The sequence below is a fragment of the Rhamphochromis sp. 'chilingali' genome, assembly GCF_963969265.1.
Source record: "Rhamphochromis sp. 'chilingali' genome assembly, chromosome: 1".
NCBI lineage: Eukaryota > Metazoa > Chordata > Actinopteri > Cichliformes > Cichlidae > Rhamphochromis > Rhamphochromis sp. 'chilingali'.
Window position 1 is genome coordinate 48,426,942 of NC_137929.1, and position 143,225 is coordinate 48,570,166.

A 143,225-nucleotide genomic window follows, 5' to 3' on the forward strand; every position below is an offset into this window, starting at 1 on the left:
ACAACTCTGAGACCAAACCAAAGCTGAAGTTGGAGTCTGTAAAGTGACACACACTTTAAATGTTAAATATTTAAAGAACATCCACTGTACTAGTAAAAGCATTTTCAAATTATACCCACTTACAGAATCACTACGTTGAACTAAAATTGCTTTCTTTTCTTTCACATAGATTACTTGTCTTCCATATTAGCACAGAAGATAAGCCACTTTAAAACAGTCATGAATAACTATTACCTACAACAATGTAAATAGTAATACAGACATTAACCCAGAAGACAATTATTTTCTCTTACCTAATTTATAGAATTCTTTGCTATGATAAAAAACAGTATTAAAAAAAAATCTGTGACTAAACTGTTTAAAAAGCTCATATTTGGCAGACAGACAGACAGACTAACCAAGCAATAATAACATATCGTTACTTACCCTGAACAGCGTTTCGTGGAGTGGAGCTAGCTGTGATAGCGTTAGCATTTGCTAACGTTAATACTGTGCGGTTGTGATGAGAACTTGGACCAGGGACCACTTCATCTCCAGTACACTGCTGCAATACTCAGACTGAGGTGAAGACGTTCAATCTAAGCGGTTAGCAAGTTCTCTGAGTAACTCAGAAACGGATACACCTGTAACGTTATTCGCGCCCAGTGTTTTGCATTTGTCGGTGCCTTAAGTTTATTTTGAGCTGCATACTGCCGCCAGCTGCATAGGAGACGCATTGCACCATTAAACCTAAATCGACAATTCATGTGCTATTACTTACGTCTGAGTAAAGGAGCAACCAATCACACAACTGGCTCCGCCCTGTCTCTCTTGATTGACAGACAAAGTCATTCTGCTGAAAAGTCGCATTATGAAATAAATAGGCCATCGGGAAAAACGGGATTTTGAAATAAAGACTGACTTTGAAAAAAGGACATTTTGGAATATAAACGGCTGGAAATAAATAAAATGCCTCAGGAATAATCTCTGTTATTGTGAAAAATAATGACCATGAAATAATATTTCACAATAATAAGTAAATGTATATAGGAGAATGCAATATATTTCACAATAATGAGCATTTTTTTCAAAATGTGTTCCATGATTTCACAATATCATTCTCACATTACATATCTGTGTCTTATTTATTCACATAGTTATTTATTTCATCTTGACCTATTTATTTATTTAATTTTGAACACTTTGGAGTTCCATACTTTGGCTCTGCACAGTTTTAGTTAAGTTCAATGTCTCACTACTGCACACGTGAGACTGAACCATTCACTTTTTTAATTATCTGGTGTTCATATATTTTTTTAGCCGTTGATTTTGAATTTAAATTAACATAAAAAATCTTAAAAAGGAGGAAAAAGAAGGTGCACTTCCACCGGGAGGATCAGTGTCTGAAGCAGCATGTTGTTCGTGTAGGATCATTTTCTGTGGGAGAACACAGACATGACCCTTGAATTAGATTGGTAGATGACCGTTAGATTAGTTAATGCTGGCAACACTTTCACAACAACGAAATAGTTATGGTGTGACAACACATTCATTTAGTAGCCGAGTGTGTGTAAGTGTTACCGAAATGGTTTATGTATAAAAAAGATTAATATTTGCTTCCAGCAGTTAAAATATTTTTTTCGTTGTAATTTGATGTGGTTCATATTGTGATGCAGGGCTGAGCTGGCCATCGGGCATTTGCCCAGTGGGCCGCTCGTGATTTTTTGTTTTTATGGGCTTTTCTTCCTCATACTCTCAGGGTCTCTGGATTTTCCCATTTCTCTGGATTCTGCCCGATCACTTCTGTGATAAATACAGTATTGTGTGTGTATAGTTTCATTCAGTTTATTCAGTCTGCTTTTGGGTCCTGCCTTCATGCGAACTCTGGCTAATGGAGTTGTCAACGTCATCCTGATGTTTGTCAAGCCTAGAAGTCCATCTGATTTAGAAACTGAGGTAACTTGCACAATCCTTTGTCGTGGAATTTTCAGATAAAATAAAGTCTGCAACACAAAAAGTGCTGTGGTCAAGCTATTTATTACTGCATGCATATTGGAGAGGGAATTCATTGTTGTTCTTATTGTGATGGTGTAGTTTTTGTTGTGTATGAGATGCAATTATCTTGGCACAAAGAACCATTTTTTGTTGCATCGCTATTTTCATGATGTTTAGGTGTGATTATCAGCAGCTGTGAGGCCTGCTTTTGAAAACCACGCTGCTTAAGTCATAGACTGACTGTTATTAAAAATTTTCCCAAATTATATTCAGACAGATTCAGATTCAGCCTCACTGTCTGAAGAAACATCCCTTCCCGTTATCAGACCCTTACATACTGAGCTGGACTAAAGTGAACTACGCCATTGCACTCCATCACCTTCTTTATGCCACAATGCATATTTGCACACCTGTCAATTAGCTTTCTTAACAGTGTGACAAAACATTACCTGTCCTTTTATTAACTGCACAAGTAGTGCTGGTCTGTAAGGACAAGAAGAGGATACAGTGACAAAAGGAGCTGTGTGAGGCTGCTAAAGGCAGCGGATCCCTCACCAGCTGGATTAAAAAGACCACAGGCAACAATAACACACATACCAGTTGTTGCATTGCAGAGGTATTCAAGTATAAAAACAATAATAAACACAATTGTAATGTTTTATTTTAATAACGTATTTTTATCATTGCTTTATTATGGGTCAGGTGCAAGAGTTTTCAAGTGTGGATAGTTAAATACTAAATTAACGCAACAGCAAATTGTGCCTTTTTCGGACAGACGGACAGGAGAGTGATAGATGAGATGAGGAGATGGAAGAGACGCAAAGACTGATTCACTGGCAGAGCCTAGTTTATTTCCCACAGTTTTTTTTAATTTTTTTTATCTGCTGCCTTATAAACACTGTCACCAATCTTTGCATTTTATTATTACCTAGGCACATCATTTTCAACCCCCTGCCTTCAAGGGTGCAGACCCTGAATTGGGATACAGCCAAAGTCTAATGAGTCAACAATGGAAGAAATAATTTCAGAATTGTAACATGGTGCCACCTTGTGACAAAAATAGAACATTTCTTCACCCGTGTACATTTTAAAACATGACATATGTTTTGAGCAAACTACAGTGCAGAGTTTTCTTTGTTTCCATTGCAGTGATTGTAGCTAATTACATTTTTCGGTTGGTTTGTAGTTTTTCAGCCGTCAGTGAGGTGTGAGTTGCATTCCTGGCAGTCAGGTCGAGCCTGCCCTGACTGCTGGAACAAAAGAGTTTAAATAGAAGATAAATGCTCACAGTTTGAGTTGAACTGTTGATCAATGACATGTCTTTGCTTACAGGTGAGGGTCACCATCGGCCTGCAGGATGGACTGTGAGAGCAGATACAGACATGCACACATGCATGCGCTAAAATTAAAAATATATTCTTTGTAAGATTTTTCTTCTGTATTTCCTCAGTATCTGCCATGGCCTCATTACTGTGTGCGCAGATGTTTACAGAGGTGGAAGTACAAATACTTTGTGACTGTGCTTAAGTACAATTTTCAATTGAGGTATGTCTACTCTTATTGAGTAGTTTTTTAATGAGTAATTTTTTACTTTCACTCTCTACATTTAAAAAGAATATATATCTATTATTTCTACTTCTTACATTTACATAACAAAACAGACTCATTACTTTTGCTTTAAAACATTCGAGGGGACCTTTTTCGTCTCACACTAAACCGATTTTAGCTTAAACAGAAACACATAAAAAGGAAATCCTGTTCCTGTATTAATCACTAGCGGATGCCATATAAAAAGAGATGATGTGTGGTAAAGTCAGGGCCTAAAAGTGGAACTTCTTTTTTCTTTTTGAGACAACATCGGAACAACTGCGGGTCTCCGTAACCAAACACAAACTGTTTCTGTGCAGTTTGTCTCACAGTGTATTGTGGCTGAAGGTCGAGCTGCTTGGTGGCGTCTCCACACACCTACTGTTGTTCATTTCTAATTTTAAAGCTCCACATTAGATCTCTTAAGCTTTAAAATGCATATGTTTAAACGTTACAGGTTACTCCGTGTATTCAGCTATGACGCTCAACCACAGCCTGAAAAGGAGACAAGGAAATCACTTTAGTTTGTTGTTAGATCATAGTGGAAATATTTTTACTGGTTTAATAGAAATTCTTGGTGCTAAATAGCCTGTAAATGCTGCTCCTGCTTTTCCTGCATAAGGTTCCAGCATTACTAGATTTCAAACTACCACACCTACCTTCTTGGGTCTTCCCACACATTTATTCTGTTTTGTTGGAACCATCATACATCTATATACTCTATCTCAGATTTAAACTGGGGGTGGGTGTAGTGTAGCATAACTTAAGCAGCAAGTAAGGTGATAAGTAAATAACATTAGCAGATGATTGAAGACTCTACCATTGAAACAAATAGGTTGATTGAAGACTCTACCATTGAAACAAATAGGTCAGACCAAACAATACAATTCTAAACAAAGAACAGGAATAAGATTATGCATGAAATGGACAAACTCACTTACTCAGCTAAATGGTTTGTAAAGTAAAACACATACAATATAACTCAAAAGGCTACTTTAAAGAAAATAAACAATACTATACAAAATGAAAAACCCTCCATTTGGTTACACCCAATGATGCAATCATTGACCTCATGACCCTATATAAACAGGAAGTACTGGGCGGCCCTTCTCATATACCTGTCTTAAATATAGGACCTGAATAAACAACATGGACACCATGGTAAGTATAACCAAAGCAACGTGAAGAAACACAATTTACCAGACATTTGCCTGTGAACAGAAGAAAATTCAAATGACCTTATGGTTAGTAGTAGTGATGGCCAAATGAAGCTTTCTGAAGCACTGAAGCTTGTATTGAAAAACGGTTCATTACTCGAAGCTTTTTAACACAGTCCTCTCTGGTGACATTTGGTGGCCAGAAATATGAAGAGCAGCTTGAATCCACAAAATAAAACCAACTGCTTCATTATGACTGCTCACTCTACAGAGTGGAGTTCTGTATGATATTGGGCCGCCGTTGTGTTGCTTTGAACGTGTATTTTGGGGGGTTAAAAAATGTGGTTTATTTGTTTAATAAATAATTATGACCAGCAAATTTTCCTTGTTTAAACATCCACCATGGCGTGGTCTTTCTTTGCTTTTCACTTCTTGATGTTGGTAAATACAATAATTGAAAAATACCACGTTACATATAATATATACATATAATAATGTACAACACATTATGGAGTATGCTTCTGCTGTGAGGTCTTGCCTCCATGCACTTATGAAATTAATCGCAAGATGGGTGTATTTATCAATAATATTATATTAGGGAAACTTTCCTATACATATTTCTGACCTGGGGGTAGAATTGATTGTGAAAGGGAAAATGCTTATGAACTTGCAAATTAAAAACATGATGCATGTAAGGTAGCCCTTTTCCATTTTTATTTAAGAAGAAAATTCGTTCCACTGTGCGATGGCCGAAACTGTTACTTTTCGTGGAGATAATTTCTTCTGCATTAAGGAAAATCCCCTCACATGGCACAGAGGAGGCTGGAGTGCACAGAAACTGGTAGAGATGCAATTATACAGTCTACCTGGGCCCCACAAACTATCAGCTAAAGAGAATAAATACATTAAATTGCTGCACATTTGGCAGACTAACATTTTCAGATTAATTAAACAATAAAATATATATTTTTACAACATTACATGTAAAGAATCAAGTGGAAATTTTTCTAAAGTTATTTGATGATATTTATATTATGAAAAACAGATTTTTGACATTTTGATTTTTTCCCGTTGTCAAATAAAATAAACACGCACAAAACAAAAGCAAACAACAAGAACACAAAGCTGGAAAACCCACCCGATTGACCAAAATCTACTCAAAATACTCCCACACAACAGAACCTCCTCTATTCCTCGCTGGCTCCAAATCTCTCAGTAGAATGATCAGTGGTTCGCTATCTGTCACCATCAAAACACTCCACAAATCCCGTGAATGATTCGCTTCCTTATAAACCATTGAATCAGACACCGAAGCAGTCACACTCTAAATGAAGCTTCGGACGTCACTGATCACGTGACTCTGGTCAAACGAATCAAGCTTCGACACAGTGCTTCTGAAGCAGTGTGTTGATTTTTTTGACACACGCACCGGAGCGTCAGCTTCAAGCGGACCATCAGTAGTTAGTAGCGTTTGCTTTAAAACACATGCATGTATGTAATGGATGTAACTACTGCTACCACAAACAAAACCCGGGATAGTGTGAAAAGTTACACCAGCAATGTCTAAATTAAAGCATTATGGCTGACTGTAAAATAACAAAGAAATAAATTATCAATATGGTTAAGGGACAAGTGGTAAATGAGTTTCCACTTTTTTTTTTTTCTTTTTTTTTTGTCCCGTTTGGATCTTTAGCCATCAGAATTGTTGTCTTAAGGCCAAGAAAGATGTCAAGCGGATTTATTTTACCAAGTGGATCATCATGGCCTTGCCATATTGGTCCATTTGATTGACCTTTATTATAATTATGAATTTATTTTATTTTCAGTTCCTACAAACGGGACAGACATGACTGTGGGATAGGACAGGGGGAAAGAATGAAAGAAAGAGAGGGAGAGAAAGAAAGAAAACCAAAGGGGAGAAGAGACGGTGAGAAGGGGGGGAAGAAAGAAAAAAACAAACAAACAAAAAAAAACAAAACTCCTGGGTCACCTGTATGGAGAAAAAAAAAACAGAGGAGAAAGCAAACAACAAAGAGCAACATAATAAGAAAAAAAAAGCACCATCACAATAAACTAGCTAGCAGTAGATATCAATAGTTACGAAATAATAAACGATATTGTGCAGCACGCAAGATAGACAGCGCACAATGTGCTTTGAGGCAGCAGCCAAGAAAGCTGTAGTCCGCGTCTGTGAATACCCGTGTGTACACCTGTGTGCATACCTGTGTGGATCAGCATGCTTGCATTCCAAAGGTTCCTTCATGTAATGATCTGCTAGGGAGTGTGGGGAGCCACAGCCCCGTCCTCCAGGGTATGAAGCAGGTATGGAGGAGATCAAAACTCCAGACATCCAGAGGCCCCCAGAACACAAGAGACCAAGGAAGACCAACAGAGGGGCAGCCGCGCCACTGTCCCAGTAAGAGCTGAGGAGAGTCCCAGATGAGGGCTCATTCAGCAGCCGTGGAGCAGAAGCCAGGGGGAGTTGCAGTGACGCGCCCGTGAGCTCCGCCGGCAGCCAGCTGTGCCTGAGTGACCGAGCCCCAGGCCGAGAGGCCGGGGGCACCCCAAAGTGGCCCAAGCGAGCCCCAATAAGCGGCCGCCAAGGAGTGAGCCGGTGTGTACCCGGACGCCCATCCCCAGATACAAAGAACCACCAACGCACCGACACCTGAGGGAGTCCGCCACCGGCAGAGGAAGTGGTGATGGGTGGAGATAGGCCTCCAAACCTTGGAGGGCCCGAGATGTCCCCAGAGAGGTGGCGTCTGATACCCAACCTGACATATAGACACAGACATACAGGCACACACAGATACAAACATCCATTCCCACCCTCATGCTCTCATATGCACTTCACACTCAACCGACGTGGAGACAGACATAAAGAGACGCTGTACACACGATCACACTCCCCAAGCGTACTCTACAGGTGGTGTTACCCTTTTCCCTGCGGTGGGGAGAGGCAGACCGCCCCGACTCCGCAGGAGCAAGGAGGCCCCACACTCCAGACCGCAGTCGGACGGCCAACTCCTCCTAGCCCCCCCCGCTCCAGCAGGCCGCAGAGAATGGGGGTGAGAGAAGACTCCAAACCTCCCTCCACCCGCTCATTGTAGTGTTGATGCATGTGTGTTCTAAGGTGCAATTAAAACCCAGGAGGGCATGGAGCTACCTGCCAGAGAGCAGCAGGTAAGCGCATAGTCCCTCCTGCTAGCCCACAATGAGTTTCCACTTTGTCACAGTGGGAACACAGCAAATAGATGGCTCTAGCTGCATGGGTTCTTATGGGTCCTGGGTCTGTGACCCAGCATTTTGAGTTTATTTTGTATTTTTGATTTCTTATGTTAAATTGGAATTCTATTAAGTTCTTCTGTTGTTATCATTAGTTAGGATTTAGTTGATTGAGTCTCCTCATTTATGAGTTTCTTCTGTTTGTTGTGTTATTTCCTCGTCTATGTAGGTTCTCCTTGTGTCTCTCTCCTCTGTGTCCGTCTCCCTCTCTATGTCTCTTGTGTCGAGTTGCCTGTCTCAGTTCATGTCCCTCCGTGTTTTATTTTGAAGAGTCTCATGTTTCCATCTTCAGTGTGTTTAGTTTTATTTCTCCTTGTGGTGTCATGATCATTTGTGTCAGCTGTGTCTCCCTAGGTGATCCACCTCTGTGTCTTACTGTTCTTTGCCAGGTTCTCTGTTTGGTTTCATGTCTAGTCACAGCAAGTCTCAGAGTTCTTCCTTCTGTTCAGGTTCATGGTTGTTTTAGTTCAGTTCATAGTTCCATAGTTGCATGTTCCTGTTCATTTTCATGTTCTTGTCCATCGTCATTGTTTAGTTAGTTTAGTTCTGTCCCAGTTTAGGTTTCAGTTTAGTTTCACCCTTGTTTCATCTTGCATTATTCTCCTATTTTGTATCAGCTGCAATAAAGGCTTGCTTTTTGTTAAACTTTAGTTCGTTTCTCCCGTGTCTGTGGTCTGGGTCAGTTTCCTAAATACACTCGCGTATGATATTTTATTAATCAAGCTGGCAGTGATTTTTGAACATGTGGTGATTTTTTGTGTTTTAGATAGCAGAGTGCAGACAGTAGACAGGAGTTTGGGGAGAGTGTAAGGGGAAATGACACACAAGCAGTCAAGGCAGATTCAAAACCAGGCCCTGCAGCAAGGACTCTAGCCTAACATACATGTGTAACCTGCTCAACCAGGTTAAACATAACAACACTGTAAATTAAGTCTGGCAGTGAGTTAGTGAGAGTTAGTGACAGTGAGTCAAACCCACTCCTTCCTCCTCCAACTAGAGAAAGGCTTTGTGTACGCTTCTTTAGAGTTCTTAGACATTCTAAAGGTTCTGGTGAGTCGTTCCTACTTTATTAACCGGTAAATTTCACTGAAGTCCAAAACAACTCTCAAGCCACTGGGAAGGAGACAACAGATGTATTTTATTTAATACTGTATTGGAATAATCTCAAAATGCACATCAAAATTACAATTAATATTAATGAATTCATTTACAAATAAATAAATGAATTCATTAATATTCCTCTTAATTTCTAAGAAAACAGTCAGCTTTGGCATGTGGTGTTTTTTGTGGGTTTTAGATAGCACAGTGCAGAAAGTAGACAGAAGGGTGGGGAAAGTGTGAGTGGAAATGATGCAGGAAATGTGTCATTTCCTTTTTGTTCCTTCTCTCAAGCTCAGGAAATGGTCTGAGGCATATTCAAACGATCGAAGAATTAATTAATGGCCGGACTTCTTTGAGCAGTTTTGTAGGAATGGGGTCTAAAAGACACGTTGATGTTTTGGAGGAAGTAATTATTGAAGTTAACTCAGAAAGATCAATTGGAGAAAAAGAGTCTAACTTAACATCAATGGTACTAAGAGTAGCTGTAGATAATATTACATCTGTGGGATGATTACTGGTATTTTTTTCTCTAATGATAAAAATTTTATTTGTGAAGAAGTTCATGAAGTCATTACTAGTTAGTGTTAAAGGGATTGTTGGCTCAAAAGAGCTCTGACTGTTTGTCAGCCTGGCTACAGTGCTGAAGAGAAACCTGGGGTTGTTCTTATTTACTTCAATCAGTGATGAATAGTAAGATGTTCTGGCTTTGCGGAGGGCTTTCTTATAAAGCAGCAAACTATTTCTCCAGGCTAAATGATGATCCTCTAGATTTGTGACACGCCATTTCCTCTCCAGATTACGAGTCATCTGCTTTAGGGTACGTGTTTGAGAATTATACCATGGAGTCAGGTACTTCTGATTTGAGGCCTTAGTTTTCACAGGAGCTACAGTATCCAGAGTCGTACGTAGTGAGGAGGTGAAATTATTAACAAGATAATCGACCTCTGTTGGGGTAGCGTTCAGATAGCTGCTCTGCTCTATGTTGGTACAGGGCATTGGAGATGATAACAGTGGGTGGATTATATTCTTAAACTTAGTTACAGCGCTTTCAGAAAGACATCTACTTTGATAAAGTCTACTCTCCACCGCTGTGTAATCAATAATTGTAAATGTAAATGTTATCAGGAAATGATCAGACAGGAGAGGGTTTTCAGGAAACACTGTTAAATGTTCAGGTTCGATGCCATATGTTAAAACAAGATCTAGAGTGTGATTAAAGTGGTGGGTGGGTTCTTTTACATTTTGAGAGAAACCAATTGAGTCTAATAACAGATTAAATGCCATGTTGAGGCTGTCATTTTTAGCATCTACATGGATGTTAAAATCACCCACAATAATTATTTTATCTGAGCTCAGAACTAAATTAGATATAAAGTCTAAGAAATCAGACAGAAACTCTGTGTAAGGCCCAGGTGGACGATAGATGATAACAAGTAAGACTGGTTTCTGAGTTTTACAGCTGGGGTGGACAATGTTAAGCATCAGGCTTTCAAATGAATTAAAAGTCTGTCTTGGTCTTTCATTAATTAATAGGCTGGTGTGAAAAATTGCTGCCACACCGCCCCCTCGGCCTGTGCTTCGAGATTTCTGGTAGTTAGAATGACTCGGGGGTGTTGATTCATTTAAACTAACATAATCATCCTGCTACAACCAGGTTTCTGTAAGGCAGAGTAAATCGATTTGTTGATCAATTATTAAGTCATGTACTAACAGAGACTTGGAGGAGAGAGACCTAATATTTAATAATCCACATTTCACTGTTTTACTCTTTGGTTCAGATGTGGATACTGTATTGTTCTTTCTTTGTGATTGTTTATGTTTAAGTTGTTTGTTGCTGGTTTTTAGTTTGTTTTTTGTCTGTTTGGGAGCTGACACAGTCTCTATGGAGATGGGTTTTTGGGGGGGTAGCAGGAGGAGAGAAGCTGCAGAGAGGCGTGTAACACTGCAACTCTGCTTCCTGGTCCCAACTCTGGATAGTCATATTTTGGGGGATTTAATAAATTTGTCCATATTTCTAGAAATGAGAGCTGCTCCATCCAAAGCGGGATGGATGCCGTCTCTCCTAACAAGACCAGGTTTCCTCCAGAAGGTTTGCCAATTATCTATGAAGCCCACATCGTTTCTGGGACACCACTCAGACAGCCAGCAATTTAAGGAGAACATGCGGCTAAACATGTCACTCCTGGTCTGATTGGGGAGGGGACCAGAGAAAACTACATAGTCCGACATTGTTTTGGCAAAGTTGCACACCGATTCAATATTGATTTTAGTGACCTCCGATTGGCGTAACCGGGTGTCATTACTGCCGACGTGAATTATGATTTTACTGAATTTACGTTTACCCTTAGCCAGCAGTTTTAAATTTCCTTCAATGTCGCCTGCTCTGGCCCCTGGAAGACAATTGACTATGGTTGCCGGTGTCTCTAGCTTCACATGTCTGAGAACAGAATCGCCAATTACCAGAGTTTGACCCCTGGCGGGTGTGTCACCGAGTGGGAAAAAAACGGTTACACACATAAACAGGTTGGTGGTGTACCTTGGGATTCTGTTTAAGATTATGCTTCCTCCTCACCGTCACCCAGCTGCCCTCTTTCCCCAGCTGCTTGGGGTCTGCCGGGGAACAGCTAGAGGGGCCTGCGGTATCTTTGGCTGCACCAGCTACAGGGTCCTGGCTAGCTACGGGTGAATGAAGGGTGCGAAGCCGAGTTTCCAATTCAGCAATCCAGAGCTGCAAATATGCTACATTTGTTACAGATATCATTACTGCTAAAGGAGGCCGAGGAGTAACTAAACATCTGACACAATGAGCAAGAAAGTGCAGGACGGACAGGTGAAGTAGCCATGGTGCTAATGAGTCGGCTACGAGCTAAGCTAAGCTAGCAAGACAGTACAGAGACAGTGAGTGAATACTTTAGCTATAAATTAGGTAGTGAGTACACAGAAAGTGTGCTTCGGATGAAGCACGTGAAGATTATACTATGAAAGAAGAATGTATTTAAAAGTTGTTATTTAAATTGCTAAGCAAATAAGCTACTCAGAAACACCACTGTGTTTGAGCAGGAACAGGAAGTGATACTCTACCACAGAGCGAGCAAACACCAAGTGACAGCGCCACCAAGAGCGCCACCAAGTATTTGACAGTATGAGAGTATTTTAAATTATCATACTGTATTTGTCTGTATATTGATAACTTTTGTGTATGTGTTTATTGTTCACAGATTCAAACACACCTGTTTCCACACCACAAACAGCAACCCAAAGTAGAAGTGTCACTGCAGGAGTCTCTATACATTGTCCTGACTGCTCCTGGCTTCTGGTTGTGCGTGCGTCCTTGGCTGGTGTTTTGTTAATGGCTATTTTCCTCATGCTCTTCTACATTAGTAAGACAAGAGGAACTTTGGACTGAACACCAGAGAAAATGACACAAACATTTTCAAAGTGTAGATTGCATGAAACTGTGATGTTGCATGAGCTTATTGAAAATGAATTTTGCATCTCAAGTTTTAAGTTTTTCTGATCACTTTTAAAAATACCTTTGTAACTTGAGTAGCTGTATGTTAAATGTTAGCAATTGAGAGTGATTTTTTCATAAAGAACTGAGCTGATGTACTAGGTCACCTCCTTATCCACCATTGTTTAATTTTCATATTTTTAGCATATTTCTGTAATTTTATGATCATCTCCCATGTAATTTACATCCCTGTGTTCCTAGCTCCATAGTAGCTTAATATTAAATGTGGCAAGTAAAGCCATGACAGCAGCCTCGATCCAGAGGGGATTAAGTCAGGTGTAAAAACATGAACATGACTGAACATGTCACTGTCAAATAGCAGCCGATAGTGATTTATTACCCAGGCTGGTCTCATAGCAGGGCTTTTACATAAGAGCTTCTTTGTTGATTCTTTGTTTTGTTTTTTTTGTTTTTTTGTTTTTTAATAAATGATTGTTATGTTCAGGTGTCCAATCAATCTGTATTCATTAAGGTAGCTGGTAATAAACTGTTCACACACCACATTTAGACCAGATTAAAAAAAATCTGAAATTAATTTGTGATTAATCGCAAGTTAATTATGGACAATCATGTTCTTAATTGCGATAAATAAATAATAGTCACATTTCTGTTTACTGTTTCAGCATTAAGTCTCACATAAATGCTGCATTTTTAACATCAACACTCAGCTACCAGTTAGAGCTGAAATGAGTCTGCCTGTCCAGATGGTGGCGCAGTATGACTTTTTCCTGCTCTGTTACAGAGAATACAAAACTCAAAAAGCTGTAGATCATCTTCTTCCTGTGATAAGAAACAGCTTCATTACTGGAAGAGTTGGAGGAACACAGCAAATCTTCATTTGCACACCGTTATTTATTTACTTGTGTGTGTGTGTGTGTGTGGGGGGGGGGGGGGGGGTGTAAGGCATCAGCATTGTATAAAAAATGGTAAGAAACCAAGTAATATTTTGGCGACTCAGGCACAGAAAACACAAGAAACACTAGAAAAAAAAACTAGAAGTCAACTAAGGGTTTAAATGCACAAAGGGCAAAAAAAAGAGACAAAAATAAAACAGAGAACAAACACAGAGAAAGAGACACACAAACTTGACAGGGACAAAAAAGGAAAACAAACATGAAGATGAAACTGACTAAACATATGAGGGTACATAAGAACAACAGGCAAATTTTTACTCTAACACAGAGACATTCATGGCTCACCACAAAACAAATCATCCAGGTGAAGGACAAGGAGCCCAAAACAGTTAGCAGTTTATGTGTAATTCTGTTATTAGGCTATGTATTCCTTTATCCTTCTGTAGAGGTGAAGGGGCTGCTCTTGCGGCGACCAGCAGGCTGTCTCTGTCTGTCAGTGTCAGTGTTTTAACTTATTTTACTTCATTCTTTTATTCTTTTATTTTTTGAGCCTGAGGAAATCCTATAGCATTGGCTTGTGCTTTGTGGAACTTCTTTTAACAAAGATGGGTTTTTTATTTCGCATGGTTTTACTAGCAATCCTGATGGTTGTTTGGAATCATACTCTCAAACAATTACATACTCACTGGAGTTTCTTCTGGATCTTCGGTGGACAGGCCCGTCTCTGGACTCTTTTCACCCTCCAGTGTTTTCCAGCTCTGGATTATCCAGTAACCACAGGGGCACTTTTGTTTTTAACAGAGTCAAAGCTAGGAAGTGGGTTAAGAAGGGAGGCTTACGTCAGCGATTGCAGAAGCAAATGCGATACAGTCGTATTCCTTTACCATCAATAATCCGCGCTAATGTGCCGTCTCTGAGAAGTAAATTGGACGAACTGCATTTGAATGTCACACACTTACGTGACTACAGGGATACATGTCTAATGGCATTCACAGAGACTTGGCTCAAGGATTCTGACCCTGATTGTTCTCTGGAACAAAATGGCTTCGGGTTTCCCATATGTTTGGATAGAGATCCCGGAGCTACCCAGAAATCTCAAGGAGGAGGGGTGTGTTTGTATATAAATCAGAAATGGTGTAAAAACATGACCGTTCGTAGACAAGTGTGTCTGCCTGACATTGAGCTCCTCTCTGTGTCTTTGAGGCCGTTTTATCTGCTGAGGGAATAAAATACAAGGATAAGATAGAGGCGGAGATGGGTAGCAATAACTTAAGAGTGGACTTAAGACTAGAGGTGATCGATCGTTTGCTCTTGTTGCACCTGTGCTTTGGAACAATCTCCCGATTGGCATCCGGGCATCTGATTCTATTCATTCTTTTAAATCACAGCTTAAAACATATCTTTTTAAACTTGCCTTCTCCACCTTTTAATTGCTGGTTTGTTTGTTTGTTTGTTTGGTTGCTGTGACCTATTGACCTCTTGTATTAATTCCCTCCTATCTTTCTATTGGTGTTTTTTATTATGGTGGTACAGCTTTTATCTTGCTATTACCCATGTGCTGTAGTCATTCTTATTGGTAGCTTTTATCTATGAACATAACTCCTTATTTTTATTTATCCGTTATCAATGTTTGAACCTTTTATTGTTTTATGTAAAGCACTTTGGTATGCCCAAGGCTTTTAAATGTGCTCTATAAATAAAGATTGTTGTTGTTGTTGTTGGCCTGGGCAGGCATGAAACACATGACTGGTCACTGTTACAGTGACTGTAATAAGATAAGTCTCCCTGGTTTTAGTTCAGATTCTCAGTTAGCCAATGAGCTGAATAAATTTTATTTGTGATTTAATGATAATTATAATTCAAGGAATACACTTGATTTCTTAATAGAGAGCACCAAAGCCCCCCAGCTTTGTTGTCTGATGAAAGAAGGGTGGGAAATCTTTTCAAAATGAGTAAGACTAATAAGAGTCCAGGTCCTGATAATATATGTGGTGCTTAGAACATGCGCTGAGCAATTATGCAAATTTTTTTATTACATCTTTATTTTATCTCTTCAGCAACAGAAGGTTCCAGAGGTATGGAAAAAAATCTTTTTCTTCAGCTTTTAATATAATCCAAACTAAACTTCTTAACCAGTTTAAACTCGATTTTAATCTCGTTGGTTGGATTTTAGACTTTTTAACTGACAGATCTCAGTGTGTGAGAGTAAACGGCTGTTTCTCCAAACAGCTGAACTCTTCTACTGGCTCACCACAAGGTTGTTGTCTCTCTCCTTTACTTTATATTTTGTACACTAATGACTGTCGAAGTACATAGGCCAACAGGCATTTCATTAAATATGCAGATGACACAGTGAAGAGGATTCACATGGGCCTGTTGTGGATGAGTTTGTTTTGGGCTGTGATCAGTCCTTCTTAATGATTAACACCTTGAAAACCAAGGACATGGTTATTGACTTCAGGAAGTCACCCCCCCCATCCTGCACTAACAGTGGTAAATGGTGCAGCCATTGAACTGGTGGACAGTCATAAGTATTTGGGGGTTGTTCTTGATCAGACTATGTCCTTTGAGTCACATCTTGCTGCTACAGTGAAAAAGGTTCAACAAAGACTGTACTTTTTAAGGAGGTTGAGAGGTTTTAATGTTTCATCTGAAATGATGACTCTTTTTTATAAAAGTTTTATTGAATCTGTTTTAACTTTCTGTATCTTTGCTTGGTACGGTAATATGTCCCTGAATAATAAGACCAGAATTAGCAACCTGGTTAAAGTGACTGGTCAGATTTCAGGGAGGTCTCAGGTCCAGCTTGTGGACTTTTATAACAGGCAGGTGCTTAAGAAGGCAACTTCTGTCCTGTTGTGCTCAGGTCATCCTCTCTTTAATGATTTTCTTCTTCCATCAGGTCGTCATTATAAAGTGCCTGCAGTAAAGACAAAGAGACATAGATTGCCTTTTGTACCTACTGCAATTATCATAGTTAATAACACTAAACCATAAGTGTTGTTGGCATTGCACATTGCGCTTTTTTGATGATAAATTCTAGGTTGTTTTCTCAGGCTTATATTATATTATATTATATTATATTATATTATATTATATTATATTATATTATATTATATTATATTATATTATATTATATTATTTTTGTGTGTGTATGTGATGTGTTGTTTGTTTGTTTGTTTGTTTGTTTGTTTGTTTGTTTGTTTGTTTGTTTGTTTGTTCGTTTGTTTGTTTGTTTGTTTGTTTGTTTGTTTGTTTGTATGGACATACTGCAAATCAATTTCCCGTTAGGGACAATAAAGTTACCATTGACCATTGATTAAGGTCTAGTAAGGCTTCTGATTCTAGTAAGGCTATAATTAGGTTTAATGTTCTTATTCTTATGAAATAGGCCTGATACAGTTTGTCTGCCCTGTCTGCAGTTTAAAAAGAAGAAGCATCAGAAACTAACAGAGATCACTGTAATTGTTTCCTCTTCACACAAATCAACTGACCTTCACTAGATGTAACTCAGATTTAAAAGCTTTGTGAGCTCCTGATGTCATTTCAATGTTAGAATTCATAGACACTGTTGCGTCTAACATTTTATTTTCAGGCTGAATAAACTTTTTGTATTTCCCATCAGTTTCACTGCAGTGTTTTCACACGTAAAGAACAACACGAGAATTTCTGTAATTCTCCAGCAGACATGTCTGATCAGATTACTGGAATAAAGAAATATTTATGGCTTTTTAATTTATTCCATTTATCTTTGGTTAGAAAAAATAAAACCATTTAATTGTAAACTGGTTTGGTTACTACATATTTGTGTATGAACATATAAACTCTGTTGATTCTTTCATGGTGAACTTCACCATCATTATGTGAGTTGGATGTAGCCAAGCCTCATGTAGAGGCACAGGACTCCCTTGAGGAGGAAAAAAAAACTGACACCAGAGCTTTTCACCAAGACTCAATCCAACAACAGACTGTAAGATTATCTTACTGTAACATCTGTTTTATTGCCAGAAAATAAATTATATATCAGGTAATGAAGCCACATCTAAGGAAGGTTATATACATATGTGGATAGATACAGTGTTGACAGTGACAGTTGACAGTGTTGCAAATACTTTACTTTAAATTCTGTTTCCACCGGCATGTAAGCTACAAGATCTACAAAGCCCTGTTTTTACTTATTATTACTTTCTTTTGGTCGTGTGAAGGGAACCTGCAAAGTAAGAATTTCATTGCTCTGTGTAACCATTTGTGTTTTGCGGTGTACATGACAATAAACCTCTTGAATCTTGAATACTTTATTAATTCCAGGTGGGAGATAGTTCTGTTTTAGATGATCAGTTAAATTATGAAAGCTAGAAAATGTAAACATTGGAAATATAAACAAAATAAGTAAAAATAAGTAAAATAAAGTGAAATCATAAATTAAATATTTCAAAGTTAAAATAACACCATGGGGAGCTTAAGACTCATCATGAAGATCGATCACTCCACAGAGCTGGGAAACAAGCTCTGAGGACTGGGGTTCACGCCATCAGGAAGTTTTCTTCTGATTGGTCAGCAATCAAGGTGAGTGTGTGACAGTTCATGTAATCAAAGTTGGGGTAACAGTCAGGTCTCTCTCCTGACACATAAGATTTGTGCGGATGAAAGCTTTACCCTTGAAATACACAAAATCTTTACAAAGGATGTAAACATATTACAGTGATTATCACACCAAACATTAAATTAAACAAACCCCAAAATCAGTTTTGTTTTCCAATCCAATGAAAGAAATAAACGATGGTAATTATGAGAAAACAAACAAGTGTACAGTGTAAATTGCTCGTTTTGGAAAAATTGTGTAACAGAGGGCTGAATATGGATGTTTACTTATTGTCTCCAGTGTGTTTACTGGTTCTATGACCTGCAACTCTGGCACTCTCCCCAACTTCACACCACATGATTTATATCATTATGTTATCAACAAGGCCTCAAGTTAAAGTTCATGTATCAACACATAGACAATATTAGTCATTAGTCATTGACTTGTGTAAAGATACACCAACATATTACTCCAGTGCTTGCTTCCCTACATTGGCTTCCAGTGCATTTTGGAATTTAATTTAATTTTTTACCTTTGACTTATAAAGTGCTAAATGGTCAGACACCAGACTATTTGTCTGAACTTTTGCACCTTTATACGCCCTCAAGAGCCCTTCGATCAAGTGATCATTTACTCCTTACCTTACACAAGTCTAAAATGGTTCACAGAGGGGATCGGGTGTTTGCGGTTGTGGCGCCAAAAATGTGGAACAATCTACCTCTCTACATTAGAAAGGCCCCAACTGTCACTCTTTTTAAATTCCATCTTAAAACATATTTTTTTCTCTTTGGCTTACTTTCCTAAATGAGAGTTACCAATTCTTTTATCCAATTTACTTTTAATTTTCTTACCTGTTGTTGATCTTAATGTCACTGTTTAATTATTACTTTGTACAGCCCTTCGGTCAACTCTCTGTTGTTATTAAATGTGCTTTATAAATAAATAAATGAAATGAAAATTAAATAATAATTCACGTAGTTCATCGCTCGTGTTCGGTTCAATTTAGTCCAAGAAATAAATAAATACAAAGTGGAAAATAATCCAGTCTGTGTTTTATCGCCAATCCAATCCAGAGAAAATAATTTAAAAAATTAAAAATTAAAAAAAAATCATAGGAAGAAAACTCCACTGTGTTTTCCAATCCAATGAAGGGAATAAACTATGGTAACTATGAGCAAACAAACAAGGGTACTATTGTTTGTGTTGGAGGAATTGTGTAACGGAGGGCTGAATATGGATGTTTACTTACTTATTTACTCCAGTGTGTTTACTGGTTCTATGACCTGCAACCCTGCCACTCTCCCCAACTTCACACCACACGATTTATATCATTTTGTTATCAACAAGGCCTCAAATTATATTGGATGAGATCTGAGGGCCTACAAAAGTTTGCGTGCTTCTCAGTATTTTTTGCCATGATGAGAAACACGCTGCAGCCACGGTCTCAGTCAATGCTCAGGTATTTATGTGATGAGAGGAGAAACTGACAGAATGAAAGCTGGAATGAGTCTTTTTGCTTCTTCTCCTAAAAACAATTCATAATGTAACGTTTCATACCTGGAGCATAACAAACCTCTGTCCTATAAATACACGTGTTGTATAAATGTTTACAAAGACACTTATAAATCATCTTCCTGCCTGTTTTTTCCTCTGTTCCTCTTCTTTGTTTTTAACTCTCTGAACACAGTGCACAGTTTGTCCACATATAAACGCTTTCATTTTAGTGTTTTATATAAACAGTGCAACACAGTAACAGACCTTTTTTTTTTTTATTTAAAAAACAGCTGTTTTTAAATTCAATTGGAGAATATTTAAACAACAAAGGTTTAAAGTTAATTAAACACATGTTTGTTTGCACATGGGAGAAGTAAAGAATAGAATAGAATAGAATAGAATACTTTTATTTGTCAATTTCTTCAAATGTACTTGCCATACAAAGGAATTGAAATTACGTTTCACACTGTCCCATGCGTAGGCATTGACAACAATAAGGTGCAGATGCACAACAAAAACAAAAACAGCCCTAACAATAAGGTAATAAATAGTAATATAATAATATAAATAGTGCTAAAAGAATACTAAAAATATATATATAGCAGCAGGTGTGTGCAATTGCAATACAAGTCAGGAATGTTTTCAGTTCTTGGTTCAGAGAGTGTTTCCTTGTTGGAGAGTGTGCGTGGGTGGGGGGGGTAGAGTCCAATCTGTCTACTATACTTCTGCCAATCTGGTGATTCTGCTGGCTGGGAGCCAGGAGGGAAGAGAGTTCAGCAGTCTCACAGCCTGGTGGATGAAGCTGTTGGTGAGCCTGGTAGTGCGGGAGCGGAGACTTCTGTATCTCTTTCCAGAGGGCAGGAGGCTGAACAGACAGTGCGCGGGGTGGGTTGCATCGTTGACAATTGTGATGGCTTTGCGGGTGAGGCGAGTGGTGTAAATGTCTTGCAGGGAGGGGAGTGGTACACCAACTATCCTCTCAGCTGTTCTCACAATGCGTTGTAGAGCTTTTCTGTTATAGTCAGTGCAGCTACCGCCCCACACAGTGATGCAGCTGGAGAGGATACTTTCAATAGTTCCTCTGTGGAATGTAGTCAGGATGGGTGGTGGAGCACTTGCCCGCTTGAGTTTGCGCAGGAAGTAGAGGCGCTGTTGTGCTTTCTTGGCCAGTGATGCTGTGTTGGTGGTCCAAGAGAGGTCCTCACTGATGTGCACCCCCAGGAACTTGGTGCTGCTCACCCTCTCCACCGCAGCGCCGTCGATGGTCAATTGGGGGGTGACAGGTGTGGCCTCTCTGGAAGTTGACAATAATCTCCTTGGTCTTACTGACATTTAGCAGGAGGTTATTGTCTCTGCACCACGTGGTCAGGAGCTCAACCTCTTTCCTGTAGTGGGTCTCATCGCCCTTGGTGATGAGCCCCACCAGCGTTGTGTCGTCCGCAAACTTCACAAGGTGGTTGGAGCTGTAGGTTGGTGTGCAGTCATGTGTCAACAGGGTGAAGAGCAGAGGACTGAGCACACAGCCTTGTGGAGCCCCCGTGCTCAGGGTGATGCTGTTTGAGACCTTGTTGCCCACTCGCACCGCTTGAGGCCTCTGGCTGAGGAAATCCAGCAGCCAGTTGCAGAGGGAGGTGCTGAGGCCCAGTCTGTCCAGTTTACAGATGAGTTGTTGTGGTATTATGGTGTTGAATGCTGAGCTAAAGTCTATGAACAGCATTCTCACATATGAGTCTTTCTTGTCCAGATGAGTTAGGGCTGGGTAGAGGGCAGAGCAGATTGCATCCTCTGTGGATCGTTTCGCTCTGTATGCGAACTGGTGTGGGTCCAGGGTGGGAGGTAGGGTGGATTTGATGTGTGACATGACTAGTCGTTATTAGATTATTCTGTTATTATATGTTACCTTATATATGTAATCAGAGTAGTTGAATTAGAATACTGCTGTAGATCACATTATACCCTTTAATATAGAGTGTGTGAGCTGTATGTAGTTTAGTTCTCATTATACTTTTGAGTTAACAGAACATATTCACATATTAGTTCATTAGATAAATGTGCATCACTCTGTATCCTTGATCTGCTGGGAATGTGTTACACTGTTTTCTTGACATGCTTAATTGTTGAATCATGAAGAGAAGGTTGTAAGCAGGAGACTCTGTGTCTAAAGACAGGGGAGATAGATAGACCACATTCCACACCCCCACCTTACAGAAAGCAGAGAAACAACTGCCGAGGTCATAACTTAGGCGCTGTAACAGAGAAAAAATGTGATGTTTTGGCTTTTACGACTAGCTGGGGGCCACTAGAGACTATAAAAAGCTGAGCAACCCGTCACCATTTTGAGACATGTGCCTGACCCTCTGGTAGCATCTCTCCCGTCCGGACGTTGTAATGCTCTTATTGTTGAATTGTATGGAAATAAATGATTGTTGATTGAGCATTTATACACCGAGTATTGTCCTTCCTTCAGCCCAAAGATTCAAAGAATTGGGAGAATTCAACATCGTTCAAAGCACTTCATAATAATGGGTGTCAGTGCCACGGGGCGGTAGTCATTGAAACAGGCTGGGGATGGTTTCTTTGGCACAGGTATGATGGTGGCAGTCTTGAAGCATGATGGGACAGTGGCTTGCCTCAGGGAGGTGTTAAAGATGTCTGTGAAGACATTCTTCAGCTCCTCTGCGCAGTCTTTCAGCACACTACCAGGGATGTTATCTGGACCCGCTGCTTTCCGGGCGTTGATGGTGATGAGTGTCCTCTTCACGCTGGCAGCAGACAGGCACAGAGGCTGGTCGTGTGGAGGTGGTGGTGTTTTCTGTGGGCGTGTGTTGTTCTGTGCTTCAAATCGTGCAAAGAAGCTGTTCAGGTTGTTGAGCAGAGTGGTGTCGCTCTCACAGCTACGCGCTACAGGCTTGTAGTCTGTAATAGCCTGGATGCCTTGCCATAGGCTTCTTGCATCCTTGCTATCATTGAAGTGGGAGGTTATCTTGTGTGTGTAGTCCTGTTTCGCTTTCCTGATGCCACGGGACAGGTTGGCTCTCGCTGTTCTCAGGCCTATTTCATCCCCAGCTCTGAAGGCCTTGTCTCTGGCCTTCAGCAGCCTGTGGACATCTCCTGTTAGCCATGGCTTCCGGTTGGCTCGAGTTGTGATGCTTTTCACCTGTGTTACATCATCAATGCATTTGGTGATGTATGAGCTCACCGTGTCTGTGTACTCCTCGATGTCTATGATGTTATTGTAGGTGGCTGCTTCCTTGAATATGTCCCAATCAGTTGACCCAAAGCAGTCTTGAAGAGCAGAGGTGGCCTCCTGTGGCCACACTCTTACCTCTTTCATAACAGGTTTGATGACCTTCACTCTCTGTCTGTATGCTGGCATTAGCATAACAGTGAGGTGATCAGAGGTGCCGATGTGGGGGAGGGGGATGGCTTTGTATGCTCCTTTTTCCTGTGTGTAGACCAAGTCCAATATGTTGTCTCCCCTTGTTGGAAAATGTACATGCTGATGAAACTTTGGGAGAACAGTTTTAAGATCAGCATGATTAAAGTCTCCTGCGAGGATGATGAAACCGTCTGGGTGTGCTGTTTGTTGTTCACTGATGGCCTGATACAGTTCGTTCAGCGCCGCATTTCTATCGCTGTTGTTGCTAGATGGAGGTATATAGGTAGCGACCAACAAGATCGAGCTTACCTCCCTGGGCAAATAGAAAGGGCGACACTTCACGATCATGAACTCCGCCAGTGATGAGCAGTGTTTGCGTACTACAGTGGCATCCCGACACCACTCGTCACGGATGTAAACACAGACCCCGCCACCTCGGGTCTTGCCTCCGTCTATGAGAGCCCTGTCGGCTCTGTAGCATGCTAGCTGCTCCAGTTGTATGGCCGAGTCCGGAATGTTGTCATTAAGCCATGTCTCGGTGAAAACTAGCACACAACAGTCACTTACTTTGCGATTCGCTGATCTCAGAAGTCGTATGTTGTCCATTTTATTGTCCAGAGATCGAACGTTGGCTAAGAGGATCGATGGTATGGCTGGGCGAGTTGGCTTAGCCTCAAGCCTGACTCGGACTCCTCTGCGCTTGCCCCGCTTCCTTGTCCTAGCGCACCGCTTTCGACGCCTCCTTGCCCGGGGAGGGTTAGCAGGCGAGTCCGGTGAGTTGCTAGGCCAGCTAGCAGGCTGTCGCAGAAGTCCTATCTCCCTTAGCATCTCAACGTTAGTGTTCAAAACTTGGCAAATCTTGCTTCTCCGAATGTGTAAGAGAGCCTGACGACTGTACACATATTCCGACGTGGACTGGCGAGAAACACTTGCAGAAAGACACTTACTTGACGAACAAAACATCGCATTTTCGGGAGAGCGTGAGGTCGCTGCGTCTACACGCGCCGCCATTTTACAACACCTTATGCACTGACACTGTCTCAGTGTTTGTTTCATATGCAACAAGTCAACAAGAAAAAAAAAACACTGTTTACATCTATTTTTTTTTCTTCTTCACCTTCACATTTCTGTTACAACTCAGGATTGTGTTTTTTAACATAACCAATCACATAATGTCTGTGAAGGTCATCGTAGTCTAAAGAGCTTGGAAAGAAAAACGTCTGGACTTTTTTAAGTAACTTGAAGAAGTCCAGACGCTTTCCTTAGATCAGTCAAGAAACACAGACTGGAGGTCATCTATAAATCAGACTTTTTTTACTGTGGTCCTGTGGGTATTTAAAATGTAACATATTAATAGAAACTGATAACTGCTCTTAAAAAAGGCACCGAAGACAATAAGATGATAAAAGACATGTTTTAAGGAGAATCAGTCTCATCCAACAACTCTGGACTGCAAATCAAACTAATATATGCACAATTTATGAATTCAATTCAATTCAATTCTTTATTTATTTGTCACATGTAGTTATAGCTAGTACAACATACAGTGAAATGTTTTTCCTGGCTAAAAAATACTCCCCCCGACTGTGAGAAACATACTAGAAAAAAAACTTTTACCTAAACTAAGAGAAAGAAAAAACTATAAATGAGACAATTTACCTGATATATTTAACATTCACAATATTTAACTAAGAAAAAGTATGAAACACCACAGTAAGTTCATTATTGTGAGTCAGCACAGAGGTGGATACTAGAGTCAGGCTTCACTCTAAACCCAGCATATACAGGTTCAGTGAAGGTGGTGTTGAAGGTGTGCAGGTGGATCAGTTTATCAGAGGAGACGCTGTAGAAGGACACAGTTCCTGCAGAACAGTCCACATACACTGCTACTTTGTGAGAGAGAGCTGAGGGGAGAAGAGGGATGGCTCTTCCTATGTAATCATGATTTCCATAGTAACCCCTTTTCTCACTGCGGTAGAGACTCCAGGATTGATTAGTCCTCCCAAACCTGCTTTCATCGCCGTCTCCTTTCCGTCTGATTCCTCCATAAGCAGTGTTGGGAAGGTTACTTTTAAAATGTATTCCATTACAGAATACAGAATACATGCCCCAAAATGTATTCTGTAAGGTATTCCGTTACATTACTCAGTGACAGTAACGTATTCTGAATACTTTGGATTACTTAATATATTATCATGCTTTTTACAACAAATCAAATCAAATCAAATCACTTTTATTGTCACATCACATGTGCAGGTACATTGGTACAGCACATGTGAGTGAAATTCTTTTGTGCGAGCTTCACAAGCAACAGAGTTGTGCAAAATACAATAATGTAAACAAGCAAAATACAAGAATGGCTACATCTGAAACTAATAAATATATGTACAATATATAATAGTATATGCATTTCTGGATGTGTATACTAAATATTTTTCTACGTGTGTGTGTGTGTGTGTGTGTGTGTGTGTGTGTGTGTGTGTGTGTGTGTGTGTACATATTTTACAAATTAAATAGAGTAAACAATAAATAAAATATATAAAAATATACAGAGTGAGACATGTGCAAAACAGTGGCATTACTGTACAGTGTGGAGTGCATAATGTTGAAGTTCCAGTAGTGAAGCTGAGGTGTCTATGACGTGTTCAGCAGTCTGATGGCCTGATGGAAGAAGCTGTCTCTCAGTCTGCTGGTTCGGGACCAGATGCTGCAGAACCTCCTTCCTGATGGAAGTAGTCTGAACAGTTTATGGCTGGGGTGACTGGAGTCCTTGATGATCCTCCCCGTTTTCCTCAGGCACCGCTTCCTGTAGATGTCTTGGAGGGAGGGAAGCTCACCTCCAATTATCCGTTCAGAGAACCGCACTACTCGCTGGAGAGCTTTGCAGTTGTAGGCGGTGCTGTTGCCATACCAGGTGGTGATGCATCCAGTGAGGATGCTCTCAATGGCACAGTGATAGAAGGTGAATGTACTATTGCTGTGTGATTTATTACCAGTGTTGGGAAGGTTACTTTTAAAATGTATTCCATTACAGAATACAGAATACATGCCCCAAAATGTATTCTGTAACGTATTCCGTTACGTTACTCAATGACAGTAATGTATTCTGAATACTTTGGATTACTTAATATATTATCATGCTTTTTACAACAACGTGAATGTACTATTGCTGTGTGATTTATTACTATTACTGAAGGTCCGCGACTCCGAACTGTAGTAAAGGGACCTCTGACTAATACGGCGGGGTCCCTGTCGGCTTGTAGCCGAAAAATAGCTCTACTTTGTTGTGTGGGTCAACTTTTCTTGCGAGAGACAGAGAGAGGCGTTGAAACGCTGCTCCAACGGAACTTATTGTTTTCGGAGGAAAACACGAACACGGTGTACAGTTGAGTCTTAATAGCTTACTTACAACTGGGCTCGTCAGGCACTCTTCTTGGCTGAAGTGGTTATTATTACATTTACATGCTTCCAGCTCCCGTTTTTCCTCGATGACAACTCGTACCTTTCCACTCCCCTTTTTCTCCCTCCTCGCGCTCACAGACCCATAACGTGTATGGCAGTCCATTCTCCCTGCAACACGGACTACACTGCCCATGATGCTACATTCTTTAGAGCTATGCTTGTAGCATTCTGCCTGTTAGCTTAGCACAACAACAACGAAAAGGCGCTCTCTCACCCAGGAAACACGCAGTCGCAGAGAGAGAGAGCGTCGCCCTGTAACCATGGCAACCGTAACGCTGCCGCCTGGAACAACAGAACGTAGCTGTCAAACAAAACCCAAACAGTCCTGACCCGTAACAATATCAAACATGAAAGTACCGCAGTGTAATCCGTTTATTTCAACAAAGTAACTGTATTCTGAATACCACCTTTTTAAACGGTAACTGTAACGGAATACAGTTACTCATATTTTGTATTTTAAATACGTAACGGCGGTACATGTATTCCGTTACTCCCCAACACTGTCCATAAGTTACTGCAACATGAACCTCTCCACTCGACCTCCCAGTAACAGCGACCACTTAGACTGTTGGTACACAGTAGCTGAGGCTGATCAAACCTAAAATCATGATCAGGATACAGCTGGTCTTCTTCCACATGTGTCACCTCCTTGTTGTTGTCAGTTTGAGGTTCCTGTGTGCTGTGTTTGGATCCAGCGTCAGATCAAAGAAATCTAAAAGGGCCAATAAGACACAGTGCATAAACACTTAACTCTAACAACTCATTAGCAAATTATTAATTAGAGCCAATGTGTAACAGTAAATGTGGACCTCATATTTTGTGGTCTGTAGCTTAAAAATTCAATAATGCAGGCAGTGTGATGATGAGTGTTAATGAGAAAAAAATAAATCTTAAAAAACAAAATTATCAACAATACTTATTTGAAAGGGAAGTGACTAAAGCTATAATTAAACAGGCTTTGTATTTACATTCACTTCACATGCATTAATAAATACAGCTAATAAATCAAAAACACACTTACATATTTTTAGACCTGGTCTTATCCACCGACCAACCAACTGTTTGCGGTAGCATGTATGCTGTCAAATTACCAGAACACAGCATTAGTTTAAAAAAATGGGTTAAGTGAGACAAGATGGATTTTTCCCAAGACACCAGTGCCAGTAAGTAACTTATGGAAAAAGACCTGCAGCTGAGGCCACTACAGTTGCATTTCTTCCTTCTCAGCTGACAATACTTGATTACAGAACTGGTACTTGGGTGCTGATAGTTGAGTTCCAGTTATTGATAATTCTACTTCATTGCAAATGTTGAATGTTAATAATACTGTTTAATTATAATACTATATTACTATTCAGATTCAACAAAATTGTTTATCAAAATTATAAAGTAAATCACTAAATCATTTTAAAATTATAAGTGACATTGAGCTTTTGTAACATCAAAAATACCATTTGTCATTTTTTTCATTCAGTTGTCTTATTGTCTAAATGTATATCAGTATGCTAGGCATGGACTTTAAAATACTTACCATGTAAATAAGTTCTGGCCAAATTCAATGTTTTAATGTGTGTTTTTTTAAAAAAAAAGAAATTGATGCCATTGCTTAAATAACAGTTTATTGATTTGACAACAAAAAATTCATGAAATACATTGCAAATAAAACATCAGTTATTTTGTTCCAGCCAGCCTGAAGGATCTGTTTTTCTGTTCATTTTTCCAAACACAGGTATCTTGGCATATATATGTACAAAAATAAGTAGTCAGCCTTTTCTCTGATTGCATTGTGCACATCTGTATCCATGTATATTCTTTGCACTAGGTAGTCCCACACAACAAAGTTACACCACTGCATCCCACTGATGAGCAGTTGCCCCTGCACTTGCCAGTAATATGTGTGGCTCTTTTTTTAGTTTAGGGGTACCACGTTCCATTTGAACATATTTGCAGTCAATAAAGTTTTGTACATTGGGACATTTGAATTCAATGAGGCCAAACTGGGGGTATTCATTGGGGTCAAAAACAACACCATCAGGAGATGCAGCAAGCCAGGGGGCAATGGGGTGAATGACCAGACCACAGGGTGAGTAGTTAACATTCATTAGCCTACTATACTCTGGTGCTATTGCATGCTCCATCTCAGTTCCTCTCCTCATGTCTGCTGTCTGCCTTGTTCCCTTCAATATACGCTCTGCTAGTGACTCTGCCGAGCTCTGGCCTCTGACATGACACACCTCCCGAAACCTAAAGGCAGTCACTCTGGGCCTGCGGAGCTGATGCCACTCAGACAAAGAGCTTTGCTCACATGTAGCTTCCTCTATTTTGTGAGCCATTTCCAGAGTTACAGACAAGTTTTTCAGATGCAGAAGCTCTTCTTCTGAGCACACAAACACACAATCTGATGGCAAGATGTCGTACCCCTCCAGAGGCAAGTGCGATGTTGGTGGTGCATCACGTTGTAGTGTGATGTACCGGGTTGTCAAAACCGGCTGCTGATATGACAGAAGACTGCCCTCCTGCACCAGCCCAAAGGCACTTTCCACAAGGGGCTTGTCAGGTCTCATGTTCATTGTGTCTCACAAGTGGCCTGTCCTCAATATTAAATTTTGCATATGCTTCCGTTATTCTGAACAAGCAGGGATCTGGTAATGGACCCACCATGCCTCTTTAGAAGCCACTCCTAAAGAAAACATCAATGACAATAATGTAAGGAAGAAGGTTGTTATACTGAACAACAACTAAACTAAAAGGTGTAAAACAGTGGTGCATAAGTTAGAGACTGGGATGTATATGTACATGACTGAGTTAGCCGTCTTCCGAAAGTGTAATGTTGTATGTAAATTAATACCTATTCTGACACATGTATGTATGAACAAATAGCAACATGCATTTGTAACACAGGAAACCAAATTTTACAAATCTAATTACCATACTCCAGTCTGGGCCATCCTATTTGGTACCGGCTTAGTGAAGATCATGGAGTTGATGGGTCCTGGTCTCACACCCTAACAGAAGACACATTTACTATGGATGGTGTTGCTGTTCATATGTAAACATGGACTAATTCAAAAACTTTAACCTCATTTAAATTACCACTGTCCGTGGCTTGTGCCATTGCTGTTCAGATTCCGTGCAGCTATGCACAGGGGGGACGACCGGCACTCTGAGTTGTGAGTAGTGTGCTGTTTGGAAGAGCAATGCCACTGTGTGATTGCACATAACAGCGCCTGCCACACAGGAGCACTGGCTATGTGTCAGTATCACCAGCGATGAATCCAGAAGCTTAATCTAAGAAGAAAGAACAAAAATTTAAAAATGTAACATCTTCGTGGAAGAGCCAAACAGGAACATAGTTCAGTGTTATGGTTACTGACCCCTACAGGCTTACCCTCCTGAATGCTTAGTGTTTCCTTCTCTCCCTATTAAAACAACTTAACTATCCTTGAAAACTGTAATAATTGTGTATATTTGCAGTATTAACTGTGATTGGTTCTGAGTCGTTCACCCACACAGCTGCCCACTTAACTGGACATACAGACTGTATTACTGGCAATCAGGTCAGTGGTTACCTTACAATATGCTGGAGAAAAAAAACAGCTTTATTTCCTCTTTTGTCCAGTTTCACATGTGGATCCTCCCTTAGAGCAAACAAAAGCTTCATTCCTGAGTCTCCTGGGTGATTATAGCTCAAGTCCAACTCTTTCAAATAGGAGGGATTGCAGTGCAGAGCTGTGGCCAGAGAGGTGAAGCCTGGTCCTGTGATCTGATAGCCTGACAACCTACAAACACACACAACACAATCATTGTAAGGAACTGCTTTGAATTTGATGATGTACCATGGTGGCCATTTAGAAGTTGCCCATCTTGGATACATCTTTTGTTTTTTTCAATAGGGAGAGGGCCATGTGACACATCAAACTCATTGGTAATGTCACAAGAAAAAACAATGGTGTGCTTGGTTTGGTTTCAAGGTAACTTTCAACATAACAAGTCCAGATGTCCATTTGGACTCTTCAAGGCCTTGTCCACAGCACTCTGGTAGAAATTTTGTACTAAAGACTCTCCAGTCTTCACTGATGCCATTTGTTCCTCTTCCAGCAGGTTGATACCAGAGTTGGCGAATGTCAGATGGACATAAAGAGCAGCTAAAAACTCCCGAATGTTCAGATGGACAAAACAGTAAAACTTGTCCTGGTATACTCCTCTCTCGTCTTTAAAAATCTGTGTGAACACTCCTGAGTACACTGAGGCTTCTCTGACCCACACTCTGTCAGGTCTGTTTCATAGAAGATCAGGTTTCCTTTCTGCAGCTGCTAAAAAGCCAGTTTCCCCAGTGCTTCAATCATCTTCCTGCTCTCTAGAACTGTAGCAGTGATCCAGCAGAAGATTGGGATGTGACACATGATGTGGAGGCTTCGTGATGTCTTGATATGAGAGATTATGGTGTTGGCCTCTTCCTTGTCTCTGTCTCTTCCTGAAGTACTCCTCTTTCTTTGGGTCAGTGAACCCTCTGATCTCTGTAACCATGTCTATATACTCAGCAGGGATCTGATTGGCTGCTGCAGGTCGTGTGGTTATCCAGATGTGAGCAGAAGGAAGCAACTTTCCCCCGATGAGGTTTGTCAGCAGCACATCCACTGATGTGGACTCTGTAACATCAGTGAGGATCTCAGTGATGTGGAAGTTCAGAGGAAGTTGACACTCATCCAGACCATCAAAGATGAACACAACTTTGAACTTTTTAAAGTTACAGATTCCTGCTTCTTTGATTTCAGTGAAGAAGTGATGAATAAGTCCCACTAAGCTGAACTTTTTATCCCTCAGTAAATTCAGCTCTCTGAATGGGAATGGAAAAATGAACTGGATGTCCTGGTTGGTCTTGTCTTCAGTCCAGTCCAAAGTGAACTTTTGTGTCAGGAATGTTTTCCCGATGCCAGCCACTCCTTTGGTCAGAACTGTTCTGATTGGTTTGTCTCTTTCAGTCGAAGCTTTAAAGATGTCTTCACACCTGATTGTTGTTTCTGGTCTGTTTGGTTTCCAGGAAAACATTTCAATCTGTCTGACCTCATGTTCAGTGTTGACCTCTCCAGTCCCTCCCTCTGTGATGTAGAGCTCTGTGTAGATCTCATTTAGAGTGGTTCGGGGTCCTGGTTTAGCAATCCCCTCAGAGACACACTGGAACTTCTTCTTTAGGTTACATTTAAATGTGTTCTCACAAACTGGATCAGGATTTTCTACAGGGAAGAACCAGAAACATGGGTGTTATGATTATAGAAAATGTGACAATTTCATTCCTGTAAAGACTGAATTTATGAAGAGAAATCCTCTCACTGCTCTGCAGACAGTCAGCCAGCTCCTCCTGTTTCATTATTCTCAGGAAGTTAACTGCAAGTTTCAGAAATGCCTCTCTGCTGCTCCTTCTCTGCTTCTCTTCCTCACTGTCCAACACCTCCTCTTCATCCCTCTGACACTCTGAATAATCTGGATTCAGATCATTCTGCAGCTTCTTTAGTTCATTCTTCACAAAAGTAATAATGTTGTCTTCCAGCATCTGGAAAATAAATGACACAATCAAAATTAATGAAAATTCAGATCTTCATAGTAAAAACAAATTTTCACAGATTTGCTTAGTGTTTGTTTTCAATTTAACAAAAATTAAGTTTTAAATTTTATGCAAGTAACTTTTTAAAATAAAACTCCTGCCAGACAACATTATCATTACTGGATAGTTTTTGCGGACTGTCAGTTTGGTTCTTATTCATATAAGAACATAGATTATTAACATTAATTTGCTTTTCTGAAAAAAATGTGTTATATAAATACATATGTATTTTAAAAAAAGCCTGTTTTGATCCATCGATTTTAAGTAGTGTTATCTCCACGCTACGCCTTTTATCCACAATATAAAAAATAAAGTGAAACTAATTCACTGTCTAATTATTTGTGGAATTTTGCCATTATTTTATGATGAATATTGGACTGTGCAACATAAAAACAATTTAAAAAGGAGGTTGGTGTACATGTACAAACCTTAAATACTGAGTCCAGATCAGTTTGATGCTGCAGACTCTCCTGATCAGCTCTGTGGAGACATCATGAAGACATTTGAAGCATTTAGCACATAAATACAAGCCACAGATTTCTTCTTCTACTGTTTTGTGATCATCTTAAATAAAACAAATACTACTGTGCTCTAGCAAACCTATTATGTTTATTTACAGACTTATTTATTATTTGGAGTGTGTTCTTGTAATGACCATATTATGGATATGCCCTGCACATTGCATGAACATCAAGATTAAAGAGAATTTTATAAAAAGGGGAAAAAATAACAGATTTTGTGTTGAAGTGTTTTATTTAAAATGTTGCCCTTGTGTATAAAAATACCAGCAGCAAGGAAGAGGAAAGGAAAAACAAGAATAGACCAAACGCAAAGAGCTTTGGAGTTAATGAAAGTAGTTTTTAAGTTGAAGGTGGATTTCAGTCCCCGATTCTGTAAGATGAGATGAATAAATGTACATTTCAAAGTAAATCAAGATGCATAATCTACATTTCCCAATACACAAAAAGTTACAGACAGAGTAAGAGCAAGAAGGATGTTTGCTCAGAGAGAAGTGTGTGGCTCTTAAAAGAGCCTTTGTTGCTGGTGAAGCCGAGCGCTTTGCGTTTACTTGGCCTTGGCGGGCTTCTCGGTCTTCTTGGGCAGCAGCACAGCCTGGATGTTGGGCAGCACACCACCCTGAGCGATGGTGACTCCCCCCAGGAGCTTGTTAAGCTCCTCGTCGTTGCGCACAGCCAGCTGCAGGTGACGTGGGATGATACGAGTCTTCTTGTTGTCGCGGGCTGCGTTGCCAGCCAGCTCCAGGATCTCAGCGGTCAGGTACTCGAGCACAGCTGCCAGGTAAACAGGGGCACCGGCTCCCACACGCTCGGCATAGTTGCCTTTGCGCAGCAGTCTGTGGACACGACCCACGGGGAACTGAAGCCCGGCACGGGATGAGCGGGTCTTGGCCTTAGCTCTGGCTTTGCCTCCGGTCTTTCCGCGCCCACTCATTTTGACAGGTTCTTTTCTTCGTAGTATCGAGACTGAGAGAAAATGTGGCCCGATCAGCTCAAAGCCTCGCTTATATTTCCGCAGAGCGCGCGCAGCTTCGTCACGCACCAATCGCAGAGAGGCTTGCGGCAGCGCGCAACATCAATGCACTTTTCTCCAATGAGCAGCACACACCGAGGCGGGGCGATGCTCCACGTGGAGCCCGTCACCAATCACGAGCCGGAGCGGCACCGCGTCACAGCCAGTCACACACTTTAAGAGCAGCGAGTCTCCTCTGTTCGCTACATTTTCTGCTCGTATCACAAGAAAAGAAAAGTGAGGAAGAATGGCAAGAACCAAGCAGACTGCTCGCAAGTCTACTGGCGGCAAAGCCCCCAGGAAGCAGCTGGCTACCAAGGCCGCTCGTAAGAGCGCCCCGGCCACCGGAGGCGTCAAGAAGCCCCACCGTTATAGGCCTGGTACCGTGGCTCTGCGCGAGATCCGCCGTTACCAGAAATCCACCGAGCTGCTGATCCGCAAGTTGCCCTTCCAGCGTCTGGTCCGCGAGATCGCTCAGGACTTCAAGACCGACCTGCGCTTCCAGAGCTCTGCTGTTATGGCTCTGCAGGAGGCCAGCGAGGCTTATCTGGTCGGACTCTTCGAGGACACCAACCTGTGCGCCATCCACGCCAAAAGGGTCACCATCATGCCCAAAGACATCCAGCTGGCTCGCCGCATCCGCGGAGAGAGAGCTTAAGCTGCACGCTCTCCTACAAACAACGGCTCTTTTCAGAGCCACCTCACTCACACCAAGAGCTCGCTCCTTTATTCTTTTTATTAGTATTCTTTTTATAAAACAAGTTTTATGCTCACTTGAATCTTAATGCTGTTTCTATACCAGAAATTACACTTTGCATCAACGTGGAATTCACTGACTTTATTTTCACAATTGCCTCACTATGGCCAATGTCATTGGCTGGGCCTTTCACGGACCTGTTTACGTCTTCATGCATTCTCAGTCATCCAGGAAAGTAAATCTCCAAAAAGTTGATTCTGTTCATAGATGTAAAACAAACATGCCAGCAGTTTATCTCAGTTAACGAGAGGAGCAGGCATGTGTGTGGCCCCTTCACATAGTGGACATTGAGTTGTTGTGTGGGACACCAGTAGTCCATGTCTTTTGCTGTAACAGTAGTTCATGTTGAGAATAAAACATCCCAGCTCACTAACTTGATCGGGGCAATAGTGCCTAAAATGTTGCATCATTTTGCCGAGAGATCTTTTACTTTGTGGTCATCTTAGATGGACAAAAACCACCAGGTCATTCAGTGTTCCCTTAGTGCTAATGCATATAAGAGATGTTGGTGCACTATAACTGAACTAATGTTAAGTCCTTAAAGTCATATTCTTTTATTATCATGACTGTATTTGAAGCTTCCTTTTTTTTGGTATGATACCTGATTGATATGGAATATGGCTGAAGTAAACAAAAGTCTAAAATACTTACTCAGTCATTTGTTTAATGGTCATTTAACATTAAGTAATTCACATATAAAACTATGAATTGTAATTTTAAATGGTTTAAACGCATCAAGAATAGCATATGTAGGCAAGTATATTTCTCCTCTTTTTAAAAAATAATAAAATAAATAATAATAATCAAGAAACAAAGACAAAAGCAGGGCAGGGTTTGGAGGTTGAATCATCCATCCCCACCAATGCCAAAACCAAATCTAAGCCCTTGTCAGGATCATCCCCCACCACCTGCAGCTGGCCGTCCACAACGACGAAGAGCTGAACAAGCTGCTGGGCCGACAACATCCAGGCCAAGAAGAATGAGAAAGCTGAATAAAATCCAGCCACTTTCCTCAACCAACTAACAGCTCTTGTAAGAGCCACTCACCTCTGAGAGTACACTTGGTTAAAGTAATGAAACTAAATCTTTAATCCATAGGTGTCAAACTCATGTTCACACTAGAACTGAAGTGGGACAGCCCTGTTAGTCTATCAGTATGTGCAACACATTTAGTTGTTTTAGTACATGAAAAAAAATCTGAAATCTGTGAAGTTATTACCCAGACTTTTCTTTTTAAAAACTTGCTTTGAAACCAGAGATCTGTGTCGTAAGTGCATAAGATAAGATGACCTTGATTAGTCCCACAGGTGGGAAATTTGTTTCGTTACAGCAAAAGTGCAAAGTTATGTAGCAGAAATTAGAAAACACTGGTATGCAATAGAATACAAATGCTATATACAACTGAGTAAGAAAATAGAAAAGTACAACTTTGTCAGAAAAAAAGAATTGCACATATAGCAGTCTTATTGCACTTGTGTGGATGTGTGTGTTTGATCAGCTGCAAGTCTTTGTTGTAGAGTCTGACAGCAGTGGGGAGGAAAGACCTGAGTAATCTCTCTGTCCCACATCGTGGGTGCTGCAGCCTGCCACTAAAGGAGCTGCTCAGTGCTGTCAGAGTTTATGCTGTCAGAAGCATAAACATTGTCTCATTGTTTGTTCCTTAAAGTACTTGCATTAAAACTTAAAAACAAGACAGCTGAACAGATTAAAGAGGTTCAGACTTATAATTGTAAATCACTACAAACTCTCATTTAGGTCTAAGATTCATTTAGACCGAAAGCGAACCACAGCTGTGAGCTACATGCAAACACTAGTGGTGTGGTGTATTTTCTGTAATTCTGATCCACTCCTTCAAAGGAGCTTTTTTTAAATTATTATTATTATTTATACCTGGACGCACGTCAACTAAATGTAGACAACCTGGCAAAACTTCTTGTTTGCGATGTGGGTCGTTTCATCGCAGATCATTTACAGTTGCTTTTGATACTTTGTTTGCAGTTTAAACAGACATGTTGCATTTCAAGTGCATAAAATCTGCGTACTAAAACATATGTTAGACAATGTTGCTTGTATGAAGGTTATGTCAGGATTGTGAGAGTGAGATCACATCAAAACTGTTATATTGATATGATTGGTGAAGATGATATTTCAGGCACACATCAGGAAGAGGTTTAAGAAGCTTCATTGGGTTTCAGCCACTCATGTCCACCTTTTACTAGATCAAAGGTGGGTTAGTTACCTAAAAAAAATAAATAAATTTAAAAAAAAGAATCTACTAAGCAAGCACTTCTGTTTCAAGCAGATTTATGGCAGGAAGACATTTACAAATAAACTGATGAATAAGTGAAATTTATTATTTTTCTTTTGTTTGGTCTATGACTGTTCAGTGAGTATTAATAAACAGTGGTATTGAATAGGCCTGTAACCTGTGAAGTTCAGTTTGTGGTCATGACAGTTATTGTAACGTTGTGAAGAAAAGCACGCATTACAGCTGAATCTTATAGCAAAACGGAGAGTCAATATAATCTTGTAGCGTCCCTCGACAGACGATCAGCGTTCCGGTTACCGGTGTTTATTCAGAATAGTAACACGGGCTAATGTGGGCCGTAGCCAACGCCAAAACAACGGGGAAAGTGCCCTCTACAGCAACAGCACAACCCCCGACACTCTTCTGTCTTCCGCCACACACAAACTACTCTAATCCCCGCCCCCGAACACTGTCAGCCAACCACACACCTGCTCTCCTCCAGACTGTCATTGGTAGCTGATGTGATTGACAGACTAACCGGCCTCTCGACTACTGCACATTCAAGGACACTCGGTAAATCACCATGCTGCGGATGTGGTCCAACTATGCCGTAAGTAATTGGCAATTCTGAACACAATACACTGATAACACAACAGTCAACTGACTTGTAACCCAGTCCGTTACAATATGTAGGCAATGTCAGTCGGTCATAAGGGAACAAAACTCTCAAAGTGAAAGTGGGTGGCTCTTAAAAGAGCCGTTTGATGGATTAGGGCGAATGAGTTTAACCGCCAAAGCCGTACAGAGTGCGGCCCTGCCTCTTCAGAGCGTACACCACATCCATGGCAGTCACAGTCTTCCTCTTGGCGTGCTCAGTGTAGGTGACGGCATCACGGATGACGTTCTCCAGGAACACCTTGAGCACACCACGAGTCTCCTCGTAGATCAGGCCGGAGATACGCTTCACTCCGCCACGGCGAGCCAGACGACGGATAGCGGGTTTGGTGATACCCTGGATGTTATCACGGAGAACTTTACGGTGACGCTTGGCGCCTCCCTTGCCGAGTCCTTTGCCACCCTTGCTTTTTTTTTTTTTTTTTTTAAATTAAAAATCACTTTATTTAAATATCAAAATTCACAATTACAAATACACATAATACAAGCACCATGCACAAATTATTCACATCTTATTTTACATATTACAATAATAAAAGCTCCCACGGCAGGTCTTTTCCTAACCACCCTTGCTATCTCTTAATAATTTACAATAGATACATTAATACAAAAGTTAAATAATACAAAAGTTAAATTAATCAAACATATTAACATTAATTATATCTTCAAAAGGTCCCAAGGTAAAGGGCTATTCTTTTTTTGTTCTAAAGTCTTCCTCCTTCTCAGGTCTGTAAGGATATTTTTGCACACAGCAACGCTATCTATCATTTTTTGCTCAATGACCACCTTGGCTCTGGTTTTCCAAATGTGGGTGTTAATGACACACATAATAAGCCAAAAGAGGCGTCTTTTACTGTCATACATTTTTTCTTTAAACAGACCATATTTTATAGCTTGTATATTGTTGTCAATTTCAAAACCCATTTTAGTCATCTGTTGTCTGATTTCTACTGTTCTATAACAGGATAACAGTAAATGTTCAAGGGTTTCATCCTCGACACACCGTGGCATTGGACATTCTTTGGTGGTAACATAACAGCTCCACTGCACCACCGCTCTAACAGGGAGGCGTCCAACAGAAATCAACCACACAGTGTCTCTCATATTTTCAGAGATTAATTTGTCGTAGATATTTTTAACTACTAGCGGGCATTCTTCTACGCCCACGCCCTTATATTTTATCTGTCCTTCATTATTTTTACTGTTAATTATATTGTATACTTGTTTAGTGGATACTTGTGTCCAGTTAATATTAAGGTCTTTCCACTGTTCCGTAGTGTCGCCAAAGAGGAGTTTATAATACGGCATATTGGATCTAGCCCTACCTTTTAGTTTTCCCCATTGTACTTCGTTACCTCTAATCCATGGGGTTCTCCTATTAAGAGCGCTAAACACATTTTTAATAAAAGGAATCCTCAAAGTGATACGGAGATCTGGCGCACCCAATCCACACTCTTTGCCTTTATACATTAAAGTTCGTTTCGTAACCTCACGGTTTGTTCCCCATATTAATTTAACACACAGTTTGTTTAAAAGTAAAAGTGATTTGTGAGGAGGAGGAAAAACTGTGGCAAGGAAGAGAAGTTTAGATACTATATGGGTTTTAACTATATTTACTCGTGCTTTATAGTTAGTATTTTTATTTTCCCACTTAGCAACTTCTTCTTTAATTTCACATTCCTTTTTAGACCAGTTTGACAAACAGGGGTCTCCTTTGTTGATCCAAATTCCCAAGACTTTCATTTCGTCATTTACTTGTATGTTTATTTTCGGCTTTTGCAGTGAGGAACCAAACCACACGCCTTCTGTTTTTTCTGGGTTTAATTTTGCCCCTGATGCCAATTCATATTGTTTGAGGTGAAAAAATAACCTGTCCAACTCATCCTGGTTCCTAATAATAACTGTAACATCGTTGGCATAAGCCATAGCTGTCACTCTATAGCCATCATTAAAACAGTAACCTTTAATATTAGTGTCTTTATTAATTAGTTTCAATAAGGGATTGATGGCTAAAACATACAAAGCAGCGCTTAGTGGGCATCCCTGTTTCACTCCACACGAAGCATGGAATTGTTCGGTCAAACTTCCATTTACCTTGACTTGTATGATGGAATTTTTATATAACAATTTTACCATGGCGATGAAATCGTCCGGCATCCCATAGGCTTTCATAACTGCCCATATATACGAATGAGAAAGATAATCAAATGCTTTCTTTTGATCTAAGCTAAGAATAAAAAAGTCAGAGTCTCTTCTGGAGTATATTACCTCTCTTAGGGTGCACAGATTATCCCACATCTGGCGACCTTTTATAGCACATGTCTGTTCCCTCACAATAATTTTATCTAATATATCTTCTAGTCTATTCATTATTATTTTAGCTAATATTTTATAATCAACATTCATTATTGTTAGTGGTCTATAATTATTTATATCACTTTTATCACCTTTTTTATATAATAAACACATCAGGCCAAAATAGAAAGACTCACATAATACTCCTTTTTCAAGCCCTGAATTCAAAGTTGAGGTTAAAAGTTCATTTACTTCTGCTATGCCCAGCTTGTAGAACTCAGCTGGGAGAACATCTAATCCTGGAGTTTTATTATTATTCAGTTGCTCGATAGCAGCTGCAACCTCTTCTTTTCTTATCGCCCCAAGGAGTGAATCAAAAACAGAAGGTTCAAAAGGTTCAATAACTCTTAACAATGATCGTAAAGCATTACTGTCTGAAGGTAATGTAGAAAACATGGAAAGGCATTGTTCTCTGACAACGTATCTTTTCTCACTCTCATTGGCGGTTAATTTTCCACTTCCATCTCTAATAGAGGGGATAAAGTTGCTACCACGTCTCTTCTGACCAGTGACAATCGCAAAGTCAGTATTTCCGTTTTCATCACACCCTGCTGTTATCTGCATATTAAATAATAATTCTTTATTTATCAATTATATTTCTTTTTTCAACTCATCCATCTGATGTTCCTCTTCTTCGTTTCTTTTTTTATACTTTAGACTTATATATGCTTTTACATCTTCATTATATTTCATATTCTTGGCATGATTTAACTCCCGACATTTAAATTTGAAGAAATCTTTCAATCGGCTTTTAAGCAAATCCCACAGTTCTATCTCAGAACTTACCAGAACTCTTAATTGCAATATTTTTTTAATTTCACATTTTAGTTCTTGTATTAGCGCCAAATTCCTCAAACACGTTGTATTTAATTTCCAATAGCTTTTAGGATAGTCAAGACCACACTGCATTGTGGCTTTAACAATCATGTGATCAGATAGATCAGTCATATAGGTGTCATAGTTAAGGGCGTGTATTGAAGAAGAAATATAAATCCTATCTATTCTAGTCTTGACATTTGTGTCAAATCTAGTAAAATGAATCTTTGTGGGATGTAATATTCTATAGAGATCTCTAAGGGAAGCATCTGCGCAAACCTGCGCTAAAAATTTACCTTCACGATTGACCTTAAAAGGCGTTGTAGCAACTCTATCACTTTCCTCCGTTACAATATTAAAATCGCCACACATTATTAAATCAAAACCCACTTCCAAGAGCTGCTTCATTTTTTTAACAGCCTCATTTTCTTTGTCCTTTCAGGTGCAGTGTAAACATTGATGATCCGCATCTTCTGTCCATGATAAAAACAGTCAACTAAAAGAAGTCTTCCAGGGATAATGTCTCTTCGTTTTATTATATTCACATTTGAGTCTTTAAAAAAGATACCAACTCCATCTGCACTATCCTCCCCGATTGAAATTATTGAGTGCCCCGGACACCACATTTGAGTTAGTGCAGATATATCATTGTCACTTTTCAGTCTCATCTCTTGTAGACAGAGAATATCATAATTTAGTTTTGATAAATTTTCAACTTTCCTTTTTCTTAGTCTTTCTGATTGTAACCCTCTAACATTCCATGTTATTATTTTAAGAATACTCATATTTATGTAGTAGAAGGGTTATTCAGTAAAGGGAGGGAACATTGTAGATTCAACATTACCTTGCGGAGGGCTGGATCGATCGTCTTTTCTCTTATCTCTGCCATAAGACGCCATCGAGACACTTCTTTTCCTTCCTCCTGTCGTTGTTTCATTGACCAATTCCTCCATCGCAGGATGCTGTTTGTTAAGAAAGATCCCTATTTGTGGATCCACATCATCTTGTCCTGCAGGATCATCTGTAGGAGAAGTCTCCACAGGAGTCGAAATGGGTGATTCTTCACTATCACTTGCACTTAGATAGCTTTCAGATGAATTTTCTTCCTCGCTTTCCCTTCGCTCGTCATCGCTCTCACATTCCACATCAGAGGTTTGTGAGAAGGATTGGTCTCCCGGTTCCTCTCCACCTCCAACTGCCATTTCTTCGGGTTGTCTTGAAAGCGTCAAATCCTCTTTTATGTTGTTATTGTGTGTCTGCGGCTCCGTTACTCCCGGAAGATTTGTTGTGTTACGACTGCCTGGTTCTTGTCCTGAGGCAGCATCTGAGACAGCCAATGGATTTATCAAGGACACATTTCCATGTGTGGGCCTTTCCTGTAGCAGGGCTGGATTTGAAGCCACTGACAGCGCTGAGGTGGTTGGAAAGTTCGTGCGAAAAGCACTCGTGGAGGGCTGCTGGGAAGCTTTAGTCATATTTGCAAAGGATTTGGGACATTTAAAGAAAGTGTGTCCTTTCGCACCACAGAGTGAGCACTCACTTTCGTTTTGGCAAATTTTAGCCTTGTGGCCCAACTCACCACATTTCCAACATCTGATAGTGGGGCATTCTCTCGCCTGATGGTCTGGACCTTGGCAGATAAAGCACCTTGCCGATTGGCCAGGATAAATAATCCTGCCATTGTAGGGGCCCAACGAGATGGAATTAGGGATGGAGATTATATGTCCAACTTCATCTCTACGCATCCGAACTTTGTATTTTCGGACTCCATACCAGAATCCGAATTTATCTACTGGCTTGACTGGGGGTTGAAGAATCTCGCAATACCTTTTAAGATATAGCTCGATATCTTGGTCTGGAATCCTTCCAGTCCAGAATTTAACAACAAGAGTCACTACCTCGACCTGGACAGAAGACTCCACTTGCCAGTCTTTCCATTTCGGATGTGAAGCGTTGGAAAAAGAGATCTCCAAGAAGCGACCCTTGCCTCGTCCACTCATGGTTACAGTTTCTTCTTTGAACAAGCAAAGTCGAATGAAGCTCAACCCGACGGAGCAGTCTTTTTATGTGTGCTCAGCGGACGTAAAGGAAAACAGCCGGGCGGCTCGGAGCTCAGTGGCTCCACCCTCTCTTCTATTCTCTATGTGGAAATCGTGTCTTTTTTTTAATGACAAATTAAGTCTAACCAAAGGGAGGCTCTCACCAAATTGCACCCACAATGCCCGAGTCGAGTTCATATTTTTATTTCACATAATTAATCAATTGAAACTAAACCCAAGTGTCCACATTAGTAACAAAAACCAGACACCCTCTTAACGTTTTACCCAGAGTCTAGTGTGACCTCTGTGTAGTGTCTTCTCTGGTCTGCATTCACAACAAAAAGGCAATGGTTAGAATGCTCTCTTTTTAATGTCGTGGGCAATCAGCACAAAATCTCGCAGGAATCCTCCATTATTCTCAGGATTACATTTCCACTCGCAGTGTGATCGTATAGTGGTAAATTTATACAACCAAAATAGAAAAACTTCAACACCATTAACATTGCATGTTAAATTTCCCAAATGAAAGGAATATAGAAATATATTTTAAAGCTGTACATGAAACAATGTAAATTCTCTAAACAGTGTGGCACAGTCACATACCTGCATTCACAACAAAAAGGCAATGGTTAGAATGCTCTCTTTTTTATGTCGTGGGCAATCAGCACAAAATCTAAACGGGAAAGCAACAACAGGGTTAGCTAACTATGCTCCCATTTTGTTTCCTCTCCTCCCAATAAATAAATCTCACATAAACGTGCACTCAGTTCAACATAAAGACTGGAGAAATGACCCGCAACAAATGATGTATACACAACAAAATTAATCGGGTCTGTATTACTTTAACAGCCTGCGATATGATTTTTCCTCCACACGACATTTGCGTATCCCTTACCTCGCAGGAATCCTCCATTATTCTGAGAATTACCCAGAATCCTCTGCCCTTTGTGAATATTGCAGGGTGACTTTTTCAACAGTAGGTGGCGCCAATGTCCCATTTAGTGGGATTTAACTTCAAATCTATTTAACTATGTTACACTAGCATAACTTTTCAAGCTAAATTAAAATGTATTATTAATATTAAACATGAAACTAAAGGCTAAAAGTACAAAAACAAATCCCGTTTATTTATTGTATTTGTAAGCCTGTCCTTTACAGTCAGAATTGTAATGTGAAGCCAAATATTTGCTTCACCAGGGTGAGCACTATAAGCTCTTCTTCACATGTCATTTTATTTCTGAGAAATCTACAAGTGTATTTATTCAGTGTACAGTACAGCGATGGGGACAACCAGAGCTACTCCACCCGCAGTCACAGTCATGCTGTTCCTCATTTCCGCCAAAGGCCAGTAGATGGCGGTAGTTTTAGCCGCTCCTGTTTTCTTTTATATCTTCTTTTAAATGAGATGTAAATTTAGGAGTCCATCAAGCAACCCTTCAGATTAATTCCCTAACAGCAAAAGTGAGTGGAAGAGTTAAGTCTTTTGTTCACAATGACATAGCTGACAGGCACTTTTGACTTTTTGTACACAGTTAATTTTGTAAAGCCCCTCGCATTGCATTCATAATCAAGTTCACTGATTGACTGTCCCGCAGTGTTGTTTTGTGTATTTCTGTTTCATCCACTTTAATAAAGTGTCCTGTGTTAAAGTAACTGTGAGTTGTGGATTCACTTAATGAATGCCTAAGTTGGGCTTTAATCGGCCTTAGACTTACTGATGTAACGGGTGTAGAGCCAGAGAGCAGCACGGCTCCTCCCGAAAACCCTCAGTGTCTATATGCATTTAAAATTGAGGGTAGGGCACCAGCGCCAGAGGTGGATTGGAATACACCAACCATCCAAGGGCACCAGGTATCTATACTTTTGTTGTTAAAATATTACATCTTAACCAAGTACTGTATGCTTTCTATATTTTTGCAGTGTATCACACACACAAAAAAGACAATATACTGTACCAAATATTGTCAAAAAAGTAAGAAATCTTTTGGGGTGCTTTAATTCATTTTGGGCTAAAACACCCCTGAACTCAACACAAGATTTCTCCATGAACCATGATGATAGTTAAATCCAGAAAGTAATCTTTGTTTTTATATAGCAGTGAGCCTGAGAGGAGGTTTTAAAATCAGCTAAGTGAAACACAAACCTGGTCTCTGGCTCATTTGACACACCTCATAAAAAGTTTGCACTCACACATATTTGTGTCCTGGATAAATAAGAAGTGCCAGGGCGCAAATCCCTGTGTGGAGCCAGTCAAGGAGCAGGCCTGATCAAACAGGACTGAAAAACCACAACGTTTTGACTTCTGTTAGTGGAAAAGATGCTCAGGAACAGACTAGAATTCTTGGAACTGAGTTTAATGCACTGAATCATATGAAAAACAAGAAAGTAGATACACATAACAGCAAGACAACACATAATAAAGCAAGCAAAGCAAACCCCAGGATGTAGAGCCGTAAGCACAGACAGCAGAGCCACTCAGAGACAGTTAGAAAGAGAAGAGCCCCGGTCTCCTCTTTATAGGGGCCAGTAACCCCGCCCCTGCTGCTGGGTAACTTCCCATTTGTTCTCCAACATCTCCGTTATAATGTTACTGTTTTTTAAGAGACAAGTTTTGGCTGTGCGTGAAAGACGTTGAGTGTGTATGGGGGGGGGGAGTTATTCACACTTTTAGAAAGGATGTGTTAAAAAATGACACAAAAAATGTGTTGTTACACTATTAACACATTTTGTGTAAATTTTAACATAACATGTGTAAGAAAATGTGTAAACATTGAAAAAATGTGTAAAACGCTTAACACACTTGATGTGTTGCACAGTTTAACACATTTTGTGTGTTATTTTCAGAATCTAACAACAGGACCTAAAATTAGCAGCTCAGTAATTTGATGCTAGCCCTGTGTTTAGTGAAATAAATTGTAGATTAACAATGTATTATAACTATATTAACTGAATAAATAAAATGTTTAGTTATTGTTTGTTTTCCTTAATCCTTTCCTCATTACTTTCAACAAATAAAACATTTTATAATGTAATGTGGACCAAGGTGTGTATGGTGTACTAAAATTCTGAAAGAGGATTATTTTTTTATTTCTCAATATGTATGGCATACCAATTAATGGCCATGGCTATACAATCCGGTTGTTCAGTGATGACGCGACGAATCCTACTTCCGGGTCTAAAGTAGTCTGCGTTTAATATGGCTTTTGTGTTGTTAACATGTTTAATGTTATGTATTTTCTTCTATTTGATCTCAAAAAGCTCCTAAAACAGTCAGTGATCACTGTTGACCTCCCTCGGCTTTTATTACCGCTAATCATTTATTTAAGCTCAGTTTTTAAAACCTTACGATGTAACTACAGCCCAGCCCATGCAGCAGTATATGAATGACTAACCTCGTATTGTGGATGGATTATCTCAGTTGTTCTCCTGGCTGAAGTTTGGTCCTTTTACAGCATCCTGCCATGCGATTACATTTGTTCCTGACCACCGAGAACACTCACATTAACTTTTATCGAGTGGAAAAAAAGTTAGCTTGTTTATATTATGCTTGTCGCTAGCGGTCACGTAGCACATCATTATATACCAGCTAGCCCAACTTCAGTAACCCTACAAACGTCACTGCTGTTTAGTTTTCTGTCTTCATTTATGCTGGAGGTGATAGCAGAGCTGTACGTTTTAATTTGTTTCCAAAACCCCGCAGTCAGGACATGCTATATTGTATTTAGATAGAAGCTAGCGAGCTAACTCCCTGCTAACTTCTAACTCCGTTAAATGTCATAAATTCCGTTTTCATGGATGCCTGGATGTTAAACTCAATTGTTACACCTGGTAGAGCAGAACGCTGATCATTTTATTAAAGATGAAAGACTTTAGACAGTTTTTCAACTCTCAGTAATCCCATAGTGATCGTTTGATATATGGACCTGCAGCGGAGTTTAGACCCAGACACGGCTAGTGACGTCAGACTGAACAACCGGATAAGCATAAGTATCCACAAAGAACAGGCTTAATTTTGACCGTAACATGTGAATATAATTGAAGCAAAAGTAGAAAATGAAATGAGTAAGAACACACATGCTTAAAATTGAAACAAATTCTGCCCAGCAACATGACATACCGGCGGCGGGAAGGGGGCGCTATCTTTCGCGCCACTGAGACAAAGGAGACAAAGATGGAGGTTACGTCGCCTAGTATGTTGTCAGACCTTACAGTAAGTATCATTTACCAGTTTATCTTAATGTACTGAAAATATGCCGGGTTTCTGGAAGAATGTGAATTTATATAAAATATAGGAGTTATGTAGGAGTTTAGAGTTTAAGTTAATTACTGCTTAACTATACCTAGCTAACCTTAATGTAACAGTCTTGCTAACATATCCTACTCTTAATTTTATTATTAGTTCTTGGATTTCGTGCCATACTCCATTAGAGTTAATGTGTTTTGGTAGTATTTTTATGTATTACTTTATTCATGTATTTATCTATTTACTTTATTTATGTATTAGAGTATTCAGAAATTGCTCTTAGAACCAGTGTGGTAGTTGGCTAGCGGCTCCGACAGGCATTATGTTGTCTATGAGCAACGCCAGAGTCAGCACCTAACCGTAGCAGTGTTGAGTAAAATGACAATATTGTCGTTAGCTCTGAATATAGCAAATGTAGTTATCACCGCGACCATTCGTTTACTAGCAGAGAATAGGAATAAAGACTGAGTAACTTTAACATGAAATATACCTCATATTGACAGAGATGATTATTTTTTCAAGCAGTTAAAGCAGTTTTTGCATCTAGTATGATTAACTAAAGTATGTGCACATTCTTTTTTAAGGCTTATTGCTGGAAACATGCTCTGATATAGTTTCTTTTTTATGCAGAACTTCTGAGGAAGTAATAGTCAGTGTTATTTAAAAAACCAAACAACAGCAACTTGACCATGCAAATTATCTTACTTATTTAGCCATGTGTTTCATTTTTTCAGCACACATATGACAACTTAGAATCTGTCAAAGTCCTTGTAACCACTTTTATAGATGAGAAAGAAATTTGTAAAAAAAAAAATTCTTATTTATTAGAGCTTTTTTTCTCAGTTAAAATTGCTCAGCTGTTACCCATATACCTCTGTCCTTTCTTCCTCAGGAGCATTATTATGATCCAGTCTCTCATTGTGGATTCCTAGAGACTAAACTGCGCAACCTTAGACGGAATCTCGACCAGGGGCAGAGACATTATAAGAAGCGAAAAGTGACAGATGACTGTGGTGAAGACAAGAAGCTCAGGCGAGAGGATGGGAATACCAGCAGCACAGATGAGTGGGTCACCCAAGTTATTGCGGCCCTCAGCTGAGAACCTTCCAATTATCATGTCAGGCATGGAGGAAACATACACCAGTCTCAGAGCCTGGAATATTCGGAGAGTACCCACGGTTTTTGGACATGCCAAGTCTGGTAAGTTGCTTGGTTCTCTGGTAATGGTTTATGTACTCCTTCTCCACTCAGTTGTGTTTTGCATACAAAGTATGTAACAGGAGTCGATACATTGGAGGTATGTTTATGAGCTCCTAGTGAATATTTTGAAAGTTTTATAACTTCAGAGTTTGATCATTACTCCCTGCGCACTGATTACAATGAGCATCACTTTTCACATGGTCCAAAATCTTAGTCGTACCACCAAATGACTATCTAATAGTAGGGACATCAAATGACAATGCAGAAAGTGCTGCTCGTGGAAGTGAAAACCCTACAAAAAATCACCTAAATCTGTATGAAACTCTGCTTTCAGCAGCACTATTTTCAACAAAAAAGCTCTACAGGACAAACCGCAGACAGACAACATAAGAAATTGTCTGCTAGAAAGTTGAACATCAGCTAAAAAGTCCTAATTTTTTCTCAGGGTCTGATGGGACCCAAATCATAGCTAAAATTAAGGAATAATGGACTTGTATTCAAATACCACTCCAAGTAAATTGTTGTTTCACTGTGTAGGTAAGCTTGATGTGGAATGGGTAACAGAAATGTGATACTGTAAAGTTTGATTTTAGCCATACAGCTACCAAATGGACAGAATGTACTTTTGATTTAATGTATTTAATGCTTCATTTTAAACTTAAACACTTCTTTTATTTCCGTAGGCTGGACTTGGAGTTTGGCAATCTTACAGGAGGAAAGGTGGACCTCTTTTTGCGAAAATGGGAAGCCAGTATCATTCCGAAGCTCAAATCAGTAGCTGCCCTGGAAACAAGAACCCCCCCCCCCCCCCGCCATGTGTTAACACACCTACTCCCACCAGTTGGTGCCAGTCGTTGCAGCCTTTTTTGCACTGGTATGTATTCAGTAAAGTTCTCACGGTATTTACCTGAGGAAAGCATTTGTCTACACCTCACTGAATACTATCTTTATCTTCCCCATCTCCAAGCCTGGAACAAGTATTGCATCGCTTTGCAGTGATCCTGAAGCATCATCCACAACACACCAACCCCAGCTGATATGCATCGGTGATCTAAAGAGGGCAACCAGGCAGTACATCATTGTTGCTAAGAATGACAGAGTAACCATTTCTCTGAATGATGGCCTGACGTGTGCTGTGGATAAGCTTTTCAAACTGTACTGGGTATGTAACTTGTCCTATCCAGCACCACTTGGCTCCGTCTTCACCTTCTTTGAGTTTGTCTATGACCTGCCGCTGTCCACCCAAAGGAAAACCAAAGTACTGGAGCTGATTGCACAGATTAAAGGATGCAAGTAAAATGTTCACCTGTCCAAAATGTAGAGAGTCTCTGTTCACAGAGCTGAGAAACCTCATTTGGCATCTTTGTCAAATACACTGCTTATCAGGACTGACCATTTTTATGCCTATGCAGTGGAAAGGTCAGACAATATGAACTGATTGGCTGAAATTTTTGATTTTCGTATTTAAACCCAAGGTACAAAATTGTATAACCTGGATGCTATATTCGCCAAAATGTATGTTTTTCTGTTTGCATGCAACTGCACATTTGTTAAATGTTGACAATTTGTTGAAGATGACAATTGTTACCTTTAAAAATTTTAATTCATGTATTGTCTGGATTATATCAGAACATTATATATATATATATATATTGAAAAAAATGAAAAATTGAAAAAAGGGCAATCATATATATGATTGCCCTTTTTTCAATTTTTTTTGACATTTTAATGATCTAGAGAGATAGAAAGCTAGTCAGATATGAATTTTGTTTGATTTTGTAAAGTAAAAATTGTGATATAGCTTTGGCTAAAATTGAATTTAAAACATTTTAATTGAAAAGATTCTGACAGCTGTTGTTCATTCATTTTGTAATGATTTATAATATGCCAAATAAAAAATGGAATTCAATAAATGTATAATATATACCCATCTTTTTTCTCCTTTTTAAAAAAAATTGAAATGTACACATTTTAACACATCTTTGTGTCAAAATAACACATCTTTGTGTTTACATTTTTTAACACAGAAGATGTGTTAAAGGAGCAGACACATTAATTGTGTTAAAACTGACACATCATGTGTTGTCCCTAATCTGATGCAGCACATGTGTTAAAATTTAGCACATGATGTGTCAATTTTAACACATCCCTTCTAAGAGTGCAGGAGAACTCTCCCCAGCATTAACTGCCCTTTTACTGTGCCACCTAAACCCTGGTGAAGGCAAAACAGCTTGTTCTTTAGAGTCTACATGAAGATTACAGTATATATCTTCAGTGCAGATAGATATATAGGTACATAGGTGTACATGTCACCCAGAAACCCACAACAGATGCTTCCTCGACTCTCTGTCTGTGGGTTCATTGTTGGAGTTTGATGTTTGGTCTCAGCAGCAGCTGCTGGAAAGGACAGAAAATATTATTTTATCCTGAAAGTTCATAAAATCTATTCACCAAAGTTCATTATCCTAAAGATAAACTAAAATATGACCTATCCTCACGTTTTAAAGTTTCACTCATCTTACCAGTAACGTTGAGTCGACATCTTCCAACACTAAAGCCATAATCAGTGTTGACCTCACACAGGTACAGACCCGAGTCATCAGTCCTGAGTCTGGACAGTTGAAGTCTGATTCGTCCTTCTCTGAGGGCGTCTTTGTCACTCTGGACTCGTCCTGAAAACTTTGCATCCTGAGACTCTGACACCTCAACACCTTCATGAACATGATACAGGACTGAGACTTTATCACTGATGAAGAGTTCACAGAGGATGTTGAGAGTTTTGGTGGATCTGTCAGGTTTGGTGGTGAACGTCCACTCCAGTGTGATGTTGTGGTTCTCCTCTGCCTGATAGCAGGTCTGTGTCACATTGACTACAAATGATCCTGTTGAGGAGACAGAGAGGGAAAGAGAGGAGCAGACACACTGAGAACTGGAACAAATCTGTTGTTGAGCTTTATTTGGAGTTCATAAAGTGAAGCTGTAAACGAACCAGACACACATGAGGTGAGGATGATGAGCAGCAGGATCCTGCAGGTCATCTTCTCCCTGTGAGAGGAGACAGAGGTGAAGAGTCATCAACACATGAGGTCAAAGGTCAGTCAGTACAGCTAGAAGAATGAAAATCTACAGTCTGACTTGATTCACTCATCACAACATCAGATCCTGTTTGTGATCCCCACCCACAACTACATGAACTAAAACCACTACAAGGGAAGCAACCAGAAGAAAAGCCTGCACTTTGATTTACTCTGAAAATATTTTAGATTTTTTAAATTTTCCGACAAATTGAAATGTTTTTAATTTGACACAAGGTGGCGCCATGTGTCAAATGACAAGGAAATTATGAATACTTAAACATTTTTTTACTGAACTTCTCCTACAAACAGGAACATTTGTTAATGTTCATGTAAAGAGCATTAGTCCAGGGAAAAGTGAAGTCTGTAATTTGGTTCTTTTTTAAAATTTCACTCTCATATAATTTTCACGTCTCTGCAGCTGAGAAACTAAATACTTTTGAGTAAATGTAAATCTTCAGAAGAAGCAACATTTCAAATGAAGCAGCGTCTCTGACAGATCACTGACAGTAAAACAGAATGAACAGACTGAAAAAGTGCCATTAACTGCTGTCCTTACCAAAAAGGTGACCTCATGCCTGACATACATGCTGAAGATGTAACACAATTTTTACATTATTTATCACAAAGTCAAAATTTTTATATTCTAAAATTTACAATTGTCTCCCTGTCTGTTTGTTCGTAGTCCAGTGTCCACTGGTATCATTTTCGAATGTTGTGTGATGGCAGAAACCAAGAACAGCTCAGCTGATTTAATTTTGGTGAAAATCAGGTCAAGGTCACCTCAAATATGTAAATCAATAAAATTTTATATTACCCATAATTTTTCAAGAAACGTTAAAACTTTGTTTTAAAGTTTAGAGTAAAATGTCAGTCATAAATATTTCATCTTCTGGGTATTTAAACTGAGCTATTTCTTATATTTTGTAAACTTTGTAACATATTGTGTTACTTAATTTAGTTCATTCTGTTACTGTTTGTATTTCATAACAGCTGTGTGAGGCAGGCACGAATGGACCCAAAATGCAGAATTCAAAAATTCAAAGAGCCTAAAACTAAACCACAAAAGTAGCTTTTTTTTTTGCTACAATTAAAGATTACAAAATAAAACTGGGAAACACCAGAAACTAAACAGACTGGAAGAACACACAGAAGTGAGGGAGATGCAGACATTACAGTTTTTTCTGATTGCTTAAGCACATTTTTTGTAACTATTGGCTAATTTTGCAAAACTCTTCACACAAATAAGAAAACCTGTCACCCAATAATCAAAACATTGTAGTTCTCTTGCAAAAGCAAACACAGCTAGATTAACTCTTCACACCTTTGTAAAAATGGTGTTTCCGTATCAAACAGTACACACAAGCCATCATCTACTAAGCACACAATGCGCCAACTGCACGTTGATGATATGAATACAAAACACATCTGGCTTTTGCTTTCTCTGTGCACAAGGTAGGCTATGTCAGTTTGAGCTCATACTTCTGTCATAGATCCATAAGCATAGAGGGATCCAAACTTCAAGTACTGGTGTTTATTCAAACACATCAAAACAAACACAAGTGTTTATTTCCAAGTATAGGATTATTTGCAATCGCCATAATGACTATATGGGTTACTTGGTCTGCAGTGAACATGCTTCCTCTGCCCCAGCATCTGGTCATCTAGCAATTCTGTAAAGTAACAATTTCAGTATTTTTACATCAATGGTATTGGTGTGTTTCTCATTGGCAAATGGCAGTGCTACAAATCTTTGTGCAAAGTGACTGTACTAACTGATTCTCATTTCAAGATGTCCTTATGGTACTTGCTACAGTGTAGCGGCTCGAGTTAGGCTGGACCCGTTGGCCAGCTACCCTCAGGGTCATTCCACGGTTGATTACATGGTCCACTATTGTAGCTCTGATGTCATCAGCAATTCTATTTCTTACTCTTCCTACCCTTCCTCTCCCCCCTCCTCGTCTTCCTCTTGCTCCTCCTTGTCCTTGTCGTCCTCTTCGTCCTACTTCTTCACCTCCACGTCCTCTTCCTCGGCCTCCTCTACTTCTCACTCTTTCTGCTCCCTCCATTGTACTCCGCACACACAGCTTACCTGTATTATAGTGCTTAGGCTGATTGCAAAGTGAACTAATTATCTAAAAAAGTTTTCACATGTGAAAGTGTGCCAGACAGTTGGCAAATTAGTGTTAATGATAGCCATACATGTGTATACTTTTGCTAGGAGTGTGTTGGAAATTTGGAAATTGAGTGTTGTGCAGTGAATTGTGCCTACAGTTTTGCAAAGTGTGTGTTACAAAATTGCAAACTGAGTGCAAAGCAGTTTTTGTGCTTTTAGTTTTGCAAACTCAGTGAGTGGTTTTGCTATAAGTCTGAATAGTTTTAGAGATTGTGCTACAGGAATCACAGTTAGGGTTTAAGCATTCAGAAAAAACTGTAAATACACCCAAGAGCAAACGAGGGAACAGACCTCAGGTGGGAACGCAGCAGAGCAGGATCTAATTAATGAGACGAGCAAACAAAACACAACATGCTGCACACAAGACAAGTGACTATCAAAGTAAAACAGGAAGTACACAAAACGCACACAGAGACGTAGATTGACTAAATACAGAGAACAGAGGGAATGAGAGAAACACAGACCTGAAAAGGAAATAGGCGAAAAAACAACATGACCGAAGATACGGACTAATTAACACGGAGACAAGACTGAGGTCAAAGACAGGTCCTACCACAGGAAACTAGAAACAAGAGGACAGGCAAAGAGAAGAGAAAACTTGAGGCTAGATAAAACAAAAGGGACATCAGGAGACAAACAGATCAAAACTATAATAAAATTCCTCAGGCATTAATAAAGTATTGTGATTATAAAAACAGCAGTAATATGGATGAACCTGCTTTTATCAAAGATGTTTTTAACAAACGTGACATAAAAATAAAGAAGACATAAATCAAGGGCGTAGATTTGGCATGGAAGGAAGGGACATGTCCCCACCAATATTCAGCGATTATTGAATTGTCCCCACCAATAATTTGATCTCTTCGAGTAAAGAAAAACAAACCCGACAGAAAGAGAAAAAAAAAAACATGTCAGCGTCTCATTCAACCAGCGGTGCAGAAAGAGTTAAATTACGTTCTCTACTGGAGTCCTACTCATGTGACAAATATGGCCAATGTGATTGGCTGTGCCTTTCAGGGAGCTCTGTTTAGTTTTAGCAGCGGCAAGCCTGCGCTGCGAGGAGGAGAGGAGGACGGCAGCAAAGAGGAAGAATCTGGATATAACAAAGTGTTTTTCAAAGAAACCTGTTAGTCACTTAAAGCCAAGTTCACTCATAAAATGTGTCCGTCATAATAACGTTACAGGCTATGCTAGGCTTTGGCCCACATCAGTCTAAAATTGTATGTAACCATGAATAACGTGTTTTGGAAACTAACTGCACAACAGGCAGCACTATTAGTTCTCTCAGTCTCAGAGCAGCATTTCTAATTTTGATTGAAACTGTCAGAGAAAACGGCAGCCTCGAGCAAGCCAGGATATTAGTTTACAGAGGCTGTTACTGACATATTCATAGGGTTAATTTTTGAGACAAAATATCATGAGGTAGTCATGATTGCGCAAATATTCCACCTTGTAGTGCAGTTTGCACAAATTGTTGTAAAAATGCAGTCAAGATCTGCACAAACTGACAGAAACACTGAAGCAGCTTCACATTTTATTCTTATTGTCATGTACGTCCTATTTGTCAGGTGACAGAAGAACCAACACAAAGCTCAGAGAGTAATGGTGACACAAGATCACAGGTGAAGTTGGATGATGACTTGGTGGTTCATGACTGTAGTTGAAGCACATGTGTGACTGCATGTATGTGGAATGGCTCACTGTTATTCATCAGGTGACAGAGGCAGCTCTGCCATGTTGTAGCTCGGACAGAGGTGAAGAGGCGAGGTCACGGGTGACTGACTGATGATTTGGTGCTATAGATTAACTAGTATTTATTATCATCATCCCAGTATCCTCGGCTGAGGCTAAAAGAAGCTTCAGTGCTCTCACAAGACTAAAAACATGGCTAAGGTTAACAATGACTCAAATGAGATTAAACAATGCTGCTCTATGCCATGTCCACCAGGAGAGACTGGACAGTATAGATGTAAAACCAAATGTAAAATGTAAGATGTAAAACAAACATGCCAGCAGTTTATCTCAGTTAACGAGAGGAGAATCAGAATCAGAATCAGAATGGGTTTATTGCCAGATGTTGAGGTTTACAACATTAGGAAATTGCTGCGGTGCTTCAGTGCAAACAATAAGAATTAAAGTGCTATGTAGAAAGAAAGATATGTGCATGAGATATACATGAGATATATACATGAGAATAAGAATTATGAGTGCTACGTAGAAAGATATATACATGAGTGCAGGTGGTGATCAGTGCCAAACATGGAATGATGCAGTGACACAGCGTAGGGTCATGTGTTAGTGGCGGGGACAGTCATGTGGTTATTGTTCATGTGTCCAACAGCAGAGGGGAAGAAACTGTTCTTATGGCGAGAGGTTCTGGTGCGAATGGACCGGAGCCTCCTGCCTGAGGGGAGCAGGTCAAACAGACTGTGTCCAGGGTGAGAAGGGTCAGCTGAGATCCGAGCTGCATGCCGCAGTGTCCTGGAGGTGTACAGGTCCTGCAGAGATGGGAGTCTGCAGCCAATCACCTTCTCAGCAGAGCGCACAACACGCTGCAGTCTCTGTTTGTCCCTGATAGTGGCTCCAGCGTACCACACGGTGATGGAGGAGGTGAGGATGGACTCGATGATTGCAGTGTAGAATTGCATCATCGTCTGTGTTGGCAGGTTGAATTTCTTCAGCTGCCTCAGGAAGTACATCCTCTGCTGGGCTTTCTTGATGACGGAGGTGATGGTGGGCTCCCACTTCAGGTCCTGGGTGATGGTGGTACCCAGGAAGCGGAATGAGTCCACAGAGGTGATGGGGGTGTCAGTCAGGATGATGGTGGGGAGTGGGGCTGTGTGCTTCCTGAAGTCCACAATAATCTCCACTGTCTTCTGGGCATTCAGCACCAGGTTGTTGTGGCTGCACCAGGACACCAGACGTTCAACCTCCCTCCTGTAGGCAGACCCATTCCCGTCCGAGATGAGTCCAATAACGGTGGTGTCATCTGCAAACTTGATTAGCTTGACAGACTGGTGGGTGGAGGTGCAGCAGTTGGTGTACAGGGAGAAGAGCAGAGGAGAAAGAACACAGCCCTGAGGCTGTGTTCTTTCTCCTCTGCATGTGTGTGGCCCCTTCACATAGTGGACATTGAGTTGTTGTGTGGGGCATGTAGTCCATGTCTGTTGCTGTAACAGTAGTTCATGTTTAGAATAAAACATCCCAGCTCACTAACTTGATCGGGGTAATAGTGCCTAAAATGTTGCATAATTTTGCCGAGAGATCTTTTACTTTGTGGTCATCTTAGATGGACAAAAACCACCAGGTCATTCAGTGTTCCCTTAGTGCAAATGCATATAAGAGATGTTGGTGCACTATAACTGAACTAATGTTGTTAAGTCCTTAAAGTCATATTCTTTTATTATCATGACTGTATTTGAAGCTATTTTTATGTTTGTATGATACCTGATTTATATGGAATATGGCTGAAGTAAACTAAAGCCTAAAATACTTAGTCAGTCATTTGTTTAATGGTAATTTAACAAATTCAACAAAACTATGTCTTTTAAGTTTAAATGGTTTAAAAGCATGTATAATAGCATATGCAGGGAAGTATATTTCTCCTTTTTTATCAAGAAACAAAGACAAAAAGGAAAAAAAAAAAAACAGGGCAGGGTTCGGTGGTTGAATCATCCGTCCCCACCAATGCCAAAACCAAATCTACGCCCTCGACATAAATAAAGCAGCAGGAAGTAGAAATAGAGTCAAATATATGACAAAGCACATACATGCTGCTGTTGTCTCCTCTTCTTTAGTTGGTGGTTTGTTTTCTTCAGCCAGCTGTTTCATCAGGTCTCTCTCTCTCTCCTTTGACGTGAAATCAGCATTTTTGTTTTGTTTTAATAATAAAATAGTTTGGAAGAGTTGATCATTCACGATCAGCTCAGCAGACAAAACCAGTTCAAAGCTGCTTATACAAAGAGAGAAGGATGATTATTGCTTCAGTCCTGTTGCATCACAGCAGATTTTGAAACCTCCTGTAGAACAGTATTTGTTTTAATAACAGATCGTTTTTGTTAAAGAATGAAAAGTCAGTAAAGTTTAATCTGTAAATCATTTTAAAGGAACAAATTATAACTTTGTCAAAGTCATCACAAAGTGAAATGCAAAGTGTTGCAGAGGTGTAAAACATGCCGTCACTGTTTTTGTTCTGTGGTTTGCACTGAAACAGCTTCTGCCATGTTGTTCTGGCTGTAAACGTCTCTGTAATGGGAGTGTTTCTGTGTGAGAGACTGTAACAGGATATTACTGAACTGTGAAAGTCTTCTGGAGCAGTTTGGGCTAAATGGTCTCTGCATCAGCCAGACTGTGAACTCCACATTTATACTTCACGATATTAACTGTACAGTTTTTAGATTACATAACAGCTCAGCTGTTAAACACATCTTGAAAGAGGAAGAAATGCATGAAACGTTAAACCCACTGACAGGTCTGCGTCGTATCTGACGTTTGTGTCCACACTATGAGGAAAGCAGCCCCACCAAACATCATCCTAACGAGAATGAACCAACAACAGTAAGTATTTCATCTTTATCTCTGTGTCCTTCCTGATGCTCTGTGTTTGTAAGCAAACTCAAACTGTCTCTGGCACATTTACTCAGACTGAGTTCAAAAAGAGGAAGAGTTTAAGTTTTACTGTCAGGAGAAACTTTGTGTCAGTGTCTCTGTTGGTAATTATGACAATCTGAGAAAACTGCTTCATCTAAAAAGTTCAAGTGGGGAAAAATCTGACTTTTTCAATCAAAACTTTTTTTTCTTTTTGAATTAAAATATTATCATAGGACAGGACTCAGGGGGGAGTTCAGAGAGTGATCTCAACCGCTTTCACAGCCGGTCTCAAACTTCGTGTGTGTACAACTGTTTCTTATTTCAATTGTTTGTATAGACAGCATATATATTCTAAATATCATGTTACTTTGGACCTCTGACCTCTTCTTCAAGGTCAAATTTTCATAATGTCGCTTTTATCTTTGAAACTATATTGAAAATTGTGCTGCTTTAATTTCATGATCTTTTCCTTGATTATTTTCTGAACATTCACATGAAACAAATCTTGTTTTTCCCTCTAGAGAATAAAAAACCTCTGTAACTACGAAACTGTTTCAAAAATTCATTTAAATCTAATTTAACAGATTTTCCTTCTTCTAGCTGTACTGCCTGACCTTTGACCTCATGTGTTGATGACTCTTCGCCTCTGTCTCCTCTCACAGGGAGAAGATGATCTGCAGGATCCTGCTGCTCATCATCCTCACCTCATGTGTCTCTGGTTAGTTTACAGCTTCACTTTATGAACTCCAAATAAAGCTCAACAACAGATTTGTTCCAGTTCTCAGTGTGTCTGCTCCTCTCTTTCCCTCTCTGTCTCCTCAACAGGATCATTTGTAGTCAATGTGACACAGACCTGCTATCAGGCAGAGGAGAACCACAACATCACACTGGAGTGGACGTTCACCACCAAACCTGACAGATCCACCCAAACTCTCAACGTCCTCTGTGAACTCTTCATTAGTGATAAATCGTCAGTCCTGTATCAGGTTCATGAAGGTGTTGAGGTGTCAGAGTCTCAGGATGCAAAGTTTTCAGGACGAGTCCAGAGTGACAAAGACGCCCTCAGAGAAGGACGAATCAGACTTCAGCTGTCCAGACTCAGGACTGATGACTCGGGTCTGTACCTGTGTGAGGTCAACACTGATTATGGCTTCAGTGTTGGAAGATGTCGACTCAACGTCACTGGTGAGATGATTAAGTAGAAAAATAATAGTAATTTTTTGTACATCTGTATCACTGCTGTAGTGACTGAGCTGTTTAACAACAGACTTTATGAAGCTTTAACTGTATGATTCATTTATAACTGTAATATTTAATATTATTAAAGTCCAGATGGCTGACATTTCCATTCTGGTCTTTAACAGCTGCTGATCAGGTCCAACCTCAGAGATCAACTTTGAGTGGAGAAGTAAAGAGTTGCGGAAAAACCATGCTGAGCACTATACAGGGTCTAACAGCACTAACAGCTCCTCTGTCTGCCATGCTGGCTGCTTTCATTTGGTTTATTGTAGGAAGGAAATAAAAGAGCAAAATCAAAAAACAACAAGTTACCCTCAACCTAAAGACTACACGACTCTCTTCCTTTGACTAATGGCGGAAAATAAGTTGTAGAATAAAATGTTAAATTTCCTGGTGCTGAATTTAAGTTAATGCAGCTGAAATAATCTGCAATCTTATAAATAACATTTCTATTGTAATAATTGTTCATAAAAAAGTTTCTTAAATCACTTTGGATAATTTCCACATAGTGATAGAATGTTTCCCCACACAGGGTGGTGTAGTGTTTGGGTCAGCTGGACCTGTAGGACACACATGTTTGTCATACTTTGCGAACACATCACATCACAGGACTTTCTTCCACATGACTTCCTCAGACGTGATCTCAAACCATTTTTACATCTCTGCTCCTCGGCTCACTTCCTCCATTCAGGCTGTTTTTCTTTTCATTTCCTCACAAAGACACAGATAAATATAACGAAGCATGTGAATCATTCAGAGTTACTCTTGTAGACTCACAGAATACAAACTCAGAGCTGGAAATGATCAGAATATTTTTACTTCATGTTCAGATGTTGAAAAGCTCAGCTCAGCAACTTGAACTCATGAAAAAATTTAAAACATGTCAGTATAAATTTGAAGTGATATAAATGTGATCTGAGGTTTTCAACAGTTACCTACAAACACCTACATTATACATCAGTAACAGAGAAAAAGAGCAGCATGTTGTGAGCAGTGATGCCTCAAAGGAACAAGGAAAAAATGTTTTCATGTCTATTGAAGTTCCAATAAATACTGTAATTTTCTCCATTTGGTGAAGCTGTTGCTGCTGTGGTCATCCTCTCCCATAATACATATGAAACTGTGGATGTTTTATCTTTATTCAGGAACATCCCCCAGCCTCCATTTTTTATTTCGTTGACCTCAGAATCTCCACCGATGATTTGTGTCCTGCAGGCAGCAGGTCTCAGAGTTGTGTCATCATGTAGTTCAAAGTTCAGCCTGGATTTAAAACAAAAATAAAAGTGAAGCATCAGGAACAAACGTGAGATTCATCCAGTTCAAGAACTCTGCTGTAGAAATCTACACTTTGGATCAGACTGTAGCTGAGAGGAGCTTCAATAACACCAATACTGGACATCTTTATTTGCTGATAGTTGTTCATGATCAGAAATGTGTGAGTGTAAGTTCTCTAACAAAGGTTTCAGTATTATCACAATTATTTATTGTGGCAATAAGCAGATTAAACATGTGACCCTGGTGTCTCCAGACAGCTGAGTCAACAACAACAGCTGGTTAAAAACATTATGACAGGTAACGTTAGTTATTGTTGTGAAACATGGCAGCACTTCTTTATCAGTTTTGAAAATCACTTCCAGTTCATTTCTTTGTAAGAGAACTGAACCTTTTATTTGTATTTTATATTTTTACTGACTCATCTATGTCCTAGTCTACTCATCTGAGATGTAAAACAGTGGCATGAATGTTTCTGTTGTATTTTAGCATCTTATATGAGCTCTGTCGTCACATCTGTTTTCCACTGGTTATCTGACCTCAGAACAGATTTAAATAAGTTAAATACAGGAAATAAATAGAACAGGTACAAACAGTGTATATATCACAGTAATATACTGACTTATGAGTGTTATAGAGGAGGAGCATCACAGCAGCAACAGCTTCACCAAATGTACAAAGTAACATTCAAAGAATCTCACAGAAATGCTGCAGTTTGAACATCAACACTCAGCTACAGTTAGAGCTTATATGAGCCTGTCTGTCCAGATGGTGGCGCTGTAAGCTCACTTTTCCTGCTCTGTTACAGACATGATCTTATATTCTGATCAGAAACAAAAGAACAGAAAAGATGAGCAGCTTTGATTCATGATCAGTAAAAGGAGGAAACACAAGAGTCGATTCATCTGGAATCAAACATTTTCAAACAAGTCTGGAAAAATGACAAGAAATGTTTCTTTGTTTGTGAATACATTTCTGTATTTACTCCGTGAAAATCTCTCCTCTGTCTGTGAGCTCTGCAGGGAACACTGTGAGTCATTAACACAACTAACAACACAAATACAACCAGAACACAATGTTCTATTTTTCTGGAGATCCCAGAAAAATTGGAAGATGGGCCAAGCACAGGGCCTTACTTAAAATGGAGAGCAGCTCAGAGTCAAATAGATATTGCTGTAGTTCCCTTCTGTTCTTATGTGTTTACACTGCTTTGTTCCCTATTCTCACTTTGAGCAATAGTGAACATCTCACAGATGTTTCTGTTTAGTTCAGGATTATCTGTAAGCTGGAGATATATATTGGACTGTCAACCTTCTGTCCAATGTATTTCTGTCTCTACTCGTCACCCTCACAGTTTCTGTATTTTATTTCTTTTTTCTTTTCTTTTTCTTTTTTTGAGCAGTATAGAATCAGGATACAGTACTTACCTCTGAACAACTGTGCCACTTAACACCGGGTCCATAGATGGTCATGATCCGGCACCATTTCAAGCCATTTATCAGAATGAATCGCCTCTTCCAACTTCACCTCTTTAGCTATTAAAAGCTTCCACTGGAAAAAGATCAAACACCTGCTGATCAAACTGATCCTCTGAGTCACATCAAACCTGCTGTAGAGCAGAGAACAAGAAAACAGACATTATGCAAAGGTAACCACCATGTCGACTTAAATCTTTATTAAAGTTCAGCCTGAAACTGTTCCTGTGTGATAGAGAGATTCAGGAGTCCTCGCAGTATTCACTCTGAAGTCATGTTGAGCTGCATTTAACAAATCTACTTTGTTTCAACACGTTTTTGCTTCATTAAATGCAGAAGCCCAAGCACAGAAAACCAGAAGTAGTCTTTGAGAGATCCCCGTGTTTTCAGTTTTGATTTGTTTTTTTGGAAGACATTTCCAAAAATGAGTGAAGAGAGGTGAAGGAAGTCTGTGTTCATAACTGTGCTTGGAATTTTTTTCAAGTGTTTATGTTGTTTGAAAATACTAAAATCCTTCCCTCCCCATCTCCAGCTGCCTCCCTCTTCCCGCTCCTCCACAACCACCCACACATGCAGGGCCTTGGAGTGGGGGTATGTCACCAGGGTGCAGAGGAGGCTACCCCCCCCCCCCCCCCCCCCCCCTGTCCCCTTCTGGCTGCCTCTGCCTCAATTTTATCCCACAACTTAGACATTCACATTATTCACACTCTCATTACACATACATATAGGATCTTGGGGGTGGGCACAATCACGGAGTCCAAATCACCATCAGGGTGTATACCTCACCCCTGACGTCGTTGCCCACCTCTCAATTTTAAATACACTTAGTCATTGAGGGTTAGCAGGAGGGACTATGCGCTTACCTGCTGCTCCTTGGCAGGTAGCTCCATGCCCTCCTGGGTTTTAATTGCACCTTAGAACACATATGCATCAACACTACAATGAGCGGGTGGAGGGAGGTTTGGAGTCTTCTCCCACCCCCATTCTCTGCGGCCTGCTGGAGCGGGAGGGCTAGTAGGAGGAGTTGGCCGTCCGACTGCGGTCTGGGGTGTGGGGCCTCCCTGCTGCTGCGGAGTCGGGGTGGTCTGCCTCTCCCCACCGCAGGGAAAAGGGTAACACCACCTGGGTCTGGGTGCAATTCCCCCCTCCAGGGGCAAGGGTACCTAGACCCGGTTTGTAGAGTACGCTTGGGGAGTGTGATTGTGTGTACAGCGTCTCTTTATGTCTGTCTCCACGTTGGTTGAGTGTGGAGTGAGTGCATATGAGAGCATGAGGGTGGGAATGGATGTTTGTGTCTGTGTGTGCCTGTATGTCTGTGTCTATATGTCAGGTTGGGTATCAGACGCCACCTCTCTGGGGACACCTCAGGCCCTCCAAGGTTTGGAGGCCTATCTCCACCCACCACCACTTCCCCTGCCGGTGGCGGACTCCCTCAGGTGTCGGTGTGTTGGTGGTTCTTTGTGTCTGGGGGTGGGCGTCCGGGTGCACACCGGCTCACTCCTTGGCGGCCGCTTGTCGGGGCCTGGGGCCTGGGGCTCGCTCGGGCCCCTTTGGAGGTGGGGTGCCCCCGGCCTCTCGGCCTAGGGCTCGGTCACTCAGGCGCAGCTGGGGGCCGGCGGAGCTCATGGGCGCGTCACTGCAACTCCCCCTGACTTCTGCTCCGCGGCTGCTGGGCGAGCCCTCATCTGGGACTCTCCTCAGCTCTTACTGGGACAGTGGCGCGGCTGCCCCTCTGTTGGTCTTCCATGGTCTCTTGTGTTCTGGGGGCCTCTGGATGTCTGGAGTTTTGATCTCCTCCATACCCGCTTCACACCCTGGAGGACGGGGCTGTGGCCCCCCCACACTCCCTAGCAGATCATTACATGGAGAAACCTTTGGAATGCAAGCATGCTGATCCACACAGGTATGCACACATGGGTATTCACAGACGCGGACTAAAGCTTTCTTGGCTGCTACCTCAAAGCACACTGTGCGCTGTCTATCTTGCGTGCTGCACAATATCGTTTATTACTTAGTAAATACTGATATCTATGACTAGCTAGTTTATTGTGATGGTGCTTTGTTTTCTCTATTATTATGTTGCTCTTTGTTGTTTGCTGTCTCCTCTGTTTGTTTTTGTTTGTTTGTTTGTTTGTTTGTTTTTTTCTCCATACAGGTGACCCAGGAGTTTTTTTTTTTTTTTCTCTCTCTTCCCCCCCCTTCTCACCGTCTCTTCTCCCCTTTGGTTTTCTTTCTTTCTCTCCCCCTCTCTCTCTCATTCATTCCCCCTGTCCTATTTATTAAAAAAAAAAAAAAAATGACAAAGGATGAACTGAAGCTCTGCCATCACGTAATGTCGCATACTGCTGTTTCTGATGTCATTTAGGAAAAAAAAAAAAAAAAAAAAAAAAAGAAAATACTAAAATCTCCATTTGTCACTACAGGCCTGTATACAGTCAGTGTTGGTAAATTTGATGAGCTGGATATTTAAATAGTTCAGAAAGAGATGCAGCCCTGTGGATTTGGGAGGAACTGTGACTTTAGTGAAGTCAAAAGTCCAACGACACAATAATATTCCCCCAAATAATTGTTCACAAGAATACCCAATGATATGTTTTGGTAGTTCCAGATGTTTATAGAAGTCACTTTTTTCATGGTGAGCATCAGTTTACCTAATAATGAGTCCATGATCACTGGTGAAGGCAATGACTCCTGATTTAAGGAAAGAAACGTGAGAAATAACTGAAAATGATTCTGACTCCAGATATCCTGACAGCTGCACCTGATCACACCTGTTTGCTTTAACATCACTGATCAAGTTCAACGATCAGGACATCAGATAATGTTCCTGAGCTCACTGAGCAGTCCATCACTGAGTGTGATTAAAACTGAATGACTGATGGAGACTCTGAATCTGGTACAAACTAAACTACAGCTCATCAATATCGGATTTTTGCAAATTTCCTTTTTCAAGTCATAATCAATAAAAACAATCTGATTTATACATGAAATCTATTTTTTGTTTCTCAGGTGATCAGAAACAGTTTAGCTGCTGTGGCTGCAAACATTTGTCTGTGCAGAAAACACAAACACGACAATAACAAAAGAGAAGTTATAGAAGATATTTTGGGATGTTGGGGTTACAGGTCTGAATAAAGTCTTCTGTCAGAAAGATGGCAGCAGTCCAGGAACAGTACATGAACTTATTGCTTTACAATATACGTGTGACTATGATTATGGTCATAGATAACTAGAAACACAATCATAATAACAGTATTTACTTGACACAAATAATATCTCAAAATATCCACAAGGGGTCACTGTCAACCAACAATTTACTTCATAGCGCATCACAAAGTTTGCTAATAGTAAAAACAATAGAAACGTCGTTTAACTTAAGTCCTAATATAGATGGATGTAATTAGTGCTAAATAATCTTACCAACATAGCATCAAAGTACTGAGACATAAAATCAACTCAGTCCTATGAAACTGTTCCTTTGGGGAAATCCACTAGGACTGGCCGCTGATGCAAAATGATTCTTTTCCCTAGACATCCTGAGGCCAAGTCAGAGCAGGGAAATCTGAACAAAGTGGGAACACTGGACTTTGTTGTGCTGGTTACCTGATCACTCACAACATTTAAACTTGAAACCACAGAGTGGTGTTTCCATCAGCTGCAGGACAGAGTCATGGACAACAAGGATGCAGCGAATGTTTGAAAAGAATAAACATTTACCAGCTGAAACAAGAGGAGACGGCAGGAATAAGAATTTTATATTTTACTGTATCATTGTGTCCACTTCCGCTCTTTATTTGTGCACAACTTATTTGACACTTTTGTCTGTTTAAAGCATTTAAAAGCAGCGAGGCTCTCAGGCTGTTATGGTCTGTTACACTGCAGCTATAAAACTGTCATACTGTGGATGGTAGCAGGTTAGGAGCCAAATGCAAAGCTGCAGAGTTCACAAAGAAAGCACGAGCCATTGATATGAATCTAAATCAGAGTGCAAATTGTAAAAATTAACACAAATCCAGGAAGTGAAGGAAGCCAAGCATACAGGCAGGTAAACAGTATAACACAACAAAGAACACATAAAAGAGCACACTGAGCTAACAAAGCGAGGATGTAAAACAATCCCACAACCAGTAAACCAAGAACTAACTGAGAACATCTTTACAAAGACCCACAACAACAGATGACCTAAAATACAAAACTCCAGAATCACATTTACAGAGGACAGAAAAGAAACTATAAAAAATAACAAATAACAAAAAGTATTTAAAAGTAAAAATTAAAATGCCAGGATACACTTAATAAACTTTTTGTTTCAATCATCAGTTGAAGCTGGTAGTTCATGTAGTTTTGTGTAGTCAGTGTAATAATCATCATTTAATGATCAACACCCACACAGCAACAGGCTAACAGTCCAGTTTAACATTTATAAACCTGCTGCTTTTGGTCACACTGACAGTTTGATCTATATGTCAGACTGTTTTTACTGATTATGAAAGATGAACAATAAAGTTAAAGACCCAAAACAACACTGATGAGCTGCAGACTGTCTTACAGACCATCCACCTCACTTCACCCATATTTAGACACTAAACCTTGACTTGGACCATCCTGTCTCACCACATGTTCCTGGGATCTGTACTATGAAGATACCCAGGACATCTTTCTGCTTTGTGCCTTTACTTCTCCAGCACTGACGACAACATTTGTTCTAATTTTGTCCCGATTGCCACCAAAATCAAATCAGCTGCAACTGTGTTTTTATGCACCATCACGCAAACTTTAAAAACGACATCTTTCAAAAATGTGGAACTAGAGGATGCAGCATGTAAAGCACAAAAGTGACTGCACTGAAGATTTTCCACACTCAGTTTTACTTTTAAATTCAGCGCACAGCGAAAGCGCTCCCTCAGCAGGGTCATAGCGAAACAACACCTGGGAAGGTGAGTGTTGGGTGTGTCTTATATAACCTAACAGCACTCTACTCTCCAGCTCAGTGAGTGAAATCTGTCCGTGGATGTTGGTGTGTGCAGAATGTGAGTGGGAAGAAGAGCAGACAGCAACAGTAAGTATTTGTATCTGTAACTCTGTTTTTATGTCAAACGTCTCTGAAAGTGTTTAAAGTGAAATCTCTGCTCTCATTATCATTAAAAATAATGTTATTATTTTACCAGCTGATGTTACAGTGAAATACAGACGCTGTCTCTGTCTGATGTCATTTCTGATTTTTTTTCCTGCCTCGAGGGATTTAAGAGGAAACCCTCTAAAATCAGGTTTGTCTGTATTCTCAAATTCCATTTGTTTTCTCAAGTTCCCAGAGTCCAGATGAACATCTCACACCCCATGTCAGCTCTTTATGCATTTTTTCCTGATTTGTTTTCTTTTTAAGGACTTTTACTTCTTTTGTCCTCCATGTATCCAGTTTCTTCTTTTAAGGACACACTACACACCAACTTTCTAGCCAATAGCTCTTTGGGAAACCTTCTTGCTGGCGCCTCATGTCTGTCAGACTATTTAAGCTTTTGGCAAATGAAACTACAGAAATAAGACGGGTTGACAAGGTTCTAAAAACAAAGTACCTAAAGATAGATTTTAAAACTGGTTCCTTGACAAGTTTCAGTCAGGTGCGTTTGTTTGAATTATTGAAAAAATTCTGCTTCCGTCGAAGATAAATTTAAAGAAGTAAGAGCTGGCTCAAGACTTTTGCACACTACTGTAGCTACCAACAAACATGTGTTGGATAATATTTGATATATTCTAAAACACAGAGCACAATTTTTTTTTATACTTTCTTTTAAAGAGCTGTTTGATCAGCTTAAAGCTGAGAGCACATCCAAAACCTGATTTTTTTGTCTGTCTACTGATGGTGAAGATGCCAGTGAGATTATAGAGAGATAAATCAGTTATAGCAAAAAACAAAAAACGATTGTGATCCCCAAATGTGGGGGCTTATCTCCCCACCACCACACTCCCTGCCATTGGCTGATGCCCTCTGACGTCAGTGCGTAGGTGGTTCTCGGTGTGCGAGGCTGGGTGCTCAGGTATGTACTGGCACACTCCCAGTGGCTGCTCGGTGGGGCCTGGCACCCATGGCACGGCCAGGCCCCTTGCAGAGAGTGGAGGGTCCCCGGCTCTCAGGTCTCTGAATCCGGGGACTCAGTCTGTTCTGGCCAGCTGCTGGTGGAGCCTGTGGGCATGTCTCCCCAGCCCCCTGTGGATTCTGCACCATGGCTGCTGGGTGGCCCCCCACTCCCCACGCTGTCAGGGGCTCTCCTCAGCTCTTTTCTAGGAGGGTGGTGAGGCTGCCTCTCCAGTGCTCCTCCTTTGGCTCTCATCATTTCTGATTTCACTATATTTTGCTGTCAGCTTGGATAAACCTCTGCACACTTCATCCATAATAGAACATGCTGCTCTACAGTAGAGGATATATTGAACACTGTAGATTTTCCTTCTTCTAGCTGTACTGACTGACCTTTGACCTCATGTGTTGAGGACTCTTCACCTCTGTCTCCTCTCACATGGAGAAGATGATCTGCAGGATCCTGCTGCTCATCATCCTCACCTCATGTGTCTCTGGTTAGTTTACAGCTTCACTTTATGAACTCCAAATAAAGCTCAACAACAGATTTGTTCCAGTTCTCAGTGTGTCTGCTCCTCTCTTTCCCTCTCTGTCTCCTCAACAGGATCATTTGTAGTCAATGTGACACAGACCTCCTATCAGGCAGAGGAGAACCACAACATCACACTGGAGTGGACGTTCACCACCAAACCTGACAGATCCACCAAAACTCTCAACATCCTCTGTGAACTTTTTATCAGTCGTATATCCTCAGTCCTGTATCAGGTTCATGAAGGTGTTGAGGTGTCAGAATCTCAGGGTGAAAAGTTTTCAGGACGAGTCCAGAGTGACAAAGACGCCCTCAGAGAAGGACGAATCAGACTTCAACTGTCCAGACTCAGGACTGATGACTCGGGTCTGTACCTGTGTGAGGTCAACACTGATTATGGCTTCGGCTCTGCCAGCTCTCGACTCAACGTCACTGGTATGTTGATTTAGCTGAAGTTAATCTAGTTTCTCTTATTACGATGGTGTTCACTGTTCGATCCACTGAATTGTTAAAACAGACCATAGACTGTGTATGAAAGATGTCCATAGCTTCTGGGCCTGAACAATGAAGTCAACGTCAAAAGACTTCAATTCTTTTTTTAGTGAATAGCAGGGTGTGGTTGCAAAGCACCTCCATTAATCTGTGATCTCAGTAACCACTCTCCCCTTTCATTTTTCTTTTTTTCCCCTTTTTAACTGAAATGAGACCACAACTGAGGCCATGATACTTAAACCCAGTAGTTCTAATGGTTTTCCAAAATGGGACCTGTGACCGTTCCTTGTTTCAAAAACCTCAACATGATACGATGGACTTTAACTTAAAATTGAATAAAAAGATTAATTTTGTTATAAAATTGGGTTTTTACTGACCAATACTTCTTTCTAAGGTCAATCCCTTCTTATCTTTTACTCATTTTCTACAGTTCTACATGTTTTTATTACATTATGACTTGACTGTTACACTGCTGTATATTTTGGTGTGAATCATGTTTCCCTTTCATGCCATCAGTTGGTCCAAAATTTGAAAGCTGGCCTTCTTACTAGAACTCAGAAACTGGAGCCTCCTGCCTCCTGGCCTCAATTCACTGGCTTCCTGTGACTTTTAGGACTGATTTAAAAATGTTTTCTCTTTTTAAAAATACCTTAATCTCCTAACATCACATGTTCCTTCAAGCTCTCTGACATCTGCTCACCAGTTACTCCTCAGTGTCCTATTTGTCAACCATTTAGTTATATTTATTGATGTGAGGCATCTTTGCTTTTTATTATACAACACTTTGGTCAGTCCTGTAGTTTTAAATGTGCTTTATAAATAAAATTGGATTGGAAACATCTCTGCTCTAGCTTTGGGCTCAGCTTACACAAACTAAAAGCAAAGAAGAACATTAGTATAAAAGGCAGCACAGAAAACACAATTCCAATGACTAAAGTGTGATTGAGTGGACAGCCTACAGCCCACCTCCACAGTGTCCCACTGCCCACAGTCTTCATGTGATCAGAGGTGCAATCACTAAAAGGAAGAAACAGACGGCTGTTTCTCTCAGAGTTCAAATATCTTCAACCTGCAGACATCAGTCGGCTGCTCTAACCTCAGACTGTTTCACCAGTTAAACACAATTTTTTATCTGTTAGTCTAAAAACAGCAGAGTAGATCTGCTGCTGAACTCAAACCGAATAAAACAAGAGGTTCATTTCATTCATGTTCAGGTTTCCTCAGTTTCTCACTCAGATTCACCTCCTGCTCATCACGTGGAAACATCAAGATGACCATAACAAAACAATACTAATCATGGCTTCATTAAACAATGTAGGACGTTATGGTGACTGACTCCATCTTTTATATACAGTCTATGAAGTAGCCCTGATGTAGTTTACCTGCTCAGAGTCATGTTGATCTATACGTAAAATTATGACTTGAGTAACTCTGTGTAACCGACATTTTACTTCAATCAATCAATCAATCAATGATACATATTTTCATGTCATTTACAGCAGCTGATCAGCTCCACCCTCAGAGACCGACAACAGCAGAAAGTGGAGGCATGGCCGGTTTCTATAGTTTAATGGGAGTGTTGGCAGCTCTGCTGGGACTGCTTGTAATATTTTTAATTGTTTTCAGAAATAAAGCCAGGAGACAAAACCCTGTTACTCTGTTACTCTGAGTTAATGAGTTTACAGTTACTCTACTGTAAACTAATTATCACCAGATGACAGTGTTGGATTACATTCATCCATGTGGTGATGTAGCAGCTGTAGAGTTAGGAGTTGGTTTAACACAGAAATGAATGAACTAGTTTCAACAGATTGTTTTATAAACCCACATAATCTTTAACATTAATGTAAAAGTTGTTTATCGTTGTTTAATTTTTCACACACAGCATACAAAGTGTGTAAAACCTCAGGCTACAGTTTATTCCTGTGCTGTGTGAATACCTCCAGTAAGTAAAGCAATGACTGGACTCATCTGATCGACTGCTGTGTGTCCTCAGAGACGCCTCATTGTATCCACTCAGCATAATCCCAACTTCAGCTCCATCAGCTCACAGAAATAGTCCAACCACAGTAAAGAGGACTTATTGTTTACCGTGTTTAATAAATGTCAACACCAGATTCAGTGTCTGCAGCTTTATTTTCATGCTGCTCTGAAACTCTGAAGGAAAGTTTACAGTCTAGATCTCCATGATGTAACAGGACTGTTTAACCTGAGCTGCTCATTGTTCTTCAAAGCTCTCTGAGCTTCTACAGGATGGCAGGAAAAATAAACAGTAACTATGTTGATGAAGCAATGAGGGGCTGAAACCACACACTCAGTAACTGATGCTGAAAATAAAGTCTGACTACAGAAAGTAAAAACATGTTTGTCTTTTTAATAAAGGTGGAATAAACCCAGACAGGACTGAGCCCTGGCGTTAATAAAGTTGTTTTGTGTGTTGATTGTAAACTCTTTTTTGTTTTTCCACTTGTTTAAAAATAAATAAATGAAAACACAAAAATAAGAACTTCTCTAATACAAATGATTTTATTTACAATGTAAACATTATTACAGCAGTGATATGTCTGCATAAACATTTTCCTTGTACGCATCACATATCTTACTTATTTTAATGATAAAACGTTAAACGGTAACCCTCTCAATCAGCTGTTACAGTCTTTAGTATTCATGGAGGTGAGAGATGAAGCTGAAACTTGTAATGCAGCAACAGGATGGGACACAGAAGTAAAAGTCTGTTCAAAGATTTCTCATTTTTTAGTAAAACAAAAATCATTGTTTACACTAATGTTATTTATCACTCCTGTAAAAGCTTCAATAAATAGGAACTTAATTAATACAGATTATATTTTTTTCATAATTTGCTTTCTGGAACTTAAACACATGTTGAAGAGTTGGTTAAATTTGTGACTCGGGTCTTTATTTAAAGCTCAAATAATTTGGGCTCAAACTGATCCTCCAAAAAAAGTCCTCTAAGTGGTGATTGGTTTAATTTCTGAAACTCTCGTCAATGTTTGTTTCCTTTTTTTTATGCCAACTAAACAGAGCAGAGCACAGATGACCACTAGAGCTAGTAGTGGTAATACCAGTGACAGTCCAACACCACGCTGGCTTTCTCTGCTCTCTGGTTGTGGACTCACAGTCTGAAGGTTGGACGAATGAAAAACTGCTAAAAACAAACAGACCAAGCCCAAAATAACAGGTTTTGTTTTAACTTGAATTGAATAATGTTTGCAAAGTGTTAAAAAAATATCTTACCAGTGACATTGAGTCGACATCTTCCAACACTGAAGCCATAATCCGTGTTGACCTCACACAGGTACAGACCCGAGTCATCAGTCCTGAGTCTGGACAGCTGAAGTCTGATTCGTCCTTCTCTGAGGGCGTCTTTGTCACTCTGGACTCGTCCTGAAAACTTTGCATCCTGAGACTCTGACACCTCAACACCTTCATGAACGTGATACAGGACTGAGAGTTTATCACTGATGAAGAGTTCACAGAGGATGTTGAGAGTTTTGGTGGATCCATCAGGTTTGGTGGTGAACGTCCACTCCAGTGTGATGTTGTGGTTCTCCTCTGCCTGATAGGAGGTCTGTGTCACATTGACTACAAATGATCCTGTTGAGGAGACAGAGAGGGAAAGAGAGGAGCAGACACACTGAGAACTGGAACAAATCTGTTGTTGAGCTTTATTTGGAGTTCATAAAGTGAAGCTGTAAACTAACCAGAGACACATGAGGTGAGGATGATGAGCAGCAGGATCCTGCAGATCATCTTCTCCCTGTGAGAGGAGACAGAGGTGAAGAGTCCTCAACACATGAGGTCAAAGGTCAGGCAGTACAGCTAGAAGAATGAAAATCTACAGTCTGACTTCATTCACTCATCACAACATCTGACCAAAACAACTAGAACTACAAACACTGCAATGGAAGCAACCAGAAGAAAAACCTGCACTTTGATTTCTAAGGTTTTCAGAGCTGCAGAATTTGTTTTCTGTCAGAAGGTGGCGCCATGCTACAACTGAAATAAATAAATAAATTAATAAATTAGATTAAACTCCTTTTCTCAGAAGTTCTCTCAAATCTTCCAGCTCACCCAGAATAAATATAATAAATGATTCATGATTATCACTGATACAAAAGCATTTAATTTACTGTTTACGCAGAATGTTTCTGTTTATACCTCCAGTTTAGTCTTAACTTTTCTACGATTGATACAAACAAAGTGTCCATAAAATAATAAAATAATGTTTTATTTAAATACTTAAAACAAACAGACATCAAATAAGACAGCTTCCTGTTACGAGAAAATAAAACTTTAACTGCAGTTTAATGGTTGGTGTCAGTGTTTGGTGTTTGAGCTCTTCTAAAACCAAATGCAACCTAGTGACATATAAATAAACTGTATCAACACCACTATTTTACCACAAAGATGACCTCACACCTGACTCGGATGCTAATAATAACAATAGAACATTATTACATTAACAGCCTTCAGCGCAGCATATATTTCACCCACACAGAGTGTCTATAAGAAAAGCACAAACTCACACAGTTAAAATAAAGTGAAAGTGTGCAACAGGTTATCACTCATGAACAGTTGTAATCACATATTATTTTACTCTAACACAGAAACGTTTCCATATTAAATTCAGTCATTATATTACCTTTATGCTGTAGTTATATTGTTACAATAAACACAGATCTTACTGGTGCTGTCATCCTCATAGAGATTTGTGTCTCTGTGTGAGAGTGCAGTCTAATGCTCATATTGTTAACTGTTAATCAAAGCACAAGTAGTCAAGTGCATGTATGGATGAGCCCAGTGCTTTTAAATGCACCGAAAGTTAACAGACAGCAAGCTGCTGGTTGAGCTGGTGAACCACAGGTCAAAGTGTGCTGCAGAGGCCTGAGTCTGGGTCCATCTCAGGCCTGCTCATTCCTCTTCACTCTGTCCCTGCTTTTCTGTCTTATTTGTGCACTGTTCAATGAAATAAAGGCTAAAATGTTTAAAAAAAATCAATATTTAACAGACAAAATAAAAATAAATGATGCCCAGAAACACGGTAAAGTTTAACAAAGATAAAGTACATGCTAATGTTGTCTCCTCTTCTTTCAGCTGGACTCTGTTTCTTACCTTTAACCACTTGATTTATCTCTGAAGTGCACAATGACTCCGTCCTGCTGCAGTTGTGTGGATCAGCTTAAGTGTATATATGCGAGCACGTCTCTGTCTTTGCGACTGAGTATGAGTATGAATAATAGCTGCCGCTTTTTAAATGCTGACCTAAAATTAAAAATATATTTTGGTCATCATTATTTCCTGTTCCTCAGTGCAGTGTGCATGTTTACCAGAAAACAGTGACCTCTTTACACACTGACTACAGATGTTCTGTCAAATATAAAGGGCTACATCTCACTCTGGTGTATGTAAAGGACCAGTTCATCAAATTTACCAAAGGTAAAGTTAGATTGGATGCTAATTGGTTTTGAAAAAAAGTGGAGATGTCATGAGCTAACGTTGAATGAGACAATCCAAGTTGATGAGCACTTCATATGCATGTGTCATAACCAAGCTGTAAAAAAGAAAAAAAAGAAGATTCAATCAAATCCAGGAAAAACTGTATTAAAAACAGAAAATAGGATCTGAGTAGAGGACAGAACCGCGACTTGCTTTCACTGTTTCTCTGCCTGACGTCATCACTTTGGTCGCAAAGGGACTGGTTTCTTGGTGCCACTCGCTTGTGTATGAAGCTCGAGGAGATCGATGGACAAACTTCCTATTGATCGTTTATGTTCTCCTGGTTTCTTTGAGGGGAAACGTGCACCAACTGCGCAGATCTCTGTGTATTTCCTTGAGCATAACGAGACACCAAAGCTGCACTCGCTCACGTCTACCAACTAACAAACTTCATATGATCGGTGTCACAGACGATCACTGCTCGGCACAACGGCCACGATGCGGAGCCGTTTCCCAGAAGAAAATACTCCGCGTGTGTCACACAGTGGAAAATTGTGTTTTTATATTTTGTTTTGTATCAGACTGTGTGTTGGTACATAGTGTCGATTTTATTTGCATGATTTTATTGTAATTGATATTGCTTATTGTTTATTGATATTCCTATTGCATGATTTTATCCCCATATTTTTAGTGTGTGTTTGGTGTTGTTGTACAGTATTCTTTTTATTCCACTGTGGATTAAGCGGACAATTGTAGGCACCTGTGAGGTGGGGGCGTTCCCCGAGGTGGCCTATCAGCCGCCAAACTGACTTAAGGGAGATAGTGAGCCCAAAGACAGGAGGAGAGACACACGAAACGTGAAGAGCTGGAAACAAAACGTGTGCAAGCCAGCATATGAAAAGAAGGACCTCCGGCCTGACTGTGGGGCGACACGAGACATTCGGCGATCGGCCAGCATAACCCGGCGATCCAGTCCCGACGGACAGAATAGCGACCGTGGGAGGCGACGCGTGAAATCCACAGCAGGGCAGGGGTACGCATCTGCCTGCGTGCATCTGTGAGTATCGCTTTCCCACTGTTGGGCGCTAGGCGTAGCTTTGCCAGGGGAGGATAACAGCGGCTGCGCCGACAACGTTGCTGGCCCGTGTCTGTTGTTTCAGGGCGGAGCTATGAGGGAGGCCGTGCGCGGGTGGGGAGAGTGGCTGGACTGCACGATCGCGCACCGTCAGGTGGAGATGGGAGCCTCCTCCCTGGTCTTCTGCTGGCGAGATTCCCCATCCCGGAAGAGGAGTTCCTCTCCTGTCTCTTTCAGCTAAGGAACATTTGCCCGCGTGTGGCTGGACTCTGGGAATATAGGACTCTGGGGGGGGGGAAAGAGTTTTTAGCATATATGGTGTGTGTGTGTGTGTGTGTGTGTGTGTGTGTGTGTGTGTGTGTGTGTGTGTGTGTGTGTGTGTGTGTGTGTGTGTGTGTGTGTGTGTGTGTGTGTGTGTGTGTGTGTGTGTGTGTGTGTGTGTGTGTGTGTGTGTGTGTGTTGTTTTTTTTTTTTTTTTTTTTTTTTAAGTGTGTAATTATTCCTGCCGGCAGGGCTTTTAGCGGGTTGTGAACATTATTTTTATTGTACAGCGGGGATTTTAGCTTTTATTTGGGGATCTGACTGTGTTTTATCCTGAAAATAAATGGTGTGTTTAAAGCCGGCTTAGCTTCTGTGCTCAGAGCGCTGACCCACTCACTCCCTTTCCGCTTGTATGTATACAGACGTGGTGGTGAAGATTTAGGTCCACCAGTTTAGCGGCTACACGTGCACAGCTTACCTGTCCCCACTTGCAGCAGGTAGCGAGCTGCCGTGTACCTGTGACTTTTCCACTCAGCACCCTGAATGTCTGTGTGAAAAATGAGAGTCCAGCTCCTCACTGAGCCTGTTAACTGCTGTGTGTTTCTACTTTAGTGTTATACACACTGAACTCCTTTTCACGTCTTTTTCTAAATCTTTTTCTTTTCTGTGCTGCTGTTTCTTTCACACTCTTAGTCTTTAAAATCCATTTGGCTCAAACACAACAATAAACTGACGACTCCAGTTTCTCTGCACTGACTGTGGAGGAAACGTGAGAAGTTTCCATTTTTTTTTCATCAGCTAAAACATGGCGCCACCGTGTGTCAGAAAAACACTTCTGCAGCTTGAAAGACTCAAAGTACATGAAGTACACGAATACCTTTCATCAATATACTCTCTAAATAGAAAACAGTATTTATATTCAGTCCAGTGATGAATACTGATCAACTTCCAGCTCATCAGATCAGTGTTTGATCAACCATGTAAACGAGGCTGTTGGAGTTTAGTTCAACAACACGATGACCGAGAATAATAATCATAAACTTAATGGAGGAAACTGTTCATCATGTTTACATTATTTTGAAGGGAATCTTGATCAAAGTGTCAAAACTAACACGATGAATATAAACTGATTTTTTTTTTTTTTTTTTATGGAAATAAAAAAAAAAAATGTGAACATCGACCTCACAGAGCGTTTATTGTAATTATCGCTCTCTGTTGAACAGCAGCTTATTATGACGTCGTCAGGTTAATGTTATGATGATGATAACGATCTGTGGTTTCATATACATTAAGTGATGCTTTGCCTCCTGACGGAAACGGTTTTAACTGTAAATTAACTGTAAATGTAAAAATATGTTTTGGTTTTAGAAATGTAGTTTTTAAAAGCAGGAACCTGCTTCAGATCCTGCGGTGAGTGAGTGTCATCTCAAACACACTGACACTGGTCCTGAGCAGCGTCTCACATGAACTCTTTCTCCTGAATGTCTGTCGAGTGTGAAGGACACAAAGATGAGCTGCTGTCTTGTTACCTGCTGGACTTTATTCTGCTTCAAAAACAGGATCATCAATAAACAGTATTGATACCATGACTCCAAAGGAAGGATGAGAGTTTAATCATCATTTAAAATGAATGAAACACTGCAGTCTATAAACTCAGAACAAACAGTTTTCTCTGATCAGCATTCACAGCTGTAACATTACACTAAAACATTTCCAGCATTGAGGAAAGTTTTCATTCTTCATTTATATCTTTCTATTATACATGAAAGCAGATTATACAGGCACAGGTAAAGATCTCAGCTGACCAGGAGGTTCAGACATGGAGGCCTCGCTAACCACTGCAATTTGGAATAAAATATTTATGGATTTAAAAAGAATTTAAGAAGCAGAAGTTGTTGGTAGAATATTCAAATTCTTCAGCAAATTAAAGGAAGGAAAGAAGACTTCCAGCTTTGAGTCTTGGATGTGTTTGCTCCAAAAATCTGACTGTAGACTTCTGCAAACTCAATCTAATGTTTTGATAGCAGCTTCAAACCAGAGCTGATAAGAGAATGTGTTGATATTCCCTTATTGCTGCTTTCATTTGAGTTCTCTGTCAAATCATCACACAGCAACGTGATGAACTTGTATCAGTGTTCGTTAATGCTCTTCTCATCTCATTCTTCACAGGTCCAGTACAGTCTAATCCAAAGTGATCCCGAAGCCTCACTTTTGGTACTGTTTTGAATCCAGTCTGAACTTTGAACTACTCCTGCTCTGTCTGATGCTTTTCAGTAATTTTTGGCCAGATGGTGGTGCTACAGGATTCCTATCCAAAAGCCTCTGAACTATGCACTTGAATTGCAAACATATTATAACCACCGGTTCACTTAATCAAATGTTTTGCCTGCTTTTAAAATTTTTTCCTCAGTTTTCTATTTCCACTACTACTGCATGATCTAGAAGTTAAGAAGATGACACTAGGACTTTTGGTGGACTGTTGGTGTAATTTGAATCACATTTGAAACATTTACCACATTCAAATGTATAATGTTGTGCATTTTATAATATATGGATGACAGTTATATTACTGTAGCTCAGTAACTTTGCTATATTGCTACTTTATGAGCTCAGGTTCAGTTTTCTGAGTCAGCACAGATGTAGATATGAGAGTCACGTAACCCAACTCTAAACCCAGGGTATACAGGTTCAGTGAATGTGGTGTTGAAGGTGTGGAGGTGGACCAGTGTGCCAGAGATTATGTTATAGAAGGACACGGTACCCATAGGACAGTCCACATACACTGCTACTTTGTAACAGGCAGAGGAGACGACAGGGATGGCTCTTGATTTGTAATTGTGAGTTGCAAAGTATTCGCCCTCATCACAGTACAAACACCAGGAATGATCAGTTTTGCCAAACCTGCTGTCATCACCGTTTCCTTTCCGTTTTCTTCCTTTGTAAGCCACTGCAATATGAACCTCTCCACTCCACTCAAACTCCCAGTAACAGCGACCCGTCAGAGTGTTGGTACACAGCAGCTGAGGCCAATGATCAAATCTTTCATCATTATCAACATACTGCTGGTCCTCTTCTACATGCACCACCTTCCTGTTGTTGTCAGACAGTTTGAGTTTTCTGTGTATTGTGTTTAGATCCAGATTTAGTTCACAGAAATCTAATGGAAAGAATATAGGGAGAAGATATGCAATCAGTTTGTAGAACTCTAATCATTCAAACTACAAGAGTTACTGTGCTATATAGTCTGAAGATATTCTGGAATTAAAGGAATCATAAATACAGATTACCAGGAAAATTAAGACATACAGTACCTAACTGCAGCATGCAGTGATTATTCAACTCCAAGCCTGAAATCTTCTGCATTCACAGCTCAGGGTCCACTACAAAAATTACTTACCACTTCACAGGATGGTTCGTCATGAGATTGTGTTGTTTGTCTTATAGTTGATGATGAATATCACCTTTAGCAATCTTTTAAGTCAAGTTCTCATCCAACAATCCACTTTTTCAATTCACATCTGAACTTTGTATTTTAAATCACACCGCTTTAATTCCCCTTGGGGTGTTTTGAAAAACTCTACTACTTAAGAACTCCCACTCTATTGAGTTAGGGTACACTTGGAGTGTTGAGCAGAGGTCTAAGAGATCCTCAACTCCCAGTTGCATCAGAATGTCAACACAATATTGAGTATGAAATGTCCCAGATAGATGCATCTCAATTATTGAGGCTGGAGCACAGAGCTATGCCTGTAAAATGACAAGTCCCTAATGGAGTGGTTGGTTTTCCTAAGCAGTCCACATTACACACCACCAGGGCTTTCCTTTTCATGAAATCTATGAAAATAGAGTCGACAAAATACAAAAAGGTTTGTGGATTATGTCTCATTTAGTGCATGATATGGTCATGTGGTTATTTCCAATTTGTAGAGGACCAGTTTGCAGTCAAGTGTGAAGATGACTGAAGTGAGGATATGTGAACCTTCAAGTCTGAGGCCATGGCTCTAAGCTGCAAATTATTTACACACTTTCAGTGCCAAATGAAGAGTTCAAGTATCTCTGGATCTTGCTAGGGAAGATCTGAGGAGACAGTTAGTCAGTTATTTGTGTATCCTCTCCAGTGATGCAGACACTCTACTGACCCTGGTTTTCACGTCACTTCATGAAGATCAAACTCCAGCTGGTAAAGTGACTTTTTATGGTTGTACAACCATACCTTATGATTTTACCTTAAGGTATGCCGGTGGCTTTTTACCTATGCAAATCTTTCTTGGAACTGATTGTTTGTATACCTTTGCTGTGGCTGTATTTTTTAAAACTGATCACTTCAAATATACATATATAAAGATGATAAATAAAGTATACTAATTATACTACACAATATAACGGGGTTTAAATTAGAGATGGACCGATCCGATATTACGTATCGGTATCCGGTCCGATACTGACGTAAATTACTGGATCGGATATTGGAGAAAAATAAAAAATGTAATCCGATCCATTAAATATCAAAAAAGCACCTCACAAAACTTGCGACACGGCGTAACTCAGCTCATAACCGTAGCATGTCGGAGCAGTGTGCATCACGTGATAGAGCGGCTGTGTGTATTTGTAGCCTCGCTACCAATCCGGCATTTCATCTCCGAGGAAGTGATCCCAGAGAGAAGTAAAGCAAGTGTGTAAGTTCATCTCTTAATGTTTGTAAAGCATTCCCACGTTAAGCTTAACAACCGACATATGGAGTGACTGCCTCTCTCTCTCTCCCTCTTCTTGCTGCTACTTCAATCATGAAACTGATTAATGGTCAGCTGATCTGCTTTTCTGTCGTGAGTCCGTCTCTCTTCTTTGTTTTTGGCCCACGTTGCACCAGAAAGAGGAAACCAGCGGCTGAACAACAGCAGCACGTTTAAGCTTGATAATCGTTTGTTAGAATTTATTTAATATTACTTTCTACACCAGGATCTTTTTCTAAAGGTATACTTCATGCACTTATCAGCATACAGTTTAAAAGCTTGCAATAGAGTGCATTGGTGCACAGTTGGGCATCTTTTATGGTTATACCACTGTGAATTTTGCTATATAAACATGCTCAAGAGTCTATCATATGTTTGACATCCAGCTAAAAATTTGAAAATATATATTTTTAAATCAGTAACTTTGCAAATTTAGAGGAAATGTTTTTGGACAACAAATGAGTCACGTTTTAAAAACAGACATTTATGAAGCGCCGGCTATAACACACATGCTTACTGTGTGAAAGGACCCGCGATGTCTTGGAGCAGAGAACCGCGTTGTATTGTTGCTTTTCTCTTATGCATAAGCAACGCCAGCCTGTCAGAAATGCTCTGTGTGGGTAGAAAATGGTCTGCACCGGCGCTGGTCCTGACGCGAAATGGCGAGGGTCTCACGCTCTGAGGAACGCTTCATATAGGACCGGGTGCTTCCAAAAACAATAGATGGGGGGCCGATAAGTCTGGGGGCGATACACCTGCTGGGCATGTTGCTGGCTACTTCAGAAAATAGGCGAGACCCTGCTCCACTGGTACATCTGCGGGGCTTTTACCTTCTCGAGGAATTACAAAAAGAGCTGATACTGGCCACTTTAAACAATAGTTGGGCCCTTGTTCGCATGGTACTCTCAACAACTAAGTGATCCACCTATCTTTTGTCTTCCTATGGAATCACAACAGTTAAATGATACCTGCGGTGGGCTTTTGCAATTCTGAACAATTTCAAACAATAACCGGCTGTTGAAAAGACGGAGCAGGTCTGTGCGACTGGTTTTAGAAGTATCACTGCAGCATTTATTTTCTAAAGAGCTGAATGTTATTTGCGACCATCTGTTGTGTTAAAAACTACTCTAAAACCATGAAACCCCTTACGGAAGAAATTCCCGTTTGATCCGTTTTTAAATAAATAAAATGCTTGCATCATTGCATGCTGTGACATCAGAATCACAAAATGAGTGTGATTAAAAGACAATTAGTTTGAAAGAGCGATACTGGCTGCTTTGGGGGAAAAGGTGACATCATGTGCAACGTGTTTTAGAAGTAGCCCAATAGCACTTATTTTCAAAAGGGCTGAATGTTATTTGTGACCATTTACTGTGTTAAAAAACTAGCTGGCTCTGTCTCCCTCTTAGTTCAACATTCCGAAATCCCGATTTTTAAATAAAATGATCACATCAACCCGTGAAAGAAACCCCAGTAGATGCGTAAAAAACTAGGGGTTTGATTAAATGAAACGCTTGTGAACAGGCTGACATTACCCATTCAGAAGAAATTCCCATTTGTGCCATTTTTAAAATAAAATGCTTGCATCGCTGCATGCTGAGATATTGTCAGAATCACAAAATTAGTGTGATTAAAACACTGTTACCAACACTTTTGACTAGATGTAAATAAAAAGCATTCCAGCTTTGTTGATGCGCACTGTGAAGCAAAACGGCTTCCACCCCTCCACGCAAAAACAAAGAATTGCTCTTAAGAACACCTATGTCTGCATAACTGAATGTGGAGGCATGCCAAAGCGATAAAATAGTTTAATTAAAAACCCTATGGTTTGTTTAAATTAAAACCCAGTTAAAAACACATAAACTCATATAACCTCTCTGACGCCCTGTGTGTTTCCACACGTGAACTCGCATACCCCGAGCACACCTGAACGTGCATGCGCACATGCATGAAACCGGTCAAACAGGTTGTCAATCTGGTGTTGTGCCAAAAAGTGATTGTCTGCCAAAAACTGATTTCCGGTATTTGCCAAAAATTGATTGCTCGTATTTAAACTGCTATAACTTGTTGGGCTATAATATATGAAACATATGTCAAATGCATCCCTTATGGATGACATAAAGTCATCTTGAACCACAAACAACATTCGTGTAACAAGGTAGAAGGCGCAATCAGTTTTTGGCAGTGACTTTTATATAACCTTTATTTATGCACTTAAAAAAATCTCATTAATATGAAAAATGTCTTTTGTAAGAGTAAGTTGGCCAAGAGGACAGCAGAAATAGCAGCAAATATTACAATATTTCTGTAAAAATATTTTAAGTGGGGATAAAGGACCGGATTGGTTATAATGTAAGTACAATAACACAGAGTTGTAAAGATACTTTAAAAACGGATAATTTTTTAATTCTCTATATAACCCCTTTGTAAACCCTGTTCACTGAAGTCTATTTACGAACATACGTAAAGATATTACACATGAAAAATACACAGAAACTTTGGAAATCAGTTTTTGGCAGACAATCACTTTTTGGCACAACACCGGTTTGGTTGGCCGCCATATTGAACTAGTGCCATCGTATTACTACTCATATGTGTGACTAATCGCATCCGGTGGGAAAAAAAATTATGTTTTCTCCCTTAGAGGGAGGGGGGTCTGTGGAGGGAGAAGAATAAAAACAGAGGGGCCGGCACACACTTTTCTATGCACAGACAAGATCGAACCTTTCACTCTGCAACCCTGCGTTCCTCTGTACTTGGACGGGGAAGAGATCTGCTCTCCCGACGCCACAAGCATGGGAGGCAGCGGCGACTGGTCCTCATCGGTGATCAGTGACACCCCCATCACTGTCTACAGTAACAGATGCGATGCGGCCGATGCTCCGCGGAGAGAAGAGAAAAATAAGAGCTTCCTGTTTTTGCCACTGCCACTATGTAAATAAACGCCACACACGTCATCGCCGCCGTGACATTCATCTTTATTTTTAATGAAATTCACACAGTTGGATGTATTAGTTTGACTTCATACACATTTTTTCAATAAAATGAAAATTGTGAGTCATTAAACAATCCAAGATATTTTTATTTGTTCATGCTGGAAGCAGGTGTTGCAAGTATTTTCAATTTCTCTTCTTAAATGAAATATTTTTTCACTGTTTCCACTTAAAGTTGTGGAACAATGAAATCGGCCAGTGGTCTCTGCAAGGCAGAGTCAGCAGATGTGAGCCAGCAGTTCATCATGAGAGGAGAGGCAATGCTATAGTCATTGGCATTGCCGCTACAAAAGAAAGGGAGGGGAAAATTTCATTTATGTTTACATAATAAAATATGGTAAATACCATAAACAACAACAAAAAACGATATGTACCTAGTAACATTGATTTCCTGGTTTTTAATCTTTAGTTTTGTAGTCGCAACTTGTTGTACCTCCTCATAAACTGCTGACTTTAGAGCTGGAAAAAGAACGTGAGAACAAACAAACATTGAATATCCACACAACAAGCTCTTTTTACAGAAAGCACCACCTTTGGGTGCAAACTTTTGTAATAATAATATGATGCAAGCAAATGCTGCACACACTTCACAAGTAATGGTATACAACATTTGAAAAAAAAAAAGAACTTTTCACTCACCTAAAAGTCCATCAGTGTTGTTGGCTGAAGGATGCTGTCTTAAAACTGGCCAAAGAAATTTAATGCTGCTCTTCTTATGAACTAAAATAACCAGGCGCATGTCTCCTGCTGCAATGTCTATTTCATTGTTGCGCATAATCATTGTTACACTGGAAAAATATATACATATATATATACACACACATATATACATACATACACACACATATATATATATACATACACACACACATATATATACATACACACACACATATATATACATACACACACACATATATATACATACACACACACACACACACATATATATATATATATATATATATATATATATATATATATATATATGTCGTTAAGGTTTCAAGTCTCATTTAACCACATGTGAATACGGGCACACATCTGTACACAATGCTGAGAGTATTGTAGTATTGAGTAGCCTTGATCATTATAGTGTAAAATCACCTTCCAGCAGTGACCAGATCCTGTCCAGTGTGATGTGTTTCTGTCTGTCCATCTCGTACAGTGACCCCTTTGGTGTCAATCTCGAAATGCTGGTTAGTTTTGAAGTGTATGAAAATTCTCTTGAAACCTCCATTTGCAACTGAATCAAGCTCACCATTCACAAACAGCTCTAGCACAAAAGAGAAGTGCAACTCAAAACCACACCACAAGTTGGAGGATTGTTATAACAATGGAGATGAGGTAGAACCAATAATGAAATTTTATTTCACAGGAAATACAAAAACAAGAGTTCATTAGCTCAGCGAAACTGAAGACTACTGACCCCTGCTGGGATGATGAAGAAGTTTAAGGCTGAGAGCACCACTGACATCAAAGCACAGCGGAACAGTCTGATTCTCAGCTTTTAACAAAAACCTGTGGAGAAGAGGAGCTAGAGATACATAGATACAGAGTTAGAATGGAGATATAAATTTGACTTTTCTCTTAGCCAAAAATCAAGCACTTGCATACTCGTTTTCAGTTTCATTAACATGTACAATCTTGAAGGTTTTTGAAAGAGGGATTTGTTATTACATATAAAATATAGAGCCTGACTTATGGAGTATTTCATTCCTAAAAATGTGTTTGTTTTTTCCTAGCTGTTTTTCTCATGTATTATGTGATTGTTAAAACAAAACAAAAAACAACAATGTAATTGAAAATATTTTTTTACTCTAATTTGTCAAAGAAAACAAAATAAATGAATTAAATAAGAGTTTTGAGCCTGGCACATTAGATGTTATTGTAGGTTCAAATTTCTGTTAAAGTGGGTAATGCCTAATGTGGATGTTTAAAAATTTCAGAAAATTATTATTAAAATATGTATTTAATACAGTACCATAATTTGGTTGCAGAGGATTGCCATGAGGTGAATAATGATGTATGAATATATCAAGGAAAGTTTCTGTAAACAGATTCACACAATGCTAGTTACATACATTAATATTGCAAAGCCAAAAGAAAAAAAGTTAAAGTTTATTGTATGGCTGTGGAATATATTTGTGTAATAAACATCAACATTTTCTGATGCATTACAGCAAAACACTCAACAGATATGTTAAGTTTTAACTGTTACCCAACCTACGATGTAAATGTAGATAATTCAATTATTAGAATGACTGAAGAGGCTTATCCAGTTCCTTATTAGTTGAACACTGGTTGGTGTTACATATATAGAAATAGAAAATAACAGCTGTGAACTACAGTACACTACAAAAAAAGACATTTACCTCTTAAAGTAGGTCGTTTTTTGTGGGATCGAGATCCAGTGGGCGAGGCTGAATGTTAGAATTAAATACATTAATTTCTTTAAAAAATTACCATTTTAAATTTAGAAAATCTTTAAAGAAACAACTCTAAAATATAGCATATAATACTCTTTTTTCCAGCAAAAAACTGAAGCAGAGACACATCCACACAATTTCATAAACCTGATTTCAATGGAAAACCAAATAGTATTATGAAAACAGGTGAGGTAGAAGAACAATTAATAAGCAATTTTTCAGTTATGTAATTTAAACTTATCCACCTTCACTACATCTGTTCCTGGCAGCTTCACTGTTACACGTCTTTACCTCTCATTTATACAAATGTATTCTGTTGTTTACTGAATTTTCTCCAGAGCATACCTCCACTGCTCTGGGTTCTCTTCCTCCTTTCCCTATTGTCACTACATACTACTTTTGAATTCATATGATTTTTTTTTCATGTTACTTTGGAATATTCTGGGTTTTTTTTAGTCTAAGCATTTGATATTTTAGCGGTGTAATAAATTTAAGTGGGAAATCTCTTAATGGTAGTGTAGTATTTGAATTACTAGGATCACTATTCCCTATTATTACTATACTCACAAAAAAACTTACTCTCTAAAATAAACCACAACAATCCTTTAAATGTTTTGTCAAATAAGGATTTATATCATCTTGCCACATAAAAACTAAACTTACTTTTTATGCATTTTCAAATGATAGAAACATGTTTTACTCAAAAAAGCAAAGTAAAAACAAATCAAAACGAAATGTAGCAAAAACATGCAGCACAATGTTTAAGTGACACAAAATACATAATGTAAATCTGGATTAAAAAAGAAAATAAAGTCAGATAAATTTTAAATTGAAAAAAAAATATGTAACTCCATACTGTCAACAGTAGATTGCACAGGTATGAGAGTTTTTTTTTTTAAATCACAAAAGACTGAAAAACATATAAATTCCAAATACTCACAAAAGTAAAATCCTCTGTCTGAAAAAAAGATTAAACAAACAGCGATTAATTTACTTTGCAATTTCAAATTAGTCGTAGTAATAAAAAAAACAAAACAAAAAAAACAAACACATTAGACTAATACTAAAATTCTGCAAAAATGTTTAGCATTTCTGTGATGTATAAAAAAATGAACTGACATTTACAGTGTTTTTTTCTGGTCTTACTGGCCACATTCAAGTAGTACTTTATCTGCCTCCCACTATAGAATCAAACTGTAGAATTACCAGTGTTAACTCCTATCTCCACGAATTCATCATACTGCTGCACTGAAATATTGTGAGACACACACACACACACACACACACACACACACACACACACACACACACACACACACACACACACACACTACCAGCTCCATTAAAAAAAATGTTTTTCAATTCATTAAGTTACTTTCCTAGCTGTACTTGCTCATTTCAGTGTAGCTTTAGTTCAAAGGTTTATTTGTACTTCAGTTAGTTTAATATTCAGTATAAATCTTTTCAGTAGTTACATCAGAATATAGTATGCAGCATGTGTCATATCATACCTCCATCAACAAATTGTAACATATCTATAATTTCTCCTGTAAGAAGAACAGCAAAAAGATCACGTGAAAGCAAGAAATAAGCATCACATTTACATTTATAGTCAAATCAATTTAATTAATTAATTTAATTTAACACCAAATCACATCAACATCAGGGCACTTTGTATTGTAAGGTGAAGACACTGCAATGATTCAGAGAAAACCTGAACAATCAGATAACCAGCTATGTATATAATAATGAACTACTCAAATGGCCTAAAGGTTTCATGAATTAATCAAGTTATAAACTAAGTGCCTTCCTCTTGTAAATCCAAACAATTTTTTTGAAAAACAAATTAAAGCAGGAATTGCATATGGAGCAAACTGACGATGATGATAGAAGCTATCATTATCATTATCGTTATTGTTATTATTATTATTATTATTATTATTTGAAGAAATTTGGATTAGAAAATTTAAAATAAATGAAAATTAAAAATTAAACTAATGTAGCTCCAAGAAATACTTTCAACAAAGGCAGGCATAAGAGAGGGTTTGCATGGAAGGTTTGAACACAAAAAATTGTAAGGCTTACAAAACCCTACAGAAATCATGTTACATATACATGGTCACTGCTAGTACAAGTAATAATCATAGTCATAATATTATATCTGTATTTATAAATGGCATACTAAGGAGGAGTAATGCTGAAAACTACGAAACATTTTTGTAATATTTATTGAGAAGGTTCAGATACATTTATGGGAAATGTTTGAAATTTAACTGATGAGTCAGATAATGAAAATGTGTTTAATCCTATTTGAATTAATTAACCATTAAGTATTAACTGTAGGGTATTGCTGTTTAATGCTATACCATCAAATTGTATAATATATTCAGTAGTACAAGATGGTAGCTATGTATTCATTTTTTCCCATTGCCATAAAAAATGTACTTAAAACTAAGGGTTCTCATATTATACTAAACTACATTTTTAGGGAAATAAAATGTCTCAATATTTAAAGTAGAAAACACCATATTAAAAAGTAGAGGTTGAAAATGTGCATGTAGGTACAGTATGTAAGAGTCAGTTGTTAAACTGTTGTATTCTGTCAAAATGAATACTTAACTATGGTAATGTGGGGTTTTTTTTGACATTTTTATCTCTATAAAAAGAAAAATGCATTTTATTTAATTCTATCCTAACAGAGTACCTGGATCAAGTGAGGAGGACCAGTGCTCAAAGGCTCTCTCAGCAGCAGTTGTTGCTGAAAAGAAAAAAAAAAGAATTAATTGATGTGGAAAAAAACATGCCAGTATTTCAATCAAATGTAAAACAATTTTACAAATGTGCACTAACCTAAATACCAAACCTGAATAAATATTGATCATTTACATATATTTTTTTAACTTAGCTTTTTAACTGTTAAGTTTTTAACTATTCTGATCATTTTCTCTTTTTAGAAAAACCTTCCTGTGCACAAAATGTCTAAAAGTACACGTATAATCGCTTTCACTCACTCAAACCTTAACAGCAGCCTGACATTATTGTTAGCTTACAGAACAATCCTGAATATTTCTGCTCTCAGCTAATATCACATTAGATAACCCTTGAGATGGTCAAAAGTGCTTAGACTGACAAAAAAAACTTAATAATTTAAGTGCAATAAAATTGTGCTTTTATAATTATAAAAAATTGAATAATCAGAATAACTTGACTTCTTGCTACTGGTGGACTTGGTCTGTAGCTTGCCTCTTGTGCAGCTAAAAAGTTGAAGGAAAAGAGGCTGGCTGACAAAGTTGAAGTGAGATGGCTCATAAACAAATGGGCATCTTCTTTAATAGGCCACGGTACTGTATCTGAGATAGCAGCTGCTCTGTATCTAATGCAATTGCTCAGAGTGGTCGTAATAATTTCTGACATCCAAATTTGTGTCATCAAAGTGTAGTCACCCTCACTGTTTATCTTGATGTAGTAAAGCTGTCCCTGTGCAGTATGGAATCATTTTATACAGGAAAATGTTTATAGTTTTCTGAGACTATAAGGAGAAATTTTTTTTTTTTTGTGTGTGTTAATGTGTCACACATAATATAGACAAAGAAAATGTCATTGTGTTTACGCTTGTGGATCATATTATACACATTTGTAACACTTTGAGACATATTTCTGTGCATAAACAAAAATATGAAATATAGAAAAAAAAGTCTTAAACAGTTAAAGTGTTTTTGTTAAACCTCTAGAATTAAAGCTAAAACTTTTGGTGGTGTACAGTCATAATTACCAAAAAAGCAAACTCATGCTATATTTAATGTCATTTTGGTGTAGAGTTTTTTTAAGTATTTAATTTTTTCAGTGAGAAATGTAAATATCTGCATTTAGGAAGAGAAAATAATGAAATAATAATGAAAATAATTTTTAACAATTAAAAGAAAACGTCATGATGAATACTACTCGTTTTGCATTGTCTTTGTTTGTGCTGCTCACCAACATTATCGCTCCTGTGACGAGTAGAAGTACCACGGTGTCTTGAAATGGACTGACGTCCAGGGGGCTTCCCTCTCTGTGGTGCTTCACTTTCCTTGGGTTTATGAAGCACATGTATTGTCTCTCCCAGAGGCTTTGTGACAACCATAGATGTGAGCGGCGTCACAAAGCTGTACTTCAGTGAGAGACTCAAAGCCTCCTTCTTCACTTGCTCTTTCTCAGGTCCAGATAACTGGAGCCTGTGTCATAAAGCATTAAGTAAATATAATGATTGATTTAGTAGTAATATATGATAAAGTAATTTACACATATTTATGTATCTTTAATTCTTCCATGTCCCCAAGTATTCCCTGGCAATTTAAAATTACAGTTTGAGTCCCAACTTTGGAAAATTAAAGAACATTTTAGTGGAATCTAATATGGACATAGAAACATGGGAAACAATAGATAAACTCATTGTTATGTAAACATCCTGCCTTCTTTTTATGAGAACATATTTGTGGGAGAGTTGACTTTAGAGCCAAGATGCCGAATTTTAACTGTATTCTGCTGCTGTAGTAAACATAATTTCCTGTCTTTGTTGTAGCTTTAGATTTTTAACTTGTTTTGTAAATTGCAGCTTAGTTGTTGAGACCGTGGGATGCCATCTATGTCATGAATAAGTACACAACTTCGAAAGCAGATTCAAAACTCTATAGTGGACAAATTGTTTCTTGCCAGGGAAAACATTTTAAAATGGTCGCTGAGTTCTTCAAACATGATCAATCTTGGATGGAAAGAAAGGAAACTACAACTATCCTTCTCTTTGCCCATAAATTCATGCTACATTGTAACTATTAATGTTACTTTTGACCAAACAAACTTTTGCCTTTTGGACTGCAAGTCACATCAAATGATCTAAAGACGTTACCTTGAGTTTCAGGGAAATATATGATGGGCCTTATCCAATATCCCAGATGAGTTATGCACTCAACAGTTAATGAAGAGAAAAATTTGTGTTGCTGCCCTTTAAAAAGTAGCTGATTAGGAAATAACACAAGAAGAAAGATGTCACAACTGGGACAGCAGCCGAGTGATGTGTGGAAACGGAGGACTCGAATGCAGCACTTACTTGAGATCCAGGGTGATTTATTTACAGAAAACAGAACACAAAGTGGGGATGGCAAAACAGAACTAAGGATAAACTAAACTGGGGAAAACTAAACTATAGAACGGCAAACCTGAAACACAAGAGGAGGACTGCAGGGAGAGCACATAGAGGAGTCACGGAGAGGTTAATGCAGAGTACGCAGGGTAACACAGAGGATGAACACAGACGACGCGACAAGGAACACAGGCAGGCACACACTATGGCTGTGTCCCAATTAAGAGACTGCACGTTTGAAGTACGCATTTTAAGTGTGGTTACGTCACCGCCACGCGACGACGGCTGTCCCAATTCGAAGTGTGCTCCAAATGCATACTCCAAATGCGCCGTCGATTTCCTCAAATATCAAGCGTGGTCCGGTGCACGCTTCGTGGTCCCATATATCCCACAATTCATAGCGCGGCGGTGGGTGTGGATAATTTTGCCGCAAAATACGGCAGAAGGGAGCGGCCGAAGAGGTTGTTTTTTTTCCCCCAAACTTTATTGAACTTATAAAGCGAACAGTCAGTCATTCCAGTTCAGTTTGTACAGTAGACATACAAGGCAAATAGGAGTAACAATATACAGTACAATGAAATAAGAAGGATAAATAAATAAAGGATAAAAAAAGAAAAAAGGGGGGAATGTGACAGACTTCATAACAACTTTTTATTTGAAAGTTGTGACAGCTCATTCGTTAAACATTTCTGAATGAATTTCAATCAATGATAAACCTTTTTTATTGGAGGTTAATTTAAGAGAGTTTAAGTAATATTCAATTTCAATCAAAAACAAATTAAATGATGGGGTTGAGTTTTGAAATTTACATTCATGTATGTGAAATTTCCCTAATAAGATGGAGCGGCCGAAGAGTGAACTGTCAAAAGTACTGAATATGACGTCACTTGTTTATGTGCGAATGTGTAATAATTAAAGTCAGTCATATATCCACAAACACAACAAGCTGAAAGTCAGTGATATATGTGTGTGTGTATATATATATATATATATATATATATATATGTATATATATATATATATATATGTATATATGTATATATATATATATATGTATATATATATATATATATATATATATATATATATATATATATATCTCATAATAATCTGACAATACTATAATATTGGCCATATTATATTTACATTGCCACAGTGAGATGACTTTAGTCTCATGAACAACATTAACTAATTGTTACTTACTAACTAATCTTAAATGACTGTTCAGCACAGAAATGAAGCCCAACAATCATGTTTTACAGTCCCGTGGTCTCAGCCTCAGATACTCAACTAATCAAAGTGATGTCATGACAAAAATGAATGACTAACAAAACATTTTTCTCCTTCATTTCTGTCAAACAAAGCTGTATGTAACGTGTCTCGTTAGGTTAGTATCATGGTTGCTAGGCAACCTGAACAGCGCAACAAAGCGTATACCGTCCCATTTCACAAGCCTCTCACTTCCGCACTTCTCGTACTTATAGTACGCACCGTACGTAGTAGTGCGTAGTGCGCGTACTTCAAGCGTGCAGTCTCTTAATTGGGACACAGCCTATAAATACACAGAGGGACACTGGGAAATCACACACAGGTGGGAGACACAGCTGGACCTGATTAACCTGACGAGACAGGGGAACACTAACACCAGGGACCAACAGAGGGAGCACAAACCCAGAAACCCAGTATCCAAAACACAAACCATCCCAAAACAGCCCACAAATAATAATAATAATAACATCAATAAATACACTAAACACAAAATCACTGAGTCACGGACTCAGGACCATGACAAAAGATGGCATATATGGTACTTACTCTTTGTCCAGAAGCTGTTTAACTGTGAGGTAGGCCCAAACTCTCTGGATAAGGTCATCAGACACACTTCTACCAGATTCCACAATGCCATTTGGGTCAGAAAATACTAACCTTCTATTACTCTGTCATAATTAAAATATATTGTAATGTCAGTATGCAGGGAAAAAAAACTTTCACAAGATTACAGCTGATAAATATCTTAGATCAAACATTACCGAAATAGCCACAACTTGAGGTGTGAAGGTTTCAGTGTCATTGTCTGTGATCTGTCCGGCCACCACAATCTCAGAACCATTATAATACTGACTGAAGTTAGTCTGGGTTAGATTGGTCCCACCCACATAGATCATTGTCACATCTGTCAGCAAAGGAGTTGCCACCTCTTCATAGAAACCCTGTTTACATACAGTGTGGACATGATGCAAATCATGCTAATTTCTTCCTAAATCTGTAGTGATTTCAAATCATGTGGTTGGAAGAATACAAAATACCTTCAGCTGTAAATCAGCATCTGAGTCTACATAAATCCGTCGTGCCACACCGTTATTTTGCAGCGACATTTTCTTAAGGAACTCAAAATCAACATCAAAACCAAAACCCAGACAGTAAACTGGGAATTTGCCTGCAACAGCCTCTCTTACATTTGACTGTATTTTCTCCAGATTTGTCACCCCTGAAAATACATAAGACACAGTCAGTTCAGCTCAAAAACAATGGAATCCCACACTTGATAAAAGAAAAACCTAAAACGAAAAATATTGAATAGCTGATCTGTGCTCATTAATCTCCCTGCATTCTTGAGTGTTGTGCTGCAAATGTATTCTTTAAATCACACATACTGTCCAAACTCCATGTTGTCATCATCACTCCAGCCTTGCCTGCCTTCTACAAGTGCTAAAGCTCTCAGTGCTCTTCTATCAGCCTGCCTTTCAGACTCATTTGTAGTACCTCCTCATTTGTACCTAGTTGGAGATCCTACATCTACCTCTGCATCTAGACTCTGAGAAGTCCTGTCCTACCGTTACTGGACTCCATTCTGCCATGTTGATTTGTCAAAGTCTTATTGCCAAATCTCAAACTGTTCTTCATTAAACCATGTTCAGGTCTTTCAAATGATCTCTCCTTATTGAAATTACAATAAAATCATTGACTAAAATCATTAAGTCCAGAAGTATTTGTGCACATTTTTGTACAGGTGTAATTTGTTACAACCTTTGGTTGGCTGTCCATCTGTGAGGAGTATAAGGATTGATGCCGAACCTTCTCTGTCATGCGTGTTCAGCATATTTGCTCCTTGCAGCAGTGCTTGATTGATGTCTGTGTCTGATAGTCAACAACAAAGTTTCAGTACTATAATTCTTCTGTTAACTGTTTGATATTAAAAGATATATACTGATTTCTGCAACTCCTCACATCCTCCAGCTTGAATGTTGCGTGCAAAGTTTTTGGCGCTTTCCACGTTTTTACTGTTGGCCTGAACAAGTTCCAATTTCCAGGGAAAAATGTTGCCATCAAAAGTGATCAAACCAAAATGGTCATCTTCTGCCAGGTCATTCAAAATATGGATTAACGCGATCCTAGTCTGGGCAAAACCAGCATTTACACATTACAGACTTTTATAAAAGATTTAAAAAAGACATTAAAAGAAATAGTGTTTTCGTAAATGATAGACATAGCAGACCCTTTAAACCATTTACCTGCTCTATTTTTCTGCCTTGCATTGAGCCACTTTTGTCAATAACAAAGACGACATTTTTGGAAATTCGGGGAAGATTGGATGGAGCAAAGTGATGAACAAAGTACCCAGCAGATTTCTAAAGAGCAGGAAAAAAGATTGCTTTAGTCAAATTTTTATTTAATAGCCAGACAAAGGATATGGTACTGATTTGCAAAACCTTTTCTGGCCCATGCAGTTTTATGTTGTGTGTAAATTGCTAATTGATTAGGGTTTACCTTGATGTCTCCCAATCCATTGTTCCTGTTGACATCATAAACAATAACCAGATCTCCATTCATACCCTGCTCTCCACAGTTGTCACACATTGTCTGTTGATCCACTGTTGGATAGAAATACACCCATGCCTAGAAACAGAAATAATTATATTCTTTAGACTCTTCATCGAGTGAGAGGTCAGTGATTTTAATTTCTGTCAAAACACTGTCCTGTACTTCTCATTGCTTTGGCTTGATAAATCTAAAAGGTGCATATACAAGTCATTGTTACCAAAAGGTTTGGACACTGTAGATTAGAAATAAAGAGAAAATGCAGTGATTTTTAAACAATTTAAACCATTGTCTTATCTCATTAAACTCCCGAGTTTTTTGTCTGAGGTTCAATAAAAGTCTTGTAATGTGTTTAATGCATAAAATATTAAAAGAAAATCAGAATTCATTATTATGAGTAAAAGTGGGGAATTGCTCAACATTCTGACATATATAGCACAGGAAGACTTCAATAGTTCAAGACTAACATGACCCAAAACAACAATGCAAATACTGTAGGATTCGATTACATTATGTCACTTAATACCAGAGATATGATACAGCACACAGGGACAGTTGAAATCAGTATTTAACAGATGTGATCATTGGGCATTCAGTTGGTACTGCATTAACAAAATTTGTAGTTGTAATCACTATCTTCTTCTATCTCTCATTCACACACATGCATTCTGTCATGGTTCTTGTTTCTACCGACGTTCATTCCTCTTCTCCACCTTTCCTCACTACAAATCTGTCACTTCAGCGACACACATCACTGTTTCTCATGCAGTCCCACAGTTCTACTTGGCAATCTATCATACGTCATGTGAATCAACTGGCTTTTTACTCTTTATCCTCTTCGTAGCTGCCCTAACTTCCTCCTTAATCCTCTGCACTTCATGATTCACTGTCATTCCTCCATCTGTCCTCCTTTCTGTCTCATTTTCTTCAGTTCCTCAAATTATTTATTCAATTTTTCAACAAACTCTCTTCATTTGTTAATACATTACCATTACGTATTACGCTAACCTGCTGCACATTCTCTCCAGTTTGATCTCTCAATCTCAAAGTCCTTTTCTCCTTTCTTAGTGTCCAGCCTCACATACAACCCACTAAGAGCCTTTTCCTTTGCCACATCTCTTTGCTGTATGCATAGATTTTTTTCTAGGCTTCCTCTTATTGCTGTGACTCTTAGTGTTTATAAAACTGACATTTGTGTTATAACTGTACCTGTTTATTAACATGTGTTTTGGTGATGGCATTAGCGAGGGCTTTGGTGCTCAGGCCTCCTTTCACATCGATGAAATTGATGCCGGCTTCCTCGTGAATGTACACATCCACCTGGGAACAGGTATAATAAAATAAAACAGAAGATCTGATCATGTGTGGTCTTATCTCAGCATTGTTTTCCTAAACAATCACTGAACAGATACCAAGATGGAAGTCACCTTGAAGTCTCTGACAGGCTGCATGGGTCGAGCATGAATTTGCAGCTCATACTTGCCATGTGTGCGTTTCATCAGTTCCTCATATGTGAGTTCAAAAGTGACCTTTTTGTGAGCAGCCACAGTTACAGAGGTCTTAAATTCCTCCAGAGTCCTCCCTACAGAACTGTAGCAGAAACAATAATTATTTCATATAAATGCATTTAAAAATCAGTTATTCCTGAAGAACAAACTTGATTTTTGAGTAAACTGACTAAAAAGCAAGGATTAAAGTGATATTTGGCAGGTGGGGGGACCCCTAAGATCAGGTAGTATGCAGTGTAGTGTGGGGAAAATAATTACTTTGTAATAAGTCACATACTAATCCCTTTTTGAGAGCTTTTTTTTTTTTTTCTTTGTGTAAAGAGTGTGCTCAGCTAACCTGTGCTACTATTCCAGTTTTCACTGCTCTTTGTGGATTTGGACAACTGCATTCAAAAGTGTACAAACTTATGTAAGCTATAGTGTCACGGTCCCCGTGTCTCTCTGGCTGGCCCACGCTGGCTACAGGTTTTGTTGTTGTTCGTTTTGGTTGTCTTTGTCTCTCCCCCTCCTCTCTGCCTGGGTGGAGCTCGTTACGGGCTCTCGCTCTTGGCCCACGCACCCGTGTGATGGTGTCCACCTGCGGCTGATCTGGCTGATTTCCCCAGCTGCTATTTAAGGCAGTGGCACAGAGCAGCTCACCGCTGGAACGTTGAACCACCTGAGTTCGTGCTCGCGGCATATTCAAAGAAGAGTCTCTTACATGTATTTTGTTGTGGAACTAACCTTGAACTTCTGTCTGTAGATATCCCTCTTCTGGACCAAATCACCGGACGTCCAAGTGGGGCAGTGTGTGGAGTGTTGGAGCGAATGCGGCTGAAGAGGAAGCGTGTGTGTGGATTCCCCCCCCCCCCGTCTCTCCCTGGAGCCCTGGACCCCCTCCCAACTCACTGTACATTTATTTTGCACTAAGGTGATCCGTATTGTAAATAAATCCCCTTCTGTTTCCTTGAAAAGAACTGTCTGCGCGTGAGTCCGTTCAGTAGCCATGACATATAGCCTGTGGCTAATTTAGTACACTTAAATTGTTTTGTACACTCCTTCAGAAAAACAGAATTCAGCGAATCATGCATTGGTTCAATATCTGATTTAAAATATCTACAATAAATGAGGATATGACATGTAAGATTTAACTTTTTAATCTAACCTACTGAGCTGTGCAACCCGGGATGTCATTGTTTCACTTTAATCCCTGCTAAAAGGTTTTTTCCTCCTCACACAGTTAAACAAAATTAATTTTAGAGAACTGAAGATACAGAAAAAGACATTAAAAACAATGTTAGTTAGAATTTTTTCACATAAACCTGTAAGTTAATTAATGAATTTAAATACCTGACAAGCCCAGCACTTTCACCACGGGACACAGCTTCAGTGTACTGCTGCTGAGCTTGCTCCTTAGCTTTCACAACACCATCATAAACTTGGCCATCGATAAACCTGAAGAGGACCAAGAAAGCCCTTGTGTACAAACTACTAAATATCAGGCAATTTGTTCTTCAGTGTAGAATTTACAAATGTCTCGGGATGGTTACAGATCACTTTAACTTCACATACATTTGGAATTTACTGATGAAGGCATTCTTGGGAATCCGAACATGGAATTCAATTTCCTTTGACTCGTCCATACGATTGGCCACACGGCTTGTGATGACAGTGGTGGCGTAACGACTGGTCACTGTGGAGTTGATGTGAAAGCTGTAGACGTCCCAGTCATCCTGAGAAAAAACGACAGGGTTAACCGATCTCATTGGCTGGTTTCAGTGGAATTTTATTGGTCTCCCTGCAAAAACCCTAAAATTAGTTTTCATCTAGTGTTCAGGGCACACACTCAAAAGAGCATGACACTCACTTACATTTATACTTTTACTTTTTATGCATCAGAATGGGAGTTGTTAGAAATATCCAACACATGTTTCCATAGTTCAAACAACTAAACAAGCCAAATTTACCTTAACCAATCAACACCATCATCAAATAACAAGCTCAAACAATTAAAATGAGATCTTGATTGTGGATGCACAGAAAGACATACAAACACATACAGTTAGAATTCTTTCACTTCATGGGACATTACATGATGTTATATCGCTTAGCAGAACACTTCATCTTACCCCAATCCTTCTTTTTGTCTCCAAAGTAATGCGCAACTGCCAGTGTTAATGTGTCAGCTGACTTGTATACACACACAGCACATGAACAAAATGAAATAATCCTGAGGATTGTCACAAGAACCTTCAATCCACAGAGTTTGTTGTTGAACTGACAGAAAGATGCTGAGACACAAAATATTCAATCGAACATCTCAGATATCTCATTATCTGTGAAATATTAATTGCAGAGGTACATAAAAAGTTTGTTTTCTTTAGCTTTTGGCTTTTAAACTATTTATTTAACCGTGTATATTTAATTTTAAATTTATGGATCTTTAAAGTGGTGCTATGGCCGTTTATGTATTTTGACCCTACCTTGTTTAGCAGTGTGGAAGTCAAAGCCAGCTGCAGCCCAATGAGGGTGAGCTGCACCACAGTTCTCCCCATGATGCCTCCTAGCAGAGCACAAACACAGCTGAAACTGTCTTTTTAAGTCAAACATGGACAACATTATTGTGTACATATATTTTTTTTAAAGGGCAAACTTCACTTTCTCTCCCTCCTCTTTCACCTTCCACCCACACAAAATACTCCCCCAAAGCAGTAATTAACCAGAAATCCGGCAGTTTCTGTAAACTTTAATGTTGACATTGAGGGTCAAACCTGTGCACATCACAAGGACTTTGTCACCACAAGAATCTTTTCTGTGATAGTGTTACAGGAAAAATGATTCTATGTTTCTTTACCTTCTTTTAAATGTACAAAGATGCCCTTTGTCTATGGTTAGATTAGTTTAGAATTATCCTTTTAGACTTTCCCAGCAAAGACATATTGTTTTGGGACATATTGTTTTAGATTGTTTTATCTCTCACAGCTCTCTCCCAGCTCTCTGCTGACGAGACTAGTACCACATATGGAGTTGTTTATTTTATCTGTTTATTATTTTCTTATCCTGTTCTCACTGTCTCTGTGCTCTGTGCCTATAAAAAATGCCAAGCCACTGTGCATGGTGTGAGTTGTTCTCAGCAGCTCACCCGTGTACACGTTTAGCAAAGAAAGTAACTTTGTCTCATTGTGTCTTTATTTCTCCTGGGTTTTTTACAGAGTTTTCTCCTAACAGATAGGTAATACTGTTTTGGTCAATTTAAATGAAAGAGACAAATTGACAAAAATGTATATACTTCAAGTATTTCTAACTTTTTAAAGAAGAAAAAAATCTTTCAAGGTGAGGAAAGTGCTGAGAAAACCCAAGACAGTGATAGCAAATTTAGAAGTCACATGACAGTTAGTCCAGAATTACATTTATTTGTGTATGTATTTACTTATTTTTCCAGAGTGGATTTCTTATGATTGGATTTGTAATATACTGACTTTCAAACCAGCAAGTCCTTTTTAAAAAATAAAATACTGACAAGACTGACCAGCCTGTGCACTGTCTGGATTGATTACAAGAAGGCCTATGACTCAATGCCCCACATATGGATCCTGGAATGCCTAGAACTGAGGGGATTGAACTACCAGAAGGCAACATTGCAGACAAAGAGGACAGCTACAAGTACCTGGGCATCCCACAGGCAAATGGAAACAATGAAGACACTGCTGGGCAAGCAGCAACCACCAATTACCTGCAGAGGGTCAGGCAAGTCCTGAGGAGTCAAGAACCAGATCCAGGCTATCAACACCTACGCCCTGCCCGTGATCAGGTACCGGGCTGGGATAGTAAGCTGGCCAAAGCAGGAGATAGAAGCCACTGACATCAAGACAAGAAAGCTCCTGACCATGCATGGAAGGTTTCAACCCAAGTCCAGCACCCTGAGGCTGTACGCTAAGCAGAAGGAAGGAGGCCAAGGACTGGTGAGTGTCAGCACCACAGTCCAGGATGAGACAATGTACATCCACGAAAACCCTAATAACGATTAGAGGGGTTGTTGACTCCTTCTTGATGTGCGTAAAACAAGGCTGTTTTCTTTTAGGGTTTCTGTTTTTCTGTCTATTGAGCGTTTCTGCTAATGCTCCCCTGTTGTAAAAGAGATGCTAAAAGAAGAAAACTCTTTCCCACACAATACCTCTTCCAAGGGTGTTTTAATAAAATTATTTAGGCCTGATTTCTGAATACGGGCACGGCACTTTTTTCACTAAGGGTTATTTTTACACATACGAGGTGACCAGCCTGTAGGTTACAAGCAGATAGAAACTTCTTCTTTTCATTACAAGCGCTGGTGTAGCTTGCCTCCACCCCGCACTATATAAATGCATTCCATTACTAGTCGGATAATCTTAAAGGTTTTTATGTTATTGCGTCTGTAATAAGATTAAAATAAGAAAGCAAAATTAAACCGCTGTTGGAAAAAATAAATAGCTCTTTACCGAGAAAATGGTTATCACGATCATTGTCATAATACTGGAACATTTGAACAGAATTCAAACTATGAGTTTTTTTCTGTGGAAAAACTAACTGCCGCGATCATTCTGTCTCTTGTGAGTACAAGAAAATAATTATTATAATATTATGTGTTAAATTTGTTTAGATCAGAGGAATAAGGAAGGATTTGTCTGTGTGTTTCATTTTGGCTTAGCTGTAGGCCTGAGAGTGTGCAATTGTTTAGAGGGAAAGGAATTTATTGACACTGGAGGTCTGCTGTCATAACAGGAGACAGGAAGCTACAGTTGGGGTTGCTGATGCTGATGCTTGTACCTTTAATAAAAACAAATTAATTGTTATAATTTAGAAGTAGGTTTGCAGGAGACTCGCCACCTTATCTGTAAATGTAAGACAACAAGAGGCCAATGGCCCAGTGGATGCAGAGTGGCGGCCTCAGTGTGTGTAATATGTTAACTCTGTTTTCTATGTTGTCTAAAGTAATTTGAGGAGATTACTTTTATGACCGGCAGGAAGTCACATACACAGAGACACACACACTGCTTTGACTGTTACGACGCACCCACACCTACATGCACACTCAGTCACGTGCACTCACATAGACATATGGGTACGCGCACACACAGGCACTCACGTGCTCGTGCATACACACACAAACACAGAGTTTGCAACACACCATGGGGGTTTTATGATGGGGTCACTTCTATAAAGCTGACTGTAACAAACAAAGGAGTGAAGATCTGCAGAGGGACACCGGCCTGGCACGTCTTCCAATCTATCATCACTAAATTCTAAAGTTTCATTCACAGCCAGACAGGAAGCTTCAGTTCTTCTTTTGTTTTTGTCGCCACACATTCAGCTAATTTGCATACTCTCTCCTCTCAGAAGAAGTTGCCTTGACAAGAGAAATGCATCGTCGGGTCTGCCATGATATGTTTACAATAAGACTTATGGTCCCGAACCTCTGCGCACAGCGTCTGCAAATCGGGACTTTCATCTTTACGCAGGACTGTAAGCTTTCATCTGTGAGGCGTGAGCGGTGTTTGTTTTTAACATAGTTCACGGTGGAGAATAGCTGCTGACATAATGTGGATCCGAAGATCCATAATTGGGTTGAAAGTCTCGATAAATGCTGGCGTGTCTGCAGGTACACCGGCTTCCGCGAGTGTGACGCTTATTTTGAGCGATGAAAAATAATAAGATATAATTTTATTTTTATATTTCAATATCACAATAATCTTCCAATTTAGAACTACAAGTTAAAAAAAGAACTAAACACAAATAAAATACACTTCAGCTAAATACTTCTAATTTATTTCCCCAAACCACCCAGAGCCGCAGTATAAGGACAAAAGAGCCAGTCACTCCACCCCGCCGGCCTCCCTTCTCTGCACACCCTTTGGAAGTTATCCAGTTACCTACATAAGCAGCTCTGTTCCAGCTCAGTCAGTGAAATCTGTCCGTGGATATTGGTGTGTGCAGAATGTGAGTGGAAAGAAGAGCAGACAGCAGCAGGAAGTATTTTATCTGTAACTCTGTTTTTATGTCAAACGTCTCTGAAAGTGTTTAAAGTGAAATATCTGGTCTCATTATCATTAAAAATAATGTTATTATTTTACCAGATGATGTTATTGTCTAAATGTTTATTATTATTATTTATTAATTATTATATTTTGCTGTCAGCTTGGAGGAACCTTGTGTTTCTTTCATCAGTCTCTGCATTTCTGACGAGAAGCTTCTTCAGCAGAAAAGCAGAATGAAAAACACTGATTTACTCCACCAGAACTAGTTCTTATCACAAGATTATTATAACGCTTGATTCCTCTGCACACTTCATTCACAACACAACACAACACAACACACTGCTCCTCTGCAGCTTGAGGTGACTGAGGTATTTTTGACTGCGAGGAGTCAGATTCAATATGATTCTGCAGGTCATGTATATATTGCAGGTAGTCAGAGCCCAGAAATGAACATCAAACTAAACAGTTCGATGTTTAGTGACACATGAGGTCAGGCTGTAGATTTTCCTTCTTCTAGCTGTACTGACTGACCTTTGACCTCATGTGTTGATGACTCTTCACCTCTGTCTCCTCTCACAGGGAGAAGATGATCTGCAGGATCCTGCTGCTCATCATCTTCACCTCATGTGTCTCTGGTTAGTTTACAGCTTCACTTTATGAACTCCAAATAAAGCTCAACAACAGATTTGTTCCAGTTCTCAGTGTGTCTGCTCCTCTCTTTCCCTCTCTGTCTCCTCAACAGGATCATTTGTAGTCAATGTGACACAGACCTGCTATCAGGCAGAGGAGAACCACAACATCACACTGGAGTGGACGTTCACCACCAAACCTGACAGATCCTGGATCTACATTTTCATCATCTGTTACCTGATAAATGCTCATAAAGATTCAGTCCTGTATCAGGTTCATGAAGGTGTTGAGGTGTCAGAATCTCAGGATGAAAAGTTTTCAGGACGAGTCCAGAGTGACAAAGACGCCCTCAGAGAAGGACGAATCAGACTTCAACTGTTTAGACTCAGGACTGATGACTTGGGTCTGTACGTGTGTGAGGTCAACACTGATTATGATTTAAGATCTGACAGATGTCGACTAAACGTCAGTGGTGAGTTGATTCAGTGAAAGTTTTATGACATGTTCAGTTCACAAACTTATTTTGGATAAGTTGAAACCTTTAAGGAAATTATAATTTTTTTATTAGTGATATTTAGTAAATGAATGTGAGAGACTCAGATGTGTTTGTGTCTCTGCAGCAGTGAGGGATTGTCCTGAACCTGAGAGAAAACCTGAGACATAAAACACAGAGAGACGAGGAAGGATCGCCCGTAAACGCATTAACAAGCTAACTGCGCTAACACGTTAACGCTGTCCAGCCCCACACACTGGGCGATCCGTCATTTTAATGAGATTATAACTGACAGCACTAATTATCATGATTATTATTATTATTTCTAAAGTTGAGTGTATTTATATAGAAGAAGGGGTTAACAAGCTTAAAGGTTGAGGTGAGCAGTAAAAAAAGGGTTAAACACACAGTATCGCTCTCTAACTGCTCCTCTTCCTGGAGTGAAGCACAGCCTGATAACCCTCCCTCTTCTTCCTGCTCTTAAACACAGCACCTCCTCTCTGTCCACGTGTTTCCTCGTTCCCTCCCCTTCAGATCTGCACTTTGAAGATGGGTGTAACCAACATGTGGTGACGTGTAAGAGCTGACAGGCTCCATTCACTGCAGAAACATGTTGTTGAGATCAGAGCTCAGACTAGTTTCAGTTATAAGGAAGTGAAACTCACACAGTCACTGACACTGAGAGGAGAAATGGCACAGAAAGGAGTTCAGCTGGACCGAGAAACCTTCTCTTGTTCCATCTGTTTGGATCTACTGAAGGATCCGGTGACTACAGCCTGTGGACACAGCTACTGCAGGAACTGTATTAAAAGTTTCTGGGATGAAGAGGACAGGAAGGGAATCCACAGCTGCCCTCAGTGCAGGAAGACTTTCACACCGAGGCCTGTCCTGGAGAAAAACACCATGTTAGCAGCTTTAGTGGAGCAGCTGAAGAAGACTGGACTCCAAGCTGCTCCAGCTGATCACTGCTATGCTGGACCTGAAGATGTGGCCTGTGATTTCTGCACTGGGAGGAAGCTGAAAGCCATCAAGTCCTGTTTATTCTGTCTGGCCTCTTACTGTGAGAAACACCTCCAACCTCACTATGAATCTCAAGCTTTTAAAAAGCATACGCTGGTTAAAACTTCTGTGAAGCTCCAGGAGAACATCTGCTCTCGTCATGATGAGGTGATGAAGATTTTCTGTCGTACTGATCAGCAGAATATCTGTTATCTCTGCACGATGGATGAACATAAAGGCCATGAAACAGTCCCAGCTGCAGCAGAAAGGACTGAGAAGCAGAAGGAGCTCGAGGTGAGACGACTAAACATCCAGCAGAGAATCCAGGAGCGAGAGAAAGATGTGAAGCTGCTTCAACAGGAGGTGGAGGCCATCAATGGCTCTGCTGATAAAACACTGGAGGACAGTGAGAAGATGTTCACTGAGCTGATCCGTCTCATCCAGAAAAGAAGCTCTGATGTGAAGCAGCAGGTCAGATCCCAGCAGGAAACTGAAGTGAGTCGAGTCAAAGAGCTTCAGGAGAAGCTGGAGCAGGAGATCGCTGAGCTGAAGAGGAAAGACGGTGAGCTGGAGCAGCTCTCACACACAGAGGATCACAACCAGTTTCTACACAACTACCCCTCACTGTCAGCACTCAGTGAGTCTACACACTCATCCAGCATCAATATTCGTCCTCTGAGCTACTTTGAGGATGTGACAGCAGCTGTGTCAGAGACCAGAGATAAACTACAGGACATTCTGAGAGAGGAATGGACAAACATCTCACTGACAGTCACTGAAGTGGATGTTTTACTGTCACCAGCAGAGCCAAAGACCAGAGCTGGATTCTTAAAATATTCACATGAAATCACACTGGATCCAAACACAGCACACAGACGTCTGTTATTATCTGAGGGGAACAGAAAAGTAACAAGAACAGAACAACAACAGTCTTATTCTGATCATCCAGACAGATTCACTGAATGGTCTCAGGTCCTGAGTAGAGAGAGTCTGACTGGACGTTGTTACTGGGAGGTGGAGTGGAGAGGGAGAGCAGTTCGTGTAGCAGTCGCATACAAGAATATCAGCAGAGCAGGGGGGGGCTGTGTATTTGGAAACAATAACAAATCTTGGGCATTATATTGTGACATGAACAGTTATAAATTTATTCACAACAAAGTCCAAACTGTCCTCTCAGGTCCTCGGTCCTCCAGAGTAGGAGTGTACCTGGATCACAGAGCAGGTATTCTGTCTTTCTACAGCGTCTCTGAAACCATGACTCTCCTCCACAGAGTCCAGACCACATTCACTCAGCCGCTCTATGCTGGACTTTGGCTTTATGGAGATGGAGACACTGCAGAGTTGATTAAAGTCAAATAAAGAAGACAGGTTCATGTTGATCCCTGACCATTATATGTACTTGTGTAGTTTCTAAATGAGGCTTTACATTTTAGAAGCTGAGAAGTTCAGTGGTCCATTGATGTGTGAAAATAATATTGCACTGATTCAAACTGTACTTACATTTATATACCTTACATCAATATAAATCTGAATTTGTTCTTATGGCTGATAATCATGTGAGTTTAAATGATACTACTCTTCATATTCAGCATGTTTGAAATCTGTCATCAGTCTGGTTAGTGCTTTTATTCTGTAGTTGCTGTAGTGGGTTGTCAAATGCAACAATATATTGGAGCTGCAGTGATTCATCAGTTAGTCAATGATTAGAGAATTGATTGTTTTATCATTATTTTAGTCACATTTAAAGCTGGTTCCAGTTTCTGAAATGTGAAGATTGTTGATTTTCTTGATCATATATGACTGTAAACTTAATGTGTTTGAGGTTTGAACTTTTAAAATGTAACAAAAATGGAATCTTTGAAGTTTTTTTAGTTGTTCTTAATTGTATCTAGAGTGATGACATTTAATGTCATTTTTCAGATGCAGAGACACGTGAAGAAACCAAATCACACAATAATGAAGTGAACACATTTATAGTCAGTGTTCAAGATGATGGATAGAAATGAAAATCATGGAGCATTTATGCATTTTTACGTCTGTGTCACAGAAACTGTTCAGCTATTCTCTGTTTATTAGTCTATTTATCAGGAACCTCTGTTGATTTTATATGTAAAGGATTTTTCTTCTATCACTGAACCTTTTAAGGGTTTTCTCTTAGTAGTTTTGGGGAGTTTTTAATTAGATTTACAGCTTCAGAATAACTTTGTGATGTCAGATTAGAAAGTCTGTGTCCAACCCTGGTGTTTGATCAGATGTTTGATCCCTGCAGGGTTGGATTTTTTTCTATGAATGTTGAATTTGTTGTATTTGATTTGAGTTAGATTTTTACTGATGAATGATTCATTGTATAAAGTGGGTCTACCAACAGTTTATTTCTTTGTTATTGTGATTAAAATGTCAAACAAATATATTTTCCACTTTTTGTGTGACAGAGGCAGGAATTTCTCTGTCCTGCATGTGGAGAAATCTGCTGTTAAATCAGAACATTAACAGGTTTCAGGTTTTGTTCAAACACATATTACTGTGTATCATGTGTCAGCAGGCATGTGTTAACAGGGACTATAAGACACTTTAGTGGCTTTAATGCATATTTATATGTTTAACACAGTCAGGTGCACAGGTTCTTTAGACTAAAATGAGGGAGGAGATGTGCTTCCAAGATTTATTATCCAGACAGGGAAAGCAACTTCACATTCAACCATACAGGGAAGAGGAGTTCAGGACTGAGGCTTACCAGCAGGTGAGAATGGTCGACACAAGGGGAAGGCGGATCCATCAAATAAATAAATAAGTAAAAATAGATCAACAGTAACACTGTTTCGTCTTCCGTGGACTCTGTATCTCCTGAATCAGATAACTCCGCTACTGTGTGTTTGAAATCTAAAGACATTATTCAGAGTGACACCTCGGTGTCAAGTTGAAACTGTCTTTGGCACCATTAACCTAGTTTGCCCAGTGACTGTTACTGCTCCTGAGCTCCGCTCTGCACTTCCAGTTCCTGTTCCCAGGGCAGCTCGGGCCAAGCTTTCCCTTGCACCCTTACAGTGCTAACAGAGACACTGACTCCTGCACCCGTTTCAGTTCCCTGGGTGGGAGCAGCAGAGGTCCAGCTAGCTCCTGCGCCTGCACGGGCTCCCAGGGTATAGGCAGGAACAACCCAGCTCGTCCCTGCGCCCGTATCTGTTCCTCAGGTGGGGATGGCTGGTGTTCGGCCAGACCCAGTACCCATCCCTGTTCCCCAGAGGAGAGCAGCTAAGAGTCAGTTACCTGATTAGTTGCAAGTTCAACAACCATCATCACAACCACCACTACAACTTTTGTTTCAGCCATTAGCTCATATATCAGCTCAGTTTCCTGTTTTATCACCAGCTCAGCCTCTAATTCAGTTTCTAGTTCAGTTTTTAGCTCTATTACTTGTTCAGGCTTTAGCTCTGTTTCCAGGTCCCTCTCTAGCCCAGCCCTGTTCACTTGCTGCCATCCTCTGCTGAAAGCTCTGGTGAGCCAGTTCATCCACCACCTGCTCCACCATCAGCTCCATCGCCTGCGGCTGCCACGTTGCCATCTGGTCCAGTCTCGTCGGCTGTGGTTACCACACCATCGTCTGGTTCTGCACCCACCAAGCCTCCACCAGTACGCCCGGTGCCCGAGAATCATCGCCCACTTCCAGAAAACAACATGGATGTGCAGTTTTTCACTAAAACATGTTTTTATCTCAGATGTAAATTTATCCAGTGAATCGTTAAAGTGTGAAAAATTAGCTTGTTTGTCTTTGTGACATAAACACTCAGTGTTCACAACACTCATGTGTGGAAATGTGCTGATAATGTGTGTTGGGAGCTGATAACAAGTTAAGACAGCCAGCAAATGTGTGCCCTCGATAGTTGTTCTTTTAACAATGCTGGTTAATTCTGTCGTGTTCATGTTGATTCTTAGTAGCAGTGTGTGGTCAGTGTGGTTTGTGCTCGGCTGCAGGGGAGGAGTGGAGCAGTGGGTTCAGGGTGTGGTGTCAGAGGATACGGTTGTTACAACCAGCAAGCATCATCTAAACACACCTTCCCTCCTTTAAACAGCGAAACAAATGAGATTCATGGTACGATCCAGAGGATTTCTGAAACAGGTTTCCAGCCTTACATTTCCAGTTTGAATTAGCGACACATTAGTGAATGCTCTTTATCAGCTTCCAGGCTCAAGCTGAATAAAGTGCACTTTGTTCTGCGTAACACAAATGATGATGTGGTGCACAATTCCCTGGATCACAGCAAGTCTGTTGCACAAGAGGAGAAACTGCTGATGTGGGAAGCATAAAACAGGCGCGCACTGCTGAGTGTTTTTGTGTGATGGGGATGAAATAAGATGTGTTAACACTCACAGTCTGACCACTTGTGTCTCATAGCGATCGTGGAAAACACATGACATAAATGATATCATGACCCTGCTCACTTGGTGGGTTTGGGCAGTGTGAATAACCCTCTCAAAGCTGCAGGGGAATAAGCAGGTGTAATGTTGTCACTACTGGAGGTGAAACATTGTCATTGTTTAAAGAGGGAGGATACTTACACACTTCATAAACCAGCAAGAAGACTTTTTCCCAGAAACAGAGTTTTGATTGGTGGAATCGACAAACAGTTTGAGGCTGATTTGGCTGATATGGGTGAATATTGTGCAGATAATGATAATGTGAGACACTTACTGACATGTACAGATGGATTTTCTAAGTATGCATGCAGGTGTCTTCAAACCAAGGCAGCAGCATCTGTTGCATCTGCTTTTGAGGATGAGTGAGGGACGTGTACCTGTTAAACTTCCAACAGATGAAGGCGAGGAGTTTAATAATAAACATTTGCATCAGCTGATGGTTCAGTTTAACATCACACATTTCTCTGCATGAAGCCAGATTGAACCAAGTGTTGTGGAGCATTTTAACAAAAGCTTTAAGGACCGTATGTGAAAATACTTCACATCTGTTAACTTATGAAGACATGTAAACGTGGTCCAGGACCTTGTGCTGTCAAGGCCAAGTGCTGCAGAGAGGGGGTTTCTCCAGGTGTGAGGTGGAGTGAGGAGAAGAACAACATGTCTAACCTTTCCTTTCCTTTTTCAGAGCAGAGGTGCAGACAGGAGGGCAGGCGGGTGAGTTTTCAGACTTACTCCGGGAAGCTGAGAGGAAGAGCAGCAGCAGCGAGCAGGTAAGTTTCCAGCAGGCAGTGAACAGACAAAGAGGACCAGCATCATCTAAGCATCATGAGCTTAACTGCAAATTCATCTCTGCTACACTTGATGTAACCAAACTGAGCATGAAGCCACAGCCACTGTGCAGCAGTCACACACTGTTCTGTTAAGTCCATCACAGTGCAGCAAACTAACCTGTTTTTCCTGCACTAACCTGCAACTTTCAAATAAACCAGTGAGTCTGAAAGGAACTTTTAAAGAACACCGATCACATGACCTGTTTAATTTTGCCTCATTTATTTTCTGGTGAGAAACGCCCCCTGTTGGCTAATGCTCAACTTATCTGTGAGCTCTGATGAAATGAAAATCTGTTACACTGATATTTAGTTTTTATCTTGCAGGTCAGTGAGTGAAATGCACCGGGTAAAATCAACAGGAAAAACTTCACATGTTCTTCCAGGTTCGTAGAGAGGAGCTCATGGTTCGTAGAGACAGCTGCCAGAGACGGAGAAACGCAAGGACGGGTACAGATAAACTCAGCCTGCAAACATCTAAACATGTTACTGGAGTAACAAAACAACACACTTCACTCTGATATCAACAGACAATTTTACATCTTGTAGCTGAAAGTGTGCACAGAACAATGATCATGATTTGGATCATAGACGACCATTAACTCTTCATGTGCTGGTGAGCTGCACTGAAACTGTGGCTGCAAACTCTGCCAAGTGTCAAGTGTCTGTTATTGTCATTACCATGTGCAGTCGTACAGTACAGAGTGAAATGACAGCTTTCCTCTGAGACCCTGGTGCTACATATGACATATAATAGAAAAACACGGGACTACATAAAGTGCAATGTGCCAAAAAACTGCTAAGAAAACAAGACAAGACAGTGCAACACTAGACAGAACAGGGCGACACAGACACAAGACAGTGCAATGGGTGTGTGTGTGTGTGTGTGTGTGTGTGTGTGTGTGTGTGTGTGTGTGTGTGTGTGTGTGTGTGTGTGTGTCCAGTCACTGAGTGTTCAGGAGTCTGACGGCTTGGGGGAAGAAACTGTTCCATAGTGTGGCAGTGAGGGCCCGAATGCTTCGGTACCTCTTTCCAGAAGGCAGCAGGGTGAAAAGTGTGTGTGAGGTCCTCCATAGTGCTGGTGGCGTTGCAGATGGAGCGGGTCCTGAAAGTGTCCTTGGTGGAGGGAAGAGAGGCTCCAGTGATCTTCTCAGCTGCTCTCACTATCCATTGTAGGGTATTGCAATCCGATATGGTGCAGTTACCACACCAGGCAGTGATGCAGCTGCTCAGGATGCTCTCGACAGTCCCTCTGTAGAAGGTGGTGAGAATGGATGATGGCAGATGGGCTTTCCTCTGCTTCTGCAGGAAGTAGACACGCTGCTGGGCTTTTTGGTTATGGAGCTGGTGTTGAGGGACCAGGAGAGGTTCTCCACCAGGTAGAGACCAAGGAATCTGGTGCTCTTGACAACCTCCACAGAGGATCTATTGATGTTAAGTGGGCAGTGATCTCTCCGTGCTCTCCTGAAGTCAACAATCATCTCTTTTGTTTTGTCCACATTCAGAGACAGGTTGTCAGCTCTGAGATGAGTTTGAATCCCTGTGATCTTGACCTCAAGTTCAGAGTCAACGTTTCTGAGATCACCTGTGATTTTCACATTTACCAGAAGTGCAGCTGCTGAGAGGCTGAGGGGTAGCCGCCAAAATGTTTTAGAAGATGAGAAAGTTCATGTGAGACAAGATTCAGCTCTGCTAATGTTTTTATACTTTTAATTAAAACATATAAATGTGTGTGAAAAGGTTCTTCCTCAAATCAAATTTTATCGTCACAGGGAGAAGATGATCTGCAGGATCCTGCTGCTCATCATCCTCACCTCATGTGTCTCTGGTTAGTTTACAGCTTCACTTTATGAACTCCAAATAAAGCTCAACAACAGATTTGTTGCAGTTCTCAGTGTGTCTGCTCCTCTCTTTCCCTCTCTGTCTCCTCAACAGGATCATTTGTAGTCAATGTGACACAGACCTGCTATCAGGCAGAGGAGAACCACAACATCACACTGGAGTGGACGTTCACCACCAAACCTGACACATTTATCCTCCTGAGAAGCAGCATTTATGTCCTCTGTAATGGACATTTGTTTTAAGTCTATATCTTTTGCCCCTTTTTAGCTAAGTCCTCATGTACTAAATAGAGGACGTCCTGGGATTTCTATTGATACCTTGTGTGTTTAGGCCTCTTTTATATTCAAACAGAAAGGAAATAATAAAAAAAGTTCATTTTTTTCTCAGACTCAGTTTGACAAAAAGGCTGAAGCCATAATCAGTGTTCATCTGACACAGGTCCAGTCCTGAGTTATCAGTCCTGAGTCTGAACAGTTGAAGTCTGATTCGTCCTTCCTGAGACTCTGACACCTGAACGCCTTCATGAACATGACAGATGTTGAGGTGAATACGTTGTGTTAAATGAAACCAGATTTCTGCCAAACAAATTGTCGTGGACATAATACAGGACAGAGATTGTTTGATCTGTTATCTCTCCACAGAAGATAAAAATATAATTCCAGGATCTGTCAGGTTTGGTTGAGCGCCCACTCCAGTGTGATGTGTGTCATGTTTTAGTCTCTAACACAGGCAGGCCCAACAGAACAGGGGAAACAGTGGATTTAAACACCTGTTGTTGAAAACTCAAAACAGATTTTGGCACAAAATGGAGAATCCACTGTGTGATCATGTAGTTCAAAGTTCAGGCTGGAACTGAAACAACAACAAAAGTGAAGAATCAGGAACAAACACACACAAACACACAGACAGTGAGCACACAATAAGTAAGAAAAATCAAGTTACAGAAATAATAAAAAGACTCATTTACACCAAAGAGTGGGGCTGTTACTGAGATGGTGAGCTCAGGTCGAGTGAAAGAAAACTGCGTCTGAGCCAATGACCTGAGATTGGACACTGAATTATTATTAATATTAATAAATTTTCCAGTTTACCTACATTAACATTTCTAAGTGTGCCAAAGAGACACATAAACATGAGCTCATATTAGTTCCTATTACAGAGGATCATATTTTTTGTTTCAAGGTCAACACACACAAACATAATTATTGTTATTTTTTACTCCTGTTTTACTGATGTCTTCAAACATTACTCATGAAACCAAACCCAATAATATCTGTGTGTTTCTTCAAAGTTGCTGAAAACTGAAGCTGTAGTGAAAACAAACAGAGGAACAAACTCGCTGATGTAACCTGACCTCAGGCAGCCAGGCGTGACGGCTGTGTTTGCATATGAAAGTAGACTCGGTTCTTTGTCCTGTAAGGGCTGATGAAAAAAGTACAGAGTGACAGAAGGACACACGGCAGATGTATGTATTTTATCTTTCATTTATTTTTACTGTAATTCTGTGTCTTCTGTCCTGCTACCAATGAATTATTAGCCAGTCAGCTATCTGGTGAACGTGGTTAAATATTTCAGTCAGTGCACATCATCATGTGAAGCTAAGACCAAAACAGCTGATTATATGGGATAATGTTGTCCTCTGAAAGGGGCTCGTGACCACAAAACCTTTGAGAACCTTTTTACTGGACTGAGGAGGCTGAAGGTTTCCCACTGCAGGCAGAACAGACTCTGTTGGAAGGACTAAAGGTGAGACATGAACCATGAATTAGGTGTTTTGTGTTTTCAGACAATCAGATGATGGTTTTATGTGCTTTGACAAAACTGTTAATGCCTCTGTGTAGTTTATCATGTTTTTGATTCAGGTGGCTGGATCATTTCTGACTTTGTCAGGACGCAGAGCCCTACAGTTCTTAACATAATTATTATTCGATTAAAATGTTTTACGCCATTTAGTAACTGCATAATTTATGTTTAGTTGTTCAAACCCTTTACTTGATGGATGAAATTCAGTAGCCAGGGGCAGGAAATTCAGCAAAACACCAGAACAAGGCAGTGTTTAACCAGTTTAACCAGTTTAACCAGTATAACAGTGTAGGCGTGTCATCAGTACAGTGAGCACCTGTATTCAAAACAATAACAGATAAGAGAAAAACAAGGAAGTGAGCTACAGAATAGTTTACTTAAATACAGACTCAAACTCCTGAAGCATAAAGTGGTGAAAGTAAGACAAGACCTTAATAGAGAAAGAACAGAATCAGATCTTATCCTAGTGCAGACAGCAAACAGCTGCAGACAGACAGTGTTCAGGAAGATGATGAAAAAGTGAATCTTTGATCTGATTTATATCATGTAAGTTTTTTTATGCTTTTTTTAAATTTGTTTTCTATGTAATCTCCTCTTTAAAAAGTTTAATCATCACAATGATTGTTTGTTGACTCTTTCAGATTTCAGATTTTTGTTGACAAACAATGAAACCTTAATTATAATATAATATAATATAATATAAAACTATTATTATAATTAAACAGGTATTTGATAGCGATACCTTATTGCTATCAAATATCTCAATAAACAGAAAAAAATAAAATCTGTGTTTTATTCTCACTTTTCTCTCCCATCAGGTGACTGCAGGTTTTTACCAACATGGAAAGGTATCACACATAAAACCTCACATTATCGTCACTGCTAAAAGAACAAAAACAGAAGTGATTTCATACCTGCAGTAACTCTCTACAAAAAAACTGCTCTCTGTTTTGTTCATTCAATTTAACCCTGCAAGGTTTTTCCAGCGTATGTTCCACCTGGAGATTAAAAAAGTGTATATATATATATAACCCTGCCTTATTCTTTTCCTCACTCCTCAGACCAGACTCTCCTGAGCCTGAGACCAGACTCAGCTCTGTAACAATGAGGGAGAGAAGCTCTCCAGAGAAAGACCGTCCTGACCTTAAAAGAAGGGAACTGACTCCTGATGAGAGGTAAGAGTTAACAAAATGTTAAACGTATCTTAACTCCATGAGTAAACAGTGAGAAGGTTTGGTTTAGTCATTTATTTATTTATTTATTTATTTATTTATTTTTAACTTTGTTCACAAAAAGAAGAAAAGACAGTTGGATAAACAAACAGACTAAAGAGAACATTGTGAAGAGCATCAAACTTTTTAGCCTTACTGTAATATTATCACTGTGACTAGCTCCAAGTTTATCCTACTTTTTGTGTCAGAAGGCTAAAAATTTAATTTCTCTGTTCACCAGGATCACTGAGACACCAGATGCGCTTGAACCTGAACCTGGACCCAGCTGTGTGTCTTTGAAGAGTGATCGGTCAAAATATTTCATCTTTAACTTTAAAGGAACAAAGTCTGCTGCTGCTGAGGAGTAAGACATTCACATTTACCTTACAGCTCTGTGGTACACCTGGCCTCAGTCCTGAGATTGAAGAGCTCCATAAGTGAGGCTGCTAACTTAAAAGAAAAATAAATCTATTTTAACAGCCCTGCATTCCCTGCACTGGGCATCACACTGATTATAATTTATGTGGTAATCAGCAGGAATGTGTCAGCAGTTAGTTTGACTCTTTTGACTCTGATGCAGTTGCCAGTTTTGCGTAGGAAGGTGAAATGATCTGCAGCTGTATGTGTGGTGCTGGATGCCACCATATGAGCTGCTGGATTTCTCTAACTATTAAATGATTCTCATAATTCATAGTGACAAACCATCACCATGACAATCGTCAACAAAACTAATAAGGACAACAGCAAATCTTTTTTTTTAAACTTGATATTTACATTACATTCGATTGGGGTGGCTGCAGCTCAGGTGGCAGAGCAGGGCAGCCACTAATCAGAAGGTCGGTGGTTCGAGCCCAGGCTGCCTCCTGGCTGCATGCCAAATATCCTTGGGCAAGATACTAACCCCATGTTTGACTACTGGTGGTGGTCAGAGGGCCCGGTGGTGCCTGTGTCCGGCAGCCTCGCTTCTGTCAGTGTGCCCCAGGGCAGCTGTGGCTACAATGTAGCTTGCTATTGCCAGTGTGTGAATGACTGAATGTAGTGTGAAGCGCTTTGGGGTCCTTAGGGACTGAGCACCATGCAAATGCAGGCCATTTACCTTTTACATTACATTTTTCACCAGTGGTTCCTTTTTATATGACCTCCATGAAATAACATGACAAAATGGGTCATGTAGTAAGATGATCATTTTGTTGTTCAGCATCTGGACACTGAACACCACAGATGTAGCTGATTCAAAGTGTCATCTTACGATTTTTTAATTTGTGCATTTTAAGTTTTTTTACTCAGAAAAAAGCGTCAGCTGCTGTAAGATGCTCTTCCCTGGTGTTTGTATTTTTAAAAACGGTCAAATTTAAAATGAAACACTTCAACACATCAACACGAATCTGACTTTTTTAATGTGATGATGCAATGTGCAGGAAATATCCATAATATGGTCATTACAAGAACACTGGTACAGAACCATCACTGACCTGTTAGTTTTGGACTAGTGGAGTCTAATAAATAAGTCTATAAATTAACATAATAGGTTTGTTATAGCACAGTTGTGCTTGTTTTAATCAGGATGATCATCTAACAGTAGAAGAAGAAACCGTTGGCTTGTATTTATGTGGTAAATGGTTCTAATTTCTTCATGCAGATGAAAATTAGCCCAAGGCTATAATCTGGCATATTTAAATTTGTTAAAATGTTCATTAATATGTATTGCCCCTCTTTCTAAAAAAAATAAAAATAAATAATGATGTCTCCACAGAGCTGATCAGGAGAAACTGCAGCATCAAACTGATCTGGACTCAATATTTAAGGTTTGTACATGTACACCAACCTCTGTTTGTAATTGTTTTCATGTTGCACAGTACAATATTCGTCATAAAATTATGGCAAAATTCCAGAAATAATTCAACAATGAATTAATTTTTTACTTTATTTTTATTTATGAAACACTTTTCAAAGCAAAGCTTCAGCATAACTTTATAACACGACCTGAAAATAAGGCACAAGTACCCTTTACTTATGTGGAATTTGCAGGAAACTACAGGGAACATAAGATGTAAGATGGGGAAATAACCGAGTACTTAGAATTATTTAATTTAATTTATGTTATTTTATTGTTTCCTGTAAAATGAACATAAGTAAGGGTATTTTTGTTAAATTGAAAACACACAGAAAACAAATCTGTGAAAAATTATTTTTACTATGAAGATCTGATTTTTGTGAATTCAGATTGTGTTGCTTATTTTCCAGATACTGGAGGGAAACATTATCATGTTTATGAAGGACGAGCTAAAGAAGATGCAGAATGATCTGAATCCAGATTATTCAGAGTGTCAGAGGGATGAAGAGGAGGTGTTGGACAGTGAGGAAGAGAAGCAGAGAAGGAGCAGCAGAGAGGCATTTCTGAAACTTGCAGTTAACTTCCTGAGAATAATGAAACAGGAGGAGCTGGCTGACTGTCTGCAGAGCAGTGAGAGGATTTCTCTTCATAAATTCAGTCTTTACAGGAATGAAATTGTCACATTTTCTATAATCATCACACTCATGTTTCTGGTGCTTTCCTGTAGAAAATCCTGATCCACTTTGTGAGAATACTTTTAAATGTAACCTGAAGAAGAAGTTCCAGTGTGTCTCTGAGGGGATTGCTAAACCAGGAAACCAAACCACTCTAAATGAGATCTACACAGAGCTCTGCATCACAGAGGGAGGGACCGGAGAGGTCAACACTGAACATGAGGTCAGACAGCTTGAAATGTTTTCCTGGAAACCAAACAGACCAGAAACAACAATCAGGTGTGAAGACATCTTTAAAGCTTCTACTGGAAGAAATAAACCAATCAGAACAGTTCTGACCAAAGGAGTGGCTGGCATCGGGAAAACATTCCTGACACAAAAGTTCACTTTGGACTGGACTGAAGACAAGACCAACCAGGACATCCAGTTCATTTTTCCATTCCCATTCAGAGAGCTGAATTCACTGAAGGATAAAAAGTTCAATTTAGTGGGACTTATTCATCACTTCTTCACTGAAATCAAAGAAGCAGGAATCTGTAACTTTAAAAAGTTCAAAGTTGTGTTCATCTTTGATGGTCTGGATGAGTGTCGACTTCCTCTGAACTTCCACATCACTGAGATCCTCACTGATGTTACAGAGTCCACATCAGTGGATGTGCTGCTGACAAACCTCATCAGGGGAAAGTTGCTTCCTTCTGCTCACATCTGGATAACCACACGACCTGCAGCAGCCAATCAGATCCCTGCAGACTATATAGACATGGTTACAGAGATCAGAGGGTTCACTGACCCAAAGAAGGAAGAGTACTTCAGGAAGAGACTCAGAGACAAGGAAGAGGCCAACACCATAATCTCTCACATCAAGACATCACGAAGCCTCCACATCATGTGTCACATCCCAATCTTCTGTTGGATCACTGCTACAGTTCTAGAGAGTGTGTTAAAAACCAAACAGGCTGGAGGAAAGCTGCCCAAGACACTGACTGAGATGTACATTCACTTCCTGGTGGTTCAGACCAAACTGAAGAACATCAAGTATGATGGAGGAGCTGAGACAGATCCTCTCTGGAGTCCAGAGAGCAGGAAGATGATTGAAGCACTGGGGAAACTGGCGTTTCAGGAGCTGCAGAAAGGAAACCTGATCTTCTATGAATCAGACCTGACAGAGTGTGGCATTAATGTCAGAGAAGCCTCAGTGTACTCAGGAGTGTTAACACAGATCTTTAAAGAAGAGAGAGGGCTGTACCAAGAGAAAGTTTACTGTTTTGTCCATCTGAGCATTCAGGAGTTTTTAGCTGCTCTTCATGTGCATCTGACATTCACCAACTCTGGTATCAATCTGCTGGAAGAAGAAGAAACAGCCTCAGTGCAGACTGGAGAATCTTCAGTAAGACAGTTCTACCAGAGTGCCGTGGACAAGGCCTTACGAAGTCCAAATGGACATCTGGACATGTTTCTCCGGTTCCTCCTTGGTCTTTCACTGCAGACCAATCAGAATCTCTTACAAGGCCTGCTCACACAAACAGGAAACAGCTCACAGATAAATCAGGAAACAGCTCAGTATGTTAAAAAAAAGATGAATGGCGCTCTCTCTCCTGAGAAAAGCATGAATCTACTCCACTGTCTGAATGAATTGAATGATGACTCTGTAGTGAAGGAGGTCCAGCATCAACTGAGTTTAGGACAACTGTCTAAAGTTGATCTCTCTCCTGCTCAGTGGTCAGCTCTGGTCTTCGTCTTACTGTCATCAGAAACAGGTCTGGATGTGTTTGACTTGAGGAAATATTCAGCTTCAGAAGCGGCTCTTCTGCACCTGCCGCCAGTGGTCAAAGCCTGTAAGACAGCCCAGTAAGTATCCAGTTTAATCCTGGCAAGAGATTGCTTTAAAGTATTTATTTCAAAAGTTTGGAAAGTTCACTGCTATTCATGTCTGTCTAGGTTAAGCGGCTGTAACCTCACAGAGAGAAGCTGTCAAACTCTTTCCTCAATTCTAAGTTCTCAGTCCTCCAGCCTGAGAGAGCTGGACATGAGTAACAACAACCTCCAGGACTCAGGAGTGAAGCTGCTTTGTGTTGGACTTGGGAGTCCACACTGTGTGCTGGAAACTCTCAGGTTAGCTGACTCTTTGTTTCAGGAGATTTGGATATTTCACAACAACTGTCATTATTTTATAGATTTAAGATGTTGTTTCTGTTCTGGTGTAAGCTCTGAAAGAGCACAGTAGAAGAGAAAGACACACACACACACACACACACACACACACACACACACAAACAAACATAACTTTATTTATGTCTGTCCATCATAGTATAAAATAAAATGTAATAATATTTTTTCCATGTTTTTAAACAGAGTCCTTAAAAGCCTTTTTTAAAACTACTTTAACTGAAATCAGAATCTGTTCATATGACTGCATGTACATCATCAAATGCAGAGCAGTTCCTTACATTGTTGTATGTGTTTTAAGGTTGTCAGGCTGTCAGATCACAGGAACAGGCTTCACCTCTCTGGCCACAGCTGTGCGCTCCAATCCCTCCTTTTTGAAAGAGCTGGACTTGAGCTATAATCATCCAGGAGACTCAGGAATGAAGCTTTTGTCTGCTCAACAGCAGGATCCACATGTGAAACTGGACATACTCTGGTAGGAAAACAGGAAATAAAGCTGAAAATATATTTTTTTTCCAACATTTTGTAAGGAAGAGCAGATATTTACTTGAATTTATTTAAGGGTTTATTGTAACCACTGACCTGATGGCCCGTAATATAGTCTGTATGTCCAGTCAAATGGGCAACTGTGTGGCTGAATGACTCAGAACCAATCACAGTAAAGCTCATCTGTGAGTCAAAATCACAAAATCAATCATCTCTAACATTTTCTTGTCTTGCTGGTCAAAGGTGGTGCTCAAACATATCCCAGCTGTCACAGTCTTTGCCAAGCAGTTGCATACTGTGATATCATTCACAATAAGGGGTCATCTTGTTGATCTACTTGAGCTCAGTGGGTGAACAGGCGACCCTATGCCGTATGGCCGGAGAGCAGTAGGCCTGGGTTCAAGCAGCCTTTTGCTGCATGTCTTTTCCTCTTCCTCTCACCACTTTCCTGCCTATCTACAATATATCTATCCAATTATGGACAAAAAAGTAAAGTAAGTGATAACCTTAACTCTAAGTTTACCTTAACCTTTAATTCAAGAGAGAGGCACAACTGACTTTTTTCAAATTAGTTTTTGCTCTGTATCAGATCGATTATTTTCTTTGTTTCCAGACTGCCAAGTTTTGAGAAAATAATTGACTAAAAACAAATAAACAAGGCTGGGATCATGATGAGTTAGGCCTCAAAAAGTGTTTAAAATCAAATGAAATAGGCACCCACAACCTTATGACTGCATGACCTTGCAACCTCATTAAGGTTGACAATTGAGATTGTGCATTTCAATAAAAGATTGAGGTATTTACCCCAATCACATCCCATCAGGATTCATCATCATTGCCCACGAGCGTTGCCTCTCTCGTTGTGTGTAAAGCTTGGCTGTGTGGCAAGATTAGTTAGACCCAAAATGCAGGACATGAGAAACAAGGTGATTAAAAGGAAGCTTTATTGCTGAGCTTAACAAAATACAAATTAAAGTTGCTCAGGAAATGCAGAAATACACAAGGAGGAATACACAGCTTGAGGGAGAATGTAACAAATAGCTTGGGATGGGACCCTTGATACTGATGTTTGAAACTGTGTCGATCTTATGAAGTTCAGTTGTTTTACTACACTGCTTTAAAGTGTGGCTCACAACACCAACATCACATGACCATCGTGTTATAGGCCTTCAATGGGGTCTATTTTATACAGAAAAGTAGAGACTGGAGACATAAGTTGTGGAGGCTCTTCCTTGTCTTTCTATTACACAGAATTTTATACCATTGTTTTCTGTTCATTTATACACACGTTCCTCTTTCCTTCAGTCATTCCTCTTGTGACAAAAAAAACCATCATATTCAATCAGGTTCACATATTAAACCCACTTGGTCGCATTGTTTTTTTCACAAGTATAGATCTACAAAATAATTTAATAATTATTTACAATAAATCTGTAACTAAATCCTGCTGCTGTCCAGCTTCAACAATATCTCTGTGCAGTAATATTAGCACTGCGAATAACCTGCTTATTATAACTGTTACAAACTCTTTATACCTTAAAAGATTAAACACTATATTTGCAAACAATAAACAAACATATTCTATAGTTGTCCAAAAGTAAATATAAACCAGTCTATTTACATTTAGCAATATAATGAGTAAGAATGAGGTTATGTTGAAATCATCAACTGTAAAACTTCTACTAACATCAGGTTAAAATTATGTCTCAGAGCTACATGTGCTACGAAATAAAACAGATGTAGTAAGACCCACCACGTCTTTACACTACAAGTGGAATTGTGGCGACGCCACGCAATTTTCATAACCTTAACTGAAAAGTGCAATACAGCAGTGAACCAAAGGCTTTTACATCAGTAAATGTTTCCAGCAGATTACAACTGTGACCATACACTTGTAGGTGTCACAATAGCTAAGTGCAGTTTTGATGTGTTTAACCCTGACAAGTTCTGACAAGTGTCTTTGTCATAGTTCTTGGTCTGCGATGGGGGGTTTGAGTTTATTTTGGGATTGTTGACACTTTACTTTATTAACCTCTTAAGCCCCTTAAGCCTAACTGATCTCCTGCCTTTTGCCCCCGTATCAAGGGGCGTTGGGGCTTAAGAGGTTAAGATGATTTAGGTTTGGGTTTTAGTTTTCCTAATGTCTTTAAGTTTATTCATGTGTCCCCCAGTCATGTCTTTGTGTTTCATCTCGCTTTTCTGTTCCCGTTTTCCCCTCCATGTGTTTCTTTCCATGTCTCCTCTGTCTGTCATGTCCATCCATGTCTCTTTTCCTCAGCCATTATGTCTCTTTGCCTGCTCTGTGTCCCTCCGTCCCCCCCTCTCTGTCTCTCGCTCATTCCCTCTCCCTCCAGGCCTCGTCTCCCTTAGTTGTTCCCATGTTTCTCTCCTTGTGTTCAATCCTTTCTACCTAATCTGTCATGTCCATCCCTGTCTATTTCCTCCCCCGGCCCCTTTGTCAAGCCTTTGTCTCTTGGTCTGTGTCTCAGTGTGTTTCCTGTTTTATTTTGACAATCTCAAGTTCTGTGTTCAGTGTGTGCAGTCCTGCTTCCTCCTGTCAGATGACACCTAATTCGTTTCTGCTGTGTTCCCCATGTTTTTCCACTAGAACAAGTGGGCTGTTTTCCGTTATTTTGCAAATGTACACAGCAAATCCAGCATGTCCAAATTAACACTGTTGGATTTGATTTCAACACTATTAAAGTGTCTATATGGGTCCACACCAGAGAGTGTTAATTTAACTCTTTTTGGAGAGTTGGTACGTTAACTCTGATTTAGTGTTAAACACCAAATCTGTCTGGAGTTGATAATTTAACACAGGGTATTAGCCAAGCTTTTTTCAAGGCTGTGGTATTTGCCCGCAAACAATACCTTTCAGCTAGCTAAAACAGAATGTTATGCTATCAGCGAGCAACATGGCTAATGCCTTTCACACAGCTTTGTCTCAACTCCAAAGAGCCACAGAAGTAAAAGCTAATAGAAATAATTGAAACAATCTTTGGAAAAATGACTTACCAAGCATGGCAAACAACTCAAATATGTAGAGCAAAATGTTCTGAAACGGCTTCACTTCAGCTTCGATTGGAGCCGTGCTGGGGGCGGAGTCTGTGAATTTACTCTGTTGGTGTCGTAGCCCCTCTAGGAGTTCAGAGTTAAGAGGTCAGGAGTTAATGTTTCCATTGTAACACCTCCAGATTTGACAGAGAAACACTCATTTTTAACACTCGATTTTAACTACTATCATTTTACACCTCAGAGTTACATTAAAAGAATGTGACTCTACTTAGAGTAAAATTAACTCTACTTTTGCAAGAAGACTATTAACACCAAAACATTTAACACTTTTGAATTTGCTGTGTACTGTTTATAAGGTTGGTGAAACCTGCAGTCAGCTGAGCCTGAAGAAGTCACATGGATGGGTGACAAAACGTTTCTCCCACTGAAAATGCAAAGTCCAGATAAACAGAATTGATTTTTTGATATTATGTAACCCTTTTGTTTCATTTCCCTTTATTACCAGATGTATTGCCATACATGCCAATGTTTTGGGTCAGACTGTTTTTTCAGACTTAGTCTCAGTCTGGAGCCCCAAAAGGTTGATTCTGTTCACCTGGATGTAATGTTTTCAGTGGGACAAACGTTTTGTCACTCATCCAAGTGACTTCTTTAATCTGAGCTCATTGCAGGTTTCCCCAAACTTATATACAGTTCAATGCGTAATGACTGAAACTAGCACATGTGAACAATAGGCTGTGAGGAGTTTCCCACTGAAAACGTTACATCCAGATGAACAGAATCAACCTTTTGGGATTTACTTACCTGGATGATTGAGCATGCATCAAGACATCTCAGTCTGGAGCTTACGTGTACCATCACACCAATAAATGCAGAACCACCCTAATCTTTGGAACAGGATTTTGACTTTCCTACTGTAAAGAGGAAAAAAGTGAAGCAAGTAGTTGTTATTTATGCAGAGCAGATATAGTCATGTGAGAAAATTAAGAATTCTTCTTCAAAGTTCCTCTTAAGTTATTCGATTCCTACTCATGGCTAAGCGGATGCTACAAGTGTGAACTGTTTTGCACCGTGTCATTTATACAGGATTTTGGCTTTTTATTTACATGTCTAAATTCTTTCAATTTCCTCAGGTTGTTTTTAGGTAATTTAAGAACCTTGTACAGACCAGTTGGTTTCTTTTTTAAAAAATTTACTTTGATATATAAATCCATAGAACTGGAAGTGCATTATCGTTTTCATTTTATTATGGAATAAAAGGAAACAAGATTATTTCTCTAGAAAAGATTACTCAGACAATATAAAGGCATGTTTTCACACTAAAAGATAAAATTCTCATTTCAGTGTGGAGCCTCAAGGAGTCCAGTGGATGAGACCAGGTCTAAGGAAATGTGAGTATTTTTGATGTATCAGTTCTATTTACACCATGTTGTACTGTGTTCACATTTTTTACACTTTAGTTGTACCTCTGTCAAATATATGTAATCATGAATTTTACAAAAAAGTTACATATCTTCTTACTTACTTACTAAGTAGAAACCAATTTCTGATGGTAACACACTCTTAAAAAATCAAAAACTTTTGCATACCGGATCTTCTTCATACATTAACATGAAAACCATGCAAATAAAATTAAAAGTGTTTATTACAGACCATTTGCACTGTGTCTCACTGTCCCCTTTAGATTTCTGTGACCTGACGCTGGATCTAAACACAGCACACAGGAACCTCAAACTGTCTGACAACAACAAGAAGGTGACACACGTGAAAGAAGACCAGCTGTATCCTGATCATGATCTTAGGTTTGATCACTGGCCTCAGCTGCTCTGTACCAACAGTCTGACTGGTCGCTGTTACTGGGAGGTCGAGTGGAGTGGAGAGGTTCGTATCAGTGTAGCTTGTGTAGGAATTGGACGGAAAGGAGACGGCGATGACAGCAGGTTCGGAAGGACTGATCAGTCCTGGAGTCTCTACTGCAGTAATGATGATGGTTACTTTGGAAATTACAATTACGCATCAATAGTGATCGCTGTCCCCTCCTCGATTGTCTCTCACAAATTAGCAGTGTATGTGGACTACCCTGCAGGCACTGTGTCCTTTTACAGTGTCCTCCCTGACAGACTGATCCACCTGCACACTTTCAACACCAAATTCACTGAAGCACTATATGCTGGGTTTTATTTAAGGTCACCTGGCTCCACTGTCTCTTTCTGTGACGACTCAGAGTGAATTTACTGCGACAAGACACATTCTCACATTAGTGTGGAGCACCCAAAATTTAGTAATACATGTACAATGACAATAAAGAGCTATTCTACTCTATTGAGCTTCATTTGTTTACCAAAAATGCTTCTAGATAAATTATGACTTTGTACTTTGTTTAGTTTTTTTTAACTTTCATCTACTGAAACTACTTGACCTGTTAAAGGTTAAGTTTATCTTTGGGATGGCGAGCGAAATGCATCTCTGGATCCTCCAGTATGGTGATGCTAGAGCAACCAGGTGTTTTTTGTTTTGTTTTGTTTTTTTAATAATAGGCAGTGAAATCTCAGAGCATTCTCATTCCCAACACACAACATACCGATGATTTGTCACATAGCATTGATATGTTACGTGTTGTATAAATGCACACTTCATGTCTCAATTTGTATTTTATACTATTTTTTATCACAAGAATAAAATCTGTGACAGAGTTTCTATTCGTGTGTTTTATCTGTGAACATGCATGCAAACTGATATTTAAAAAAAGAAATGAAAAAAATCAAACTATTCCTTATTTATTTATTTTTTTACAGATGCTTGTTATTATACTTAAAACCTTTAGAGTACATTTTCTAACCTTTAACCAAAAAGTAAAATTATGGAGGACATTTTCACATGATGGCCTTGATTTACCAGCAAAAATATACTTTTAATTTATCTAAATAAAGCAAACCCTCACATATTCATGGAAATGAAAAACTAGAAAACAGCTGTCAGTTTAGAAAAAAGAGAGAAGCTACTTGTTCCTCTGTTGCCAGAAGAGGTCACTACAGTGGGTGGTTCAACATGTTTGACTTTGCTGAGTTTTACACATGATGCCCTCCCGGACCTAAAATCAAAAACAGTTTCGCACTAATGATAAATGGACTGATTGTTACACAGCACTTTGCTACGACCCCAAAGCACTTTAAACAACATGTCCCATTCAACCAAACACTTTCTTCTATGCTTTTATCTAACCCCTAACATGGAAGCATTGGAGAGCAACTTGGGGTTAGTATCTTGCACAAGGATATTTGGCATGCAGACTCGTGTAATCAGGGATCAAACCACCAACCTTTCAGTCAGTAGACTGGCTCTACCTCCTGAGTTACAGCCACCACTGAAGCCTAATAACCTGTTTTAGAAGAAGCTGGTCAGGATAGTATGGATTTGTTGGCATCTTCACTTGAAAAAAGGTTGGTTTTATGAATGTAAATGTAGAGGAGTGGAGACTGATGTAAAAGTACACTGTGATACAGCTCTGAGGTATTTTAAAAGCAACTTATGTATAACAGTAGCAGCACCTACTTTCTATATGTACATAACTGGCCTATTATTTACCAAACAGATTGAGTGAAAGTGCTATAAACAAACCCAAAGGAGCTAGTATTGTTATCTTATCTGTAACTTTGAGGTCACGTGATTTGACCTATGACCTATTCTTTCTCTTAAGGATAGCGATGCAGTGATATGTGCCTGTGTCGTTGAGTCTCAGATGACTTAAGAAGACACTCAAGCCATCCGTTCCAGGTGAACTGAATGATACTGTCATCCTCTGTAGTGCTCATCTGGATACGCCTCAGTGTTAGTCTCACTGTTATAGAATAAACATGTGTTTTCCTTTTCACATTCATTAGGTCTTTTTGCAGGAAGTCAGGAGGCTTGTTAGTGTTGAAATTTTGAGCCATGTTATTGTGATGTTGCTCTTTTGCTCAGCTTTGTAGACCTATTCTGCACTCAGTGAAATTAGCCTGATCTGCAGAGGTTAAACGGAAATATATAAACAGAATAAAATGGTAATTATGATAAAAGGCAGACAGAACTTATAAATAAATGAGAAATAATGAACAGGTGAAGCCTTTAAAGAGAGCATTTAAACTCAGTATGCATAATGTGATTTGTAAGTAGACTCTCAGAACTGAAGAAGCTTCTCAGGTGAGAGGTGAGACATCTTCAAGAAACTTAAAGAAGTCCAGACGCTTCTCTTTCCAAGCTCCTTAGAGTAGACTCATTATGCGTTTCCTTATTTCCTGTCATATAGAGCTATACTGTTTCAGCAATGGATGAGTGCATTAGATATGACCATGATATTTAACAATGTTAAATAAAAAGGTCATTATGTATAGAAGTAATACCAGTGAGCCGGAGCCTCAGGCTTCTTTTCTACTCATACTCTCTATGATATCATAAAGACAGGATATCCTTAGTAAAGGTACCTAAAGCACACATGCACTGGATTTGAGCCACACACACATGCTGTTTAAATCTTCTATTAAATGGGCCAGCCAACCAAGGAAAGTTAGCTTAGATGCAGAGGAGGAAAAACTTTTTGTCTCAGGCAAAAGAGAAACTGACGCCAGTGCTCTAGTTTTTAGTTTCCATGTCCACAACCCTCATGGTTGTGTGCATTTCCTTGTGTTTTCCCTGTGTCTCCCTGTGCCTTAGTTTTAGGTCATTCCAGTGTAGTTTTGGATCACTCCTTGCTTTTCTGTTAATGAAGTTGAGTCTTTGAGTTTAACCTTGTGTTGAGAGTCCTGTGTTTGGGTCCACTCCTGCCTACACACAGACGTTCCCTGACAGATCGATGCAACACAGAACAGAGGAAAACTCAGACATAAATACCCAAAAGGTAATAAGGGAAGCGGAAGCACACAGGGAACACAGCTGAGGATAATTACACGTGGCAGGATGGGGAGGACATGAAAACTGAAAACACTCACACCAGACACGGACTTTCAATGCAACACAGGAAGTACACAGAGATAGCCTGGAGGGAAAGAGAGAACAAGGAGGAGCACATGACGGGATGATGAAAACACAGAACACAAGGCACCAGAACAAACATCACAATATAAACAGTTACACAGAGGTAGACAAAGAGGGCAACCTATTAAATAAACAGGGAACTAAAATGGGAATACAGGAAACCCGAACTAGAACACTAGACACTATGGGATAAACTAAGATTAACAAAGAGAACCTTAAACATGAATCACAATACAAAATTATAAAGACACAAAGAATTCAAAGTGCTGGGTCGAGTGACCCAGGATCCTGACACTGTTGGTAAATGGAGACGTGTTTGTTTAGTAATGACAGAGTGAGAAGTGATTTTTAATATGTTTGATTAAAAAATCTTCTGAAATGAACTCTTTACCAGAAACTTGTAAGATAATTGAAGCCACTGAACAGGCTTTGTTGTGTTGAATGTCTGAGTGAACTGTGAAATATGTCTTGATGCATTCTCAATCATCCAGGAAAGTAAATCTCCAAAAGTTGATTCTGTTCATCTGGACGTAGCGTTTTGTGGGAGAAACCAAGTGACTTCCTCAGTCTCAGCTGACTGCAGGTTTCCCCAAATCTTATAAACATACATTTGCATAATGACTGAAACCAGCCCACTGAAGGAGCAATGGGCTGGGAGGTCAGTTCCTTCATCATAATTATGCAAATTCTCATGACCATTGATCAACAACCACTGACCAAAACCCACTGATCAAAGACCATGAGTACCATTCACAGAGAGTTGGGGAATGGCTGCAATCACAGCATTGTAAGATGGCGAAAGATGTACCCTTAGGCCCCCTCCTCGATTCAGAGATGGTCTTTCCCTTTTCACGTAAATGGCCTCCTTGACTCCGCGCTCAAACCAGCGTTCCTCCCTGTCCAAGATGAGGATGTACACATCTTGGACAGGGCGGGCGCACCGAGGGCCCTCGCGCTAGCTTTGTGTATATGTGTAGGGATGGGTATTGATAAGATTTTCACGATTCCGATTCCATTTTCGATTCTGTTTAACGATTCGATTCTTTATCGATTCTCTTATCGATTCTTTTTAAAAAAGGAGAACAGAACACTAAGGTCGATTAGCTTAGAACTTTGTTTTATATCTTCTCTTTGAACAAGATAGAAATTTAGGAGTAACATGGCCTTACAAACCCAGCAGTGAAATCTTAAGAGATCCACAGCCTACGGCTCTTCAATGGGGTGTCACAGGGTCCCTCTTCTCACCTTTGTCCTGATGTATGAAATTACAGGTGTGTCAAAGCCCCGAGCAGATCATGTCATTTTATGGGTGCAGGTTTTCTTTGCCCTGTAAGAAGTCAGCTGGTTCATGCTAATTGTAGCTTTAAGAGCACATTTGACTGTGAGATTGTGAATCTGCTGCAGCACTCGCCAAACTGACTCTTGTGAGCATGGTAGCTGCTTTGTGTGATTCACTTCTAGGTTCTGTGAGCATGGGTTGTTCAACTTATGCCTGAGGAACTGAATTTCATGAGTGGGCATTGAACACCTTCACCCATAAAAGTACAGTACATCGTTTCATCGTTATGATTTTAAGTTGCAGGGGAATGTTGACATAAATATAATTTCATGTTAGTCCCTCCTACAAAAGAGCCCAGCTCCTGCAGCCTCCTCTCTTCCCCATGTGAGCTCCTGGTGCATGTTAGGGAAGGAGTAATCCTTCACTATTTGTTTAATTATCAACTGAGATTAATTTCTGGCACAAAGGCAGGAAGATGGAGGACAGTGGACACTTCAGGTCCAAAAACCTTACACAATGGCAGCATGAAGCTAAAACTGAGGATTCAAAAACTACTGTGTGACATCATGTTGGCTGCAGTCATCTTTTACATAGATGCTAGTCTTGCCTCGTGGCAAGAAGGTTTTGGTTTTAAACCCAAACAAAGATGCCATCAACATAAAATAGATGCTAAATAGACGATCTTAGCATGCAGCCTTCTCAAGAGTTTGACTTGCTGGTTAAATAAAGATTAAAACACAGCTCTAAACTATGAGTCCTCCATGTGGACAGAGGAAGCACACAATAAGAAGAACTACCAGCCTGAGATACAACATCAAGGCCCAGAAGAAGATAAATAAAGATCATTTCTAAGAGTGAATCATGCAAAACTACTCTAGTCCAATAATAGTCAAAGGGAGCTGGAAATGAGCCGAATATGTGCACATGAACCAATCAGCGACTCTTATTCAGAAACACTACACAGAAACTTACTGTGCAACACTGAACAAGGAATAATTCTCTGTTCATGAATAAATCATTGTATCAAGTATTAGTTGACCAGAAATGTAATTTCAATCCAGATATTTATCTAATATCTCATATAACATGTCAAATGAATTCAAATATTTGTAATTATTGAATGTTTCAGTTATTCCAATATTTTCTGTTTATGTTTCTGTGCTTTCTGCATGAGAGCTTCAATCATGGGGAACTCTTCATATCACACAAACTTGGTGGTAAAGTGGTAAAACGTTGTAGAACAGGCTTATTAAGTTTTATTAATTAATGCAATACTTTGTTTTGATATTAAAACACGAGAATGATTCTGAGCTTAATAAAGCAGCTGCTCACCCAGTGCAGGACAGAAGAGAGGCGCACTGAATATTGAAATAAAGAGAGCTGTGCAGCCGACATTCTTCATAAGACCTAAAGTGTGAAACCACAGAACAACAACCTTTAACTACAGTATTATTTAAATAATTCTGTTCAGAGGAATGGTGGAGAGATGGTGAGTCAGACAAAACCACACAGAGAATATCAACTCAAACTCGGCTTTTATTACTTAAAAAGGCAAAATGTGGTTTGTGTCATTAAGGAGTTCGTTTTATAATGATGGTAAAACTGAATAAAGACAAATAAATGACATTAGTACAAATAAAATAGCAATTCAGCGATATGACTTCCCACTGGGCTGATTGGCTACAGAGGGAAAGAAGGTCAAAGAGAATGAACTCACACTTGGATGTGACCGTCTCACACACACATACGGCTACTTTGTGCACTCAACTTCACAACGAAAAGAGAGAGAGAGAGAAAATATGGTTTAGATCACAAACACATAAGAAAAACAAACCTTTCCTGCAGTTAATCCGAACACTGACACGCTGATGACGCTGTAATAAGAGCCTCCTGCCAGCGACGTAACAAAAAGAAAATTACCAACACCAAAAACAGGTCATCACAAACACAAAATATGCATAACATAAGTGCGTTTCAATAGAAAAAACAAAACACAACTACTGGTAGAAGTGGTTTACACATTTTACCGTAAAGAAACACAAACATGCCACTATTTGGAATACCACAGCACACAAGTGCTATCCTTTGTAACAGGATAGAAACAATTCAGTGTAAAAGGAAGAACAACAATAAAACAACAAGCCTATCAGGCAAAGCTTATGAGCAAAAAAGTCCAACGTTCTTGAGGCAAATTTACTAACCTGTTGCGCAAAGCGGGCAAACACAGAGTTTTTATCCTTTGAAATTAGGAAGGAGAAAATGGAGACGTCTGTTAAAACTTTCGGTTTCATTCTGGGGCTTCGAGACTTATTTTTTTCACTCAAAAAACCTCTCGATAGGTCCGGTTTAACTTTAAGTTTACTAATCTGAGCTCTGATATGAATCACATGACCTCATGAATGTTTTAAGTTTGTGCTTTTTATGCAGCTCCGCGTGCAAATGACGCTTTCTGCACAAACAATTTATTTCTGATCTGAAGAGCAGATGTAGAATCATATTTCGATTCTATTTTCTAGATGATGTAATGATGACACTTTCAAACACACAGTCACAGACGGTGTGTGCAGGCAGGCGTGTCTGCAAGTTGGAAAAAGAACAAACAGCAAAGTCAGCAAAATACAGACAAACTGTGAATCTGCTTTGTGATTTTCTCCTCTTCACTCCAACAACAAGTCCAACTTCTTGCACATTCACAACTTTCAAAGTCGCAGCAAGTCCAAAGTCACAAAAACAAATGGCGAGTACAGCCTGCTGAAGCCTTCACGTCACGTGCCGATTACGTCACCACAGACAGACGTACATGACTCTCTCAAACAGCTGATGAACTTAATCCAACAAGGTTCATCTCAACAATTTAACATTAATATTTTTCACTTTTTTATTTCAAAATTACAAAAAAAAAAGAATTTCACCATTATTACAGTGAGTGTACACACTGAGCTTTTGTAAATATTTGTAACAAAATAATTAATAATTCAGGAATGATTCATTAATGCACAACCTAATTACAAGAATCTAGAGTATAACTGTGGCACTCTGTCTGTTTGTAGATGATGTAATGAGTGAATGAAGGCAGACTCTCTCTCTTTCCCTCTCTGTCTCCTCAACAGGATCATTTGTAGTCAATGTGACACAGACCTGCTATCAGGCAGAGGAGAACCACAACATCACACTGGAGTGGACGTTCACCACCAAACCTGACACATTTATCCTCCTGAGAAGCAGCATTTATGTCCTCTGTAATGGACATTCGTTTTAAGTCTATATCTTTTGACTTATTTTAGCTGTCCTCATGTACTAAATAGAGGACGTCCTGGGATTTCCATTGATATCTTGTGTGTTTAGGCCTCTTTTAGATTCAAACAGAAAGGAAATAATAAAAAAAGTTCATTTTTTCTCAGACTCAGTTTGACAAAAAGGCTGAAGCCATAATCAGTGTTCATCTGACACAGGTCCAGTCCCGAGTTATCAGTCCTGAGTCTGAACAGTTGAAGTCTGATTCGTCCTTCCTGAGACTCTGACACCTGAACGCCTTCATGAACATGACAGGTGTTGAGGTGAATACGTTGTGTTAAATGAAACCAGATTTCTGCCCAAACAAATTGTCATGGACATAATACAGGACAGAGACCGTTTGATCAGTTATCTCTCCACAGAAGATAAAAATATAATTCCAGGATCTGTCAGGTTTGGTTGTGAGCGCCCACTCCAGTGTGATGTGTGTAATGTTTTAGTCTCTAACACAGGCAGGCCCTGTGAACAGGGGAAGCAGTGGATTTAAACACCTGTTGTTGAAAACTCAAAACAGATTTTGGCACAAAATGGAGAATCCACTGTGTGATCATGTAGTTCAAAGTTCAGGCTGGAACTGAAACAACAACAAAAGTGAAGATTCGGGAACAAACATGAGATTCCACCAACCGTCTGAACAGAGATGTAAAAAACACGTGTTCAAGTCGACTGCAGGATTTAACTTCAGGACTTCTCTGAGAAATTTAAGGTTCCTCCTGAGTGCTGTGACCATCTCGTGGCATCTTTGAATATTGCACTGGTGTAAGGAGTGCAGTGAAACTAGCACTGAATCAGTTTTTAACAAAAAATGGAAACGTCTCATTACTCATTTACTCATTTAATGAACTATTCTGACTCTTAACCCCTAACTTATTTATTCTTTGATTATTTTTTTTTCCTTTATTTGGTCAAGTTTGTGCACACAAACACACAGACAGTGAGCACACAATAAGTAAGAAAAATCAAGTTACAGAAAGCAAATATAAAGACTCATTTACACCAAAGAGTGGGGCTGTTACCGAGCTGGTGAGCTCAAGTAGAGTGAAAGAAAACTGCGTCTGAGCCAATGACCTGAGATTGGACACTGAATTATTATTAATATTAATAAATTTTCCAGTTTACCTACATTTATGTGCCAAAGAGACACATAAATACGAGCTCATATTAGTTCCTATTACAGAGGATCATATGTTTTTGTTTCAAGGTCAACACGCACACATAATTATTATTATTTTTTACTCCTCTTTTACTGATGTCTTCAAACTTTACTCATAAAACCAAACCCAATAATATCTGTGTGTTTCTTCGAAGTTGCTGAAAACTGAACGGAAGCTGTAGTGAAAACAAACAGAGGAACAAACTCGCTGATGTAACCTGACCTCAGGCAGCCGGGCGTGACGGCTGTGTTTGCATATGAAACTACACTCGGTTCTTTGTCCTGTAAGGGCTGATGAAAAAGGTAGAGTGAAAGAAGGACACACGGCAGATGTATGTATTTTATCTTTCATTTATTTTTACTGTAATTCTGTGTCTTCTGTCCTGCTACAAATGAATCATTAGCCAGTCAGCTATCTGGTGAACGTGGTTAAATATTTCAGTCAGTGCACATCATCATGTGAAGCTAAGACCAAATCAGCTGATTATATGGGATAATGTTGTCCTCTGAAAGGGGCTCGTGACCACAAAACATTTGAGAACCTCTTTTCTGGACCGAGGAGACTGAAGGTTTCCCACTGCAGGCAGAACAGACTCTGTTGGAAGGACTAAAGGTGAGACATGAACCATGAATTTGGTGTTTTGTGTTTTCAGACAATCAGATGATGGTTTTATGTGCTTTGACAAAACTGTTAATGCCTCTGGGTGATGAGCTCTCTGTGTAGTTTATCATGTTTTTGATTCAGGTGGCTGGATCATTTCTGACTTTGTCAGGACGCAGAGCCCTACAGTTCGTAACATAATTATTATTCGATTAAAATGTTTTACGCCATTTAGTAACTGCATAATTTATGTTTAGTTGTTCAAACCCTTTACTTGATAGATGAAATTCAGTAGCCAGGGGCAGGAAATTCAGCAAAACACCAGAACAAGGCAGTGTTTAACCAGTTTAACCAGTATAACAGTGTAGGCGTGTCATCAGTACAGTGAGCACCTGTATTCAAAACAATAACAGATATGAGAAAAACAAGGAAGTGAGCTACAGAATAGTTTACTTAAATACAGACTCAAACTCCTGAAGCATAAAGTGGTGAAAGTAAGACAAAACCTTAATAGAGAAAGAACAGAATCAGATCTTATCCTAGTGCAGACAGCAAACAGCTGCAGACAGACAGTGTTCAGGACGATGATAAAAAAGTGAATCTTTGATCTGATTTATATCATGTAAGTTTTTTATGTTTTTTTTTATTTGTTTTCTATTTAATCTCCTCTTTAAAAAGTTTAATCATCACAACGATTGTTTGTTGACTCTTTGATTGCCAGACAACAAAGCTCACTTTATTTCAGATTTTTTTTGAAAAACAATGAAACCTTAATTATAATATAATATAATATAATATAATATAATATAATATAATATAATATAATATAATATAATATAATATAACATAATATAATATAAAACTATTATTATACTTAAACAGGTCACCACCTTCTCCCTATCAAATATCTCAATAAACAGAAAAAAATATATAATCTGTGTTAGGGAGTTTTTATTGTTTTATTTGCTTATGCTTCAAAAGTTATGTTATACATATTTCACCAGACAGTTTTCTGTAGAAACAGGAAGCTGACCCCTCATTGTTGTTTATTCACCTGACTGTTTGTTAACTGTAAATCTCTGACAATCTGTGTTTTATTCTCATTTTTCTCTTCCATCAGGTGACTGCAGGTTTTTACCAACATGGAAAGGTATCACACACAAAACCTCACGTTATCGTCACTGCTAAAAGAACAAAAACAGAAGTGATTTCATACATGCAATAACTCTACAAAAAAACTGCTCTCTGTTTTGTTCATTCAATTTAACCCTGCAAAGTTTTTCCAGCGTATGTTCCACCTGGAGATTAAAAGAGTGTATATATATAACCCTGCCTTATTCTTTTCCTCACTCCTCAGACCAGACTCTCCTGAGCCTGAGACCAGACCCAGATCTCCAGAGAAAGACCGTCCTGACTTTAAAAGCAGGAAACTGACTCCTGATGAGACGTAAGAGTTAACAAATTGTTAAACATATCTTAACTCCATGAGTAAACAGGTTTGGTTTAGTCATTTATTTATTAAATTTTTTAACTTTGTTCACAAAAAGAAGAAAAGACAGTTGGATAAACAAACAGACTAAAGAGAACATTGTGAAGAGCATCAAAGTTTTTAGCCTTATTGTAATATTATCACTGTGACTAGCTCCAAGTTTATCCAGTACTTTTTGTGTCTGAAGGCGAAAAATGTGATTTCTCTGCCTGATGGTCTTTTTCTCTGTTCACCAGGATCACTGAGACATCAGATGCCCCTAAATCTGAACCTGGACCCAGCTGTGTGTCTTTGAAGAGTGATCGGTCAAAGATTTTCATCTTTGACTTTAAAGGAAGAAAGTCTGCTGCTGCTGAGGAGTAAGACGTTTCACATTTACCTTACAGCTCTGTGGTACACCTGGCCTCAGTCCTGAGATTAAAGAGCTCCATAAGTGAGGCTGCTTCTTTAAAAGAAAAATAAATCTATCTTAACAGCCCTGCATCCCCTGCACTGGGCATCACACTGATTATAATTTATGTGATAATCAGCAGGAATGTGTCAGCAGTTAGTTTGACTCTTTTAATTGGTAAATTAGAGTTTCAGTCTGATGTGGTTGCCAGTTTTGCATAGGAAGGTGAAATAATCTGAAGCTGTATGTGTGGTGCTGGATGCCACGATATGAGCTGCTGGATTTCTCTAAATATTAAATGATTCTCATAATTCATAGTGACACACCATCACCATGACAATCATCAACAAAACCGATAAAGGAAATTAGCAAATCTTTTATTTTTAACCTTATTTACATTACATTTTTCACCAGTGGTTCTTTTTTATATGACCTGCATGAAATAACAAGACAAAATGGATTATAATGTAGAAAGGTGGTTGGTGCCTGCCGTGGTGGTAATCCCCGAACCAAATGGTGGACACCGGAGGTGAAGGGAGCCACCAGGCTGAAGAAGGAGTCCTATCGGGTTTGGTTAGCCTGTGGGACTCCGGAGGCAGCCGACAGGTATCGACAGGCCAAGCGGAATGTGGCTCGGGCAGTGGCTGAAGCAAAAACTCGGGTGTGGGAGGAGTTCGGAGAGGCCATGGAAAAAGACTTTCGGACTGCCTCGAAGAGATTCTGGCAAACCGTCAGACGTCTCAGGAGGGGAAAGCGGTGCTCTACCTGCACTGTGTATAGTGCTGGCGGAGTGCTGCTGACGTCGACTGAGAAAATTGTCAGGCGGTGGAAGAAATACTTCGAGGACCTCCTTAATCCCACTGACACGTCTTCCGAGGAGGAAGCAGAGTCTGGGGATGAGGGGAATGACCCGCCAATTTCCGGGGGCGAGGTCACTGAGGCAGTTAAACAACTCCTTGGTGGCAGAGCCCCTGGTGTTGATGAGGTCCGCCCCGAGTTCCTGAAGGCTCTGGACGTTGTAGGGCTGTCCTGGTTGACACACCTCTGCAATGTTGCGTGGAGATCAGGGGCAGTACCTGTGGACTGGCAGACCGGGGTGGTGGTCCCCATCTTTAAGAAGGGGGACCGGAGGGTGTGTTCCAACTACAGGGGGATCACACTCCTCAGCCTCCCTGGGAAAGTCTATGCCAGGGTGCTGGAAAGGAGAGTTCGTCCGTTAGTCGAACCTCGGATACAGGAGGAACAATGCGGTTTTCGTCCTGGTCGCGGAACACTGGACCAGCTCTTTATCCTCTCCAGGATACTTGAGGGTGCATGGGAGTTTGCCCAACCAGTCTACATGTGTTTTGTGGACTTGGAGAAGGCATTCGACCGTGTCCCTCGGGGTGTCCTGTGGCAGGTGTTGCGGGAATATGGGGTGTCTGGCCCATTGCTACGGGCCATTCGATCCCTATATAACCGTTGCAAGAGCTTGGTTCGCATTGCCGGCAATAAGTCGGACTCGTTCCCGGTGGGTGATGGGCTCCGCCAGGGCTGCCCTTTGTCTCCGGTTCTGTTCATAATTTTTATGGACAGGATTTCTAGGCGCAGCCAAGTGGCGGAGGGCTTTCGCTTTGGTGGCCTCAGAATCTCATCTCTGATTTTTGCAGATGATGTGGTTCTGTTGGCTTCATCGGGTGAGGGCCTCCAGCTCGCACTGGAATGGTTCGCAGCCGAGTGTGAAGCAGCGGGAATGAGGATCAGCACCTCCAAATCTGAGGCCATGGTTCTCAGCCGGAAAAGGGTGGAGTGCCCACTCCGGGTCGGGGATGAGTTCCTGCCCCAAGTGGAGGAGTTCAAGTATCTCGGGGTCTTGTTCTCGAGTGATGGGAGAAGGGAGCCGGAGATCGACAGACGGATTGGGGCTGCAGCTGCAGTAATGCAGACGCTGCACCGGTCCGTTGTGGTGAAGAGGGAGCTGAGTGTAAAAGCGAAGCTCTCAATTTACCGGTCGATCTACGTCCCTACCCTCACCTATGGCCACGAGCTGTGGGTAGTGACCGAAAGAACGAGATCGCGGATACAAGCGGCAGAAATGAGCTTCCTCCGAAGGGTGGCTGGCCTCTCCCTTAGAGATAGGGTGAGAAGTTCGGCCATCCGGGAGGGGCTCAGAGTAGAGCAGCTGCTGCTCCACATCGAAAGGAGCCAGCTGAGGTGGTTCGGGCATCTGACAAGGATGCCCCCTGGGCGCCTCCTGGGTGAGGTGTTCCAGGCATGTCCCACCGGGAGGAGGCCCCGGGGCAGACCCAGGACACGCTGGAGAGATTATATCTCTCGGCTGGCCTGGGAACGCCTTGGTATTCCCCCGGATAAGCTGCAGGAGGTGGCTGGGGAGAGGGAGGTCTGGGCCTCTTTGCTTAGGCTGCTGCCCCCGCGACCCGGCCCCGGATAAAGCGGATGAAGATGGATGGATGGATGGATGGATGTAGAAAGATAGTAAGCGCTATACAAATACAGACCATTTATACAAATACAGACCATTTATACAAATACAGACCATAAGATGATCATTTTTAGTTCAGCATCTGGACACTGAATGTAGCCGAGTGTAGGCTGATTCAAAGTGTCATATGATTTTGTTTATGTGTATTATAAGTTTTTATACTCAGAAAAAAAACTTCAGCTGCTGCTGTAAGAAGCTCTTCCTTGTATTTAAAGGCACAAAGGTCAAATTTAAAATGAAACACTTCAACACATCAACATGAATCTGACTTTTTTAATGCGATGATGCAATGTGCAGGAGATATCCATAATATCGTCATTACAAGAACACTGGTACAGAACCATCACTGACCTGTTAGTTTTGGACTAGTGGAGTCCAAAAAATAAGTCTCTAAATTAACATAATAGGTTTGTTACAGCACAGTTGTGCTTGTTTTAATCAGGATGATTTTCTAACAGTAGAAGAAGAAATCTTTGGCTTGTATTTTTGTGCAAAATGGTTCAAATGTCTTCATGATGTCTCCACAGAGCTGATCAGGAGAGTCTGCAGCATCAAACTGATCTGGACTCAATATTTAAGGTTTGTACATGTACACCAACCTCTGTTTGTAATTATTTTCATGTTGCACAGTCCAATATTCATCATAAAATAAAAATTCCAGAAATAATTCAACAGTGAATTAATTTTTTACTTTATTTTTATTTATAAAACACTTTTCAAAACAAAGTTGCAGCATAACTTTATAACACAACTTGAAAATGTAAGATGTAAGATGGGGAAATGTACCACGAAATAACCGAGTACTGAAAATTACCTAATTTAATTTATGTTATTATTTTATTGTTTCCTGTACAAAACCTGCAATCTAACTATAATAATTATTTTAATTTAGTTTTTTAATTTTTTTCATTGTTTCCTGTAAAATGAACATAAGTACAGGGTATTTTTGCTAAATTGAAAACAAACACAAAACAAATCTGTGAAAATTTATTTTTACTATGAAGATCTGATTTTTGTGAATTCAGATTGTGTCATTCATTTTCCAGATGCTGGAGGGAAACATTATCACGTTTGTGAAGAACGAACTAAAGAAGATGCAGGATGATCTGAATCCAGATTATTCAGAGTGTCATAGGGATGAAGAGGAGGTGTTGGACAGTGAGGAAGAGAAGCAGAGAAGGAGCAGCAGAGAGGCATTTCTGAAACTTGCAGTTAACTTCCTGAGAATAATGAAACAGGAGGAGCTGGCTGACTGTCTGCAGAGCAGTGAGAGGATTTCTCTTCATAAATTCAGTCTTTACAGGAATGAAATTGTCACATTTTCTATAATCATCACACTCATGTTTCTGGTGCTTCCCTGTAGAAAATCCTGATCCACTTTGTGAGAATACTTTTAAATGTAACCTGAAGAAGAAGTTCCAGTGTGTCTTTGAGGGGATTGCTAAACCAAGAAACCAAACCACTCTAAATGAGATCTACACAGAGCTCTACATCACAGAGGGAGGGACCGGAGAGGTCAACACTGAACATGAGGTCAGACAGATTGAAATGTTTTCCTGGAAACCAAACAGACCAGAAACAACAATCAGGTGTGAAGACATCTTTAAAGCTTCGACTGAAAGAGACAAACCAATCAGAACAGTTCTGACCAAAGGAGTGGCTGGCATTGGGAAAACATTCCTGACACAAAAGTTCACTTTGGACTGGACTGAAGACAAGACCAACCAGGACATCCAGTTCATGTTTCCATTCCCATTCAGAGAGCTGAATTTAGTGAGGGATAAAAAGTTCAGCTTAGTGGGACTTATTCATCACTTCTTCACTGAAATCAAAGAAGCAGGAATCTGTAACTTTAAAAAGTTCAAAGTTGTGTTCATCTTTGATGGTCTGGATGAGTGTCGACTTCCTCTGAACTTCCACATCACTGAGATCCTCACTGATGTTACAGAGTCCACATCAGTGGATGTGCTGCTGACAAACCTCATCAGGGGACAGTTGCTTCCTTCTGCCCACATCTGGATAACCACACGACCTGCAGCAGCCAATCAGATCCCTGCTGAGTATATAGACATGGTTACAGAGGTCAGAGGGTTCACTGACCCACAGAAGGAAGAGTATTTCAGGAAGAGACTTAGAGGCAAGGAAGAGGCCAACACCATAATCTCTCACATCAAGACATCACGAAGCCTCCACATCATGTGTCACATCCCAATCTTCTGCTTGATCACTGCTACAGTTCTAGAGAGTTTGTTAAAAACCAAACAGGCTGGAGGAAAGCTGCCCAAGACACTGACTGAGATATACATGCACTTCCTGGTGGTTCAGACCAAACTGAAGAACATCAAGTATGATGGAGGAGCTGAGACAGATCCTCTCTGGAGTCCAGAGAGAAGGAAGATGATTGAAGCACTGGGGAAACTGGCTTTTCAGGAGCTGCAGAAAGGAAACCTGATCTTCTATGAATCAGACCTGACAGAGTGTGGCATTAATGTCAGAGAAGCCTCAGTGTACTCAGGAGTGTTCACACAGATTTTTAAAGAGGAGGGGGGACTGTACCAAGAGAAGGTTTACTGTTTTGTTCATCTGAGTGTTCAGGAGTTTTTAGCTGCTCTTCATGTGCATCTGACATTCACCAACTCTGGTATCAACCTGCTGGAAGAAGAAGAAACAGCCTCAGTGCAGACTGATGAGTCTTCAGTAAGACAGTTCTACCAGAGTGCCGTGGACAAGGCCTTAAAAAGTCCAAATGGACATCTGGACATGTTTCTCCGGTTCCTCCTTGGTCTTTCGATGCCATCCAATCGGGATCTCCTACAAGGCCTGCTCACACAAACAGGAATCAGCTCACAGATAAATCAGGAAGCAGTCAAGTACATTAAAGAAAGAATGAATGGCGCTCTCTCTCCTGAAAAAAGCATCAATTTCCTCCACTGTCTGAATGAATTGAATGATGACTCTATAGTGAAGGAGGTCCAGCATCAACTGAGTTCAGGACACCTGTCCAAAGTTAATCTCTCTCCTGCTCAGTGGTCAGCTCTGGTCTTCATCTTACTGTCATCAGAAGCAGTTCTGGATGTGTTTGACTTGAGGAAATATTCAGCTTCTGAAGAGGCTCTTCTGCAGCTGTTGCCAGTGGTCAAAGCCTGCAAGAAAGCCCAGTAAGTATCCATTTTAATCCTGGCAAGACATTGCTTTAAAGTATTTATTTCAAAAGTTTGGAAAGTTCACTGCTATTCATGTCTTTCCAGGTTGGGTGGCTGTAACCTCACAGAGAGAAGCTGTGAAGCTCTTTCCTCAATTCTAAGTTCCCAGTCCTCCAGACTGAGAGAGCTGGACATGAGTAACAACAACCTCCAGGACTCAGGAGTGAAGCTGCTTTGTGTTGGACTTGGGAGTCCACACTGTGTGCTGGAAACTCTCAGGTTAGCTGACTCTTTGTTTCAGGAGATTTGGATATTTCACAACAACTGTCATTATTTTATAGATTAAACATGTTGTTACTTTTTTGGTGTAAGCCCTGAAAGAGAACAGTAGAGTAGACATGAAACACACACTTCATAAATCAGAAAAATATGATTGTCCATCATAGCAAAAAAGACAGAAAGTCAATGCGTTTTGTTCTTTTTTAAAACTGAGTGAAGAAAAGCCAGTTTGTTTGTTTTTTAACTACTTTAACTGAAATCAGAATCTGTTAATTTGACTGCATGTACATCATCAAATTCAGAGCAGTTCATTACAATGATGTGACATGTTGTATGTTTGAAGGTTGTCAGGCTGTCAGATCACAGGAACATGCTTCACCTCTCTGGCCACAGCTCTGCGCTCCAATCCCTCCTATTTGAAAGAGCTGGACTTGAGCTATAATCATCCAGGAAACTCAGGAATGAAGCTTTTGTCTGCTCTAAAGGAGGATCCACATGTGAAACTGGTCATACTCTGGTAGGAAAACAGGAAATAAAGCTAAAATATATTTTTTTTCTCCAGCATATTTTAAGGTAACCACTGATCTGATTGCCAGTAATACAGTCTGTATGTCCAGTTAAGTGAGCAGCTGTGTGGGTGAATGACTCAGAACCAATCACAGTTAAAACACGAGGAAGGATACACAGCTTGAAGGAGAATGTAACAAATACATAAGGATTGGACCCTCGATACTGACATTTCAAGACTGTGTCAATCAAAACACCAACATCACATGACCATGGCTAAGTGAGGTTTGATGTGTTTAACCCCAGATCTGACAGGTGCCTTTGTGATGGTTCTGGGTCTGTGATCCTGTTTATAGTTTCGTTTTGCTGCTTCCTGCTGCGTTCCCTATGTCCTCACTTCATGCTCCACACAGTCACAGCCTTACCTCCCTGTTTTTAGTCAGCTGAGGCACCAGGATTCCTATTTTCATGAACAAGTCATCTGTGCAGGAACACGTTATTTTTAATTGTGATTGGGAAGAATTATATATGCTCTCAGTTCAATTAAGTAAGTAAGTAAGTAAGTAAAATTTTATTTATATAGCACATTTCTAGATAAAAGATCACAAAGTGCTTCACAAGGTATAAAAAAACAAAAACAAAACAAAAACAAAAAAAAACAGTCAAAAGTTAACAAAACGCAATTTTAAAAAGTACTCAGATTCAAAGTGTAATTAAATAAATATTGACTTAATTGCAATGTTTGCTGTCATAGCCTCCTGAGAATCAAGAAAAAAATCATCTTCTCATTGAACTTTTTATTGTTTTCTGCATGCAGGACTCAGTAGGTCTATTGAGGCTGGAAATAACCGAAGCTACAAAACAAAAACAATAACAGGAACAACTTGACTTGAAAAACGGATTCAGACTCAAAAAGTCTAAAGCCTTTGTCATTATCAGAATGAACACAGCAGTCTTTTCTCAAAATATTTTGTTCTATATATTTATTTGTTTTGTTTTGCACTGAATAACTAAGCAACGGAAACATCCTCACACGTGTTAACAGAAAGAGA

General features: G+C 39.8%; 11 protein-coding genes, 1 long non-coding RNA gene and 1 pseudogene across 19 annotated transcripts in view; 6 read left to right on the plus strand and 7 right to left on the minus strand.

Annotated features, from left to right (window-relative positions):
• Positions 1–24,643: 24,643 nt before the first annotated feature.
• LOC308408375 (protein NLRC3-like) lies at positions 24,644–32,552 on the minus strand (annotated as a pseudogene). Its single transcript, XR_013974741.1, has 6 exons — positions 32,539–32,552; positions 32,417–32,468; positions 31,718–31,937; positions 30,370–31,620; positions 26,878–27,098; positions 24,644–24,966 (listed from the first exon to the last, which is right to left on the minus strand). The product of XR_013974741.1 is annotated as a protein NLRC3-like (transcript).
• On the minus strand, positions 28,066–30,068 carry LOC308401920. Its single transcript, XR_013972652.1, has 3 exons — positions 29,480–30,068; positions 29,315–29,391; positions 28,066–29,066 (listed from the first exon to the last, which is right to left on the minus strand). It is a non-coding gene; the product is annotated as an uncharacterized lncRNA (long non-coding RNA).
• A 273-nt stretch (positions 32,553–32,825) lies between the features above and the next one.
• On the minus strand, positions 32,826–33,519 carry LOC308401756 (histone H2A-like). The gene has a single exon (XM_080890135.1). It carries the CDS (start codon positions 33,438–33,440, stop codon positions 33,054–33,056), a length of 387 nt encoding a protein of 128 aa, XP_080746261.1. The 5' UTR covers positions 33,441–33,519; the 3' UTR covers positions 32,826–33,053.
• Positions 33,520–33,753: 234 nt separating this feature from the next.
• Positions 33,754–35,027, plus strand: LOC308401730 (histone H3.2). Its single transcript, XM_080890085.1, has one exon. It carries the CDS (start codon positions 33,766–33,768, stop codon positions 34,174–34,176), a length of 411 nt encoding a protein of 136 aa, XP_080746211.1. The 5' UTR covers positions 33,754–33,765; the 3' UTR covers positions 34,177–35,027.
• Positions 35,028–36,572: 1,545 nt separating this feature from the next.
• Positions 36,573–38,540, minus strand: LOC308408384 (histone H4-like; the record flags this gene model as incomplete). The annotated part of the gene is made up of 2 exons (XM_080900587.1): positions 36,573–37,605; positions 38,524–38,540. 2 exons carry the CDS (start codon positions 38,538–38,540, stop codon positions 37,308–37,310), a joined length of 315 nt encoding a protein of 104 aa, XP_080756713.1. The 3' UTR covers positions 36,573–37,307.
• An 11,255-nt stretch (positions 38,541–49,795) lies between these two features.
• LOC308401635 (programmed cell death 1 ligand 1-like) lies at positions 49,796–57,009 on the minus strand. 2 transcript variants are annotated; one of them, XM_080889938.1, is made up of 4 exons: positions 56,872–57,009; positions 50,841–50,896; positions 50,374–50,733; positions 49,796–50,245 (listed from the first exon to the last, which is right to left on the minus strand). In XM_080889938.1, coding segments are annotated over exons 1-4 (567 nt in total). In that variant the 5' UTR covers positions 56,874–57,009; the 3' UTR covers positions 49,796–50,096. The 2 variants fall into 2 exon arrangements, with proteins under 2 accessions (XP_080746064.1, XP_080746063.1); XM_080889937.1 differs by having other exon boundaries at positions 49,796–50,248.
• Positions 57,010–57,614: 605 nt separating this feature from the next.
• Positions 57,615–59,238, plus strand: LOC308401617 (uncharacterized protein). Its single transcript, XM_080889886.1, has 4 exons — positions 57,615–57,658; positions 58,354–58,409; positions 58,517–58,876; positions 59,056–59,238. The coding sequence occupies exons 1-4, from the start codon at positions 57,645–57,647 to the stop codon at positions 59,211–59,213; spliced, it is 588 nt and encodes a 195-aa protein (XP_080746012.1). The 5' UTR covers positions 57,615–57,644; the 3' UTR covers positions 59,214–59,238.
• An 8,957-nt stretch (positions 59,239–68,195) lies between these two features.
• Positions 68,196–70,783, plus strand: LOC308401623 (CD276 antigen-like). Of its 2 annotated transcripts, none has more exons than XM_080889904.1 (3): positions 68,196–68,247; positions 68,355–68,714; positions 70,271–70,783. In XM_080889904.1, exons 1-3 carry the CDS (start codon positions 68,199–68,201, stop codon positions 70,438–70,440), a joined length of 579 nt encoding a protein of 192 aa, XP_080746030.1. In that variant the 5' UTR covers positions 68,196–68,198; the 3' UTR covers positions 70,441–70,783. The 2 variants fall into 2 exon arrangements, with proteins under 2 accessions (XP_080746030.1, XP_080746031.1); XM_080889905.1 differs by having other exon boundaries at positions 70,274–70,783.
• Positions 70,784–71,710: 927 nt separating this feature from the next.
• LOC308401606 (CD276 antigen-like) lies at positions 71,711–72,543 on the minus strand. Its single transcript, XM_080889876.1, has 3 exons — positions 72,494–72,543; positions 72,027–72,386; positions 71,711–71,934 (listed from the first exon to the last, which is right to left on the minus strand). The coding sequence occupies exons 1-3, from the start codon at positions 72,540–72,542 to the stop codon at positions 71,741–71,743; spliced, it is 603 nt and encodes a 200-aa protein (XP_080746002.1). The 5' UTR covers position 72,543; the 3' UTR covers positions 71,711–71,740.
• An 8,309-nt stretch (positions 72,544–80,852) lies between these two features.
• On the minus strand, positions 80,853–98,693 carry LOC308400775 (inter-alpha-trypsin inhibitor heavy chain H3-like; the record flags this gene model as incomplete). Its single annotated transcript, XM_080888739.1, has 23 exons — positions 80,853–83,571; positions 83,662–83,746; positions 83,927–84,075; positions 84,392–84,560; positions 84,714–84,821; positions 85,269–85,334; positions 85,660–85,707; positions 86,654–86,671; positions 87,225–87,260; positions 88,418–88,471; positions 89,689–89,927; positions 92,648–92,769; positions 92,863–93,042; positions 93,139–93,320; positions 93,860–93,970; positions 94,061–94,229; positions 94,345–94,461; positions 94,601–94,729; positions 95,861–95,971; positions 96,079–96,241; positions 97,489–97,593; positions 97,711–97,871; positions 98,622–98,693. The coding sequence occupies 23 exons, from the start codon at positions 98,691–98,693 to the stop codon at positions 83,457–83,459; spliced, it is 2,709 nt and encodes a 902-aa protein (XP_080744865.1). The 3' UTR covers positions 80,853–83,456.
• Positions 98,694–101,514: 2,821 nt separating this feature from the next.
• Positions 101,515–107,013, plus strand: LOC308400987 (tripartite motif-containing protein 16-like). 5 transcript variants are annotated; one of them, XM_080889054.1, is made up of 5 exons: positions 101,515–101,773; positions 101,960–102,155; positions 102,729–102,784; positions 102,892–103,251; positions 103,400–103,961. In XM_080889054.1, the coding sequence occupies exons 1-5, from the start codon at positions 101,713–101,715 to the stop codon at positions 103,441–103,443; spliced, it is 717 nt and encodes a 238-aa protein (XP_080745180.1). In that variant the 5' UTR covers positions 101,515–101,712; the 3' UTR covers positions 103,444–103,961. The 5 variants fall into 5 exon arrangements, with proteins under 5 accessions (XP_080745180.1, XP_080745179.1, XP_080745176.1 ...); XM_080889053.1 differs by lacking the exon at positions 101,515–101,773 and having other exon boundaries at positions 102,086–102,155; positions 103,763–107,013; XM_080889050.1 differs by lacking the exon at positions 101,515–101,773 and having other exon boundaries at positions 102,086–102,155; positions 102,892–107,013.
• Positions 107,014–112,691: 5,678 nt separating this feature from the next.
• LOC308401813 (protein NLRC3-like) lies at positions 112,692–125,226 on the plus strand. Its single transcript, XM_080890249.1, has 12 exons — positions 112,692–112,821; positions 113,003–113,102; positions 113,978–114,007; positions 114,221–114,334; positions 114,612–114,734; positions 116,124–116,175; positions 116,615–116,834; positions 116,932–118,726; positions 118,817–118,990; positions 119,346–119,519; positions 123,890–123,936; positions 124,230–125,226. The coding sequence occupies exons 3-12, from the start codon at positions 114,000–114,002 to the stop codon at positions 124,772–124,774; spliced, it is 3,252 nt and encodes a 1,083-aa protein (XP_080746375.1). The 5' UTR covers positions 112,692–112,821; positions 113,003–113,102; positions 113,978–113,999; the 3' UTR covers positions 124,775–125,226.
• An 8,423-nt stretch (positions 125,227–133,649) lies between these two features.
• Positions 133,650–143,225, plus strand: part of LOC308401805 (protein NLRC3-like) — a 12,054-nt gene continuing 2,478 nt past the window's right edge. Inside the window, exons 1-9 of the mRNA XM_080890237.1 lie at positions 133,650–133,894; positions 135,003–135,032; positions 135,240–135,329; positions 135,608–135,730; positions 138,772–138,823; positions 139,291–139,510; positions 139,608–141,402; positions 141,493–141,666; positions 142,010–142,183. Coding sequence (XP_080746363.1) covers positions 135,025–135,032; positions 135,240–135,329; positions 135,608–135,730; positions 138,772–138,823; positions 139,291–139,510; positions 139,608–141,402; positions 141,493–141,666; positions 142,010–142,183 — 2,636 coding nt within the window. The 5' untranslated portion in view covers positions 133,650–133,894; positions 135,003–135,024. The remainder of the gene's footprint in view (positions 133,895–135,002; positions 135,033–135,239; positions 135,330–135,607; positions 135,731–138,771; positions 138,824–139,290; positions 139,511–139,607; positions 141,403–141,492; positions 141,667–142,009; positions 142,184–143,225) is intronic.

Coding starts and splice junctions, on each gene's coding strand:
- LOC308400987 (XM_080889050.1), top strand. CDS start 103,963: ATGGCACAGAAAGGAGTTCAGCTGGACCGAGAAACCTTCTCTTGTTCC.
- LOC308401730 (XM_080890085.1), top strand. CDS start 33,766: ATGGCAAGAACCAAGCAGACTGCTCGCAAGTCTACTGGCGGCAAAGCC.
- LOC308401617 (XM_080889886.1), top strand. Junction 58,410..58,516: donor CCTCACCTCATGTGTCTCTG/GTTAGTTTACAG, acceptor TCTCCTCAACAG/GATCATTTGTAGTCAATGTG. Junction 58,877..59,055: donor ATGTCGACTCAACGTCACTG/GTGAGATGATTA, acceptor GGTCTTTAACAG/CTGCTGATCAGGTCCAACCT.
- LOC308401606 (XM_080889876.1), bottom strand. CDS start 72,542: ATGATCTGCAGGATCCTGCTGCTCATCATCCTCACCTCATGTGTCTCT. Junction 72,387..72,493: donor CCTCACCTCATGTGTCTCTG/GTTAGTTTACAG, acceptor TCTCCTCAACAG/GATCATTTGTAGTCAATGTG. Junction 71,935..72,026: donor ATGTCGACTCAATGTCACTG/GTAAGATATTTT, acceptor TGTTTTTAGCAG/TTTTTCATTCGTCCAACCTT.
- LOC308401813 (XM_080890249.1), top strand. Junction 116,176..116,614: donor ATCTGGACTCAATATTTAAG/GTTTGTACATGT, acceptor CTTATTTTCCAG/ATACTGGAGGGAAACATTAT. Junction 123,937..124,229: donor GAGACCAGGTCTAAGGAAAT/GTGAGTATTTTT, acceptor TGTCCCCTTTAG/ATTTCTGTGACCTGACGCTG.
- LOC308401756 (XM_080890135.1), bottom strand. CDS start 33,440: ATGAGTGGGCGCGGAAAGACCGGAGGCAAAGCCAGAGCTAAGGCCAAG.
- LOC308401623 (XM_080889904.1), top strand. CDS start 68,199: ATGATCTGCAGGATCCTGCTGCTCATCATCCTCACCTCATGTGTCTCT. Junction 68,248..68,354: donor CCTCACCTCATGTGTCTCTG/GTTAGTTTACAG, acceptor TCTCCTCAACAG/GATCATTTGTAGTCAATGTG. Junction 68,715..70,270: donor CTCTCGACTCAACGTCACTG/GTATGTTGATTT, acceptor TGTCATTTACAG/CAGCTGATCAGCTCCACCCT.
- LOC308401635 (XM_080889937.1), bottom strand. Junction 50,734..50,840: donor CCTCACCTCATGTGTGTCTG/GTTCGTTTACAG, acceptor TCTCCTCAACAG/GATCATTTGTAGTCAATGTG. Junction 50,249..50,373: donor ATGTCGACTCAACGTTACTG/GTAAGATGAGTG, acceptor TGTCCTTTCCAG/CAGCTGCTGCTGAGACCAAA.